This window comes from Aythya marila (genome assembly GCF_965140915.1).
Source record: "Aythya marila genome assembly, chromosome: 2".
Taxonomy (NCBI): Eukaryota; Metazoa; Chordata; class Aves; order Anseriformes; family Anatidae; genus Aythya; species Aythya marila.
This window is the reverse complement of record NC_139043.1, coordinates 35,183,537-35,327,715: the sequence shown is the minus strand read 5'-3', so window position 1 is coordinate 35,327,715 and position 144,179 is coordinate 35,183,537. Positions and strand designations below refer to the sequence as shown.

Below are 144,179 nucleotides of genomic sequence, written 5' to 3'. Positions count from 1 at the left end.
GTCCACAGTGTAGTTTGCTCATTAGATGAACAGCCAAGGATCAATAACTCTGTAGGACAACTGCTAGGCATGGCTTAGATAAGATAATTTCTGCTTCTATTTTATGAACATGAGCAACAGCTTTCTTAAGTAATTCAGAGATACCACACCTAACAGCCTCCCAGCTTTGGTCTGGTTTTCTTCTTTTGTTATGACATGCTGGCAAGAAATTATTATGTTTTAAATGTGAATCTTGCAGTAAAATATTTCCATGTTAAGTGAAGCTATCACCAAAAGATACTGGCTGTCTAGCTTAAAAGGCAGTCTCTGGATAACAGGACGAGGAGTGGGCATTTTGTGGTGAAAAAAAGGAATTAGCTAAGTGCCACAGAGGTCAGTGGATATATGCAGAGTAATTGCACCAGCCCGCACCACTTTACTGACAAATGAAAGCAGAGTATGGAGTATATTATTCGCATGATCAGCCGGCCTCTAACATACTCTCCCTCCAGGAAAGTGTAGAGGGAAAAAAAATGTTATTTTGGTCACAGAGTCATCAAGGCATGGACCTTGGATAGTGCTTCTGAGACTGCATTATAAATAATGTTCATATACGCTCCAAAGGGGAAAACAAAATAATAAAAGGCTTTTTTTTCACCTTCATTTTCTTTCACTGATTTCTTAGCAGACCTGTGCTTCTTTTCATCAGAACTTCCATATCCATCTAAACAGCCCTTCAGGTCAAATCTGTGTAACATCTCAGTACCTGCTGAGCACATCCAGAAATGTAACAAAAATATCTAAGGGACAAGAGGGATGGATGTGTAAGGAAAAGTAATCAAATAAATAGGGCTTGATCTTGAGCTGATGAACTGGAAGTAACATATTGAAGCCAGTAGGATTTTACTACTTTAGATCTATTGTAAGTGAATAAAGGCCCTCTATTATCTGACTTGAACGTAAATGGGAGGAAGTTACTATCATGAGAGATGACCTATTACGTCAGATTGGCAAAGAGACCAGCTAGAAACTAGAATATAAGAGTTTGCAGGGTGGTAAATCTATAAATGATTTACTTCTTGGTATGACACCAGAGGTCCTATGAAAGGGTCTGCCTGAAATCCAGCTATTCAGGTAATACCTAGATTTAGAAGATAGGGCTAAGGATAAACCCATCTTTTTGTCGCCCACATACTAAAGTTTTCTTTGCATGAAAACCAGTGTGGAAGCAGAAGAGAAACCAACATGCAGCCCATTTTCATGGATATGTGAAACACATATCCACTCATGAACTTTGATATGTTCCTGGATGCAGTAATAGAGATCTAGTCCTAATCACCACCTAAAAGGAGAGTCTGGGTACTGAAGAGGCAAGAGGATCCTGGAGCAGACATTAGGGGTTTGCCCAGTAACAAAACCTGACAACCTTAGAGAGGGCAAATATCCACTGTGGGAAGAGTGTGAAAAACAGAAGCAGTCAAGGAAATGTATAAGGAGAGCCACAGACTCCTTGACAGAGCAAGCAAGATCATTTTTCTACGCGTGGTTTGTTGAACAGAAGCTGAATACAAACAGATGGAGAGACTTCATGCCAGTGTATGTCTCTGGTCAAGGTCTCCAAGAACTGGTGCAGCTGACTTATATCCTAGCCTCACAAATATGACCACATCTGCATCATTGTTTGCTTACCACCAAACAAGACAGTCAAAATTCAGACTATAAATCCTCATGTATGCTATCTTGTGCAAGTCGTGTGAAATGGCCCTAAAGTTCATGGATAGTCAGTGAAGAAATTGCCCCCTGCAGGGACAGTGTCACACAGGTAGCAGAGATGTTATGACAACTTCCTGCACAAGTTTTGCTTGTGTTTGTTGTCCCATGGTTAATAGGAAGGGACAGGTCATTTGAGTGTTGTTTTTTGTTTGTTTGTTTGTTTTGTTTTGTTTTGTTTTGTTTTGTTTTGTTTTGTTTTCCTGGTTTAAAGAACATGACCTAGGAGAAACCTGTCTCAACAGGTTGTTACAAGCAGATTGAAAATGGAGCTTGTGTACCTTGTAGACCATCCTTCTGTGTCAAGAGAATGGATTAGATAATAGATAAGAAGAAGGAGAATAGATTAGATAACAGATTAGAAGCAAATCCTGAGAGGTGCTGGACATGCCTTAATAAATAAATAAATAAATGGGCAAAACCTGCTCAGAAATGCACTTGGGCTGAGAAAACCACACAACTCAAAGTCAAGTACATGAGTACAAGGAAAGGCTGATAACACTGGAGCCGACTACTCAAAAGAATCAAGTACCTAATTCCAAACCCCAGCCAATGCCCTCTGAATCATATTTCATTTTAGGAATCCCTTTGCTCTGGGGATTAGTCCAGTCACCTCACATGTCACAGCCCAAATCCCTAGGGAACAACTACCAAAATAATTGTTTTGACCAGGTGTCATAGACTGTAAGCTTTTATCACAGTAGCCTGTGTACTTGTGGCATAATAGGAGATTAGGACTCACTTGAGAAAGAAATAGCTTGTCACTCCATCTATCAGAAGGTCGTACAAGAGACCAGCATTGCCATCATTGCGGAATAGGGGAGAGTTTGAGAAGGGACAAGGAAATTACTGGAGCTATTGAAGAGACACAGATCACTCCCCTACTCACACCTGGCCAGCTACTTTGACCATCAAGTTAAGGCAGAAAACAGCATGACAGATTGAGGATATGTCTATGTCAAACTGTGAACTCCATTTGGTTCTATGAAACGTGTTTTGTGTCAGTGCCTCTATACAGCGCTGTGACCTTCACCAAAGAATGTCACCCCATGTTGGACTGCAAGCTCATTTGTAGATTACAGCATACATTTTACTGCAGACACAAACAAGCTGTCAGCCACGAAAAATTCTTTCCTGTGGGAACAAATGTATTTTACTAGATTTTGTCTTTGAATTCTGTCTTTGAATACCTCTCCCAGCAACACCTAAGGAGGAGTTTGATGGGAAAGCCTCAAAGAAGAAGCATATGGACTGAATAAAACAGAACTCAGATGCAGAAAGGCTGGAAGAAAATTCACTGAATCTTGGGTTTGTGCTTGCCTCAGGATCAGATTGCAGGAGAGCCATGTTCAGGACTTGTACTGTCTCTGGGGTGATTTTTTAACACAGAAGTGTTTTGGATTAAGGACTTCATTCCCTCCTGATGCACAATTCCTGGGATGCTGCTAGAGTTTCGCTGCACATAAAGTCTAGGAAAAGGGATCCAAAGAGCTGAGGAATCAGGAAAGCAGAGTGGTAAGTTAGAGAGGTGCAAAGATCATGGTGGTGAATGTGCTGCACTTAGAGGGCCATACCCACAAGACACAATACTAGGAAAAGATCCCAGTTTCTAGACATGTATCTTAGATTACAAGATATATCCCAAGAGGGTAAGTAGCCCTTCAGCCACTGTAGATGACTCTGACCATTGCCTCTCTACCTTTCTGCTGCTCATTTCTCAGACACTGCATTCATAAGGGAAAGCTATGGCTTGAAAGTTGAACCAAGAACTTCACCTTGTCCTCACCTGAGTAGGGAAAGGGCATTTACATATTGTTCAAAGAAATAAGATGGATGTATGTCTAATTCATGTGTTCTATTTGTAGAGTGCTCTGCTGGCAATAACACGTCGTGACTATCAGGAAACCTTTCCGTGAAATGCTCTAGCACAATCAGTAAGCACTGCTCCTCAGGATTTTCTTCTGCTACTTGTTCTGCTTAAGAACCAGTGAGGTTTGTGAGCAAAATGTATGAGGAACAACTGAGGAATTGTTGAATTACATTAAAATGAAGTGAAACAGTCCCTCCTGCAGTAGGTTTCCTCTCCCTGGTGTCCCTGCTGAGGCTCCAAGCCATTACCTGAGTTCTGGTTAGAGAGTCAGCATTTCCCTGTTTTAAAAGTCCATTTTTGTCCTTTATTTCTCCTGTATGGAGGAAGATGACAGAAAATTGCCTCCAAGCCAAAAGTGTACAGTACTGAGGCAGCTTACCCAGCACAGACAGCACACCAGGAATCCTTCTGTTCTTGTATCATGTCTGATTTTGGTCTGAAGGATTTGCAGAAAAAAAAAAAAAATCCTGGGAAGAAATAGCATAGTCATGGCAATTTATTTCCCCAGTTTTAAAGACCCACTTCATAAACTTAGAGATGGTAAAATCTAGCCCTTTATTTAGTCTCTCTCTGGACAGACATGTCTGTATGATGAAGGGAGGCATTCAGTGTCCACATCAGAAAGTTGCATGTTTCTTCTTCTCAGATGCCGTGAGAGAGAAATGCCTTTCATTACCAGTCTAGTGCAAGGAACAAGAGGAATAAGATACGGAGAGAAATATAAATAGATAAACTCACTGTGAGTCTGGATGTGTGTTTTTTTTTTTTTTTTTTTTTTTTTGAAAAAAATCTTGGGTGGACTAGAGTATCCAGCAATGGGATAAAACAGATATATTTATTTTATTTTTTTTGAAATCCACAACCACATTTCCAAACCAGCACCGCCTTACCAGTAAGAAGGATGTGAGCTAGGGCAAGTGCTTACTGTCAGATGTAATACAGTGAAACACATCACATTTTATCCTCCTTCACTTGATTATTTCCCCATTGTGTTGTTTATCCTTGTGCAATGCAGAGTTTAGGACTCTGAGCTGGAATGTGCTTTCAGTGGTATTCTTTAGAATAGGAGAAATTTATTTGAGCCTATCTAGGTAATTTGAGGGTTTTGCTTCTTCCACTTGCACCCAAGGGCATGTTGCTGCTGAATGCATCCAGAGCAAGAGACAGCAAAGCATGACTTATGATGCCTGTTGTCAGGACACTCAGGTTTAGCCTAAAGGAGTGGAAGGGCATAGGTTGAATAAAGGTAAAAGACGCTTATGGAAGTTCACTGGAGCGGAGTAGCTGTAACTGAGCAAAACTTCTCAGTGGAGCATAACAGCAGCCACCAGATTGCTTTTAGGTTAAAAAAACTGTGTAACAAACACACATTTTTCAGTGTAAAAGAATTGATGGCATCAGTATAAACACTGTGTGAATAGCATGAGTTTTACAAAATGTATATATGGAAAGGTACTTCTACTCACATACAACTTGTCACAGAAGGATGTGTTTGACTATTAATATGCACCTGTGACAACTCTGACGTGCTCCTGGTGTTGCATGTATGTTCTTCCGAAACAGGTTAAATCAACATTTATCAGAGGCATGTTCCAAACCTAATCAGACACCTGAAAATATGGTAAGCCTAAATTATCTTTAAAACAAACAAACAAACAAAACACTAAATATACTTACACCTAGAAGATGTGGGATTTATTACAAATAACAAAGGTTATAGGCAATGTATATTAAAGAGTTTTTAACTTTTCTTTTTTTTATGCAGAATATATAGTATTTCTGTATGTGCTGCTGCTACCTCTTTAATACAAAGGTACACTGGGAGCTCCATAATGCCAAACTGTGAATGGACAGGAGTAAAATGAAAACTGTTCTTCTCCCTCTTAGCATATTTGCTGAACAGCTGAACCTCACTGGACTGGATCCAGCCCTCACTGAAGGGAATGGAAAAGAACAGCGCAGCCAGCTGGACCGCTTATCCCAACCCAGGCAGGGTTCGGCAGCCTGCGGATGGCCCCACAGGGCAGGACTCTCTGCAGCTGGGGAGCTGTGATCGGAGGACATACAGTGGTCTTTGTAGTACATGCATGTAATGCTGCTTCTGAATTTATTCCTCGTGTCTCTGGAAGAACCAGCCTTTTATGTCCTTAAAATGCAACACTCCTATTTCTCCACCCTTGCCACTGGGCCACAGGTTTTAGCAGAATAATTTGTCTGATAATAAAGTATCATTTGGTCCTTTTTATTTAAATGAAAAGTTTCTTTACAAAAGGGAAGTGAAAAACACAGACTTATCCTTAAAGGATCCCAAGAACTTGTCAAAAACAACTACAAATTTAGGGCACAGATTTAAACTTTATTTGTTTTTCTACAGCTTTTTGCAGAAAAGGTGAAGTGTCAACATTTGCTCTGAATATCCAGACTGTGCGTATTTTATACTAACAATAAAACAATCAGATGCTTCATGCTCTTCAAACTAGGCTTGATTCTTCAGAGCTTTCTTTTATGGAAGGTTTTTTGTGGATATATAGGGAGATGTGCATGCAGATGCTAAAAGACAGACAGACACATATTCACACAGGCAGCATTCATCCTGCATAGACTGCACCTCATCAGGGCTAAAAGGACATCAGTGGGCTGCCAACCACCCCTGGGCACACAGCTGTCCCCCAGCGAGACCTCCAGGCTCACAAGCACCTTGTCAGCCAAGCATCTCCCCAGCAAGATGGGTGATCAGCACAAGGTGTTGGATGCAGGTTTGGGATCCTGGACCCCATCCCAGGAAAGCCATCAAGCTGGGAGTGTGGATGTGCCAGTTATGGGGGCTTATTTTTGGCGATGCAAGTGGTGAATGCAGACTACCCAAGGAGGCCGGGCTGCGCACAGACGGTGCTCGGGCACCGCTTCCTTTGAGCGCTGCCGTAGCAGTGGTCTGACACAATACATCTTAAGGAACATTTATGCTGTGTTCACTGCGCATTCAACTGTGGCCACTTCAAAGGTTTAGCCAAGTATTTTATGGCCATGGTAAAGGCTTCTTATTGATTTAAATTGCAAGCCTGGCTCCCGTCAGCTTCACTTGAGGGCAAAAATGCAATAAAATATCCCACAGCAGAGAGACAGACGTATCGCATTGAAAATCTTGAGAGATCCTTTTTACTATAATCACCTTCAGCAGCATGCTGTTTTCCTTTTTTTTTTTCTTTTTCCCTTTCTTCTATAAGGACAAGGTTATCTTAGAGATGTGTCCATCTCTATAGATCTGGGAGGGGCCACCCCTACAATCTGCCGGCAGGTCTGTCCAGTGGCAGGCATGAACCAAATCCCGCGGGGTTTAGGTTTTTCCCTATTTGTCAGACACAGGCATGACATTGCCGGGATGACATTGATAGATTGGCAAACGCTACTGCAGAGTTACACAGTTTGGTCATACAGTCATTTGCATATGCAGCGAGCAAACCCCAAATGATTCAGAGAGGTGTGAGGCAGGGGGGACCTTGAGTGTGGGGGACCCATGTCCCCCATTTGGGGACCCACTGTTGGGACTGGGGAACACCATCCCTGCTGCTGTGCCTGGGGAAGGAGAAATGTTGTCTATGTGAAGCATTGCTTGTCATGTTCTCGCCGTGGTGATGCTCCAGTGCAGCTGCAAAGGAGGTCTCCTCGCCGGGGGGCCATGAGAAGACAGGCAATACTTTCTGTGTACTTCACAGGCAGTTTCTTTATAATAATTTACCTGAAATGCACCCGAGGTGAAGATAACCTCCGGACACATCCGGAAAATAGCAAATGACTGCTACGTATCTGACATTTGAAATAACATGTTTCTGGAGGGTTGACATTACAAGAGTCATTTCACTTCAAAATGTTATTCCTAATGTAATTTTTTCAAATTCATACAAGGCACTCGCTAGGATTCTAGCGCAGCGCCGGAGTCGCTCGAAAGACAGAGGTCAAATTCATTTCATTTCTTTTATGTTTTCCTCTCCCCGCTAGATGAAACAAATGATTGAGCCGGGGACGCTTGGCAGGTCGGCGGCCGCGCTCGGCGGCGCCGTCGTGAGATCGATTTTTCCCCGTCCGGGGGGCGAGCTGCTTGGCTGACATCTGTCGCCGTTGTCATGGCAGCCCATGGCGCGGCCGGGGTCAGGCCTGACAGGGAGGCCTCCCCGCCTCCGCCCGCCGCGCTTCAAGGTTAACAGCCAATGGACCAAAGAAATAGGCAATTATAGCGCAGTCAATTCTGGTTAGGGAAATACCCGAGAAGTAAATATATCTGATAAGCGGATGGAAATGAAGCGGCCCGGCGTGGGTTATGGGGGGCGGCGGGGGCCTCACTGCCTCGTCCTGCCTATGGCCCCGTGGCCTCCTTCGCCTGCCTCCAGCTCTGCCCCTCACAAAGGGCGGCTTTCCTCGCTCGCCCAAGGACAAGGACAGGCTCCATTTGCTGATGGAGACAGGCAAAGAGGTGTCTCTCCCACCACCCAGTCCTGGGAAGAGAAGCCAGCTGAGGGGCTGCCACCATTTTGCACCCTGTGCTGAGGACAAGGAGAGAGCTTTCACGCTGAGCACAGGGCATCCTGAAAACCTCCTGCGGCCAGCCCGCAACCTCACACTGGCTTTGATGAAACACCATTGCTGCTTATGATGGAGAGTGCTGTATAATTTTTAATTGATTTTCTTGAAGCAAGACCGGAAAGGTGAAATGCACTGGAATAGGTTGTACAGCTACGTTGTGGAATCTCCCTTTTTTGAGATCTTCAAAAGCCATCTGGATATGGTCCTGGGCAACCTGCTCTAGGTGTCCCTGCTTGAGCAGGATGACCTCCAGACGTCCCTTCCAACCTCAGCCATTCTGTGATTCTGTGTGGAAATAAAGCATGGAAATTTCCAATTACAACAAGCATATCTCAGGAGTGCAGCTCCTGGCAATGTCTCCTCACAACACATTGAAGTTCATTATAGCAGTTATATTTCTGTCACCTGCCCTTGATGGCATCCCCTCGCTGCTAACCCCCTCCCAGCAAGCTGCAGCCAGGTTGTCTCACCCTTGGGCACTTTTAGTCACAAGGCAACCCACTCAGGCAGCCCCAGTGCTGGCAGGGATGGCACTGGATGGAGTGGTGATTTAGACTGGCATGACAGTCCCCAAACATGGGATTGCATAAGGACTGTAAACCCACAGAGAGGGAGAGCCATGATTCATATCTACGTGATGCAATTATACCAAAATACTATTAAATTATAACTCCATGTGAGTATATAAATGTATAGCTGTACATATGTGTATGTCATAATGTGAGTGTCTGTTCTGATGGTGGCCTAGCCATTACAGATAGGCTGGAAACACTTTCCTCCACCTTTCCGTGCCTGGGGAAAACAACCCCCCATCCCCAAGAGCTGGAGGGGCTGCACTGGCTGAAATGCTTGCATTGGTTCTCGTACTGTGGGTGTAAGCTTGCCCAAGCCAGAGCCCCCTGTCAATCACCCCCAGCTCCCAGGGGGACCGGCACAGCAGAATGGGGGCTTGTTTGTCTCAGCAGCTGCAGCTACTCCGGGAAGACCGTCTCTGAATCAATGAAAACATTCAGTTTTAATGACCGCAGAAAATAAATCCCGCAAGATCATGAGTTTGTTTCAAATGGTGCATCAAAAGCAATGCTGGCGTTTCCTTCTGAAGAATTTTTCCCAGCATCTTGCTGTGGTAACCATCCTTCTCCCTAACCTTCTGACTTTAATCCAGAGCTGTAACTGGAACAAGATGAAACTTTCCGTTTCTGACAAGAACACAGCAAACAAGAGCTAATGTGAAATTTTCAGAATCAGACCCAGTTCTGAATGGCTTCTCTTTCTGCATGCATAGGCCAGGATCCCTTGTGTCTGCAACTCAGGTTGATTCATCATTTCTTCTGCCCATATATGTTTCTTGCTCTGTCACCTACAGGGCTCTTGTGACACTCCTCCTATGCTCAACCACATGTAAACACAGGGGTCAGGGCAGGGAGCTGAGGTACAGATCACTCCTCTGGCCTCAGTGCAAAGGTCCAGCTGCCAGTGCTCTGCAGAAATGGTGTACTCAGGGCCAGAAAGCTTCTTGCTGGCATTTATGAGACTAAACTCCTAATCACTTTCCTATCACTTTCTGGATTTGTCTTGCACACAAAATAAATTACTTTTGTGTATGTTGTGTTTCTAAAGACATTAAAGTTTGGGGAGCCAAGCTTTGCTCCTTTTCTCCTTTTTATTTTTTTTTTCCTAAGACTTTCTTCAGATTTGCCCTGAGCAGTCTTTACCACCAAAAAATAGCTTAGAGAGAGTAAAATGCTGTTCACCAGACTTGTTATTGATGACAAAGGGAAGTACCAAATCCTGAAGATTTTTTATTTTAGTTATTAGTGTCTCAGCTGTCATCCTGGTCTGAGATTCTGCTGATCTTCTGTTGCCCTGCTAGCTTTCTGTCAATCTCCTCAGCATATTGCCTGGGTACCCAATTATTTGACATTGCCCCTCAGATGCCCTCTGGACTCATTACATGGCCATTAATGTCTCTGTGTTACTGTCTCCATCTGCTAAGGAATTACTTTCAAAGTATACTGTGTTTTCCCTAAGATCTCCCAGTGGTACACTAAAAAAGAAATATTTATACCTAAGAAGGTCACCACCTCTATTTAGTCACCTGTTGAATGGATTCAAGATGCTTTGATTGCAAGCTTTCTGGGGCAGGGCTTGCCTTTGTGTCACTTGTAGATATTCAGTGCCTAGTGAAATGATCCTGTGCTTCAGAGGGAGTCTTCATCTACTGCTGCAGCAGAAATAATAAACACACAAAAAAAATATATGCTTCCCAGATCTGGGGTCAGAGTGATACTATTTTTCCCCATTTTGGTCACATTTGTTGTCCCACAAAAAATGATTCATGAACTCATTTAATTTCTCAATCCTTTATGTGATCAACACGGCGAAATTTATAATGCCCATATACTCCGTGGAAGGCACCAGCATGTTGCAGCATTTTAACCTTTTAAATATTCCGTATTTCAGCTGGCTAGCCATCCTACCTCTTCTGCACAGTTCACTGCAGCTGTAAATAGTGGAGGAAAAAGAACAGACACCCAATCAAATTACAGAAAGCTGAAAAGGTCAAAACTGTACAATTTACTACTACCTTTTCCAAAATACATGAGGCTTTAAGATCCCATTATTTTCTCCTCAAATGCTTAATTGAAAGAACCAAAAATTGTTTAGCAGGAATACGCTTGTGGAAAAATTAGTAAGGCAGTCCTTGTATAAGTGTCACCAGCGTAACTGTTTCTTTACAGTCTTAATGTCAACTACTCTTGGTCTTCCTCTGTTATTAAGAGATGGCTTGATGCGTTCCAGGTCCTGCAGCTGCCTTCCCTGATTTTTAGTAGAGCATCACAGCAAGTGGGCAATCCTCAGCCCCCCACCCTTCCTCTGCCAGTCTGTTCTTACATGTGATTTGGTGATAAACTGGCACCTTTCTTCAGGGAGAGAAATTTTGTAAACACGCAAAGTTTGCTGCACATCTTGCATCGTACTGGAGGACAGTAATATGTAGGAAATGAAAAAAAAACAAGAAACTGCCTTGAGCTTTTGGGACACCTAGGCAACACTACCAGGTGCATTTACTTGAGTAATATGCATGGAGCCTGCCTTTAGCCTGCGTTAGTGACATTGGAAAATGGCCTTCCCTCCATGACTGCAACACAGCCATTTGTTTTGCAAGTCAGTTTGCTCTTTTTCCTGGCAGGATCAATGTCTATAGAATTGCACCAACCTCCTCATCCTCTCCCGCTAGCTGTCCTTCCACCCATTGTAAATAATTCAAACAATTCCTATCGCAGACAGAAGGCAGCATCGCTGCTCTCCTCCTCAGTGCATAGAGAAATAGCTCAAAGATGACAGGCTGCCACAGCTCTGTCGCCCCCAGGTGTGGGCTGCTGTCCTGGGACTCGGTGAATTGCAGGCAGAAAAGTCATTTTTGCTCTGTGTAGCTTATTCAGCCATTTCAGCATGTGGAAAAGAGACTTCTGCTACTTTGCCATTTCAGCTGACTGTTCTTTTCTGTGAAAACATTGGCAAATAATCGTTAGGATGTATTTGCTCTGAGACTTTGCACTTTTTTCTTTCTGTTGAAATCACATTTATGTCATGTTATGAATTTTCACATGGATATCTTTGACAGTAAGTTAAAGCAAAAATAGCAGAAAGTGAACAGCAGATAGACACTGTATTTTTTACACCACAGTGAAAGTGAAGTAGGGAAAAATGACAAAAATAAATGTAAATGGTGGAAGGGAAATAATTCCTCTCCTATTTTTCCACACCTATCTGAAAAAGAAAGTTTAAAGAGTACATGAATAGTTTTCTTTCTGTCACAGTCTAGGTATATTTTTCTACTAAGAAAAAAAGAAGTAAAAGCATATGGAAGTTTCCTCATTCACTGTTTAGATTTTCCTTTTCCTTTTCCTTTTCCTTTTCCTTTTCCTTTTCCTTTTCCTTTTCCTTTTCCTTTTCCCTCTCCCTTTCCCTTTCCCTTTCCCTTTCCCTTTCCCTTTCCCTTTCCCTTTCCCTTTCCCTTTCCCTTTCCTCTTCCTCTCCTTTTTCCCTCTTTCTTTTTCTTTTTCTTTTTCTTTTTCTTTTTCTTTTTCTTTTTCTTTTTCTTTTTCTTTTTCTTTTTCTTTTTCTTTTTCTTTTTCTTTTTCTTTTTCTTTTTCTTTTTCTTCTTCTTCTTCTTTTTCTTTTTCTTTTTCTTTTTCTTTTTCTTTTTCTTTTTCCTATGTGGCCCCTAGCACATACAAGTGCCTCCTGTATAAAAGCATACATGTATACATAAGACCATAATGGGGCTTGGGTGGAGGGGCTCTTGCTTACATCAAGTTGACTGAAGCATTGTGGGGCTCTGTTTAGCCAAGAGGGACTGAACCCAGCACTGGTATGCATTTGTGCAGTCGCAAGACAGACATTGGTCATAGTGCCTGGATGCCAGGTATGTGCACTCTATGAGGATTCACAAATACAACGTGTAGAATAATATCATTGATATAAAGATACCACTTCCAGGTTTCTTGACATAAAAGCACACCACCTTTCTATTCACTGAGTTCAAAACATTTCAGACACAATTCTCAGGTATGCTATTTTGTTTGAAAAACATCTAAACCTGGATTTAACATGCTTGGTAATGGAGAAGTGTCCCCAGCTTTAAATCATTCTCATGGTCAATTACTGTCTGAACTGACAACTTGATAAAAAAAGAGCTTTTGTCCTCAACTTTAACTTGTACCCATTTCTTTCTACTTCCTACTTCACTTCTTTACGTCTCTTTTTGCTTCCTCATCTCCTTTTACTGTCAGCTATTGTTTTTCTTCTTCATTTCTGTCAGCTTTACTTCCTACCCAACTTTTACCATGTCTGTCTTCTCAGCCTTTTTCTCCCTCCCCATTTCCTCTCACAACATCCCCACTCTTCTGAATTGATCTGCTTTGCAGAATTTCGTTGTGTCTGAGTACAACTGTGGCATGCAGCCAGCTGTGATTTAGTCACCAGCAATTTGTTGCTTTACCATGATGAAATCCTGCCACAAACAGAATTCCATCATATGAGAAGAATTTCCTTTATGGAAATTATAGATTTGGATGAGAAGGATATTTCTACTGTGGTAACCCCTCCATCTCCACCCCATTCTTTGCAGAAACAAAAATTTCATTTACTTCAGTATAAGAGAATGCCAAACTGGGCCTTTTGGGGAGGGGAAGAAGTAGTGCAAACTACTGATAATCAAGATAAATCAAGCCATGACGTAGAACATAAGCACTATGCTCCATTCAATTCAGCCAGGGAGCTCAACTTCTTCAGCACTGTAGGTTATTTTCCATTTGTAATTAGAGCAACAAAGAAACAGCCTTTCCCTGTTCTGCTCCATCAGCACAGCCCCAGCAAACATCCTCATTTTCAATAACTCTTCCCCTTTATCTCACTCTGCCTGATGCCTAATAAGCTGATTGCTATTTACTTTGGACCAACAGCTAATCTGTTAATGATTGATTTTAAATTTTTACAGCCATTTGTCTTTGGCAGGACTCGAGAGTGTGAGCAGCAGTCTTTCCTACCTGATGAATTGGCTTTTCTTTAAAAAAAAAAAAAAAAAGAAAAATAAGATTTAAGTCAAAAGTCTTCACTGTTATGTTTTGCTGACAAACAGCTGATATGCAGTGAGCAAAGCTTAGAAAAAACAGCAAATCTTCATACAAAATTCATCAGCCTTTGAAACCGTCAGCAAATAATATAAGTGGACATTTTGTTAATAGTTGTAGAGGGGTAAAGACCTACTTATGAAGTAAAACATAATTGTACTATAAATTCACAGGGTTTAAAATTCTTAATTAACAAAATTGATGCTCGTAACCAGGACTAGGTAGGGGAATACGAACTAATACAGCTACTGTCCTCCAAAATGATCTAAACTGTATACCATATGATATATGTATTACCATGATATATGCCTAAAAGTGAATTTCATTTCCCATTAAAGGACTGCCAAATAGACAGTAGTTATTTTAATTGGTACAACACAGCAGTGCTGTGCAATTTAATCGTTGATTCTAAAAATGGAAAAGTGAATAATAACGGCTTAGCCTGTATATTCTGAAAAGAATAGGAAAAATTCTATACCAGGAAGCTATGCATATTTATAAATGTTGTTTCTTCAATGAGCCACTTAGGGATAGGCCCTGCAAGGAAATAAATCATGTTTAGAATGCCTATAGCATGTCTTACCCGTAGATCTCAAAGCACTTTACAAAGCCAGGCAAGTTGCATGATTATAGTTTTGCAAAGAAGAGAAGCCAAATATCAAACGCAATTTCCCTAACATCCAGAAAGACCCAGATCCTAGTTTTGGTTCAGGACCCACACTGGAACATAAACCTAATCCATGAAACCTGTGAAGCCACTTTATGCTAAACTATCAGTAAATTTTAAGAATATATATATATATATATATATATATATATATACATGCCCATTTTTAAAGCTTTATGTGTGTATATGTGTATGCTGAAGGATAATCTGCCAGAAACAAGAAGGCAAGGATCCAAGTACATAATGAAGGATAACCTGACAGAAACAAGGAGGAAACCTAACAGGTTGTGCAGCAGGTCTGACTCCTCACTGATGATGAGACAGCAGAGGAAAGAAGGTAGTTCGATTTTCTTCAGTCCCACAACACAGCTGTGGTACCACAGGTAACCTCAGACAGGCCAGAGTCAGGGAAGTCTAAGGACTACTCCCAACTATCCCCAAAAGCAGGTATATGGAAGTTATGAGCCACCATTTCCATATATATATATTTTGCATAATTTGGCTGGAACAGATGAGCTGTATCCAAACATAAATATCCCAAACCTCTCAGTTTCTGAGCTCAAAGCTTAATATCTTACACAAAAAGTTTGAACCTATGGCTGGCTTAAAATGAAAAGTATCATTTTCTTGAAGAAAACAAACACAATTGTAATTAATGCAACATTTTGGTAATATCAGCACAGGGCACCGACCATCAGTATGAAGGTTTTGTGTTCCAGTGACTGGCTGCATAATTGCAAAGCACCAAAAAGGACACACTGAACTGCTTGAAGGATGGAAGTTCTAATCTCATTAGTATTTTAGATGCCACAAGATGTGGAAGCTCCATCTGCCGCCAGCAATGTCATGGAGAGAATCAGGGCGGCTTGGGAACAGGACTCATGGGCTTCCACAATGGTCTATTGACCTTCTGGTGAAGCAGATACCATGTGACAGAGATTGCCTATCTCAGCAGACAGGATGGAAACAGGAGAAAGTGTTAAATATAACCAGGTAGACAGTGATGAATTGACATGCTGAAAAATCGAACGCTTCAGTAATCAGCCTAAGGATCTGATATCAACAACATTTTTCAGTTTTGTCCGAATTCATTGAAAGGTGTAGTTTAGCAAGCTCACTTCTTGTTGGTAAGACCTTTCATCTTTATGCAGGTTTTCTGATTGGATTCTGAGACGTCACCACTGGGCTCCATGTTGTTGCTGTCCTTTGCATAGAAAACAGACAAAACATTTGCATGGGAGTACAATGGCCTGCACAAATCCAGAAATGGCTTGACTTACAACGTCCATTAAAAATTTATGACCTTTTCTTAGTTCCAATGAGAAGTTAGGGCCAAATTTCATCCCAACATTTACAAATATGGTTGTGTGAAGCCTCCAAGTGACTTGCAAAACACATCTGTGGTCCTGATCTGAAATCAAGTTCACGTCTCGCCAAGAAAGAAGGAATCTGTCTTCAGGCGTTGCTGCAAGTTGGAGATGACATTTATTGAAGCAGGCTCCATGGCAGTTACACAGGAGAGGATTTCAGCAAACTGCAGGTGGCCTGAGGGAGCAGTTTATTCATAAATGTAGTTTCACAGGTTGTTTGCCGAGTTTGAAGCGAGGTGATGTTGGGTACCCTCTCAACAAGTTGGAGTTGAGTTCCATCCTCACAGCTCTGAGTTCTTCCTCAGATGAAAGCTGTTTACTGAAAACTTGAAACAATGAAATATTGCAGGTATATTTAGCACACTGAAGCTTTTGTAACTATAACTCTAATTACAGAAGTCTAATGAATGTCTTTATGGCTTCATTAAATCTCTGGGATATTTATATTATCCAAAGAAATAATCTCCGTCCATTAAGAGTGCATAAATCCTGAAGCAGAACTTTAAAAATTGCTATGGATATGCTTATTTCATTGCAAAACACGTACAGAGAATTTAAAGAAATCCATTAATAGCATTATATACCTTTCTTCTAAAATATATTTTGAACATAATATTTTACTACAAAGGTCTGACTGCTAGCAAAGGAATGCAGGAGAAGACATTCTAAAGTAATTACTCAGATGGTCAAATGGGCAAAAATTGTTCAAATAATGTTTGAAAGATCGTTCATAATGGAGAATTTTAGTGTACCTTCTGTCTGTGTAAAGAAGCCAGGTTCCCTTCACCTCAAAATTAAATGGTATGGGTGCAAATGTCAAAAATCTGGAAGTGTAAAAAAAAAAAAAAAGAAAAAGATTTTTTTCCTCAGAGTATATTTATCTCAAGCATGTGCACAGGCATTAAAGGTTCTTAGAATAGCTATAAATTGCATATGCAAAGCACCAGGTTTGCAACAAGATGTGCAGTTTTTGTGGGATCGATTCTGTTACCCAGATAAAGGGGCTGATGCCACCTGAGACGCCCTTGAGCAGCTGCGCTAGCCTTCAGCTGCCACTCCAGAAGGGTCTGGATCTCCCTAGGCAGCCAGAACAGAACCCTTGAGTGGCCAAGAACATCTCCAGTGGTACTAGACACCTCTCTGTGGCTAACTGAACTTCACCCCACCTGTATTCAGACACTTATTGTGCACTGTTAGCCCAGAAGGCTAACACAGGGACATAACTCAGTCCCTTGGAGCTCATCGGGATTCCCCTCTTCTTCAGACACCCACCAAAAAGTGGGTCTCACCAGCTGAAAAAAAGCACTTCTGAGGTAGCTATAGATTTCATGCTTTCCCTTTCCCTTCCCCACTTCTGAGGAAAAGTAAGCCTCAGATCCTTTCCTGCCCTGACCCTCTCTCAGATTCAGTTAGACTCTGACTGCCAAAATGAAATACTACTTTCCCTTTTCTCTTCATTACTCAAGAAGACATCACATCCTGTATGGGCCACATCAGATCCGTGTTAGGTTTTACACCATTGCATCATTTCCTACTAACATGGCAAATAAATAAATAAACAAACAAACAAACAAAAAATTAAAAAAAAAAAAAAACAACATGGTATTCTTCCCAGACTGACTGATGTAGCTAGGAACCTCCTCACGAATTCATTATAAAATTATATTTATATGCTAATCTAAAATACAACCCAAACGTGCATGAAGAGTACATGTCAGGTCCTCAGCACTGATTATTTTACTCTGCACATCTGCTTCTATTGGGCAGCACTGTGTGCTTATGTAGGCATAGCACAGATAACTGCACAGCTCAACAAACAAACAAATAAATAAATAAACATTTAAAACAAAATCAGATGTCTGTGGAGAAGGTAGAAATTTAAAGCTGTGTCTTCATGCTAACCATTCTCTTCATCTTTCTTAACAGAAAAAATATACATGATTTTTGTGTGTGTGTGTGCCTTACCCCAGCCTCACTGAACTTAATAATAGAGACTCCTCAGATTTCGCACAGCTTGGGTCAGATTTTTAGTACATTTCTGTATACACTAGGGACTGGCAAAAATACCTCAGAGTAAGACATGTAAGTGGTTTGATCTGGTTAGCTTATCAAAATGATTGCACAGTTATTTTTTAAGAAGTAAACACTGTTGGCAGTGGAGGAGTTCTTGCCTGTTTATGTTTTCAGAATGAGGCTAGATTTCTTTCTGGAGCATCCATTTAAACTAACTGTGGCTTAACATTTGGGGGTACTTCCTTTCCTCTTAGCAGTAGTGAAAGGCTGCAAAGCTTTGCTGTGTTTGGTGTATATATGTTTTTTTCTTGTAGATTTCAGTTTCATGATGCACATGCTTATAAGGGAAGGAGTGAAAAGGGCTGTAGGCTAAAAATGGTGCTAAGATTTGTAGGAGTGAAGTTCTTGAGCAGTAACAGTCTGCAAAATTATCAAGATAGGGTGAATTCACAGTATATATGTGTACAGCATTTGCTGGGGATGTTTGCAGTAGTAATAAAGAAATGCACACTGTCTCATACAGAGCTGGGTTGAGTAATTTCTACCTAAATGCAACAAGAACATCAGTCCTGGTATTTGGGGTCCCTAAACAACAGCATCATTGTTAATAGTCAGCTGAGATGGTCTAACTTAACTATTTGAATGGAGACATATTGTGAAGCAGCCAAAGACAGATTTTGCAAAGGGCTTTTCCAATGATTTTTTTCCCATTTTGGAACACTTTCCGCTTCATAGAATCATCGAATGGCTTGGGTTGGAAGGGACCTTAAAGACCATCTAACTCCAACCCCCTTCCATGGCAGGGACACCTCCCACCAGAACAGGCTGCCCAGGGCCCCATCCAGCCTGGCCTTGAACACCTCCAGGGATGGGGCATCCACAGCTTCTCTGGGCAACCTGTGCCAGTGTCTCACCACCCTCTGAGTGAAGAATTTCCTTCAAATGGCTAATCTAAATGTATCATCTTTTAGTTCAAGATCATTCCCCCTTGTCCTTTCATTACCTACCCAAGTAAAGAGTCCTTCTCCATCCTTTTTATAAGACTCCTTTAAGTATTAAAAGGCCACACTGAGGTCTCCCCAGAACCTCCAGGCTGAACATCCCCAGCTCTCTTCTAGGAATGGGCAGGCTGGAGCAGATCACTCTTGAAAATCAATTAGTGAAATCCTGGGAAGGGGAAATTCTTACCTCATGCATTAAGAAATATGGCAATTGATTAGACATTACTGATCCTTTTGAACATGATTAAAGTAGTGTTATGTGCACTATAAATAAGGTGACATCGTCCAATAAAATTGCAAACTTTATAAATTTTGTCATTCCAGGAATAGAAGCAGAAAAGGCTATTTTGGATTTAAGTTCCTGAATATTGGTGATGATCTCTGAATCTTTCTCAGTTTTCTTTGGATCTCAGTAGCATGCATTTTACCTCTGAAGATAAAATGAGGTCAAACTTTGCTTTCCGTGAAGATAAAACTATGCAGAAAATGAAAATGCTCCTAATATTCTTAATACGCACCTTTTCTCTTGACTGTCAGAAGTCAAGGAATTTAAACATTTTAGAAAATCGTATATCCTACTGGAATTTTTTATAATGAACTTCAGTGGACCTGAGAAGCCAATATATTGCAACTTTAAACAGCCTTTCACCACAGGGTCCAGTTGTCAATGTATAATGTATTAATTTAAATTGTAATTGCAGTCAAGGACTCTCTCCTTTTCAATTAAACGTACTCAGAGTATTATGAGTGTCTTCTGAGACAGCTCTGAGGAGGTTGGTGGGCCTTCAATTTTAAATCTCTATTTAAAATTTTATGTTTTCTTTTCCACTCATCTCTTGGAACCTTCAGTATCATCTTTATTTATTAAAATATCAAGCTTCCAACATATTTTCCCACTCTAAAGACAAATCTACCTGCAATGATAAAAATGATCTGGCCCACTCTAAATGCATTAACATTTACAAGTGCTCTGCACTTAGCAATTGCTGTTACAGTATTACTTTCCATAGGTCCTCCTCTTACAGGAAAAGTGAGAAGTGAATGACCACAGCTGGAAAAAAAGATGGTGTTGCGCACATATGGGTAATTTTCTTTGGCAGTTGTTATCTAAGGCTCAGTTTTAGAAATTTATGTTGAACCTTGTATTTTCTAGTGACTTCAGACACAGCTTCAGGCCACTTCAGTGGCCAGGCCAACTGAAACATTAAAAAGCTTGATCCACAAGTTGTGTTTCTAGATGGGCAGACATCTCGTGAGTGTTTGTTTGAAGATCATTCAAATTTTATTACTCAGAGCAAACATCAGTAGCACTTATTTCTCCTTCATCCATAAAACACCCTTACTTTATTCTCTGTAAACAGCTCATCAACCTGCTCACTTTAATCCTAGATGCATTCACTGATGTTTATAATCCTGTCCTGTGCCCACTTCAACCCATTTAATTTTGTACTATACCCCCTCTAATTTTATCCTAATATAGAAATCTGCTTAACTCTTGCAGAAACACAGTAAAAAAAAGAGTATTATATAACGCAGTAGTAATGTTCCACTAGGACATAAAGGTTGTCTTGCAGTTCACTAAAGCTACTTCTCTACAGTGAAGTTGTATCCTTTTTTCTTTTTACAGAAACAACACTCACTGTAACTGTGGCAGCTGCCATTTTCCAAACTTGCTCCTTTTTCATTTTCTGCTCCCCATTCCATCTTGTGCACTGTGTTTCTCCTGGCCTTTTTCTATCAGTCTCCTGCATCATTCCTTCTTTCAGAAAAGAAACAAGTCCATGATTTAAGATGCAATGCCAACTCAGAAATCTTCTCTGAAATATCTGCTTCAGCAGTCAGAAGGGAAATTCCTAACATGAAGTGTAGTTTAGGCATCAGACTCCTTTTACCTGTCTGTGCAGGGGTTCTGCTGTCTGGATGGGATCAGGTAGAACTTGCCAAGAAGACTAAATATATAGCATGGCCCTGAAACAACCTTTCTCTACCTTCAGACTATTGATTTTTTTCTTTGACTGTGCCTCTCCTGGAGTTGCATTTACAGTCTGACTTTTTGTAATCTTTTCTCCAGTCCTTGCAATTCTAAACCCTATATAAGGACCCAGGCTGCTGCAAGCAACAAAGGCTTTCTGGAGGATAAACACCAACACTGACTTCCCACCTGTTTCTGAAGGCATTCCAATCTTTTTCTCCTGCATGGCTTTCATGGCTGTGGCACAAGGACTATTTATCCTAAACTTGTTAAACCATTGCTATCGGCATTGGGACATATTAGAAAAGTCTGTGTCTTGTCCTAGCTGCACATTGGTCGTGGGTTTACCAGACCATTTCAGCTCCTTTTGTCCCAGTTTCCTCACCTGTTCAAGAGGAGGTTTACAAATATTGGAGAGGTATTTTTGGAGATGGAAATTACATAATTAATAGGCATTATTATGGTTTGGGTCTGCATCCCTTCTCATCCTGCTCTTCATCCCATCCCATCCCTACCCATCCTGCTCTGTACAACGGAGAGTTTTGCTCTCCTGCATAAGAAGTTGATCTTTGTCTGGAATGACTTTTCCTCACTTTGACTCTTGGCACCCTAGGTGACAGTGGCAAAACTTTGGAGTGACATCCTGCTGCTTTGTGAACATTGTATGGAGAAACATAAAAGTGTATTTGTCCACAGTTTCTTATATGAATCTGTATATGCATGTACATACACAAATATAAGCTGTCCAGTCTACAGAATGACACTGTTGAAGACATTTCTCGATTGGTAGGAAGGATGAGAACCGTGTCCATGTCCCTGCAGCACCCAAAAAGGTAAATATGCCTGAAATGGGCCAATCTGGGTTCTTCTGCCAGGAACCACAACAACTCCGATCTCAGTGGATCTGCACAAGACACTGTCATTATCCCCGGATCATTGACACGATAGACCAAAACAGCTCCACTCTATCGTGTCAATGTGCACTTAGGGAGTCCTTAATCCATGGATCATTGGCATACAATGCTGTAAAATCTCTGTAGGAGATGTTGTGGTGTAGCGAGTCAATGCACACTTAGGGACTCCTCCATTTGTGAATCATTTACAGTGCATCGTGCCAATTTATACTCGGGGAGCCTTTAATCTGCAGGTTGGTGCATTTAGAGGGGCTCTGTATACTAAAAATACTTGTAGGCTTGTTGTAGTGTAGACACAAAGTTCACTTTCTTAAATAAATTTCAGTTTGCTCAGAAAGGACCTCCTGAAGGCATACAGATTCCAGTGGCACAATGATGCATCATGTCATAAAAATCCATAGCTTGCTGGGTTCTAGGGAATCTTTCAAAATCTCATTGTAAGAACAAAGGCCAAAAAAAGCTGCGGCTGTAACCTGTGTGTTTCTGACCCTCCTGCAAGTTTTTAAAAAATGCTTGAGCCAGTCTTTTTAACATGCTGCTTACAAAATAAATTAATCCCACGGGCCTTCTGTACTAAAGGATCATTGATCATTTTCATAAGAGCACAGAAAGTATCCTTTTCTGCAAATAATGAATGAGTCGGTGATCCAAAAATGTGAAAATTGTGGCAGCTAAATATTTACCCAGGTGATGAATTTTATTTTTTTTTTAAGTGGCCTTCAGTTTCACTGCACACATTGGAGAACTCACAGATGCCCAGCTACCTAATGACATCTGCTCTTCCAGTCGAAAAGCCATCATTTGCTCCTATGGTGTCGCAACCACAAGTGGATCCGGTTACTGAGAGCAGAAAAAAGACAGCTCTCCTTTTAAATATCCACCCTCCAGTCTTCAGCCTAGTATAAATCACTGTCATTCCATTGACTTCAGTGGGTTTATGCCAATTAACACCAGCTGACAGCCTAGCCCCATATTTAGTAAAAACTAGTTTCCAAGGCTAATGGGGTTGAATCAGACCTTTTGCTTACCAGGCAGCTTTGCCACAGGGAATTTTTCTTTTTTTTTTCTTTTTTTTTTTTTTTCTTTTCAAAAATTGACTTAAAAATTACTGAAGGCCAGTCTGACCTGCCTTGTTATTTACGATCCTGCGGTTTCTTTTATGAGGATGGAGTATGTCAGCGATGCCCCTTGCCACCGGTGAGCACCACACGGCTGCTGCCTCCCTCCCAGCCGTGCGTTCAGCAGGAGGGCACAGCACGCGCAAAACACAAACCTACCCTTGCCACCTGCACCTCACCAAGCAAATCTACCTAAAGCCGAAGCCTTCCTCTTCCTTGAGACCACGACAAAATGCCACGGGCTCTCAGGCTGGGATGAGAATGATGTCTTGGGGGGCTTTCCTTGCAAATCCAGTGTGGGCAAAGCGTGGCCACCTGGGATGCTCGCTCCTCATGACTCCTGTGATGCCCGTGTATGTGTGGGCACGGGTGGGCATGCAGCAGCCTCAGCTGCATGCTCCCCGGCTTGGAAACAAAAGCACTTGACAGGGGCAAGAGTGCAAGCACAGCAGGAGCCGGGGAGCCAGCCAAGCAGTAATCCAGGGAGTCAGTAGATCAGCTGCGGGGCTGGGGGAGCGAGGGGGGCGGCGGGGAGGGAGGGGGAGAGCTGGCAGGTCTATTTGAATATCAGGCTCTGCCACACTCGGGGCTCCGCTGACAACTTCATTACCTCCGCGTATAAAAATGACTGCAGGGTAATGCAAATGGCTCGTGCGGCGCGCGCTCGCCCGCGTCCTGCGTGCCGGTTGCAGGCCGAGGAGAGCCGGCGACGACGGGGCCCGGAGGCAGATGAGCTTTTGTCCAATTTAATAGGATATCTCTTGGAGGCATGATCCTCCCCTCCCGCTCCCCATGCATTATGGAGTCCGGTGACCCGGCTTTTCAGGCTCGGGGAGGGAGGGGGCTGTCTGCAGCTTGACCTCCTCTGTCAATCAGGGGAGAAAGAAAGCGGGGGGAGAGGGAGGGAGGGAGGCCCATCTATCTATAAGAAATTTCTAATGAATGTTAAGCAAATTTCCTACAGCCTGACATGGTGATCTAATTAATATTATAGAAATGTCGACGGAATATCATTCCGCAGATAGGATTTATCACCTTGAACTGCTGCATAACTGATGGTGAAGGAATGGGCACCCCCGTCCCCCCTGATGCTGATTAAATTAGACATAAGCATCAATATGTTACTTATTGGAGACTAGAATTTCATGCTATTACTCTTCAGTTAATCAGAGAGCTGTATCTTTTTTTAAAAGATATCAGACTCCCAGTTCTGCTTGTCTGATAAAACAGATGAAGGGTTTGACTATATGACACTCACTGTGGGGGGGGAAAAAATCCTAAAGAAATGTGACCTCAAGCAGGCTGAGAGGTCCTGCGATGACCTTGGGGAAGCTCATCCTGAACACGTGGGACCCAAAATGCAGGGTGGCATTGATTCAGATGAAAGGAGCAGCAGCATCACCTTACTGCCCTTTTGCCAAGCATGAAAGGACCAGTGAGGAGGAGGCCTGCCATTCCTCTGCCCAAGATGTTTGGAGACAAGTACCTTCCTGCTGCACAGGATAAGTCCAGGTCCAATTCCCTTGGGCAAGGGCACCCAAGAGCTGCCTCTCGCCCCTGCCAGCCACAGCCCACCGTGCTCCAGCATTTACCTGACTGCCAAAACCTACAGACCAAGCTGTAAGCTTTTCCCATGAGCAGTTTCATCCTAATTATTCATTACTAGTGAATGTGAGTAGCAGATTCCCCTTTCGACGGCAGTATGTAACACCTCAGGTTGATTGTTTTCTTTCTCGACTTCCCTTTGTTTAGCCTCTGTCATCCTTCCTCAAAGGATGTGCGCAGGCAGCAGTTCCTCTCCCAGAAGCTTTGTTTGGTGCTGGGTGATCAGGGCACCTCAGCGCTGGAACAGCACCAATACTGATGCCAGCGGTGGAGATGACTGACTTTTCCTGTGTCTAATGCCTAACAGAATGATAATGCAAAAATAAAATAAAATAAAACAAAATAGAATGCATTAGTTGTCATTATATTTTGCAGCGCCGTGGCCGTCAAAGAAGTCGGAGCTGCTCAAGAATGTGTAACTAGACAAAATGGGATGAGGCTGAGCATAGGAAAATTGTGACAGAATATCAGGAAACATTTCCTCACCGTGAGGCCTTCAATTGTGTAATGGTCACCCCAGGGAAGCGATAGAAGTCTTGGCACTTGAGTAATTTAAAATTAGACTGGGGAAAGCACGGGGGAATATCCTGTTGGGAGCAATCCTGTATTGATAGTTGAATAGGCAGAGTCACCTAATTGGTCTTTTCAGGCAGAAGTGGGAGGCTGTGATGACTGATCTGTCCCCTAGGCATTAGGTTGCAGAATGACCATTTTGCATCACTAAATGCCTGTTCCCGATTTTCTGGTTGGGCAGTTTAATGCATTTCCAAGCTTGGCTAGCAGAGATGAATATTGTTGCATCTTACATGGGGCATAAAAACGTTCAGCTCGAAAGAAGCTCTTACGGCAGATAAGAGGATTTGTGATTCTGATCCCAAACGTTGTGATTAAAATCTAACAGTGTGATGCAAAATGTAATGAAGGGCTGTCAGTACCCTCTCGCTCATGGCTCGATTTCACAACCCACTTAATTTTTGCAGGGCTACCAACAGCAGCGACCCTCCCACCCCGCAACGCCGGCAAGCCCTACCTTCCCTTCCCACCTTCTCCCCTGGGCCAGCACTAAGTGGTGGCGGGGCTGCATGGTCAGCTAGAGCTCTAAAAATGAGAGCTTACCCTGCGACACCCCCCGAAGACGTGTGCTCAGCCAAATCAGCTCTCAGAGCAGCTGCCTGCAGAGCTGCATGGATGCTGAGGCCAGCAGAAGAAGGGAGGGATACAGGAGAGCAGCTTCGGGTTGGGGGCATTTGGTGACAGCCCAGACTGAGGTCAGCTTCTGCTGATCAGCAAGCCTAGTCCTTCTTATTTTAATGCTTTGAAGGAAAAATAAATAAAATGAGGTGCAGCAAGCGTGAGGACTTTGCTATGGCTTTGTGGTTGATCCCCAAGAGCTCCAGCTACCTCAGGGCCAGGGTGTGATGCCCTCCCCTCTCATCTCCCCATGGAATTTGGGTCCAGCACAGATTTGCAGCATGGTGTTCAGCTCCTCTCCTGGAACAGCCCAAGAGCTGGGCTTCCAGCCTGAGCTTTCTGCAGTCCAAGGAGATCCTTGGTGTCTCCAGAGGGCAATTCACCTCCTGTGTCTTAGGCTTAGCCTCAAGCAGCAGCCTTAGCACAGCATGGGTCTCAATGGCTGTGCAGGGAGCCCAGGTGACTAATTCAGATGAGATTCCTAATTTTCGACATCTAAAGCAAGCTGGGGTGAATGCCTATCTTTGGATGTAGGGAATTAGCCCATGAAGAGCTTGTGCTAATGATAAGCTTCAAAATGATCTTGAAATATTGTTTTAAATATACATTTAGCAATCAAATCTTCGTTTGGAGTGGGAGCTCTGAAAAATACCTTTTGGGACTGAGGAATGTTCTTCATGGTCCCACAATGGCAGTTCTCTCTCTCAAACAGGTGTTTCATCTATCTCATGCATCCTCCCAGGATCCCAAGAGGCACAAACTCACAGATTAATTTTGCTTTGTTTTTTATTAACAAGGACTTTTTTTTTTTTTTTGCCTTAAACTGCAGAAAGCAGGAACAACTTGACGGCAAGCGAGGAGCAGGGAGGGTGACGTGGGCCACTGCCTGGTTGCCAAATCCAGCAGTTTGGCTCATGCAGTCCAGCTCCAGGCAGCTCCTGGCTGTGGCCACTGGCCTTGGGCAGCTCGGGAGGATTCGTGATCACGCCGAAGGAGCTCCTGTATCCAAAAGGAAGCGAGACCTGGGCTGTGCATTGGCTTTAAATGACATGCAGCTGCTGAAGAGCTCCGCGCTGAGGGCTGTCTGCTTGCAGCCTGACACCCAGCACACCTTCCCAGCGCAACTTAAAGGCTGTTCTTATTACAGATATAAAGCGGCGACGAGGAGAATGGGTAGCAATTTACTAACACCCTGAAGTGATGAAATGCAGGGAGGGAGGGATGGTAACTTTCCTTCTCGGCAACTGCTCTAACCTACACTAATGAGTAGACTGTTAGGGATTTTCTTCACTTAGCATTTCTCATTATTAATAAATTTTGCACTGACAACTATAAAGTGAACACTTTGGATTTATGCACCTAACCTAATTACATATGCTGCATGTACGCATTTCATTATTTACTTGACAGATTCATTCCTTGATATCATAAATAATTAAAGAAGGATCAAATATTAACAATCAGATACACGTTAATTCTACTCAAATCTGGGGAAACAAACACATTGTATTTTCTGTTCAATAAAAACAAAATAAAATGCTTTCATTAGAAGGGTTTAAAAAATAGGCAAAGTTCTCTACTGTCATTTTTATTTTGCATAGAGTGAAAATTAAAATGTCCAGCTGCTATCCAGTCCCTTTCCAGGAAAGCACACGGCAATTTTAATAAGCATAAAAGGTTAGTAATTTCTTTTTGACGGTTCCTAAATGAAACATTTTGCATTAGTGTTTGTCAGGAAACCTCAGAGGGACGTGACTTCAAATGTAAAGTCTGATCCCGTCCCCAGGAATGTCAACAGCAAATTCATCCCGACTTCAGGCAGGACAGCACCCAGCCCATTATTTCCCACACGTTAGCAGTTCATTTTGTCAGCCTAAAACCCCAAATTCTCCCCCTCCCACCAGGCAGCATCAGCTGCACGAGGGCCTGATCCTGCCCTGCGCTGAGTGCCTGGGGGTGGAGAGGAGCCCTGCGTGAACAGCACCCCTGGGGTGCAGCCCTGCTGCAAACACCAGGCAAAATTCAGCTCCTGCTCCTCCAGGTGCATCCCCCCTGCAGGAGCAGCCACCTGGGGCCTCCAGAGCCAGGTCTCTTCTTGGGATTGCTCCCGCTTCAGCCCCGAGTTATAATTAAATCTTCAGGCGAATTATTTGTGACGGAAAGCTGCTCCCAGCCACAAGCCCGTACTAACCATCTTGGTTGCTGCGCAAATTAAATTGGTGCTTCAATATTTTTATACGCGTTATTCAGTATCTCCGTTTGATCAAGAATATCCTCCAATTTGAACAAATTTACCTTTGGATATCACATCCCACGATTCTATCATTTTAAAGGTGTTAAAAATTCATAGATTGCCACATTATTCATCATGCAAGATTAATGCCAGCCTGACAGGTTTTGCAAAGATCCTTGTTTTTTCGTTTTCTTTTTTGTTTCTTTTTTTTTTTTTTTTTTCTAAGTGCATACAGCAGATCTGCATGAGATGTACCTCAGTTGCTGAATATTGATTATTCACATCTCCTTTCTTATTTCTGATGCTAAAGAGAGAATATTAGGGTGTGATTGTCAGGGTTAGTGTCGCTCTGACCTACACGTGTACTATTAATAATTTATGAGTTGATTTGAAATAGATTTCAGTGAAACGAGCTGGCAATAAGCAGGGCTGTCTAAGATGACAAAGATTCAGAACAGGCCAACTCATGTACATCAGTGTCTCAGTTTCAATCCGAAAACAAAATGAAACAAAAACTTCCTGTGCCTTATGTAGCAGTTGTTGGGGATTTGTTGCTCGAAAACACAAAACCAAAGCACTCTTCCATATTAGAAGTTATGTCTGGATGATGCAATAGACACGTTAGTCAAACTTCCTAAAGTACTGAGCTTATTCAGCTATATAAATGTGTGCAGGAGGGATGGACGGGCAATAAAAGGCATGGCAAGCTGCTGGCCAGCCCCATGTTGCCCGGTGAGCATCTGCTGACAGAGCCAGCTCGCAGCCTCCTGCCTCCAACCAAGGGTTGTCTCCCCGAACACGGAGGTAAGAGCAGCGAAGGCCAGGCTCTGCAGGGGCAGCTGCTGGGCTGGGGAGAGGATGCCTGGCAGCTCATGGGTCAGCCCCACAAGCAGCACGGCGCCAGCTCTCCCGGGAGCAACGAGCCCCATCATCCACATTGGGATTTTCTGTCTCTGCCTTCTCCTCTTCTCAGCTGCAGGGCTCAACGTGCTCACAACTCACTGATGAGGTCTGTTTCTGGGTTCCTTGTCACAGCCACATCCCCTTAGCTGGGGTGGAAATATGGCAAGGAAGATGTTTGTTATTTTTTTTTTCATACATGGTGTGCTACAAAAACAAACGTGGAAAGCAAACATATAACTAACCTCCACATTAAGGAGACTGCTACCTAAACCACAAGCAGGGAACTGTTAGGCACAGTCAAACTAGTCACTACTTTGATGCAAACCTGAAATAAAGATGTTCAGCCACGGAAATTACATCCAGCAGCACAAGCTGCAGCGGCAGAGAGTAGCGCGTCAGCCCCACGCGGTGACACGTGGACAATGCGACGGGATGACACCGCTCCTCTTGGTGGGAGTGCTTTCTCCGCCTGTCTCCCGGGAGTTTTGTAGGAAACCTTCCCTCTGAAGGTGGCAGCGAGCCCTTTGGAGGCCTGATTAATATTCCCCGCCGGTGCTGCAGCCCTCAGGTGGCTGTTGTCTCACAGCCAGCGCTGCGCGGAGTAGCAGGAGGAGCAGGGGCTTGAGAAAAGAAAAAATCCTTTATCTTCCTGTGGAGTTTCTGCACGTGCACTGTGTCAATACCTGCCTCTGCAAGAGGGGAGCTTGAATTCCTCCAACCTACCCAGCACCACACGATCTAGAGGCAGAAACAGGCAAGTGGCTCCCAGGATGGTGCTGCCTCTCAGCACTGCTCCCTGAGGAACTGCTGCTCGAAAAAGCCCATCAAAGCACTGCAAGGAGGGGACAAGCAGGAGCAGGTGACCCAGCCACAAGTCACATCCCCAGCATGACTCACAGCCATGGAGGTGCCCAGGGATGTGGAGGACAGCGAGACCCTGGGCTCCTCCTTGCCATCCCAGCTGGGAAGGACACAGAAGTGGAGAGCTGTGGAGGATATTCTCTGGGAGCAACATTTCACTTCGGGAATCTATATCTTTAGAGCCTCCTTCTCAAATTATCACCCCATACCACAGCTGGGAACTAGGGCAATGCCTCCAAAGAAATTCCAGGTGCTGCAGAGGGTGATGGCCATGAGGGCAAGCACATCACCACCGACGCCATGCACTGACTGTCCAAGCCATTTTTCACTAAGTTTAGCAGCCAGGCCTACACTTTCTTGGGTTTTACCCAGGGAAATCCCAAGTACTCAGTTCACAGCCCAGCAAAATGCTTTGTAGGCTCATAAGCCCAGAAATCTCAGCTGCTAGCAGGATGCGGCACATCAGCGCACATCCAGCTCATCAATCCCGCATGTCAATGAATTTGCCATCCTCAGAAGGAAATGCAAGCCTCGCCTTTTCACAATGGCTTCAGCATCATCCAGGAACAAGGAGGGACAAACTAAACCAAGGCATTTCCTAACGTGTCTCTTCTGTGGGAAAGAGGAAAGATAACATTGTACTTCGGGCTTTTGGGAAGGACGAGAGCTTGCTTATTTACAGGCAGTGGCTCGGGCTGATAAATGCCTTGTAGGAAGCCGTTGTGATTAGCAAGAAGCGGGGCAGGAGGGAAGAGCCCCTAAAGCTCTAGGCACAGCACAATGCTCTGGCCTTGGCACAGTGCTCGCCTCCTGCTCAGAAGTCACCATCACTTGGTACAAACAACACAGAACCAGGCGCACGCTCACAGGGCCTTCTGGCGAAGAATTCCCGTCACCATCCAGAGAAAATATAAAGCAAAATATGAAAGGAAAATATGAACCTTACAAGATTCGTCTTGGTTTTAATTAAATGGGTTGTAGCAATCTAGAAAAAACATATATTTAAAAATCTTTGGAGTCAGTTTCTGACACTTGCTTTTACAGTGGGATGGGAGGCCATGTCATGCTTCCCATCAGCAAAACACATCCTCCGGGTGTGAGGAGAGCTGCACCAGCAGAACAGGGAGCACAGCTTTTACACGGCAAGTTTAAAGCCCGGGTTTGCAGCGTTTGTTCACAGAAACAGCCTTACCCCTGCCAGCAGAACTTATTATTTTAATAAGTTCTCATGGATGGATGAGTCAAGACTGAAAGAGCAAGCCAAAATCTGTCAATCTGTCCTGCAGTTTTCAGGCAGTGTCAGCCCTTCTTCCTTCAGTCCAGTTCCAATGATAACACCAACATTAACAGGACTGCGGCACTGCTGCATGGTTCCCTCTGAGAAAATCCTGTCAGTGCAGCCTATTTAACCGCCGTAAACAAGAGGCCCTAATTGCCTCTTTCTTCTCACCTCTGTTTTTTACTGTATTTTTTTAATTAGTGAGCCGCGTGAGTAACCCCCTTCTTTTTCCAAACTGGGCATAAATCTCTGTCCCGAATGCTGCAACCTGAGGGATAATTAGGCCCAAGCTTCCAGATGCAACAGATGTCTGGGGGAGTTTGGTTTCCCAGCGCCACAGTTCAGAGTGAAGCAAATTCCTTTCAGGTGTTTCAAGTCAAACATCAAAAACCAGGGCCCTGCCACTACCTCCTCCAAACACTTCGTGCCTATGGTGAGGGTGAGACTTTTTGGGAGGAGCTCGGCACTTGGTCCCAGCCGTCAGGGGAGAGGAAGGGTCCTGGCTCCTCCCTTGTCTGCAGCAGATCCCCCGGACATCCCCGCACGTCACCTCGCCGTTCCTCAGTTTCCCCAGCTGTAAAATAGCAGATCCTGTTTATGGCATGCAAGGTTGAATTAGTCCCTCGTTGCAAAGGACTTTGAGACCTCAGGCAGGAAAACTTTATCATAAACACAGAAGAATTAGTGACTTCCTACATCCAGCCATTGATATGCAGGCTGTGATGCCAAGGGGTTGCTTTGACTTCCCAACAAAATTCAAGCCATCCAAAAGTCAAACTTGCTTCAGGAGTTCCTTTTCTTGTGTGATTGTGTTTGCAACATTTTGATGGATGGACAGACAGCCACACCCCACCTCCCCTCCCAGTGCCCTCGGCCTGTACAAACAGCAAAAGCTGTGAATCTTCTACAGAGGGGAAAACAGGAGAAGATTCCTACAAATAACACATATAAGGCATTTTTTGCCATATAACAGGAAGCCATTCTGTTGATATGTACAGTTTACTCTTCCACCAGAGAACTTTCTTGGGGCTAAGTACTGCTCTCCCAAGGTGGACATGCACAGAGCTGTTTTCCTGTTGGGGCACCCAAGGGGAGACATAGCAGGGGAGTGATGGTCTCCTTCACAGGATGAGTCAGAGCAACAATATCTCTACAGACAGCCTCCCTAGGCAAAAGGTAGCCTTTGAAAATAGCTCTCCCCACACCTTGGGTACTTCAGTCTCGTAATTGAAAGCATGGAGCCTTCAAATGAACATAAGCAACAAATACAGACACAAATGTGAACGCTGGATTTGTCGGTGAAATCCTGTCCCATGCTAAGACCTCAACACTCCCACCAGCTGAATTAAAGACCAGTTTTATGGTGAGAGTTTTGGGTGAAGACCAAGTTGTATGTTATCACCTGATGGCCTTCACCTCAAGGAACTGGTTGAAGCGATATCCATGGTTCACAAAACCTCTGAATCTGCTCTTGGATGCGAGACACCAGCAAGTACCAGGAGAAGACCTCAGGCACAGAGCAATGCTTCCTTCCCTGGGCACCTGCCTGGCTCTCAGCCTCATACTGCCTTCACAGGGGCAAACACACAAGGCCAGAATTTGGCAATCAAATGCAAGAAATAGTCCTGTATCCATGAAAACCCAGTGCAGGGAATGAGATGCTAAAGTATCGCAGGGGGTCCAGACACAGATGAGAGGTGTTCTGAGGAAATCAGGGCCCCAAGGTCAAGTGTTTGACATCCTCACCTGACCCAGGCTTTTAAGAGACCTTACCTACCTATGGCTACTGGATACATTTCCCTCACAGTAAACCTTTCTAAGTGTGTATTGCTCACATAGAGCAATTGATCTAAGAGGTCTTTTCCAACCTAAATGGTTCTATGATTATTAACCATTACCATGCACTGAGGACTCAGGACTTAAAGTACACATAAGTACACCAAAAATGTGAATTTTTAGAATAGTAGGAAATAAACCTAGAACTTCATGTACTACTGATTGTCTTTCAAAAACAGAAATGTATTTTAATTGCAGTTGGAAATTACTGTTTGAAAATGTTCTTTAATTCAAAGCAGGTATTTTTCTGCTTTCAGGAAAAAAAAAAAACTAACCATAACACATTCACAAAGGCCACCTATTGGTTCAAACAAGAATGTCATTTTTAATCTGAATGGCATTCAGAAGACAACATCTTTTCAACTTCAGTGTAAGCAGCACAATGTTTTTTTCCATTGACTTCAACTGAACCAGCCATTGATATTTTTTAACCATTTCTACTCTGATATTTGCATTTTGCATTTACGCATAAACTGAACCAGGCCTTCTGTATTGGGGCAAGGTACAAAACATCTGAAGCAAAGATGGTTTTGTTCAGAAGGTGTAGCTGTGGTGGGTTATTTTGTTGATTATTTTCTGTACTCTCTTTTTAATCTCATATTTTTGCTTGCGACTAACCATCAAAGAATAAAATCAGTGTAAGGGTCAGACCAACCACCCATCACAGATGATGACTGTTCTCTTACCTACAAGAAAAAGAGGAGGGGAAGATATTGCAAGTAATGAATATTAACTATTTTGCAAGCAGCAAAATCATGGGTGACACTGACAAGTTATACTGCTCTGGCATATTTAAAATATACCCATGGAAAGAATCAGCCAAAGCACAAACACTTACAATCACAATACCCAGATGAGTTTTAAAATGCTTTGTTTGGTTCTTTTAAACAATGCTAAGCTCGGACATACGCCGGCGCGTTTAATTTAACATGGAAATTAGTTCTGCCTGATCAACGTTTTAACAGGAGGATTAGAGCAAAGTGTGTAGCTGCTGTAGAAGCCACGTGCTTTGCCACTCCTGGTCACAAACACGCAGAGACTGGGCTGACCAAGGCCTGGCCCAGCCATCGCCTGCCGGCTGTGTGCGATGAGCGGGTGGGCTTGCCCTCCTGTCAGGGCACAGTGTGGCATGAGCAGGTCCCAGCACCAAGCACTCGACCCCAAACTGTGGCTGAGTCCAATTGTCTCAGCATGATGGCAGGAGACAGCACCAAGGGGCCTGGGTGAGGCTGTCCAGGGGATTTGGGCCTCGCAGCCCCGCTTGCTGCTTTCTGTCCTCAGCCAGCACCTGGCACCACTGCCTCGAATGGCCATGGTTCTCCGGCCGGTCCCCCCTTCCTTGTTCGTGCTTTTCCCCCAGCTGTTATCCAGAAATGACCCACAGGAGGATCTGAGTCATCATGAAGGGGTCACCGAAACACATTGAGCAAAGAAATGACGAGAAAAGTGAAAATGCCCCCCGCCACCAAGTGGCATTGGCCTGGGAGTGGGTACCCCCTGCAGCAAGAGCATGGTGATGCCTCCTGGAAGCCTGGGGACCTCGTGCCCAGGACCAAGCCACCAGCAGAGGCCACGGCACAGAGCCCAGGCCTCACCCCAGGCCTCCCATGGGAGGACGGGAGCCCTGAGCAGAGCACAGCCCCCTGCCATCACCTCCAGCCAACACAGGACCGCCAGCTCTCACCCTCCTCTCCCTCCCATGCTCTGCTCCATGCACAAGCACATTTCTCTTTTTCATATTTTTTTGTTCTTGTATTTATTTTCCTCCTCTTTCCCATTCCCCCTGTAATGCCGAGCAGGGCTGCTGATTACAAAAGAGGCAGCTTGACTCCAGCAATAGGTCTTCTTCACTAATCCTCACTGTCACGGAAACTCCAGCTGCTGCAGGAATAAGAGGCTCAATCCATATTTGCCAGCTCTAATATGAAATCTGTCAGGGCCCAAATTAATGAATTCCAAATTCCTTACATCACGATAACAGGTTAAGACTGGTCAATTAATTACACAAATCCTCCCCGACTCGTCGTGCGTTTTCGGGCGGGATTGTGCCTTACATAACGCGGTGACACGAGGACCCCCGCCCCCCCCGGTGCCATGGGGAGGCTCTGGGGGGCTGAGGGGCTGCCCGGTGCCACATGGGCCTCCCCAAAACTGCTCCTGTTGGGACAGGACCCAACGTGATGCCGTGAATAGATACGTGCAGGGGTAATGAAATAGGGTACAGTGAAATACGTAGGAAGAATGACGTAATATTTCACAGAAATTTCACAGGATTATAGGGAGTGGAAGGGGCCTTGAAAGATCATCTAGGCCAAGCCCCCTGCCAGAGTGGGAACAGCTAGATTGGGTCATGGAAATAACAATGAAAGGATAGAAAATAACACAAAGTAAAATAGAATATTATAATAATATAAAAGTAAAATAAAATAATGTAAAATAAGATAAATAAGTTAAATAATGTAAAATTATGTAAAATATAACGAAATAAAATGAAATTAAATGTAATACAAAATAAAATATAACAAAATAATATAAAATGAAATAAAATATAAAACAAAATAAAAACATAACAAAGAGAAAGAAAAGAAAAGAAAAAAAAGAAAAGAAAAGAAAAGAAAAGAAAAGAAAAGAAAAGAAAAGAAAAGAAAAGAAAAGAAAAGAAAAGAAAAGAAAAGAAAAAAGAAAAGAAAAGAAAAGAAAAGAAAAGAAAAGAAAAGAAAAGAAAAGAAAAGAAAAGAAAAGAAAAGAAAGAAAAAAGAAAAATAAAAGAAAAAGGGAAAAGGAAATTTAAAAAAAAAAAGCGAAAAAGAAAAAAAAAATGGGGAAAAACGGAGAAAAGGGAAAAAAAAAAAGAGGAAAAGAAAATAAAAACGGGGAGGAAAAAAAAAAAAAAAAAAGAAAGAAAAAGGGGAAAAAAATAACAAAATCCGATCAGATGGCGGCGGGGCTCCGCAGCACACCGCAGCCCGCGGCCCCGCTCAGGGAGCGCGCATTGCGCGCGCGGCCCCGCCCCGCCCTTGCCGCTCCCGCTGCCCCACAGCGCCCCCTGGCGGCGCGGGGCGGGGCGGGGCGGGGCGGGGCCCGGCGTCTCCGCCCCCTCCCTCCGTGCCCGCGCAGAGGCGCCCCCCCCGCGGTTGCCAGGGGCAGCGGTTGCCACGGGTGACGGGAGCGGGGCCGCGCTCCCCGCCTGCCCCCCCTCCCCCCGGGGGGCCGCGGGCACGCGCGCGGGGGGGGCACGCGGGGACACGGGGCGGGGCGGGACCAGGTAAGGGCGGGACGCGGGCGGGGGGGGGGGGGGGGGGCAGGGCCCGGGGCGCTGCCTGCCGGGGTCGTGCTCGTCCCCATTTTTGGTGCGTCCCCCGGTGTTTTTTTCCTTTTATTTTTTCCTTTTTACCCTTTTTTCTTTTTTTTTTTTTTTCTCCCCATTTTCCCCCTTCTCCCCTTTTCCTTTTTTTTTCCCTCCTAATTTTCCCCTTTCTCCGTTTTTTCCATTTTCCCATTTTTTTATCCCCCTTTTTTATTCCTTTTTTCCTCTTTTATCTCCTTTCTCTTTCCCTCCTTTTTTCCCTTTTCCTCTTTTATACTTTTCCCCTTTTCTCCCTTCCCCCTATTTTTTTCCTTTTTCCCCCATTTCTCACTTCCCTCCCTTTTCACCTCTTTTCCCCCTTTTCCCTACTTTTTCCTCCCTTTTATTCCCTCTTCTCTTCCCTTTTCCCCATTCCCCTCTTCCCTTTTCCTTTTTTCACTCTTTCCCCCCAATTTTTACTTTTTTTTTTTTTTTTACTTTTCCTCTTTTTTCCTTTCTCCTTTCTTTCTCCCCCCCCCCCCCCCCCCCCCCCTTTTTTTTAATTTATTTTTCCTCTCTTTCCCTTTTTTTTCCTTTTCCCCCTTTTTCTTTATCCTGGGGGGGGGGGGGGGAGATTTCATCCCAGGCAGAGAGGTTTTATCCCAGGGCAGCACAGAGCAGCAGAGGAGCTGAAGGAGCTGCGAGGTCCAGCCGATCTGAGCCATGCCCTGGCTCTGTCATCGTCTCTTCCCCCGAGCACTGGGGCCTTCTGCAGAGAGAACCAGCCCGGGACTGGAAATCCTGATTTACATTTGGGGCAGCACTGTGAAATCCACCGGGGAGAAACCCTCTGCAGTGACACCTCCACTAATCCTCATCCTTCAGCTACAAAGAAACACCCACAGCTTTATTCCATTCACCCCGAACATGCTGGCTTTATCTATAGAGATACAGATATAGGTATCTATATCCTATATTTTGACACATCACAACTGCTGGGTACCTCTATCATTTAAATACCATACCGAAAATAACTGCAACATATCACACGTCAAAAATAAAAGAACCTCGGGCACAAAGCATTGCCGTGTTACATAGTAGGATTTAAGAGTATAAACTTCCTTAATGCTTACAAAACTCCACCCTCTTTCAATTAGGATTTTCTTTCCTTAGGACGGTTTCACATCTTCCTAGAGAGCGTATTTCATGTCCCCAAATAAGTAACAGGTTGCTCAATACTAGCTCATAATATCCTGAAGTTACACGTTACACAATTTGATAGCATACGTGACTGGAGTTATTTTTATTTCACCAAGAAAAGACAAAAAAATAATTAAAAACAAGCAACCAAAGACAACTTACGACATATGTACACATCACAAAAATAGTTGAAGTGTACTTACACAGGGTTAGTCATAAAGTGAATGGGATATTCATTTAAAAAAAAAAAAAAAAAGGAAACCTTAATGACAGGTTTAGACACAGGATAAAAATAGTAACATGATTTAATGAAATAAAACTTTCAAGAAATCATCACATAAAATGAGAATATAACATGTACGCATGAGATAAAGCACAGCGTTTGAGTGCAATCACTTGAGTACAGAATTACTGCCATTCAGTGAACTTGGCAACAGCAATGAGACGAAACCAGCAAACCAGAGCTCAGCCTGTCTGAAAAAAATAGCAGGAAACAGCATCATTCAAAACTAAGGAATAAGAATCAAAATAGCACTGGTGTTTTCCTAAAATCAAAGCGCATGATGGTGTTGAAAAGTCACCACATCACTCAAGTCACAGAAGACACTGAATGTTTTATATTTAAATTGTAAATTTATAATGCATATAAATGTTCCCAATTAAGATGTCCTAAAGCATTTATGTGCCCTTACATGCAGTTGATGCAAAAATAAATACTAGAACATAGAATGCTTTTCCTTCCCCTTTAAAAGGAAAAATTCCAGCACTACTAGCTACACAAACAACATCCAAAAGATAAATATTTAAACAAATTTATGTCAAAGGCAGGAAGAAAGTTCTGCTACAGTACTCTGGTTTTTGAGCAGTGACAAAGGAAATAACAGAATAACAACAGAGCTATTAGAAAACAAATATTTATTTCAGAAACATCTCCATTTGGAAAACACATGCCAGCACACAAACACAGACCAACTCCTAGAATGGCACAAAAATAGCCCCAAAGGCTGGCCAGTCCTTGCGTTTCTGCAATGTGTGTCAGATACTGCAGACGTGGTAGCAGAGCAGCATTGTAAAGTGCATCGTTTAGCTCCATCTTTTAAAACAAAATAATCATTAAAAATTTTTAAAAATAAAATAAAAAACACTACCCAAGTCCTGTGTTAAATAAAAGCATTAATATATTTCTCAGATACAATTCCAGGTTTTGGTTTTTACATTTTCCCCATCTTTTAAATAAATTTTCTAAACGATTTTTTTCTAGCAATTTACCACCTTAAAAAAAAATAATTGAGCAATCAAACCATCTCCGTGTGGCAGTAATAGCAATTTTTAAGCTACTTTTAGTGATAACTTGTTGCTTTAATTAAATGTTATCCCTTTTGCATTAAAATAGCTTTGCTGCTAACTCGCACACAAGCTGAGATGGTGAATAGATACATTTGTGCAATTCAATAAGACTAAGCAAAAAGAAACAGGGGTATTTATCTTACGAAAGTGCTACCATCAACAGAAAACAGTGGCTTAAAGCAGTTACCTAAGAGATGTTATCCTCAGGCTACTAAAACATGTTTCTAAAATTACACAAATTCCCAGCTGGATGCTTTAAAAAACCATGCCCACACATGCCTAGGCTACCCTTTATTAGGTGGCCATTTATTAATCTATTGTTGTTGTAATTCACGGGCTTAAAACGTTCCTTCTTTGAAAGTATCCACAGATTTCTAAAAAAACGTATGTATTTCTTAAAAAATATACGGATTTCCATTTTTAGGCTGGGTGCTGAAGTATACGGGAGCTGCGCTGGGGCGGCCGGATCCCCTAGCTCTTTTTAATAGCAGTTAAATGTCAAATATAAATACAACACCACGGCGAAACATACTCCTTTGACAGAGCCCGGGACAAGACACTGCACAGCTGCTGTTAACAATAAAGAACAAAACTGACGTTTAATCAAAATAAGCGTTGGTGGTTGCAACGTTGTGCTCGAGCCTGCCTTTTGTTTGTGGGGGGGAAAAAAAAAATCAGCATCACAACGTGCTAACTACAGCGACAATGCAAGCAGCAGCTCCAGTTATTCCCAAGGACTGGAGGCCTACATTTGTGCAGCACGTTACAGCTGCACGAGGATCATCATCATCATCTCGGGGTGGCAGAGAGCCTCCATCTGAGCCGCCGAACTACAACATCCCTCCTGACATCTTCATGGAGGTGCCCGGAGTTAAAGTGCGTCGGGCGGAACCCTGGCCCTCGTGTAGCCAGTGGAAAATTCAGCCGCTGGTCTTAATGGACTTCATCCAAGATTTTTCACTGGGAATGAGTACCCGTGATTTCCCTGGGAACTGAGAATCTTCAGCAACCCCAGAAATGATGTCATTTTTATTAACATTTCCAACTTCTAAGCAACCGTACTCAAGAATTTTGGCCTTCAGTTCTCATACGCGATAAAACTAGGCTTTCCATAAACATTACAGAAAGACCCGAGGAAGATATATTTATATCTCAAATTGTCAGCAGCATATAGTTTGTACAAATGTTGTTTTGCTGATGTTGCTGAGCTACTTGAAAAAGTTAATACCTTGTGGGGTATGTAATTTCATCACCAATGTCAAATGACTTCTAAAGATGAAACTTCTCTGTTGCAAATTACAAAAAGATGCTTTGAATATATTTGATATGACCAACTTTCAAGCTGAGGAATTAAGTTATCTTTATTTTTCCAGATCTAAGACATGCACTCACTATGAGAAATATTTTCACAGCCATGTCAGTCAATGGAACATGACTGACCCAATATTGAGATTTTAACAGTTACAGAAAACTAAATGTAATAGGTAAACACGTAGACCTGAATCGACGCACATAATAAATCAAAGGAATAACATCAAGGTCTGTTTGGGAAATTCTCTAAGGACATATGGTTGTATTGGCAACGAGTCCTTTAGGTACGTGTTACTAATAAGTTGCATTTACGTGGCATACGTAACTTGGAAATACATCAGAAACTACTCTGTGCTGTCCTTGGGATAGGAATACAGAAATGATTTTTCATGATTCTTCAGAAGCTGGGTTTGCTTTACATCCACAAGAAATGCTGTCATCACTAGGTCCAAGCCCGGAAGATGAACTGCAGAAAAGGGGAGAGGGAAAAAAAAAAAAAAAGAAAAAAAAGGAGGAAATTGGTTTTCACAACACACTCAAAGCCTGAGTAACAGAGGAGAACTTTAATTATCTCCAGTCACAAAGAGAGACAGGAAATTTGGACTTTTAATTAGCCATTTGGAGTGCAGTTGGATATTTTTTTTAGCAAGATAATTTAAACGCGAATAATTCAAGTCTGACTAAATGAAATTCACATAATCAGAATGCAGATAATTGAATTTCTACTGCATTCATTAATTCAGTGTGGAGGTGTGTGTGAAGACTTCTATGATGAGCTGTCACAGCTCAATAAAATCTCAGTCAATTAATTTTTTCATTATCTTAGTATTACATCAACAAAAAAGTGAAGCATGCGCATGTGTATGTATATATAATCTCAGAAAGTAAGGAAATACAGAAATCACCTCTCCAAATCAGAATCTGCATCATTTTTCCCTTTTTTTTCCTCTTCATCTTCTATAGGAAAACGTCTGTTCAAAGAGGCAAACTTATGAATCGCATCAGCGACAGAATATTTGGTCTGTCCACATACACAAGCTTCCATATCTTCGGGGCTTAGCTGAGTCTGTAGGAAGAGGTGAAGCCTACTGTCTGAAAGCAATAATGCATTCTGTAGAATCCTGGAAAAAAAAAAAAAGAAAAAGAAAAGCGAAATGTTTTTATAGAGATACACACACGCATTCTGAAGCATTTTACCAGTACAAATTCTAACTGATGTTGTACTGTTAAGTTTTTATATGAATCCTAAATCAGTTGCAGAAGGTAATGAACATATTAAAATGATTAGGTGTGTGTTACTTGCTTACTACGTTATTTGGAGTTTTAGGTGAGTAAAAACACGAGGCTAATAGTTAAGCACATCTGCTATAAGAATAACTTCAAGGACATTTCTCCCATTTAACCATCTGTTATTACCACATGGATCAATTAATGATTTTTAGGCAGTTGGAGGTATATACTCTTATGAAAATTTGCTCTCTGATTGATAACTGTCTATATACATTTTAAAATGGCTAAGCTTTTCTTTTTTCTTTGGTGGGGGAAAGAAGTGTGCACAGAGAGAGGACTTCAGACACAGTCAGTGCCAGGACTTTGAAATACCTGTAAACAACAGAGCTGACACTCGCCAAAATCTGTTTACACTTTTACAGATACACACGTTTAAGCTAGAGTGAAAATGCTGATACTGAACGATATTTTAAATGCACCTATAAACTGTTTTCAGGGAACCTTGAATACTATTTCATTCTAGCTATGCTTTTCAAAAGTCCATTTTCGTATTTGGTTTATATATATTCCAAGCCAAGTCTTCAAATACATTTAGCACAGAGCATTTAAATACAGTACGAGTGAAGAAAGTACAACACATTCCAGTAACACAGAAAGTTGTAGAGGTACTTTTACAAGGAGTGAAAACTGCAGATCATTATCACTATTTTGAAAAAAAATAAATAAATAAAAAATGCCACCTTCCTGCAGCATTTATCTACCGAAGGAATTATTCAATACATATATCCCAGAATATATAACAAGAGACTTTTTGCTTGCGTTTACATGTAATTTTTTTTATTTGTATGACTAAAAGTCATCAGAGCCTATAACCATGTCAAATAATTCTCCATGAAAATTACTTAAATATCTTTTAGCAAACCATAACTATTAGAGTCATTATTTACCTATTTCTACCCACTTAGGTTACAAGTAGTTACCCAAAAAAAGTCATCACACCATGCAAGAGGAAACAAGAAATGACATTAATGCAAGAAGTAGTAAAAGCAGTAAGAAATTGTGCATTTGATAGGTACTCCAACTAAAATGAAATGTATAACTGATTAGTTCCTTCTATCAAAAAAGATTAATGATGTGCTTGGACTGTAACATTTTAAAATACAAATACATTCTGAAATCCGGGCTCTAAAGTAGCCAACATTACAACAACATTTAATTAATATACTAAAAAATGTCTGACTTTATCTAAGCCTATAAAATTCTGTCAAATCAAAATAAATAATAAGAGATATCTAACTGAAAACGTAGGATATTTCTGTACTCACATTTGCCTAGGAAAACACACACGCACTCCCAGCCAAATAATTCAAACTTTGTTATCTTCCAATGAGTCTAATGATTTACCAGGTGCGTGTAAAATTCAGTCTCAGAAGGACCAGATTTTGCTAAAACTCGAACACATTTTCATACCACCTTAGTCTTTTTAATCCTATATAAAGTCTCGCAATTTTACTTTAAAATAAATATAGCAAATAGAGTATACCTCCGTGAAATCAATGCATGCAGTGTTTAAATACACTGTAAAACTTCTTAGCAGTCAAAGAAGCAACCAAACGCTGAGTAAAAATGATCCAAAGCACAGAATTTACAAGTCTACACACCTTGACAGCAACAGCCCCATGAATAGTTTGGAAAGTCATCATTCACTGGCCACTAAGAGAGGATCTCAGCCTTGACTCTTGATAAACATAAATTCCCAAAGACGACAAACATTGCGACAAAAAGTAAAAGAAAAAATAACCATCCCACACAATAAATCCATGCTTATAGTTTATGCTCTTGGAGGAGTAAATTTTCTCCTCCCTCTCTTCCTCCTCTTAAAAAAAAAAAAAGAAAAAAAAGAATAAAAAAATAACATCTTGGAGCTTACTCTGGAGTAACTATGAGTTACTAGTTTTCCCAGGCTTGGGAGCACAGTGAGGGGATGCACATTGCTGCAATTCTAACATTTGCGTGTCTAATACAAAGTAACACAGCAAAAGCCAAGATATTAAATTCTGCCCATGGCATTCAGTTTCACAGATTTTCGTCTTCCTCTACCTTCAAAAGTTTCCTGCCAACCAGCGAAAAGACGAGTAACTAACTGCTCATGAGATTACACCACACTTACAGCTTTGTTGCTGCTTGAAATGTATTTTATTTTCTTTATAAAATAATGGGTAATCTTTAAAATTGATTTTAGATGGTTTGAGGCATTACACCAGAGAAGTAATGAGCACTAATGTCAATGATATTGGACACAAATTCATTTTAGCTTTATTTCATGTCCAGTACAATTCTGCTAAGCCTTGAACTGCTAAAGCCGTGTTATTAACTCAGCAGTAACCTAACACAGGGAACAGCAAACAAAAGTGATAAGAGTACAGACTGATCAGGACCTCAAGGCTACCGTCCTTTTTCTGCAGCTATAATTCAATTTCCAATTTTACTTTACATTGGACTCATTATTTCACAGTCATTTTCTTCTCTGCTTCACAGTGCCATCTGGAGGTGGAAAGAGTGAAGGGAAACCGAGGGGATGAAATTAAATGTGCACAAGGCTAATCCCACATGCACATTTTGGGGGCGGGCTGGAGGATACCAAACACACAAAGCATTCTGCAATGCATTTAAAACCCTCCTGCAAGCAAATATACCCACACCTTTCACCCAGTCACATACCCTTGAAACATTTCTTCCTTCTTTTAATTAAAAAATAACTTCTGCTTCCCCCCCTCACCTGAACCAACAGGTTGGATCGCTTTTTAATTGCATCCTTCAAGCGATCAACATGAAAAATAAATGCTGTGCTATCCGTAAGGGTTACATTTTCCTGTTGGATATGCTCCCGTTGCAAGGAAACGACCACACGTTTGTCACCAGATGCTGTGGTGGCATTAAGTGCTGGTACAGCAGTCGCCCTTCAGGGCCTTCGCTGTCCCAGGGACACGTTGTGGGAGCTGGTGGGAAAAGCAGGTTTGGCTCCAAGGCCTTCAAAATGAAGAAGGCAGGAGGAAAGGCTGAATGCCCTGATGTTAATGCTCAGATACACGTGTGTGGTGTGAACGCAACCAGTAGCAGAGTGTTTCTCGAGGAGTTTTACTGCAGCGGGTGTCAGTGCCGAGCCGCCGTTGCAGCGAGTCGCGTCACTTCTCCCCGCAGCCGTGCTGATGCAGGAGTCACGGCTCCCTCTGCTAACTCCTACAGGCTGCCTGGCCTCGTTCAAGGGAACAGCAGACTTTCTATGCATGCCTAGAATAAGAATGCAAGGCTAAATCCTGCAAGTCTTCATCACATCAGTAGTCATTACTTGTCAGAGATCTCACTCCTCTCTGCCAGATTGCTCACATGCATAATGACTGCTTATGTGATTAAGGGGGCTGCAGGATAAGGCTCTACATTTGAATTACAGTTAATAAAATCATTTTTTATTCGTGGCCATGCGGATCTCTGTTTGTAAGCTTTCAGTAAACGCCCGTGATCTCTAGACCTTTAAAGAAGAAGGGCAGAAAATGCGACTTTCCAACCCGAAGAAATAATGTCATTTTTGAGGAAACGCCGGGCAGTACGTGAGGAGCATTTCTCCTTCCCCATGTTACAGCAGAGCATTTACAAAAGACAAAACATGTGCTTTGTCTTATTTGGACGGGGTCCAAAATCTGGTTTTCTTCAACATGATTTTATTAGGTATATTATACACTGCTCTGCTGGAGGAGAGCAACATATGGCCGAACAGTACAACTTAATCCTAACTAAAGATTTCCTGTATCTACTGTAACCTAATACAATGACAGATGCACACTTGTATGTGTGTGGAAGGTTAACACTCCGATTTTGTTTTCAACAAATTTACTCTGCCCATTTACATCATATCACGAGGGAAAGGGGAAAATAAAACTTGAGAGACAACAGATCACAGCCTGGGCTGTGGTGCCCTCTATTGAACATCCGCTCAGCCTCTCGCAGCGAGCGCAGGGCTCCGCAGTAAACAAAGCTTCATTTCCTCCTTTTAAAAAGCCTACTGTGTCTCCTCATTCATTTTTTATAACAGAGGAAATGTTACTGATAGCAAGCAACTGTGAAGCAACTGTTTAGGATCTGATAATGAATACATTTAGGAATTAACCGACACATGCCTGCAAAGCATTATTCACTTCAATGGATTTGCTTCCCTCGCCAGAGAGGAAATAGTTTCAAGGTTTTGCTCGGAACAGCTCCACTGGAAAGAGGCGGCCACCATCCACTGGAGGAAATCCTACCTGCCCCACGGCCACCAGTGCTGCTGCCTGTTCTGCGCTGACGAAGGAGCCTCTGAGGCCCTGGCAGGCTGGGATCCATCCTCCTCGGAGCCAGTCTCCCACTTTCCACATCTGCCTGTCCCCATGGGGACTTCTCAACACCTACACCAGCTTCTGCTTGCAGGACCACAGAAAATCTAAATCCCAAAGTTAAACCTGTGCAGCTAAACAGGGCTGAAAGCAAACGGGATCTTACAGAACCCAGTATTATAAGGTAGTTTTAATTTTGACCTCCAGTTTAAGAATAAGCTTTTCCAGTGAATCTATCCTCAAATCCATGAGGATACCTACCAGAAAAAAAACACACATCATTTTCCTTATTCTTACAAAGTAATTCATAATTGAAAATGGGCTGGCTGGCTTCCGTTAATGCAAATGGGTTTTTGAAATATTAAATTATGCCCAGACAAGAAGTAAGCCTTACAGCTCTTCATCATTCAGAGATAATAACCTGTACGACAAGCAAGTCCGACCCTGTATTTGTGTGGTAAAGCCAAACCAAAACTCAAAACCCACTTCCAGGCTTCACCAAACTCTAAGGCTTTGGTTTAGTTTCCAGCTGTCGGCATGCTCAGCATGAAGAAGCTACAAAAAGGCCCTTTCTAAGTGCCTCAGCGTGCTACCTAGTTCTGTGAAGGAGGACAAGAGGACTCTATAGCTGCCTACATACAGGTGATGTGAAGGTGCTCCCAGGATAAAAGACAGGAACTGACACTTCTGGCATGTGGCTACCATCCTGGCAGAGGCTGCAGCAACCTTCTCACACTGAGCAACAGGCAGGAACAGAAAGGGTTTAAAATCTGAACTCCATTGTCAGGTATGGCTTGGATCCCGATGCTCTCACAGTGTACTGAATATAGCTTGGGTTCCTGTATCACCTTGACAGATACACATAGGTTAGGACCCAATTCCTTCCCTCTGTCACAAAGAAATATCAGCAAAGGCTGTGAGCTTGTGCACGATGACTGCTGCCACTGCTGCGGGGAATGAGGCACTCAGCTTTGTGGTTCTGAGCAATACAACTGTGTCCTGGCTCCTTTCCCACTCTCTTCCCAATATACCAGGGAGGTCCTGCCTTCCCCTGTCGCTGCCACACCAGAGAACTTGTAGCATCCATACCCGGACTTCATGTAAAATCAAGTCTGTCTATATGTTTTTATATACATTTTTTTTCTTCTGCCTTTGCATAAACTATATATATACACTCTCTATATAAACTGCCAATATGTAAAGGCAGAAGAAGTGGGATGGTGTCAGCGGTATCAGCTGGAGCAAGTCCAAAATCAGCAGCGATCACATGCAAGATTTAAAGACAATGCGCTCATCAATGAGTTCCACAAGAGAAAGAAATCACAACCTTTGGTTCAGACTTATTTAAAAAAAAAAAAAAAAAAAAAAAAAAGCATCATGGCAGCCTAGTTCAGCCACTAAAAACTAAAAAGATGCCTTCTATAAATAGCAGTACATCAGACATGCCAGCCAGCAGAGGGCAATGGTACGGCACATAATTTGCCAAGCCAATTCATCACAACACTACTGTATCTCTGAAAATTCCTTCCAACTATTCCCCCGGGCTGAGAGAAAAGCCGACACCTTTCCAAATGGCATCCAAGTTCAAACATTTAAATCATCTCCTTACGACAGAGATGCCTCTTTTCTCACTCCTGGACTAAGAGCAGCAAGGTAACATGCTCAACGCGCTGTCATTTTCTCCTGTCAGTACCCATTTAAGACAGACATCCACAAAATTGGAGAGTGATGATCTGTTTTTAGAGAATCTACCTCTGTGTCTTGTCTTCTGAAGCATTGACAGCAGCTGTAAATATTTCTGATGCTGCAGTATTGTCCCGTGTTAACAGACGAGCCTCTTCACTATTTTAATATGTGAGTGATTTTGAAAACACGCTGCTCCGTGGGGCAGCACACCTAAGGCTGTGTAAGCACAGCTAAAAATTGCTCAGACACAGGGACCTGAACTACCTGTGGTCTGACTGGCCATTACTGCTCTCTCTCCTAGAAGCACCATCACTAGTTCACTGTTTTTCTCTTGTGAGGTGAAGAATAAACACTAATTCTTTTCTGCTTTCCTTTCCCCATCTTGTAAGTCCTCAACTAGTATGTAGTGACCATCCCTTTGGCACAGATCCTGTATATAACTGTACACAGAAATATTCCTGCAGCTCCCACAATGGCTAGCTCCTCCTGCCTTCAGTTATTGAGCCTAACATGCATGCCTTGGGATCAATCATTTATCGTCTGTTATGGAAACCTATAATTATAACATACTGAGTAGAGAAACAGTGGTCCAGTATTCCCCCTGCCCCGTGACCACAAGGCCTAAAACCTACTTAAATGATTATTTTTTCCTTTGCTTACGCAGTTCTGATTCATGGAAACACTGATAATAAAAGAAGACAAATGTCTCTGTTCTGCTTTACCATGCCCTTAACCCAAACAGTGGCTAAAGACAACCTCCAAACTCACTCATAGTTCCTGCTGTAGCAACTCTGAACAGATCTGCACTCATAGCAGCAGTGTCAGGATATCAAGAGAATGGCAGAGAAAGCAGAAGATTACACCGACAAGGTCTCTGCCACTGCATATGATAAAGGGGTTACAGCATTGCAGTACTAAAACTAACACTGTGCCTCCTTGTAACTCAAGTCAGAGGCTAGCTAAGACTGCACTGCTCCTTTACACTACCCCTTTACATAACCACACAGATGAATGATCTTATACAGACTGCAGCTGTAGTGAAAATTATCACAGCTGCTAGAGCTTGTTTATGTCAGTGAGACTGGTAAACACAGTAATTGGCATTATAGGAAGTGTACGTGTTAGGAGATCTCACTATGGAACTTACCCAAGCCCACAGTGTTTTAGCCCACAGGGTTCATTAGAAAGGTGTTCATTTTCCATGAATATCAAGATGGAAAGAAGTTTATTTCTTTTATAAGAACATTTAGCTCTTTCTTGGAAGCTATAAATAGACATCACTATGAAGGACCTTTCAACCTTAGTTCTGAATCACAATTCAATATAAATCCAAACCTATTAATTTTAATCAGTCTATGAAACACAATGGAAAAGCCCAAGTTGAGGTTTCCGTGCAACCGGCAGAGCTGAAGGCATGTATGTGAAATATGACTTTGTGCAAATAAAGCAAAAAATAAAACCAAATGAGCTGCCTATCTAGACGACCACAAGGTGGCTCTCACGCACCGGAGATGAGTTATGTTCAATCCGAAAATTGATGACATCATAAAAATGCCAACATCTCTGCGATAAGCTGTACTTACTTTTCCAGGAATTCTTGCAGACCCTGCCGACGATGGTCCACGTGATGCGGATTGTTCATATTGAAAAAGGGAGTTTTAGATGGCAATTCGGGTAACTGTCTTTATAAACAACAAGCAAACACACAGTTAAAACCAAAACCGAAACAGCAGAGAAAAACGCTGCAAGAAAATGCCAACCCCAAGCATTTGAAATTCATGAGCCATGTTCCAGAAGCTCAGGAAACTGAATTTGAGAATGTACGGTTAAGAAAATGGGGGGCTTCTGACACAACTTGAAAGGAAAAATAACTCAGATTTTTCTGGTCCAGTTGTTAGGCCTGCAGACATGCCTGGTTAGGTCATTTATGGCCCTTGGAGAACCTAACCACATCCTAGGTACACTTGTGCTGTTGTTACCAGTCAGTTTAAGCAGAACAACCTCAGCTCAACATGGCCTTGAGTCTGCCTTGCCCAGATTGTCCTTTCTGCTACCTGTATATAGCAAAAGGAAAAACATTAGCTCGGATCTGTTAGAAATTAAAACTGGGGCTCACCAAACAAAGGCCATCAGTACAAATCACTTTTTCTGGATTTAAAGCAGAGAAAGTGCCTTGTACAGAATAAGCTTGTACGACTGCAAGGATGCACTTGTACAAATGCAGGATACTTTCTAGTTCTCATTTTTACTGTTCTCAGAATTAAGGTAAAACAATGCTCCTCTTTCACGTGTTACTGACAGATTGTTAAGTAGGTATCTAATGAAACAAACCAATCATAAAAAGTTGCTCACATGAGCACAGCATTGCTCTGAAGCCTCTGCCGAAGCCAAACAAATTCTCGAAAGCGTCGTCTAACACAGGATGTTTTCCTTGTGAAGCACATACTGTTTGTCTGTTGAGAAATTGAAAAAGAAAGGTTACTTGTAAAGCAGCTTAACCTGACATGCAGGCATGACATCAAAAAGCATCTGAGATGCTAACCCTTGACACACCAATGGAAAGCTTGATAATTAATTCAATTTAGGTTAAGGACTATGCTTTAGCTCAGACAGGACTGATGACAGTTTCTACAGTTTCTCAGTGATTTATTTTTTTTTCCTTTTTTAAAGGAAGAGATAAGGATCATGGCACAACTTGCAGTAACAAGAAAAAAATCTCAGAAAGAAAAATTTTAGCAGACAGTGCCAAACTTTGCTAGGGAAAAAAAAAAAAAAAAAAAGAAAAACATATTTAGTTTTCTAGTTAAAATCCTGCAAACAGCTGTTCTGACAGTGCGTGATCCTCCTTAAATCTGAACTGACATAACTCCTTTCTGCAAGCAGCAGCATTTGGAAACTTTCCCACAGAACACTACTACTCGACTAGAAAACGCCAATTCATCAAAAGAGAAACAATTCATGGAAATGAGATGCTTTTTCCAACTTTTCCGATGGAGCATACATTTAGGCGAAACCCAGCCTCCCAGACAGGACTCCATTATAAAATTGCCTGCAGTCCAGCCAGCCCTCAAGAGCCTGCCAGGAGCCACAGCTCTTCCACAGGCACACGATGCAGATTGTGCAGGGCCCAAAGGTGCCAGCTTTCCAGAATAGATCCTGGCTACCTCACAGCTTAAGAAGGCAAATACTCCAGGAGCTGGGCAGAAGGGGTATCCGGCTGTTCTAAGAACCTGGCAGATGCAAGACTTTGAACCCAGCTAGTAACCTGGGTGGTAGGACTGACCCAGACTTGGTCTCTAGCAGTGTTCTGGTAGTCCTGGCAGCGTTCTGGTAGGAGATGTTGCCTGTCAGCTTCTGAGATGCCCAGCACTGAGTCACATAACAGCACGTCTGAGTGACTTCACCCCAACTTAGCAGTTGCTGAGAAAGATGGCAATACACTTCTATTGAGAAACACCAATGTCTACTCCACCCACCACCAAATCTACAGAATGTCTCTTTAGCAGAAGCCAAAAATGTAATTGCTTTCGTATCAGTACTTACACCACGCTGCAGAGGTTTAACAGCTGAGTGCCGCACAGGGTGAAAGTACTTGTCTTGATAGATACTGAACAAGCAATCATTTGACTGTTTGCTCACATTACACCAAGTGTTTAGCTTTCCCACACAGAAGGGAAATTCTGTCTGCCTTGTGCCAAACCATCAACTATGTAACTTGGTGCTTTCCAACTCTTTGCTGGAGAGCTGATGCACTTCAGAAAATTTATTTACATTATAGTTAAAAACCCTGGATCTAAATTTAGGAAATTAGGATAACTCCTTCCATGTATCACCCACCAAATGACAACAATCAACAAAATAAAATGATGTACAGGACAGGTTTAAGACAAAAGAAAACCATGACTCTAAGTGCATTCCATTAACAAATGGTGGACTACAATAATGAACCTGAATGTACTTAATTGACATATACCATCACCACTAAGGTGGTATAACATGAATATCAAGGTATGATGAAAACAAATACATTGGATCACCAAGTAACTTGGCAAATAGAAGAGTCAAGAAGAATTTAAAGTAAAAATAATCAGATACTTATCTGAAAACAAAGTTGTTTTCAATGTGAACACTTGAACATCAAAATTCTTTTATAATGTTAAGATATCACTGACCATGACAGTCTTCTAGTTGATGAGTAAAGCTAAGAATAGCGTCTGTTGCAATACACAGTGGAATGCAAGTGTAAATGCAATATCAGGTCCTATTTCCAGCTCTTTCATAGACTTTTCTGCATGGTCTTTTTGGCCACTCTACCCTTACCTGTTCTACTGCATTTCAGCTGTTAAAAGGAGAATAATAACCTGCAGTCTCCCATAAGCATTGTAAAGAAATTCTATTAATACCCGAAGCGAGCCCCAGCTCAGACAGAAACAGCAGTACGAGTCCAAAGAATCTCTAGTGATGTTTTTATACTCACATGGATAAATATCTCATAGTCGACGTAAGAATGCCATGAGTCTTCTTTCTGTGTCCTGGGGTCTCGCACCAAGACAGTAACAAATTCCTGCAAGTGCATAATAAAAATCAAGCAATTAATTTCAGAAGACAAAGGGAGCCTGAAAGACTCTCTTGATTGCTCTGCTGTTCCACAAACTACTGTGCTCAGATTAAAAGCTGAACTGCTGTTTTATTGAATTTTGCAACCCTATAAAAGGAGAAGCAAAAAGCAATGAATCATCTGAGCTATACCACATGCCCAGGAAATTCTTTGCCAAACTGCTAGCTGAAGAGGAATATTTCAGATTAAGTAATACTGTGAAGTTATATACATGCTTCGTGTGTGGGAGAGTTGGTTATCTTGGTAACTACAAACAAAAAATCTAACGTTCAAGTCACGCATCTGAGATAGAACTAGGTAGGCATTAAAATGGGCTTTTCCCACCCTTGTATTCAGCATTCATATAACATTTTATTTGACCCTAAATTTCTTCTGTCATTTTATCTACCCTCTTTTAAAATCAAGTATTCAAGCCCATCAATTTCAGGGATCTGAGTTAAGTGCTCAGTACCTCCACAAAGGGCTGAAGACCTGACTTTGTTCTGAACTTAAAATTTCTTGCTCCAGCAAGAAAAGCATACTTTTCCCACAGGAAAAATATGGCATTCTCCATTTTCAGGGGACAACATAGAATATTTATCCTAGAAATTGCCATATCTAGCCTATTTCCTTATAAATCATATGTTTACATAACAACATAGAGCATTCCCAAACAACTTAAGAGTGATCCTGAAGGAATGAGAGAGGCCTGTGGGTATTACTGGAACGTAATTAGGCATCATTAATAGTAATTGGGAGCAGCTGAAGAATCACATGCCTCTGAGTGTTATCAGCTAATAACAACATGAAATCCTGTATCAAAAACAAACACGGCAAACCTGTGTGTTGATACTAAGATGGAAAAGGTTTCTTTAAAATATGAAGGCTGAAAGTGCCTCTAACTACCTGTCATTTCCACAGGGAAAGAGCAGGCTGCCCAAATCCAATTGTCTAAATAAATGATTACCCCAAAGAGCTAAGCCAACCACTTAAATAATGACTTAACGAAATGCTTTTAAGCTGTAGATATATTTTGGCTGAGAGGAAGGCACTGTGCTCCAAATCCAGGTACAGGAGTCAACTATAGGACAAAGTTTCTGACAAATAACATGCTTTTTTAGCAGCTCTCTTTTCATAAATCAAGAAATCTTGATCTTGAAAGATCTCAAAATGTGTCTCCAAACCACGAATGTCACAAATAAAACCCTTACTCTTCAGCCAGTTCCCCCCCACCCTCTCTCCCCACCACGCACACCAGCAGCAAACGTGGAACAGACCAGCAGGAGGGGAGCACGAGGACATCCTTGACAGGAAAAGATGCATTTTCCTGACCGGTCATTGCCCTCTGTATGTGGCAGGGAGGTGTTTGTGGTCCCCATTCAATCATTTATCATGCAGGAGCAGCTGATTTTATGGCAGAACTGTTTCAGAGAAGAGGAACCTGTGGCCTGGTGGAGCCCCAAGTTTTATCTCATATAGCCTGGCTCTTAGTCACAGGGGTGTTTTCTGCACTATTGCTGGGTACCGTCTTGGGGTCTGTCAGGAGTTCCTTGCCAAATAAAGCTTGCTTAAAAGTCTCCCATCACCTCTGCTGCTTCTTTCCTCACTGAAGAGCCTGGAGGCCTGATTCGCCTCTGCTCTGCACTCTCTGCAGATTTTTACCCCTGTGCCAACCTGGTACGAAAGGAACCAAAGAACAGCGTTGCAACTATTCCTGCTAGCTGAGGGTCAGGCCTTTGCTAACAGAACGACACCAGTGGGAGACATGACAAAGTTATTCCTCCTCCTGAGCAGATCCTGAGCACCAAACAAAGGATATAAAATCATTTTCAGTCCAGTTTTCCTTTTCCTCCTACCTCAGTTTCCATCATAGCATACATTCGGTCCCATTGCAACAACTTTTCATATCTACAGTCTTATTTTCTCCTTTTTTTTTTTTGTCTTTCCCCAACCTTCTCCTTCCCTGTGTCTCATTCTTCCCAGAGCCACAAACACTTCTAAATTTTTATTTTTTTTTCTGAGCCCCAAGTGCATCAGTCCTGCAAGCCAGAAGAAGCACAATTATGCCAGGAAGCTTCAAGCAGGACATTGCTCTCCTCTTCCTCTCAGCTACTGCAGCTGGACTGTAAATAGCCTGCTTACAGCCCAGCCTCGGGTTCCCTTCCTGCCATCCATTGCCATATCATCTTCCCGTTATGCTTGCTGTTGCCTAAATTCCTCAAATTATTTCATTTCCAAGCAACCTTCTCCTTTCCAAGGGGTCAAAATAAGTAAACTACTCCCTTAAAACCTCTATTATACCAAAGTATTATGACAGAAAGCTACTATTGGATATGCCATGGGATAGTAATGGGATGCCTTGCAAATGATTCCGGGCCACGTGATTTCCACACAAAACCCTGTGCACTTTCAATTTCCAGTTAAATGGCCCCCAGGTCTCAATACTGCAGAAGTCAAACACCTTTCAGGCTCCACCTATACAAGAAATAAGGCCCACTGTGCTTGTTGTGGTAGTCGGGTGTCTGGGTAGCAAATCACTGCCCCAGAAGTAGAAGTGTTTTATGGTTACAGCAGAGCACTTCAGTAAGATGCCACGCTCAAATATAGTCAGCATGAGCTCCAACTTAAAACACCTTAATCTCAGCAGAAGACTGGATGTTTGCTTGTTTTTTCCCCCTTCATTTGCTGATGGATACCAAGACTGAGGTCAGAATGAAGCAAGACAGGCATTAAGCAATTAGAAAAGAAAACCAAACTGTCCAGCCTTTCTCAAGATCTCCAGTACTTCCCTTCCAGCCATCGTGAATCCAGCAAGTTCTCCTTCCAGTTCTTGCTACACTTTCTACTGTTCTGGAAAAGCCATATTACACACGTGAACCACCCTTCCTCCTTTAAGCCTTGTCCTGTATACAAAACCCCACTGGGATACCAACACTGGTTGAATCCAAGCAGCCCAAATTGCCTACTGTGGACACCACAAAAGGCGTTTACACAGCCACCAGCTCGTACAAGGCCAATGTTCATGCACAGGCAATGTTAGGGCTTAAGCAGAGGTAGGTGGCAGAATATTCCCCTGGGAGACAGCTTTTGTAAGCTCAGTCCACTGGTCATAAACTTTACATAGATAAAGCATCTTTGGGTAATAACTACCTTTGAATATACTCCCCTCCCTCCCAAACTTGCTACAAAAACCAGGATACCTTTAGTAGGCATCTGTCTTCAGGTAAGCTGCTGTTCACCTGGGATGGGTGAGGCTGAACTCTTCACCCACAGACCACATGAAGACCAGCTTCATCTTCTATCACAAGACTGTGTTGCAGGCCAGCCTTACAAAAGGGGAAGCAGAACCCAAAAAGAACCAAAGCTTCAGGGAAGTTTTACTACAATCAGCTGCAATCCTTTTCAAGGTGTCTTCTCCTTCCCAGTTCAGCTTGTTTTTTCCAGAATTGCAGAATTGTATGACACCACATTATATATACTTTGCCTTTTTTTTTTTAATTATTATTTTTTATTTTTATTTTTATTTTTTTTCTGAGGGACACAATATCCTGGACATGTCTATTATACATGCAAGAACAGCATGTTTTCTGCAATGCCTAATGCAGACCAGAATTTACTGCTGACAGCCCAAAGTGCCTAAACTTGGCAGTGGAAGCCTCCTGCATTGGGAACTATACAGACTCAACAGAAAGCTACTAGTGAGTGGCATCTCTGTTTATTCCTTCTCCCTGGAAATTGTGAAATTCATAGGCAAAACATTTCCTATCCAAACTGCTAGCACTATAACTTCCATCTGGATTCCAGCCATCACACTGGCCCAAATACCCTCAAGAGCAACTTCACATCTGCCCCAAAACTGAATTAGCGAGGAATTCTGTTGAGGATGACTGAGAAAAAACTGAAAGAGATGTCTCTCTCATGTAGAACAACTCTGCAGAGTTACTGCACGTGCAAGCAGAGCAAACACATGAGTACAAGAAGCAGTCATCACTACTTGGCAAACAGGAATAAGCCGAGCAGCTTCTCTGGCTGGATGTGCCTCTTAGTTCAAGGCTAACATGGCTGCGATTTCTGTGCCTGCCAGCCTAGGCATGGCACCATGGGCACTTCATGACTCTGTCCATAAGAAGTGGGGCAGTCCCAGCTGTTAGGGTCAAAAATAAAAGACAAAACAGCCAAAGTGAGCCCAAGGTCTGGTGGGTACCTACCTCTCATAGTTACAGTCCTGTACAAAGACAGGAGTGCTGCCAACAGAGGAAAAGGGCAGTACTGAGGTCATGCAGACACAGGCACTGAAGACTGAATTGTTCCTCTCCAAAAAGAGGAGTATGCCATAAAAGCAGCTGAAGCAAAGAGAAGACTTTTTCTTAAAAAATAAAAATCTCCTGTTGGAGATATTTTTCACCAATGCCAGGGATTTCTCAGAAATAAGGCATAAGCTAAAAGCTCCAATATGTAGAATTTGACCACAAGAACTATGTTTCTGAGAAGTCTTTTTTTTTATTTTCCCATTAGGAAAATAGGAAATCTGACATGGAAACATCTATTTTTAATATGGGAACAATCTGCCACGAGAGGGAGGAATAAAAATAATCCTGCATTGGAAGATTATGTGCTTCATTCATTCCAGCTGCGTCTAATTCAAATCTGTGTGCTCAGGACAGCGTCAGGTGATAGCCTCATGCTCCACGGTGCCACTGTTACGCGTCAGATTAGTCAATAACCTCCAAAGAGTCATTTTCCATAAAGCATCCTAGAAAAAGAGTTTCCCATCAGGTTGTCTAGTAGTAAAAGAATCAACCACAAATGAAATGGGGCTTTTCACACTGGGACCTACCCTCCATGCATGCTCAATAGTAAGGCTGGTAGGAAATGAACAGCTGAGATAAAATGACTTGTTTAAACTTTGAGTTTGCTGGCGCTGAGCAAAAGAGAATGTGCAACTTACGATACTTGTGGTCCACATTCATCTGGAAATCAGAGCTCAAGCCTCACTCAAATCATTATGTCTTAAAAAATACCTGATGACTGATGGAGAGAAGACTGAAATCCCAGTCCTTCTCTCCCACATGCGTGTCTGAGTCACTTATGCAGAGTCATTTACTTTCTTCCTCTCTGATCCACTGAATATTGAAGGAACTGGCAGTGCATCACTCCAGAATATTCTGTAGCTTGACAATTAAAGCATAAAGAAGAAAACAAGTATTTCCTGGCCTGTGTGAATGCCCTAAGCCACTCTCTTGGTGGATAAAGAGAAAGAGAAGGTAAGAGAAGATATAGCCCCCAGCATATTAACCAGGTGCAACAGGAGGTTTATTATATTTGTCCAGTATTGGCATGCAGGTGAGAGAGGCAGAAGGCATCTCCTTTATCAGCCCTGAAAGCTTCTTCTTTATCAGCCCTGAACAAGCTCACAAGTCAAGCAATAAGTTACTCAGCAGTGTCCAGACCAGCCCGTGCAGATTTGCTGATGCTCATTAAATCCTCTCCTGAAGAAGGCTTAGACACTTCTGGAAGGGAGCTACTGCCACAGGTATAGGAAGGAACTGCTTGGGGGGGACATTGAGAGCTAAGTTTTGGATTTAACAGCACACACAGCTAAACTAAGAAGACATGCATATGCTAGTTTTCTGTGAACACTCACATTATTTCTGCTATTTAGAATATAAATACCCAACACAACCATATAGCAGCCAAAATATCAAAGGTGCAAATTGCCAGTTCTCCTGATTTCACTGGTGGTAGCAGTGGTAAAAGACTGACTGTCCAGAAGGTGCTGCTCCTGTAAAGCACCAGTGGTTAGCTGCTTCTAACTCTTCCTGCAATGTGCTAACAACCTTGGGGCACGTCAGTTTAAGCACTTTAATATCTGGTTCAAGTACGTGGCTTTCCTATGTGGCAATAATTAGCTCATACAGAGATTCCCTGCTAAATCAGTGATCAGGAGTTAGACTGCTGTAACCATTGCATAATTAACTGAGCTGGGTTTGGGCTAAAACAAACCGCAAAGAACAAGGGATCCCTGCAGGGTCAGCTGTAGCAGAGCCAGGGCTCCAGCTTGTTTCCTAAAATCCAACTCCATTATCTAAAACAGCAGTACCTCCACGGAATATATACACTGTCTTCTCTCTGCGTGCCAGGTGAGTCCAGCTTCTCACACTCCTATGCATCCCTGCATTGACTTCCAGGCCGGGATGCACACTAGCAATTAGCTGGAGCAGACAATTCTTGGTGTTCCTTGATTAAAAGGAAGCATTTTATTAGCGCCTTGCTAAAAACAAACCAGTCATGGAGCCTACTCAACAGCACTTGAAAAAGGAGGAAACAAAGCATCACTGTGGTTCTTGAGGACAAGAACCACAGCAGTGGAGCAAGTAGCAGATGTGCATTTCAAAGGAATCCTTCCTCAAAACTGCCTGCAGGGTTTGCTCTTTAGTCCTATTAACCTGTTTTCCCTGTGGGCCGTGGATAAAGTCTGGCTCCAAACAATACTACAGAATGCTACTGTTGATTTAATTTTGTTGGTAAATTCATTGCATTCAAAGACTCATCCATATATGTTTTAATTGCAAAACAATTTGTATCCTTGAATGCTTCTGTAAACTCATTTTAATGTATTATTTCAATTAAGTGGTTTCTGACTTTGAATGGTTTGAACAGCAAAATATTATTTTCAATAACAATTACTGTTTTCAGAAAACTTTTACCTACAGTTATGCATTAGTATTGCCCCACCAGTGACAGCAGACATGGGTACTGCCACAAATGAAAGGCTTTTGTCTCTCATGGACATGAGTGGTCTTTGAGGTCTCTTTCTCCTGTGTTTGTCCAGAACACTTAAGTCAATGGGGCCTTATCTGCATCTTAATTCTGCATCACAAATTTTAAATAAATACAAATATCAAAAGAAATGGTGGTAAAATAGGTGAGTATTTGATAGAGCCTTATTAGTTGTATCTGATTAAACCCACTTCATTTACTGGCATTGATCAAACATGTTGACCTGGGCCTGCAAAGCAGGAATCACCATTTGCCATATACTACCTAGATCCGTTCTAATTTAATTTAATTCAGGTCCTAAAATGAGACAGCCACACTGGAAGTTACAAATCACCAATTATGTGTTTTCTTTTTCTACCCAGGCAGCACTGCCAGACAAAAAAAAAAATCTGCAGTGCTGCCTTTACTGCAATTTCAGAGTAGGATCAGGTGGGGTTTAAATATCCTGTCCGAGTGTCTTCCTCTGGCTAACATCAGCCCTCATGTACACAAATTAAGAGGACTGGGGGGCAGGAAACTGCATTTCTCGGTTTAGGCAGAAAGTCGGTTTCACTTCTCAGTCCTCTTGTTTTAATGTGATACAAAGTTTAGGTTGCAAATTTTACTGAAAATAGTTTAAAACATTGACAGTAACAGCGATTACATCATCAGTCCTTAAAATGACTGTCTTGTTTTTTTTATAATTCTAAAAATTCCCGCATGTTTCTTAAATGAAGAAAGCAATATGACAGGTTTCATGAAACTGTCATTTGGTGTCAAAGGGTCCTCCTGAGTAGTCTGGAACACCCTGACCTAGAAATGCCAAAGAGCAAGAATTACAGGATTTTCAGGATCTTCCTTAGGATGTTCATGGCAACTACTAAAGAAGACTGCACTGTGTCATTCAGGCAGCTAACTATTCCTAATCACATCAAAATGAAGGCAGCCAATGGTACGATGAATTTGTGTAAGTAAAAGCAATCAGACAGTCTCAAAGCCAATGGTGGAACTGAGGGCATAGCAAAGTGTTGATTAAAATTGCTTCAAGGAAGTCAGTTTGGAAACAGCATATAAGACAAACCAAATTCAGTCTGTTTAGCCACAGAAACTTCTTTTCCTTTCCTTTCTATCTTGCAGTACTCATGGACTACTCTGGGGACTGGGCCACTGTCAGAACTATAGCATGACATAACTCTGATATTCTCAGTGTTTACCCCAAGGTGGAGCATCATGCCATGCTTTGTTCCCAGCATTTCACCTCTTTTATATATCACATCTTAATCACCAGCATCTGAGCACTCCAGAGACTTCACTGCATTTTAAGTGGAGATACTCCAAAGAAAAGTCAGTCTGACTTCAGGTTTAGTCGGCTGTATTGAAGAAATAGATGGCTTTCCTTGGAATTATGCAGTACACAGCTATTGGTAAATGTTAAAAGAAAAAAAAAATGCCATGACCAACTATTTTACTTAATCTGACAGATGACAAACTGTAATCTCAATGAAATACACTCCACAAACATCAAAAGAAAATCCTTTTTTATTAAAGGTTATGTCACTTACTTGTTTTTCATGTTTTCGTGTCATCTTCAATGTCTTGTGTTACAGTAAAAATTGATCTGAAAAACAAAGCAGACATCAGCACGCCATTTATGAGTTACTTAAAAGGTCATTATCGCTTTTGCTAGACGTCAGTAAACTGTAGGAAGAGCCACACTCAGGTCTATACATAGCAAAAAAACACGTTTGCAACAGAAATAAGAATGTGTTCATTAAAATGATCCCATTTCCATGCCTTTTTGATTCATGACGGGCAGGTTCTCTGCTTAGCTGTGGCAGAAGCACTGGCTTAGTCCCTTTCTGGGGCTGCTTGTAACATACCTGGCCATCCCCCAGTGCTCATCGTGGCACTGATGCTCTGCACCAAGCTCCCAACAGCTCCATGCATCCAGCATCCACAGCTGACACCCCTTGGCTTATCCTTTGTGAAAATGCAGTGGAGGCAGCACTGCCTGTGCCCTGATGGGTCTGCACGATTACAGCCGAGGTCTGGGAGACACTACAAGGCGGTGCCATCCTTGTTAGCTGAGCTGTGGATGTTTCCTTGGAAAATACACGAAGTTGGCAGAATCAAAAAGCCTCTCTAAGTCGCTTCTTTGAAACAGAAAAGCAGAGACTCTGCATGCATGCTAAAACTCTGGCTAAATTTCACAGCATTTGTGGTTTTAAAATCTCCATGTGGGTAAAGTACATAATTAGACCAAATCCAAAAATCCTGACATTAACTTGCACTTTAAATCCATTCTTTTACTGGAAATCCTGATAAGATCTTAACTACCTCTGCCATTGCACAAAGCAGCCAGCTTGCTCAGGATAGATAACACAGGGAAGATCAAGGCAGATTTATTTAGTGCTGGTTTGCATACACACCTCCTGTGTAAATACAATGGCCATGGGGGAAAGGATTTGCATTTTGCCATTCCCCTTTACCTCTCCCACGTGCCACCCAGTCATCCTCAGGTAACACATCCACTGCCCCCCCCCCCCAGCTACAAAATTGTGCAATTTCCTCATCAGCTTTTAAATGCCAGCTTCCCCTTTCCAAACCAAACACACCCAAAAGCTTCCCTCCTCCTCCTCCTGCACCACCAGAGCACAGCTCCCCTCTGGGAACGCACCGGGCAGGTAAACCTCAACCCAGGGCAGCTGAGCAAAACCCTCTTATTGTGAAAGGTGAACTTGCAGCTTTCTTACACAAACGTCTACTTGTGAATAGGGGAGATACAGGAGGTTTAGGCTTAGCTGTACAGAGCTTGGAAACGCACAAATTATTGCATAATTACGTATTTAGGTGAAGCCCAGCTCAATGCCTCTTAGAAACACACCTAGCTGTCAAAACACAACTCTACCTACGTTAACAAAATACAAACATATGCACACTCAGTTTCCTGGCCTTACAATTTATTTATTTTTTGAAACAAACACATCTTTGTCAGATTTCTGTAGGCTCAGTTATAACCAAAAAAAAAAGGATATTCTCACTCCAAATGTCCATACGTCAGACTTCAGAAAGGGTGCCACCAGCACAGCTCCCATCTCCATAAAGGTGAGGCCACCAGTTTATTTCTGCTCTTTGACTTCTGTAGTTGGAACTTCACTGATAAAAACACAGGGAACCATACTAAAAACTCCCCTTTTTTTTTTTTTTTTTTTTTTTTTTTTTTTTTTTTTTTTTTTTTTTTTTTTCTCCATGGCTTTATGCTTAACTAATCTGCAGGGTGATGGCAACACTCTGGGCAGGAGGTGCAGAAGAGCACCCTGACACTTGCTGGCAGTGCCAAACATGACAAGGGCCCTTCAGGAAAGTAATCAAGTTAGATATTCAGCTATCTGGCATGGCTAAGTGGCACAAAACAGCTGAACCAGGCCACAAGAACTTGGCTCATCATTTATTGTTACGAACACAGAGGTATTGGAGCTTTCCTTCGGCCCACGGCATGGAGAGCACTGTGCAGGCCTCAGGCTGTCACCAGAGGAAGGGCTGCTTCTGCCTGTTACCTAAACCAAATAAAATTAAAAAAATAACTTTTTTTGGGTTCTACCCCTCCCTCCCCCCCCCCCAAAATGTATTTTTTTTTTAAGGCAACTCATTTTTTTCCCAGTTATATATTTTTATTCTGTCAGATTCTGCAGCCTCTTTCTCTTCAGTCTCTTAACTGATTTAAGCAAGTAATTATGCAAGCCCCAAATAGCTCATTCCTGACACTGTTAGTAAATGACTGGGCTGAAATAACACATTGGGTTTTGCCTTCTCCTTCCTAATGACCAAGTCACGGGCTGGTGCTGGTTAGAAAGAAGAGTTTAAAATGCAAACAGCCACTGCAATTCTAAATATTTAATGGCTAAAGTTAGCATTGCACCACCAAAAAAGCTTCCTAAAATATTTAGAACACATCATTTTTTCATCAAGCAATCTGAAAAACTGAATTAGAGGAAGCAGAAGCACACCCTGGTACTTGGCTGTACATGCAGATACGTTGTCTGAGCAGACAAGAACCTACGACAAACCAAGAAACTGGATGCAGAAGGGAAGAAACTTTCTAAGCTGCTGCACTGCAAATATTACCCTTAGCTAATTTAATAGCAAAGATTCTCTTGCTTTAGGAAAGAAATACAAAACCTCATTCACAGCTTTTAAAAATGTGTATATTGGAACAGCAAAATGCATCTTCCATTGCACATGCTACAGGCAGGCTGGCTGCCAACATAGCAACTTCCACTGGGATTAACCTCATCAAGCCCATCAAAGCTGCATTTTTTTTAATTACACTGACTTCAGCAAGTCCAAGATCACCCCAATCACCCTGCAGGCAGTTTAAAACCTACTGAATTAAGTATTTGGTTGGATAGCATGACTGGTATTTTAGGACTTCTTTAGCGTAAGTAGAAGTTGGTGAAGCAGAACAGTCCAACTGTCCGCTTAAGATGTGTCTGGCTACAGAAAAACCCTACCCAAAATACCAGTGATGGAGAGAAGTAGCTTTCAAAAGACAAGCAGAAGATTGCTGGTCTTTTTACTCACAAAAATTCCATGAGCAGAGAAAAGAACCAGTCCTGCAAAAAAAAGAATCAAAAAAGTCAACGGTAGGTATGGTTTTGATAAACATTTGTACTGTGACTGGAAAAAAAAATGTCACTTTGAGTAAGTTTTTCTTCTGTTTCTGATCTACTTTTATTATTATTATTATTACTGCTTAGTTTCATAGACTTAATGTAACACCTGTTCCTATCAGTGCATGTTTTTGACAGCCCTTAATTGCATAACCAAAGAAACTCCCAGGGAACGGCTTCACAACTGCCAACACCAACAACCCAAAAGCGATAAGGTTGGGTAGGATGGTTTGCCTGTAGGAGAAAGGAAAAAAAGAAAAAACACTACACAAACACCAGGAACAAAACAAAACAAGTGCCTCGGTGTTTTTCTTAGGGATAATACCTAAGTACTATTAAGTATTATACATCATGTCGTATATTAGAGTTGCTTTTATATTTTAATATCTAAATTAAAAGAAACTATATTACTGAGGAATACCCTTTCATCTTCCTCCTCTCACAGGAGGAAGTAACTTCTCGCCCACATTCCCAGAATGAAAGATTAAAACTCAAGCAAGAGGCAAAGTAAATGACAGAGCCATGAGACCAGCGCAAACGAAGCCGAGCAAGGGGCACCTGGGGCTCTCAGCCTCGGGAGCTGATTCAGACTGGGGACTGGGGTCTCCAAGCTCATAAGTGAGCACAGCCCTCCCGGCTGCCTCGCTAGCAGCTGTGTTTCATTGCACTGAGGTTTCACCACCAGCCCATTGCTAGGTAGTGGCACAGGCAGCACGTTTGTCTGCTCTGGGATTGCCCGGTAATGGCACGTAGCCAGTGTTGATCTTCAGCTCAAGAACTACCCATCCATCCATCCACTCAGCCACCCACCTTTGGTTATCTCTAAAAATACAGCTAAATATCCGCCCTCAAGCTTTAGGAGGGAAGAGTGATTTATTTTTAGGCCTTGGTCATGACCGAAAGTCCTATCCAATTGCAGGCAAAGTCCTCAGCTGCACTTCCAAGGTTGTTCTGTCACCAGTATCAAATGAAACTTGCTTTCAAGGCTTCAGGTGACCAAGAGAGAGATCACAATTAAATCCTTAAATGCATAAAGATCTTTCCCACATTTTAGGTCTTGTTCCCAAAAGGTATGTCATCCATCTGGATTTGTAAGGAAAATAAACATGCAGGTGATGGGGGAAAGAAAGGGAAAGACATGAAGAATAGAGCTGTAATAAAGAAAGATGCTAGCTCTGGAGAGTTTATCAGTAACCGTAATAAACTGAAATACTTCCATGCTAAAGTGTAAGTAGCACTTAGGCTTAGAATAGGATAATGCAGATTTCTCCTGGGGAGAATGGGCTGGATTTGCAGAAGACTCAGCCATATAGAAATGACCATATCGAAGAAGGTTGCTATAGCTGTTTCAGATTAAAGGATAACAAGCAGCAGAAAGCAACATTAACCTGTTTATAGAACAAATATAACAACAGCTATACTGTATTTACCAACTGAAATGTCCTCCTAGTCCAGCAGCAACTTAGTTGGTGACTTGTGGTGGAGCCTCAGAGGATAAGAAAAAGAAACTTTTGACTGCTTATTTCCTAGTTTTGGAGAAAATATTCTGAAAACTGTGTGAAGGTAGCATATGCTAATACATAAAAAAGTAACATTTTGTGATGGCCACATCATTGCATAGCCTGGCATTTACAGGATTTGAGTACAAGGTCATCATCATCACAGAACTACTGCTCTCATTGATGGGAATCAGCAACACACATCAGAAGTACAAACATTTCTGGAAGAGCAGGGGGCTCCATTTTCAGAGCACGAGTGTGCATCAGTAAAGCACCACAAGTCGTATCAGCTGAAAACCCCAGCCCCGGACTAGCCCTTTGCTCCAGACCGAACTGGATGGTTCACAGCCAAAGTGCTGCGGGAGCCCAGGAGGGATACAAGCTATGGACAGGCAGCAGTGGCTCTGGTCATGGGCTGAAGTTAGCAATCTCAGCACACCTAGCAAGGCAGCCCAGCTGACATGCAAAACCATCCAGCCATAAAACAGCTATCTTCATTTTTCAGCACTGTCACGTTGGCATTTTTTAGCTTTTAAGTGTGTTACAAGAGGCAGGTGTGCCCACCACCAGCACCCTGTGTTGCAGCCAGTTTCACCTCCTCTGCATCCTACTCTAAAGCTGTTCCCCGGGTACTCAGGCTAACCCAGAGTGAGCAGACACCCTCTAGCTCACCTGGTCCAGCCAGTTTAATACCTGGGGTCAATCTGACAACATTCAGGTGAGGAGTCATGAGCTCTCCTCTGCACAAAGTGCATACACAGGAGGGTGAAGACCGTAACCTTGGGTTGTTCAGGTCATGGCACATCCTTCTTCCTTTCATAAACCATGCTAGTTACCTGCTTCACCATCCTCCTGCAAACCACTGTTAAAGGTCTGCTTGTTAGAAGTGAAAAACGTATGAAAAACATAAGCATTTTATTTTAATTCTGCACAGCGCTCAGATGTCTGCAGACTGCTTAGCAATGTCCACAAAAATTCAATACCCCTCCAGCAAATCCAACTCATGTCCCAGGCTAAAAGTACCCACTGCACTAGTGTGGCACCACAGAAGCAGCAGTCACTTCATTGCTGAGCAGGACACACGGACATCATCTAAAGAGCTTTTAAAAGATCAAGAGCTTTCCGAATCACCAGCAGAATTTGTAGGCCTTCCCTCCAACCACAACACTATAAAAATACGCACTTCCAAAAATCATGCCTTTGTGGCTGTGCTTCAAATTCTGACCTCCAGCTGTCACTGTCAAGACGCTTAGTTAACTGGTCTTCCCCTACAGGATTTCACTCCATTTGGTTGCTCGTTTACGGCCACCAGGTAGAAGACAACTCCTCTTTAAATACTATGCTGCCATTTTCTCTGTTGTGCTGCAATCTTCCCAGCTCTTAAGACCTGTTTAATCCAGAGAATGAATTTGATCCATTTAAAAAAACAATTATGAAAGAAATTTTCATTCATTCAGGAGAAACTTGAGAATCAAGTAATTAGCCAAATGTACCAATTTCCCCTTCACCCTCCACAATAAATACACAACGTGGATTACAGTGTCAGGTGTAGGTCACCGATATCCAGTTTCTGTAATATTATAGCACACTTTGAACTGCATGAGCTTAATAACATACTGCTGGACAGCAAAATGACTCACACGTCAAGCCTCTTTGGAGCTTCTAAGAGCTTAAAGATAAACAAGGAAGAAGTACCAAGAAAAGCATTCACAGTACATGGAGGCATTGGGTTTCTTCACTCTCCTATTCCTATTAGTCTCTAATTGCAGACGTATTATTGCAGCTCACCCAAAGGACTTCACACATATTCTGCAGCTTCAGTGGGTTGCTGATCCCAGAACAAGTTTTACATCGTTTTTCTCCCATTAGAAAATACTGATAAGGATAACTCTGGCAGATTCAGATTTAGGCAATGACTAGAGAGGGGAAATTGTGGGGAAAGACCTTGACAGGACAGTATGTGCCAGTCTTCATCTCGGTAACTAGTTATTACTCAGGGCTGATGTTTGTCACGATTTCCAGAAACTGTGTGGGGACTGCTCAAAATTCTCCTTCAGCTCAGACTCCTGTGCTCTCTGGGCAGCATATCAAGCTGGTCTGCCACGTTGGCCTACCTTTGTAACTCTTCCCAAAGATATGGGAAGTGTGTAGTAAGTAGTGTGTAATAAAAAGCTTAAACTACACTACATGATTCTGCAGCGTGACAAATAGTAGGGTTTGTTGCTGGGGTGTTTTCAGACTGCCAGTCATAGATGAGGCAGTCCGAATAGAAGTGTCGGTGACCTTCAGGATAAATTCTTAATAAATATCCTTGCTTTAGGGAACTTTGCATATCCCTTTTCTACAAACTAAGAAAAACTGATAGATGCTGAAATATCAGGACTCCAGAACACTGATTAAAATTGTCTCTCGTAAAATCTTAAATGCTGCTTCTGGAAAAGGGTCTCTGTTCAGAGAATGTATGGTTTGCTTCCTTCCAGAACTTCATGTTTCTTATAGGAATTAAATATTTTATATCATCAAAGCAAATTAAACTACCCTAAAAATATCATCTTCCCCAAGGTATCACTCTGTAATAGCTAAGTTTTACTTACCAAAGGAAAGATGGGTTGATAGAAGCTTTACTGCTGAATAAGCACAACAGAAATCAGCAAACACAACAAAGGCTTATTGCAACATTTCTTTTTGTCTCAGAAATGCAAATGCTGACATCACCTGACCCTTTATTTCCTGACTCACTCCTTGTAACATTTTGAATGTCACGTGGCAGAAATTTCTCATTTTTGCTTATTTTAAATGCTTTTAACTTATCATATGATTTTTCTCTACTGTCAAGCTCTCTTGCTGCTTAAATTGCTGATAGATATCACAACATGTCTTGTGTTGGCTTTCTTCCTGCTGGGGATTTCCTTATTCTAACAAAACCGTTATTTTTGTGAAGCACAACCTGGTCACATGTAGGAAGTGGTGGTGTTTGTTCTTGTCCCTAAAGAAGAAAGTGAAGCACAAGTGACAGTCCTGGTTGCAACCACAGCATAAAAACTACCAATCTAATCATGTGCACCTGGTGAGATGGACGTGTGAGAGCACAGATAGAGTCAAAAATAAAATTATCAGTTAAGTAATTATTCCCCAAGACAAATCAATCCTGAACAGTCTCAATAACTGCAGCTCAAAGCAGCGGGGAAGATACATACTCAGCCAATATAGCAAGTTCACCAAGCATTTTGATCAGGTCTGTTCAAAATGCTGTGTTTCTTAGGTCTTTAAGATGACCGAGCCCTTAAGAGATCATTACAATGATCCATCTGGATGTCCTACATGTGAGCAGTCCCTAACACAGGGGCAACTCATGCACGCTCTCTTCCACTGAAGAGCTCATCAGGATGGTCCATCACTACTGCAAAAATTTAGTTGTGTTGCATCCGTGTTGCTGCACTCGTACATTGCACTAGTTTGTCAGCTAGATTTACTCATAGTTAACTATTTAATAACATATTGAAGGTGAATTCAGCTGGGCAGCTTGCTTGTTGAACAGGCTTTGTTCTCTATCTCTAACTCTGTTAGCCTTTTGCTGCATGAAAACTATGTTTTGGAAGCAAATAGCTTTTAAATAATTTTACTCATTACTGAAGCAGACAGTTCTGAGGAGCAAACAGCATTTGGCAGGACAAGTTATTCATGAGAATGCCCGATAAAAAAGAAATTCAGACTGAAAATCAGTGATTCATCCATTACCACTGGATTTTCTGCTTTTCATTTCTACGTGCCTACTAAATATTACTATGTCATTTGGGGTACATTCACCTCAATTACAGTTCTTACCACTGTTACACTATGACCTCACAAGGTTGGCATCAGCCCCTGGCCAACTATCAGCATAGGAAGAAGTCTTCTAGTATGGGAAACTCCTTGCAGGAGCTAAGAGAGAAGAACAGGAGAAATGACAAACACAGATAACACGGTTATTACACCCATTCAACTCTGCAATCAGTCCTGTTTGCATATATGGCCAGATTTCCCTCTGTGGATGGAAAAAGGTCTCTTAAACTGGAACAACAGTGTCAATTTACATAATCACACCTTTAGTTAAATAAGCTGTAGCCTGGTTTGTGCGTTTGGACATATCTGAAGTCCCAGTTCATGGTCTTACTGGCAAATCCTCAATAAGCATCCGTCTGGTGGCTGCTAGCAGTTGCCAACACCCATGAGCTCCTCCCCAGCTCTGCTGCCCCGAAGAAAGGTGAGGATGCTGTGGGAACAATGGCTTCAGCTCAGGGTCACTGTTTAAACACACATCTCAAAACCGAACAGCAACCAAAGCAACTCAGCTACAGAAAGGTCCAAAACGGGCAGCAGCAGCCACACGTCTGCTGTAGATGGAAAAGAGTAGAGGAATCCTCTTTGGATGAGGGGGTATCCATCCTAACCCATCACCACCAGAAGCTTTCCTGAATAACTGATGCAATCAGGCTGCTATGGCTAACAGCCATGGAAATAACAGCACTCCTCAGAATTAAACTTTGCTAAAAATCCAGTCAATGGGTATCAGATACACCGAAACCCGTTATCATTTTCCACACTGCCTGCAGACTCACAGCTCAGATGGTTAGGGCAAGCCGGTCAGCACCCAGGTTATAACTACGGAAGGTCTGGTGATCCTCGGTTGGTCAAAATAATTCTGCTATGTCCAGAAACATGCTAGTGGTCATCATTGTCATCATTTAAGAACATTGGCAAGAGAGTGCTATAAGCAGAGGCAGGATCTTTTATGAGAGGTTGGACATATACCCGGAGAAACAGAACAAATAAATAAACTCCTGGTTTCATAGTCAGTTAAACTGCTGGGATTGTAAATGCCAAAGCTGCATTTTTTCCAAGCAGACTTGTTAGTAGAATAAAAAATATTTAACCCAAAAAGCTTGCCTTGGATAAGGAGTTCCCCAGCTCTGAAGAGCCTGGAGAACATGGAAGAATCAATTTTGAAACCATGTAAAACCATTGCTTTTACCCATATACTATAGTGTAACACATTGAGAGGGCTAGCTGCTCTCTTCCTCGCCAGCAGGCCAAAGAGATCTTCCTTCCAAATCCACCTGTGATTACTAGTGAAACAGCAGTCAGAAGGTTAGTCAGAAGGCTTAGTTTCTGTGCAAGGATTTGTGTCAAGCAGTTCTCCATTAAATCCCCCAAAGGGGCATTTTGGCTATAAAACCTGTGACTCTTGGATCTTACTGCCTCAAACCACTGTCACAGTCTGGGAGGTGGAAGGACCACGTAAGCCAGCCACCCGGTTGCTTTCCCCATCATCTTCACGGCAGCCCCCACCTTTACAGATGGGAGACAAGGGGCTTTGATCTTACCCCGAGTTTCCCCTCCTGGCTGCCCACCAGCCCTGCTGATTCAGCCCCACACAGCTACGCAGCGACCAGTCCTCACTGTGACCCACCAAATGTAAGGAAGCCTTAAATCCTCAGGCAGCAGAACAACTTGTGTCCCAGTCATCACATGCAGGCCTTAATATTTCACATCTGGATACACATCAGGGCACTTTGGGCTGTGCTCCTCCACACCACGAGAGATGAGGCTATCTGGCTGTTCTCAGTGTGAGTATGATCGCAATGACACCGCACACTGATGGGACTGTTTATATGTGTGGATGCCCAGTGTGTCACGGGCTCTGGTATTACCAGAATGCTCCACAGCACACGAGGCCCACAGCTACGTATTTCGTAGCTATTTCCCTTCTCCCTGTAAACAAACCCTAGCACGCAACTTCTAGCCTTGCTTCTGAATGCCTCCTGAGTAGAATTTAATTTCTTCTGGGAAGAAGCACACCGCTCCTGGGGAAACAAAGCCTAACCCTCTAGGAAGGCGGCTGAAGATCTCGTCAAACGGGTACCAAAGTCATGACTAACCCAAACCCACACGGCCCCATTATGCAATTAAAATGGCGAGGCTAATGGAGTGCCCCGAGTTATAACCCTGTGACTGCTGCGGCAAGGTAGGCCAGCAGCTAGGCCCCGGGGGAAAGGAGGGGCAGGAACGTGAACGCCAGGAGCCTGCTGACAGGAGGGTCAGGGTGTGCTGCTCCTCCTCGTCTCGGCAGCAAAATGGAGGCTTTGTTGTAGGAAGGAGAAAGGCACCTGTTCTGCCATGAAGTACAAAATACCTCTGAGTGAGTGTGTCTTGCAAGACAACTCTCCGGCAGAGAAGAAAGGGAGAGCGAGGAGTAATTTTCTCAAGCCACAAGACCTTTAAACACCAGGGAACGGGAATTTCTTCATACCACTCGGCACAAAAAGCCAACGCCAAAAGCAAACTGCATTCTCTTTCTAAATACAACAGTTGCAGTAACAAAATCATTCTTAGCTTATTTGTTCTTAAACAAATGAAACTAGTCAACTTGCACCCTGCCGAAGCACTCTGTGGCAATCCATCGTGTCAGTCACAAACACTGCTTTCACAAAGTTATTGGAGCAAAAAGAAATGCCTTTCAAAGTGATTGAGCCCTTCCTCTTGGGCCAGACCCACAGGGTCATGCTGAGTAAAGGTCTGAGCAAGGTTCAGGTCTACCGATGAATGTACCTCTCCTGGGTCACGTCCTGAGGGAGGCATCTGAAATAACCTGTGCTGAAGGGCCAGCAGCCAGCAAACCCTGCCAGCCCACAGACACCAACCTGCATGACACCAACCCCAAGACAAAACCTGTTCAAAGACAGGCTTTTGGTAGAAGAGAACAAGCAAGGATTGATATTATTTACACAACCATCCCCCAAGTAGTGAAGGAGTGCATAGAGCTGGAAGCGAGCACAGTGTAAGCAAAGAGGTTGGCAGACAGAGCACGGGCTACTGGCTTCTTTAGCACACACTCTGTGGAGAACATGACCAGCAAAGGCCAAGAGGAAATTGCTTTCTGGGACTAGAAAACCTCCTCTGGGACCAGAAACCCTTCAGGCACTTAAGGTTTCTGTGAAGACTTACCACTAATTAGACCTCAAGAAGAGAAATATCATTTTGAAGTTCTCTAAGTTGAATGAGAATCATTCAAGTAACATGGTGGGAAGTACAGGACCGTTTGCAATGTTTTTCTTGTATTTTGTTCTCTTAAGTCTCCCAACAATCCCCCTGTCCTGCAGAAACCCAGACAAGTAGGATTTGGATACCTAAATATATGTATATATATAATATAGTGTTCAGTGTCTTTGTGGATGCTCACTAGATATTGTACTTACTCTTCAGCTGCTGCCCAAGAAAAAGGTGGACCAGCTGCTGGTCAAGTGTCATGACACCAGCCTCATACAGACATCTGGGTCCCCCTGGACAGCCCCTGAATGGCCCCAGTCACCTGTGTCAAGGCAATGTGGTGCCACGTGCATGAAGATCCCTACACACTGCAGCCTCTCCCACCACGAGGCTCAGTCTCTGTGCTTGGACTGTCGCAGGGGGTCTTGGCTCTGAGGTCTCTCTGCAGTCCCTCCTCTTGTTCTTCCCCTCCTGCAGGGGCTTGACTTCAAAAGCCCAAAGAGCCGCTGACCACGGCTGTGAACATGTTGGAGCTTCTGCTGAGGAGCAGAGCATGGTGACAGCCTTTGTGCTCAAGTGCTGTGACCACTCATGCAGACACTACCGAGATGACAAGCTTTTATTTTTGCTTCCCTGTTTCCCAATGTCTCTCTGTATGCAAATCGTGAATGTTTCATAACCATATAAATTAATCAAGGGGGTGGTTTGTTTTTTTTTTTGTTCCAAGCCGGGGAAAGCTCATTAAAAGCATTTCTATTCTTAAACACTGTGCAGATTTAGCAAGTAATATTACAAATACACAGGCCCGGTGCCAAATAGCATGCATCATACTTGTACATGTAGTTCTCTTTAACTATGTTTTTGTTTGTTTGTTTTTAAGAACAAGCAAATACAGCATGATTTGCTGCTCTACCCCAAGAGTTATTCCGCCAACAAGTCAGAAAATTCTTAGAGGACACAAAGCTGTGCTTTCCTCTTAGTATTTTTAGTAACAGAAAAATAAAACAAGTTGCTGAGTTAGTTTCTTTAGATAATAAAAAGATACAAAATGTCTAACAAGCGGAAAAATAATCACAATATCCTAAATTAACCAGATCCTGCATTTATCTGTTTACAAAAAACAAAAGCCTATGCATTCTACGCACCACATGCATGGAAGTAAGATCCATGTGATACATTGCAGAGACATGATGCACTGCATTTGTCACCTTTCCTATCCTACCTGTCAACTCCCAGGAGGCAAGGAAAGCTTCCTCCAGCAGTCCGTGCTGCTGAGCAGATGCTCAGTGCCTTCTTTGGGATTAAATTTTAAAAATAACAAAACAAAACACCATCACCACCAAAAAAAAAGAAAAACACACACACACACAAAATGCCAGAGAAGTGTTTCCTTCTTTCATATGAATAAATTATAAAACCGAATTATAAAAGCAAAGGTTTCAGTTGCCTGAAATTATGGTAATGGGGAAAAGTACTGAGCAAAAATTGACTGAAATGGGGCTGCAAGCATGATTCAGCTCTTTCCTGTCAGAAGTGCCCGACTTTTATACCAATGCTCTTGACAGGAATGTTTTATTGCACACGATAAGAGGAATAGCAGAATAACAGGTGAAGCAAGCATATTTGGCAGGGCAGGTGCAGCCCTTGGGTGAGCAGGAATGATGCTGTGTGCAGGGGGAATAGGCAGCAGGGGAAAGGAGGGAAGCAGCAAGAAGTGCTGCAGGGTTGCTCAGCTGGGAACAGGACGCAGGAAACTTCAAAGCAGCACCTGCCATGATCCTCTCTGGGTAGGAAAAGCTGTTTTTTAAGAGTGTCACGTGCAGCAGCAGCATGAGCTGTGTAGAAGTGTCTAGGAACGTCACCTTTGCCCTTACTATGATCTGGTCCTCACCCACACAGTGCTACTACCTTACACCATGTCACCGGTCCCTGCTGGATGGTGACAGTTCTCCAAGAGCATTCACATCACGTTTTTATCAGCTGATGATTCAGTGCTCCATCCCTTCCCGTGCCTGAGAAATATTCTGTTTGAGCAAACAGCCAAGAGGTTTTTGCTCTATACCGCACATTGCTTCAGAAAGGAGACCCCAGAGCGCTCGGAGCCTGCAGCTGAGCACTGCTCTGCTGGTTTCAGACCCCAGCACTGCCCCTGTGCTGCAAGTGGATGTACAGAGCTGTGTCCAGGTGCTGCCTTGAGAAGAGCTGCTCTTCATTAGCTAACATGGAAACGCACAACTGAAAACAACTTCTAAGTGTATGAAAGGTCAAAGAGAGAGGCCTTGAAGAGTAAGGGCAATGTTTACCCAGCTCTGCCTGCGAGGCAGGGAATGGGGGAAAAACAGAACCTGAAGGGCTGCCGGGATGGGATCCAGGCAACGTTTCATCAAACACTGTGGTGGTTCTGCTGCAGCTTTCTACCGGGCTAACCCTGACTGACTGAAGCATAAGCACATCTTTAAAGAGAAAAATGAGAAAAAGAAAAATGCAGCATGGAAATCAATTACTATCTTATGGAGCTGTAAGAATTATTGCGGCAGGTTCTGTCACAAAACACCTGAGTTTAGGAAGGAGTATCTGCTAGCTGGCAAATATTGTTTTTCAGTGGTGAAGAGGCATTAATCATTAATTCCAGCAGCCCAGCAAATAACTGCAGTTAGGCCATATAAACAGACATAAATGAAATAGGAGCTATGACACCCATGTAATTTATAATGGGTTTTCCACTTGTCTGAACATCAAGAGGTATCTTATTAAACAAATATTTTTTTTGGTCTATGTTTAAAGTCTGTTGTTTTCCTTTTATTTCATAAATTCTTTGGGACCAATGACTGCCTGTTTGCCTGTGTCTGTGCCGCTTCTACCACAGGGCACAAGTAAATAAATAAGGCTTCTAGGTGCTACTTTCTTCTAATTACAGTAGAGCATCATAGAGGTTATGTTGTTAGTACTTTAGTAATAATATTTGCAGAACATATTTCTGCTTTAAAAAAAAAAAAAAAAAAGGAAGCATTTTATTTCTGCAAATAAAATTTTGAGTCATAGTAGTCTATAATAAAGCTCACATATACTACAAGCCCTTAGAAGTATGTTCATACAAGTACGATACACCGATATAAGATCTTCTAATTGAAATTAATTAAAGATAAATCCTGCATAGACTAGGAATAAAATATCCATGATATGCAACATGCTTCTGGATTTCAAATCACAAGTGTTACTCTCATCTTCTGCACCTAGAAGACACCAGTATTTCAGTTTTTCTGCGGCATGGTGTGTTCAGCTTGGGTCACTCAGGCTTTTCCTGCATTACTTTCGGTTTCAGTTTCCCCCCACAGGTACAGGAAGAATGTCCCCTCTACCCCGAGGTCCTGTCCATCTGACACACAAGTGGCAGACACAAACCCAGGCCACTGCTCCCCTCCCGCGATGTCCAAGGAAGGGATCAGACATGGGGCGAGCGGGGACGTGGCCGTGGGCCAGGCGGGGATCCCGAGCACGGGCCAGACCCTAACCCTCCATGGTGCCACTCTGTGCTCTGTGTGCCATCAGAATTTGGCAGCACAGCCCCAGCACGGTCCCACAGCAGAAGTGTCACACAGCTGGGGGGCTGTGAGGATGCCGGGCCAGCTCGGCGGGTGCGGGACGAGAAGCGAGGAAGCAGCCACCCATCCCTCCATGCCTCCATCCGCAGGTCACCGTGCCCAGCTCCGCTGCCTGCCCATGGCAGAAGCCAGCAGCACAAAAGCTGCTGTTGGCACCTCCTTCCTTTTACAGGTTTTATGATGTTTTAAGCATATCACCACCAGCTCGCTTCCCACGCTCCCCCAAATCCTCAGCGCTTTCGGCAGCACGCGATGAGGAGTAAAAACAAGGCCGTCTCCGGATTAACACAAAGAGAAATACGATGCATGAAAAATTCATTATAATGCATTATAATGCATTAATACGTATACATACAGCATATATTTATGTAACACGTAATTCCGTGCACAGAGTATCTGTATGACACAGCGCCCAGCTGCCCGGCGCTGCACCCTCACCTCGGGGCGCAGCGAACCCCCCCCCCCCCCCCCCCGCCAGCAAGCCTCGGTAACGCACCCTGGGTCTGTCTGTCCGTCGGTCTGTCGGTCTGTCCGTCAGCCTGTCGGTCTGTCTGTCTGTCTGTCTGTCCGTGTGTCCGTCTTCACAGCCACCGCAGCCGGAGCCGCCCCTAGGCCGGGCGGTGCCTGGCACGTCAGCGGCACCGGGGCCCGGCCCCCGGCCCTGTCCCTGTCCCCGCCCGGCCGCCGCCGTCACCTGGGGCCCGTCCCCTCGGCAGGAGGCAGGGACGGGGACACCCGCCCCGAAAATGAGCGAAAAAAAGGTAAAATTGGGACCGCCGGGGAGCTCCCTGCGCAGGCGTGGAGAGGGGGCCTGCGGGAGCTGGGCTGCGGCGTGGGGCGCGCAAAGAAAGGTGCTCTGGGGGCCTTTTAGCTAAGGGGTTAAAAGTGATGGTAATTAGGACAGATAAACCCAATTTTATACACACACACACACATATATATATATACATCTTTTTGAGGAGGAATGAAGTCTCTCCTGAATGTTTATTCCCTCAGGAAATCAAAATATCAATCATTTTTGGGGGGTTTCACTTTTTTTTTTTTTTTTCACCCCGATCACATCTTTGAGAGCTAGATGTTATCGTTTGAAGAGTTCTTTCTTTATTTTATTTTTTTAATGCTTGATATTGTGTGAAATATTGGAGATGGGCCTGGAAACAGCATTGTGACTTCATGCCCCATCTCTGCAATAGCCTGTCCTTGGGTAGTGCAGTTGGGTTCCTAAAAAGGAGCTTAAGGTAGCTCAATTTGGCTTCTAAAAGCTACCCTAATGAGCCTAGGGGGATCAGGAAATGCTGGTCTCTTGCTGCTAATGATAAACATGTCTTTTCTTTTTTTCACCAGTTCCTCCACCTGCTAACACAGGGAAGGCCTTGGAGCTCCTGGACATGTTTCCCAATGTGCGCAGGGAGAGCAGATCTGCAGGCAGCATCCTCCCTGTGAATCGGCAGTCCTGGAAGACGCTCCTGGGTGCTGGAGCAGCACTGTGCACCTCTGGCCTATGCCAATTTCCAGGGACGTCTGGGGACTTAGCATGGCTCAGCAGCCAGTCCCAATATACAACTCATTTGGACCTCTGTTCTGGAGCAGAACCAAGATTACTGAACTGGACAGGGGCTGTGTCAGAGCAGCTGCCCTCTGTTAACAGAGAATAGCTCTGCTCACATACAGTTTACTGCTGTAAAGGGAAGCAAAAACAAAGTACAAAGAGGGCCTTTGAGCCCCTGTTATTGTCAGGAGGAATTCTCTGAATGAGTAGGCCTGGAAGGTAAAGGAAAATAAGGAAAATTAGGAAAATACCTTCTACTTAGAGTAGAAGGTATTACTTTTCTGTTACAACAAGTAGTAAGGGTTTCTACTTCCGAAGTGCTGAAATACTCTTCTTATCTATGTACTGTTAAAGAATCACCAAAGAATCTGAGCAACTTCTCTGATTTTTAAAAAGGAGAAGTGATTTGAATATATGTTTACTTCATTCCTAAATACTGAAAAACATAGAATATTGTCTTTTTATGTAACCTATGGGTTGATTTTTCCCGTAAGATACGAAAATATGAAGCAAGTTCTGGGATTAAATAAAAATTATTAATTTATCTTGCAGCAGAATACCCCAAACTTTATTGGATAAGAGCCATTACGCAAAACAGTACAGAACCGTGTAGAGATCAATATGAACAACTTATTCATAATGATGAAGTACAGAGAATTCCAGAAGTGTTACATAAAAGTGTCTGCAGTGACCTTTTTGTTCTGAAACATTTGTCACTTTTGTTTCGACAATGAACCAATAAACCATTTTGGTTCCGAGAAATGATTGACAAAGAAAGGCCAGATAGAAAAGACAGAAGTGAAAAAGGAAGACCGAGGCTAGCTGGCAATCAAATAGCTTTCTGCAGGATTGCTAGTATAAACTAGTTTTCAGAAGGCAAGTTCCTGTTACACTTTAACATAATAAAGATGATTATCAATGAGATTTATAAATCTCTCTGTTATTTCAATACATTTGTGAAATAATGCTGCCTCTAAACCACACAATTTCGCTAGCAAAAAATCCCAATTCGATACAGTCACATTTAGCAACAGAAGATGTACAAGCAAGTGTTCTTAATGAAAAAGGAAAAAAAAGTAATTATGATAGGGAACATGTCTCTTTCAGAGTTCTGTTCAAGCTTCTGAACTGTTTGTTTATACCATTTCAGTGCTCAATTCCTTTTTAAGGCTTTTGTTGTTGTGTCCCATTTCTGTGTCATATTGCATTACCTCTTTCCATAAGGGTACGGTAAGCAGATATTTTCCAGGAAAGAAAGGAGATTGGAAAACATCAGATCTTACCAAGATGACTGTTTGCAGTGAGCAGGAGAGCATACATGTAAAAGGACTGGCCGCTGATCATCACACATCTACATTTTGTGGTTCTGAAATGGAAGATCTGTCCAAGACCTCCTAGATTAATTTCTTCAAAGAAGTGTGTTCTTTTGTGGGGGGATCTACTTAATTCATTTTATAGCTTAATTTGGTCAATACACCCACAAAATTTTCCTAATCTCAGTCATCTGCACTGAAATTTCCTATTTTATGTTCCGTTCTCTATTTTTTCATGGATGACTGGGGCCATATGCTCCAACTCCTTTCCATTCTTCCTCTTGCCAGCAAAACAGGCTCTCAGTTTGCATTGAGCTCTATAATGCTGTCTGGTGAGAGATCCAGAGGGACCCATTGGATATTACTCAGAGCATCTACAGCAGGGGAAACAGCTTTCAATTCAACAAGCAAAATTTGGGATAATTGCAGCAGAAAAAAAAAAAAAATCTATTAGTATAAAATATAGCATCCTAGGAAAACACCAGGAAAGACTGAGAAAACAAGAGGGAAAACAGAAAAAAAAAAAAAAAAAAGGACCAAAAGGACTGGGAAAAGAGAATAAATATACTGTGGAAAGGGATAGAAATGAGAAGGGTGGAGTCTAAAATGGGTGTAAATAAGGGAAAGTGATGACTTAGGCTAGTTCTGTTGCCAGTTCTGAATTTGCATAGAGGAAATAACTGTACGTTTTCTGTAAAGTTCTCATGCTATTTTTGTCCCAACTGTTTTCACACCAGTGGTGGTGTGCCATGACATGATTTCCACCAAGGTTTCTCTGACAGCTTCCCAGGGATGCAGCTCTGGTGCTGGTGTGAACGGTGGAGGCTTGCTGCTGACATTGTCTAACCCGCTGATCTGAGGGGATTTCTCTTTCTACACCTACAGCTCCTTAATGCTGTAATAAATCAATTCCAGTTACTGAAGCATAAGATATTTTTCTCCCTGCTTCTGCCAAACAAGAGGGACTTGATTCTACAATAGCTCTTAAAATTTGCACTGAAATAAAGTACTACTCTGCTATCGTGACGTCAGTTCAACTTATTTCAGATTAAAACTGTGACACCCATTGCCTAAGAAGGGCAAACCTGTGTGCGTCTATGTTAGCATTTTATTGCAGTTCAGTTACATAGTTTTGAAGCAAATTAGGTTGACCTCCTCTCCTCCTCTTTGTCCTGTTTGGTGGAGCATCCCCAGGACACACAGAGGAAACATTTCACCTGCAATGTAGCAGGAAGCTGTGCTCCAGCCACAAATGGAGCAGCCTAGAAACACAAACCTGACCAAGCAAGCACAGCGTGGATGCTGCTCTCCCGCTCAAATTAGGGTGCAGTGCAGAGCTCTTCCTGTGGTGCCATCCCGCGTGCTAACACAGTGATTAAAACACAATGATGCTAGCCCCATGTTTATGGCCTCAGCTATTTCCCTAGGCTGGGGTGAAGCTCGACACCCAGAAGATGCTGCAGGACTGCTTGGATCCAGACTGCTTGATCACATTATGAAAAAAATAATTTCAGATGCAAAACAAAATTCTTGAGTGCACCAGATACCCTTCCTTGAACTAGAGCTGCAGTTTTAAAAGATGCTTGGTGCCTCGGTGTTGTGGGAGGTGTAAGGATTAAGAGAAGAGTGAGAAGAAAGAAAGGAGCTCTTCCAATATTTCCTGTTATTTGTTTGTGTTCTATGGTGGAAAACAATTTTCCCTTCACAATGTTGTCATTTTGTATTTGGCAAGTACTGATTTTTTTTTATTTATTCATTTTTTTTAGCTTGTTTGCAGTAAAGCATGAAATGAACACGTTTGCTGGTGCTAGTAATTTTTAGCCCTTTTCTATGTGTATGTATAACAGTAAGCAATCAAATAGATTTCAATAGTTGTATCCAAGAACACAGCATTCCTTCAAGCAGGTTGGACAGATGCGCTGATACCTAAAGTTGCTGGAGGATTGAAACCCTTAGCCTTGGGTTTTATGTGAGCAAAACTAAGGGAGTTTTAGATGAAAACAGAACAAGCAAGTTATTAGTACACTGGAAATTTTAATGCCATTAATGTAGTAGATTTAAACTTGATTTTCTGAGTGCAGTGCTCTCATACTCAGCAGCATCTGCTAAGTTTGCAGTCTCAAAGGTGCCTGCCATAGGAAAACAAGGTCTGCTCAAGCAAAATTGGGTCAGACAGAGGGAGGGAGGAAGGGAAAGAGGGAGGGAGAGAAAGAGTATTATCAGCATTCACATGGACCATGAGGAAGGACTGTTTATTGTGTTTCAATTTTTCCCCCTTAAATAGTTCCAATTTTCTGTATTATATCTCATGTGAAGACAAGCTAAAATGGAAGGCCTCTCTGTTTCTAGAGTGAGCAGGAAGGCACATATCAAATGAGAAGAACAATTAGTGAAAACTGCACACTGTCTTTTCAACTCCAGCAAAAACCAAATGCTTTATTAAAAACTGAAAACCATCAAAAAGAGCTACGACCCATTGCCATCCTTGCTGTTGCAAAAAGTTAGCTGGCCAAACTGCAAGTCTTGCATGGCATTCTGAAGTACAAATAAGCCAGCATGAAATAAAAAAGAATATTTTTAAAGGGACTCCTCCTTTACACATTTGACAGCAGCAGAGGAATACAGGCTTCCTTTTCCCTTCTCCCCTCTAACTTTGTTTCCTACAAGGTGTTTGTTGTTTCCTTGCTATATTTCTGGCCAATTTGGGTTCTGTTTGCTTTTGTTTTTCTAGGTCAGATTTAACAGATTAACACAGAGTCATTGTATTTATTTGCACAGATTCACCAGGCTGACAAAATCAGCACCCAGGGCAAATGCCTGAGCCACAAAATATACAGCCTGCAAATCCTGCTCGATACTTAGGACTATTTCAGAGCAGATGATAATAGTGTAAAACAGTGGCTTGCTGGAAGTGTCTCAGGTGCTGTTTTTCCATCAGTAGTTTCTTTCTGGTTCTTTGCTGGCTTCTGAAACAGATGCGTATGGCGGTTGTTCAGTAGTCCCCCAGCTTCTGTGGTTGGGGCAGATACAAAAATCTCCTTCAGACGTTTCAGGTTGACTATGATTTAATTTGTCCTCTGAAAACATCTGGGTTCCAGTGTCTCTAAAGGCAGCCAAGGGCAATTTTATACCTCAAGAGGGAGGCATCTGGGTCAGACTGTCTGTAAATGATAGTGTTTTTTTTTTTTTTCTTTTGGCCATTGGCCATTTGGTAAGCACAGAAACTGTGTGGCATGTGAAAGGCATACGGACTACTCTTCACTCTCCACCATCGTTCTGATACGTTCATAAAGAGAGGTGGAACAAGAACAAACTTGCAATTTTACCAGTCCAAGGACTCTCAGTTAGTAAGTCCATTTCCTTTATTTGTGTTCTGTTTCTTCTTTTGATGCAAAGAAAATCCTCGTGCGCCATTTATTTATTTATTCCACATTTGAAAAACGATGACAAGATTACCCATCCTTTATCAGCCTTAGAGGGAGACCTGTTCTGAGCAGATTGTGCATGTGTACTTCTAAACGAGCATCTGTTTCATTTGGCAGATTAACCTACAATTTTCACCACACCGCAGAAGCCTGTGCAGAAACCTCACCCAGAGCCAGAGGAACAGAGGTGGGGCTGCCCCGCTGCCATGACTTCTGCTGTAGTCTTCCAGGCAGTGTCCATGCAATGACTTGCTGAGAAAACTTCTTGTTGCCCACAGGCAAAAGGAGTTGAGAGTAACTAGCAAGGGGAACCAGGGGAAGCCTGAAGGGAAGCCACTAAAAAGCCAGGAGGAATTAGTAGTTTTGAGGGGCATTTGGTTGATGGTTTTTATCTGAGATGAGCACAGACAGGAGGGACCAAGTTGGCAGTGAATATTTTAAGAGAAGCTGTAGCAAGGTGGCTACAAATGAAGATTAAGAACAGCAACGTAATTAGGAGAAGCAGGTTTGGAAAGACAAAGACCTAGTGGGCCTGGCATTATTGACAGAACGGTGGTGTTACTGGGGAAGTGACCACTTTTCATAACAGCTGAAGCATGTATGCTTGTTCTAGTCACACACTGAGAAGAAAGAATATTTCCCACTGGTACTTTGACTGCAAAGGGTCAGGACTTAAACCTGTGTTGAATATCCAGCAGCTGAACAAGTTACCACACATCAGCTGAGTTACAATAACTGGTACTGGTTCATGTAAATGCCATATCATACTATCTAATTTAGCAGGCAACAAGAAGGATTTAAGTGACTGCTATCATCTTGCATTCCCTTGCTTTGCGATCATAGTTTGTGGGCAGCTTCCACAGCACGAAGAGCAGATTCCTGCTACTTTGCAAGAATTCTCATGCCATTATCTTCCCTTAGCCCTATTGCATGGTCTTCATGGACTTATGCTCTTGTACCTGTCATTCAGGGGGCTAACCAGAATAAACCAGAATATAACCAGAATAAATACACTGGTACAATTCCTGTTAATAATGTATTATGCTGTTTTAAAGCTATTGCAAATTAGTATAACTCACCCTTTCCTTAGCACAGATATAAGCTTATCTAGTGCCAACTTAATGAAGTCTTTGACAAGGCTGTATTATTTTAGACATAACTGTAGTCAGAATGGTACTACTCTCATATGAGGGTACTACTCTCATCTGTAGAAAACTCTATTTTTGGTTCATCTCAAAGGGTCTCGTTTAGTCTCTCAGCAGTTAGTCAAGTGTATCAGCTATCTCCTCCTGCTCAGCACGGCTACATCAGGCAGGCTTCACCCTGCTTCTTGACCATGGTCTCTGCACATTTCAGAGAAGTGCATCCATTGCCTTAAAGGCACTGCACTGAATAAATGCCATTTTTTTTCAAGTCTGTATGGAATAAGCAGTTATGCTTACGTAATATTTAAACTTTGATAAAATTTACATCATATGCACTAGTATATTTGAAATGGTGTTTTGATTGTCCCATAAACAGTCAGAAAACACATTCTAGGGTGCAAGTGGTGCCGAACTACCGTTGCTTCTTGGCAATCAGCAGACTCCACTTTGTGAGCTGCCTGGTTGACTTGCAGCAGTATCTCAGCACCCCGAGCAGCTTCTGGCTAGCTATTACCTCATCATGAAGCCATGCATTCAATGGGTCGATTTCCTTCATTTTGTAAATTTACAATGAAGGAGCAGTGCACTTTGTGCTACTTTGCATTGATCTATATAAGGTGGTTACTGTGAAATGATCTCAAGTGGGGAATTCAAAGCCCAGCAGGCACTGTGCACCAGTTCCTCACATAGATGCACTTGTTTGACATGACGGATGCCTTTGCTTTTAACATATTTCACTTCTCATGTGTATTAAGTGAAACCACACAAATGCATACTTATGGCAAAAGAAAGTGCTCCCCCAGGGAGGTGTTGCAGAATAGATCCTCTGCTGTACCTGGTCTGAGCTATTTCTTGTGCAGGCAAGTCCTAGGGTGCACATGGTGGCTTTGTCTGCTCTTAATGACTTTAATGGGAGGTTTATTCATTATATTGTGTGGCCAAATAAGCTAAGGCCAAAGACTCTGTGACAGATGTGTTACTTAATTAGATATGCTTTCAAGTAATTGAGGGACTCTTCAGTTTCTGCTTATGCCTAAATTACTTTTTTCTGATCCCAAATTTCAAAATATATTTTTTTTAGTTTTTTAATTACCTTGTAATCACCAGTATGGATATCAGGGGAACTTTTGTGGTGGAAAGAGTGGTAAGAATTTCCTAGTCAAATTGCTACAAAACCCTTTGGTCTGGCCTTAGGATTAGCTGGCGCAGTAATGTGAGTAAGGAGGATTGCAATGCCTCCTGTCTTCAATCAGCCTGCGGCAGGGGATTCCCTCGTGCACTTGCTACAATTTCAAATAAATATTTCCATGCTGCTCTGTGCCATTCTCACTTCATTAGCACAATTAAGCAAGGAAATAAGTCTTGTTGCATGGATTTTTTCCCCATAAAGTTGCTGTATTCAAAATAGAGGCAGGCAGTGAGCAGTCTGTACTGCTGTAATTCAGCAGTTTCAGATAGCAAGTAACACAGAGGATGATAAGAAAGAGTGAGAGGCCTTCAATTGTTTGAATTTCATTTCTCCACTACTACAAAGTATCTCTTGAGTTTGTAATTGTGTCTTTGAAATGTTCTCCAGTACCGCTAGATTTATGTACATACATTGTCCTCCACAAATTCAAGTTTTAGTACTGCCTTTAACTTCAGTTTTGCCTTTGTAATGCACTGCCTAACAAATCAGATTGCCTCTTAAAAAAAAAAAGAAAAAAAAAAAAGCTTATCTTTATTTTAAGAGAAGCTAATATCTATCATTTGAAAGAGGGACTAGGAATTAAGCCTGCAATGGTCTCAGCATTGTAGCATTTTTGTAATAATGTTAAGACATGAGGAATGTTCCCTATGTCTTCTTTCCACGTAACATCCCCAGCATATGCCATAACCATTCCATCTGAATGGGTAAAGCTCCCTCTGCTCTGCGCATCGTTTTTCTTCAGCCACTTTGCTGCATCCCCAGCCTTGCCTCAGCAGGTCAGCTCTATGAGTCCAGTCCAGTATTTACCAGTGGTATTGCAAAAGGATGGGGAGTGTTTCAGTCAGAACTGTTCCAAGCGCTATTTTAGCATGAGAACTTTCTTGGAAAGAGAGCGATTTATCAACGTGAAATCTTTCAGCCAGTTTGGAATATCTGCATTGTACGGAGGCAACATTTCCAACTGCTAAGAAACTTTCCCAAATCTGCTTACCAGCATTTGCTGCGGTTGTTTTGCTGCTCTCACTCAGGAAGCAAACAGATTCTCCCAGTGCTCAGCATTGCCACAGAACAGCTACCCTGCAGTTCCCATGCTTGCTGTCTGCTGCTACTCCACAGCTGTCCCAGATGAAATTAAACAGCTCTGCTCTCCTGCCCAAAAGTTCAGTAAAGCCAGTTAGAAGCCAAGGGAGCAAGTAGTAAGTTGGATCTCTTAGGATATCACACCACCATCAATGTGAATACCAGCCATGAAACCGGCAGCAGGAATGTAGCCATGGCTCTCACAAAACCCACCCTGAGCAGCTGTTATTTCTCACAAGAATTATTGGTGGGGTAAGCTATTCCATTACAACATCTTCTCTCTGCTAAGGGTTTGTAACATTTATTAATGTTACATCTTTATTCAAGTTTCAAAATGCTGCTGTATTTAAATGTTATCATTTAGTCATTGTTCATCCTAACAATACATTTGGAAACTTCAGCATGGATGTTGCATGTCTGCCAAGGGATAAAGAAAAACAGCGTCTCTTTATTCCAACCTTGAACCATAACTAAGCAGTTAATATTGAGCGCATAATACGACCTTTATTCCCCAGGCCCAGTTACTTCCCTCTAAACGAACACAACATCCTCTTAATGGAGGCACAAATCTTCACGACAGGAGCTCCAACTGCTGATCTACTGGCAGCGAATTGATCAGTAAGCAGCGAGCAGGGTTAGATTCCTGAAGGGGGGCATCAGTGCCTGGCACCACCTTGAGGGAAGTTGCTGTTCACCTCTGAAATTCTCAGGGCACTGCTTCCCATTCCACTTTTGATACTCATGTCCCAAGAGGAGCATCACAAGGAGAAGGCCCTACAGAAATATCCACTTTCACAATCCCTCTTCTCCAACGGCTGTTGTACACAAGCAGGTGTGCTTGGAGAGCTCCTGTGGTTCCCCATCATGGGTTCCTGGGTTCCTCGGGGTCTCCCCAGCCAGCAGGGGTGCAGGCACCCCACCTGCTGGAGAGGACAGGGTGCAGGCAGATGCCCAGCTCAGCCTGGAGTGCCACCTATTGAATCACCACACGGTTACACACTTAAACCCAGACACTGCATCTTGAACCACCCCACAAGTCGGCATCTCATTCAAAAAAAAGATATGCTTAACTATTTTTTTCCTAATCTGAGGGGATAGCATACATTTTCTGAGCAGTGATCAGCAAAATACTGACAGCCTAGGGTCTGTGACAAAACTACAGAATTTCAAAGGGCAGTCCATGAATTCTGTAGATATGCAATCTCCCAAATATATACATATATATTTAAATCTAAGGCCTACAATGTATTATTTTATTAAAGCAAATCTTTGAACACCTCCACCTGGCTTGTTAATACTATAATTATTAAGATTGGAGTGGCACTCAGGCGAATGGAAGTGTTTCATCTGGCTTTTGTTCAGAAATGTTGCATCTTGCCTAGATTACCAGGGCTCAACGATGGAAGAAGCAAGTAGTTTCAGTTCTTTAGCTTCTCAATATATTTGGTGTAAGCAGCATTTTGCGGATCTAGGAAAACCAACAACACAATTAATTCCCTGCCTTTTGATTGTTATTTTAAAAGGTGGGGAAGTAGTTCAAGCATTCTTTTTATTTCAGATATTAAAGAAAAAAATTAGCTGTCTCATTCTGTCTGAGTTTCAGTATTACGTCTTTTCTACGTGAAGACAAAACTTTCTGATTGTTGACCAAGGCTCAGTGCTTTTTGATGAAGACTTGGAAGCAAAAATACACACACATCTCAACTCTGTGCAGAACAGGGCACCTGAAGGAAACCATTTTGGGGAGGGAGGAATGAGATCCAGAAGCTAACGATGCCTCCCCTGCTCCAGAAAATGGGAGTGATTGGTACATTCAATAAAGAAAACTAACCCTGCCTTCCAGTACAAGACCCAGAAGGGCTATCTTTTCACCAGGTAAAAATTCTTTTTGCAGACAGTGCAATGAATGTAAGTACTTGACCACTTACTAGAACCATCATCTAATTAAAAAAATCATTGCAGTAAGTTATTGCATTCTCCAACACCACGCCATCAACACCAGCGTCTTTAGACCTCGGAATATGAGCTCCCAACTGGATGGTGCCATCTGGAGCACTGGGAATCATATCCGATTCTCTCACCAGGTTAATAAATCCCACAGCACCTTCCAAGGAAGAAAAGCACCCTTCCTTTTTGTATGGGGGTAGATCAATTGCAGGCTCTTTCTCTGAGCCTGCAATTGATGTTTCTTTTTTGCATGTACTGCTTTTAGTTTAAACTATTGTCCTGGTTTCAGAAAGGACAGAGTTAATTTTCTTCCTAGTAGCTGGTAGGGTGCTACATTTTGGCTTAGGATGAGAAGAGTGCTGATAATACACTGATGTTTTAATTGTTGCAGAGCAGTGCTTACACCAAGCCAAGGACATTTCAGCTTCTCACTCTGTCCTGCCAACGGGTAGGCTGGGGGTGCAGCAGGAGCTGGGAGGGGACAGAACCAGGACAGCTGACCCAAACTGGCCAAAGGGGTATTCCATACCTTATGGCATCATGCTAAACAATATATAGGGGTGGCTGGCCATGGTGGGGGTGCCAGACTGCTCGGGGCTAGGCTGGGCATTGGTCAGCGGGTGGTGCACCACTTGTTTTGTACACGTTATTATTCTTAGCACTATTATCATCATTATTGTTATTATTATTATTGTTATTATTATTTTTGTCTTAATAAACTGTCTTTATCTCAACTCACAGGCTTCACTTTCCATTTCTCTCCCCCATCCCAGAGAGGGAGGGGGGAGGGTGAGCGAACAGCTGCGTGGTGTTTAGCTGCTGGCCGGGTTAAACCCCAACCACCATCTACCACTTATTTGAAATATGAGCCCTGAATGCTTTGATAGAAGTCCCTGAGATGGATTTTGGAGATGTTTTCCATTTGAACTTCAAAAAGCTCTGATGTTACCCGAGTTGTTGGCTGGAATTGTCCTAACAGTAGCATGAGCATCGTAAAGCTCAAAGCTTCTGCAGCCTCCTCCCAGGTCCCACTGAGCCGCAGGTACCACCAAACACTTGTGCCTCATGTGCTGCCACAACCAAAGTCTGGGAAAACAGCAAAACACTGTTAAACTGGACGTGCCTGTGAACAGCATACATTTGAGAAAGGTAAAAGCAACTAGTCAGCGTATTCACTCTGCAAAACGAAGCGCTGAGGCACAGCTCCTTGAGCTACCAGCGACACATCTTAATAAACCATCAGAAGTGTGGCTCTGCTTGACCCTACAGTTTTGGTGCACTTTGGTGTAAGGTGTGGTCAGTCTGTGCAGCAGGGTGTTTTGTGGGGGGGAGGCACCTCACAAACTTGGGGGCACCTTAGGGGTCCAGGCTGAGAGGCCTCCCTCAGCAGAGCAGGCACATCTTCATGGCATCAGTTACATGCAACAGCTGAGGAAAAGGAGGTGGTGCTTGGTGAAGAGATTCCAAACCAAAAACATCAAAGGTAAGGAAAATGCTGAGGGTGTTGCAGGCAGCTTTTAGAACAGGGAAGGGGAACAATCTTTTAGAGCGCTAGAGCCTAATTTAGGTGCGTAAATAATAAGATAAATAATAACTTGCAGTTAAACAAAAAGTATTCTGGTTACACTTGAAATTACAGCAACTTACAGTGAGTCCTAAATGGATATAACCCATTAAGGAAACTTCAAGCAGTTTTAGAGAACTGGATCACGAATCCAGAATTATCATTAAACACATAAAATTGGTTTCTGCTGAACTGATAGAATTAACTTGCAATGCTGGTTGCTTATTTTGCATATACTAAAAACATTCATTTCATTCCATTTAGCAGCAGTTCTGCAATTAGTTCACTAAGGAACAAACCAGTCAAAATGAAGCTTGTGAAGTGATCCAAACTGGATCAGCTAATGAAGTGATCCAAACTGGAAAACTGAAGTTAAAATTTCTCAACAAACAACAGCGTGGTTGTGTTTAAATCGAGGGTATTTTCCTCACTCAGGGAGAGGGGTAGTATAGGAGCAAAGACAACCAAATACAACTTCCTAGGGAGTGTGGGGGGTGCTTTGGGGGTGGGTTGTGGTTTTTTTTTGGTTTGGTTTGGACAGGAGCATCAACACAGAAGGATAATGAAAAGACAGCCTGAAATCTTTGTTTCGGTATCAGGAAGGACAATGAGCAGAAACCTCCGCACAACTCACTAACTACAGAAGATATTTCATTTATTTAATCAGTTAATTTTAAATTAATAACATTTGATAACGTCTTTTTGCATATGTACCCAGCACATTCAGCATAATTTTACATAACTTGTAACTTTAAAGTGTTGCATTTCATTACCGTCAAAATGCAGTTTGACACAAATTGAGGGGAAATAAAAAGGAAACATACCAGTCAGCATTTCTACCAGCATAATGTAAAAAATTAAATTTCTAAGTGTGTAACAAGCCGTATAGTATTTCAACGTGAATACAGTGCATTTTTACGGATAGTCAGAAGGAAGAACCAAATATAATGTAAAAGCTGTACCTAGATGCAAAACCACATTTTAAAGGTTACAAATTGTTGAGCATCAACCTTTCAACAAAAACCTTTACGTCTACCACTTACAATAACCAATAAATTGACTTTTTAACCTATATTGATTCAAATCAGCAACTTCTTATGAACTTGATATCCACACTTGAAACAACGTAAAGAAACTGCAAAGTTCAGACAATCAAACACAAACTGCAAAATAACTACCTTAAGACTCGGAACTGAAAACCACTTCATACTGAAGAAACAGGCAGGAAAATGCATGCTGCTTTAGGATTCTTGTTTAGTCTATTTCTCAGACAACTGGGTAAAAAGAAATGCTTTAAGAATAGAGGCCCCAAAGAATTAAGCCATGAACTCTGTAGAAGACTTGCACATGTGACAGATGCAGGGTGATTTGTCAAAGGAAGAAGCAAGAGAAGGTAGCTAAGCAGTGAAATTTATCGTTAACTGGAATAAGGGAACCCCCACATTAACACAGATCCCAAATTTTTCCCGCAGCCACAGTGACTGAACTGTGCCCAAATTCAGTAAGAAAAAAATCTTGATAAGGCAGTTACATATTAAAAAGGTAATTTAGCATCAGTTTAACCACCGGTGTTTAACTGCAATTAAGTGTTTTACAAGTTTTAATTCACTACATAAATGGCTTTTGAAACTACATGAGAACAAGTATTTTTAGTCATGATTTATGAAACTCTATCAAAAGAACATCAAGCATAGATTAAATTCCTTCATTTGCTCCTCAAAATACCACGTGAGGGTTTCCAGGAATATTTTTATACATTTTTTTTTTTTAAAAACTTTCTAAGAAAGCATACTGAGAGAATCTTAACCATCTCTCCTAGGACTCTGCCAGTAGCACATTACATGATCATTTTAGTCAGAACTCTAAAACTAAGAGGAATTCTGAAACGAAGTTGGCCATTGAGATACAAAGAGGCAAAGCTCAAGGCAAACTCTGCCATAGTAATCAGAACACAAATTAAAGAACAAGCATAGATGAAAGCAAGTGAGAAGAAAAGCAGGAATGACAACTGGAAGAAGAATGGAAAAAGGCAACTTTCTTCCTCCTGAGTTTCCCACCCCTTACTTGGCCCTTCTGAGGGCATTCCCCAAGAAGCAGATGATAAACTCATTTTAAAATTCAATCAGAGAGAGAAACAAAGTCTCGTTTAAAGTACATGACTTAGAATCTTGATTAAAATATTAAACTTTAAAGGCAGAGGGCTATGTAAGTATTTTCAGGCCACTGCTTGAAGCATAATTTTACCTGAACCATTGCTAGTTATAGTATAGCCCTGTATTAAGACCTGAAATTAGAGCAAAGGCTGATGCTGTCAACAGATCATTATTTTTTCCCCCAATACAACCACAGAGGCCACTTGGCCTTGTGACCAACAACCATACTCAGGCAGCACGGCTGCTATCTGTGACTTAAACAAGTACCAAAGCACATTCATTTCGCAGCACAAAAAAGTTGGCCCTTCCTGACTGAAAAAAATTATACCCCAGGCATTGTTCACCAAAAATATAGAGAACCACAGCCTGGTACTGGTCTGGTATTGTCATTAGAGAATAGCAGTGGGGTAATATTAATCAATCTACCCCCAAAAACAACTTACAGTTAAATACATTACGAATTGAGAGCTTAACATATCAAAAGTTCAGAAATATCATACCGCTTCAAAAGAGTCACAGCCTATCAGTATAAAGGAAGAATATAAAACTATTTTATTGACCACTGTTCACCAGTATTTACAATAAAGTAAACAATATACAGTCTGATAACATTCAAATTACTACAAAGTTAGTTTTCACCTGGTCTTCTTGGGACCAAGTGATCCCAAATACTAAAAAGAATGATTCTACAGGTTTTAAGGGCTAGGTTTGGGTAAAGAAGATACATGCACATCAATAGTATAGAAGACTACAAAACATCTGTGAGTTTGTTTAGACATTCATTATGATTCTGTAATAACTATGGAAGTTTATGAATGTTTTATAAAAGCTTTTACCTAATATGGAGGAAGTAGTAGTATCAAATGCTCTCTCATGATAAATGAAACAAGTTGCAGAAAGCTTTTATTTACTTGCTGTTGATGCAAAACACACTACTTCAAAAAAATATCAAATTTGAATCTTGTTAGAATGTATGCTTCTCACATTGCTAATAAATCAAATTTCAGGTTTTAATATTCATATATATAAAAAAGCAATGCAAACAATTATTGTGCTTCATCTTCTGGGCATGAATGCCAAGTTAGTCGCTCCTCATAAAAAGCGATTACGATCTGAGGACACTTCACGTTAGCTTCTTTGGCCAGCACCAGATCTGCCTCATCAGAGTCTTTCCTGATGTAGAAGAGAGGGGGGTTTAAGAAAACGCATAATTATTAATCCAGTACCTTATTTTCATACCAGGGCACTTTATTTTACAACAGTGGGTTTCAGGAAGCATACATATTCATAGAAACTTAGCAGCTCTAAGAATTTCCACGCTAATGGCAAGATTTCATAGCTGTATCTTCCTTTCCTTCCCAGGTTTTTCTGTTTTAAGGAAAATGCTGTTCAAAGGCAACTGTTCGTACTGTTACGAATTGCAGTACATAATGAAGTAAGTGTAACTTTGCTAATTTTATTTTTAAAGCATAATCAAAACTTCAAAGTGAAACGCAGTAGCATCAGTCTTAAGAGGTGCTATTTACATCCAAATTGTATTAAATGTTTATGCAAGTAACTTGCTGCATTTTATACTGCCATTCCTGGTGCTGTCTTGGGGTTACAAAAAAACATTCCAATTTGACATGCTTCAGGCTCCTTTTTAAAGTGTATGCTGATGTTACAAACCAGCTTTGTGCTTACATACATCTATGCTTTTTGCTTACGATCAGTTATGGAAAAACTAATCAATTACAACTGAACTACACAAAAATACGCTCCTTTTTAATGTTTTCCTTTGTGTTTTATTCTGACAACTATCCCTGTTTTCCATATTTTCTTTTGAATTTCTACTTCTGTATAACTGAATCAAGAGAACCTGAAGTCATTTTGGTTCTGGAAGAAAGGGGGAGTAAGTACTGAATGATTGCACAAGTTCTGTTTTTCTACAAACACAAGGTTAATAAGCAGACCACCAGCATCTGGCTGCTGAAATGACATTTTTTCACCAGCTAAGTGCCTGCCCTCCTGTAGTACGGACCCAAACTATGGATGTAGGACTTACCATTTCATGAGGAACATGAGCTCTCCGCTGCTATCCGTAGCCCCAATTATCCGCTCAGGATCAAGACCCCTCGCAAACCCTCTTGGCTTATCAACCTATTGAGAAGTTAGAAGATCATTATCTAGTTCAAGATAAAATTGTATTTTGGCTTTAGAGCTAGATACATGCATTTGTCTGCATGCATAACAGAACAAAACAAAGCACAGCCTTACATAATTACAAAAGCTATGATTACATATAATAATTGCCTGAAGATGACAATTTCTTTTCCTCATGACTGGTCTTCAGGTCAAAGCGTTTAGATGCGGAGTAAGAATAAAGGAATTCTACACCAACATTTCTCCGTTATTTCTGAATGCTCAATAAATGAAACAAGCAATCTAAAATTCTTATAGTAGACAAAAAAAACAAGGATGGCTACGAAAAGCAACAAAACGGGCAAAGCCAAAATGCAGTCCTGGCAGCGGGAAGAACACATCCTTTTCAGCAGAACAACAGACTTGGGCGCTTGGCTTGGCCTGAGCCAACTGTGCAACTGCACCCACAGGGAATACCTCAACTCCTCTTGGCTCACTGAGATCGCAGCAGTGGTACAGAATATTACGCCTGTTTCCTTTATTATTTCCTCTAGTTTCACAACATCCTTTTTCAGAGTGTGACCACTACTGCACTGGGTCAAGCCACACACCTGACTTTAAATACTACAAATAATATTTTGTTTTCTGTATGTCAATATTCCTTCTGATGCCTTTGAATGTCACCTATTTTTGACAGCACACATCCTAGAGCTGTCTTCAGTAAACCACTGATATTGCCAGCCAGATCTGATTCAAATTTTTATAGTTTGAAAGTTTAAAGAGGAAAATGGGAAGTTCTGAACACATATGTACATTATTTTGCACCTACTAGCACTAAGCTTACTATGTTCAATCATTTAAACTGTAGGCAAAACCCAGACCTTTACGTAAAGGTAAGTTTTCTTCAGCCACCCTTTCTACACCTTCTCCACCATCAAGTCCAGTATTATCTAAATAACTGCTTGGTCTTCACATTTTTCCACCTTTCCACTCACCTATTTAAGCATATACTTCACCATACAGGAGCCAGAACACAACTTCACCTCGTTCCATTCATGAGCACTTTGCTCCAATACAAACTGACCCACTTCACATTGTTTGTGAACCAGTCTTGCTTTTAAGTATTCAGCAAGCATCAAGGGACAGTGTCAGAACTTTTGGTCATATAGAGGAATGGCAAGTGATCATCTTTTACCCACTATTTTGACACTCTCATTGACCGCTACGTATCATTACAATTTCCAACCACGGTTCCAGATACTGTGAAATTTTTACAGTTTTAAACCCACGTTTGTTTCTAACTCTCCAAGTCATAACAGAATTTTGAGGGCAAGGGATTGGACAGACAGGAAGAGACACAGGAGAAACGAAGCTTAGTGCACAAACATATACTTACAGAATCACGTTTTTTCTTTGATTTACTATCATCGGATTCGCTATCTGACAAAGATTTCCTTTTGGCACCATCTGTTTTTTCTTTTCCAGCTTTCTGAGAGTTCAGAAAAGCTTCAATTAGCTCTGGACAATCTAAGTTTTCTTCAGGTTCCCACGTGTTGTCAGCACTGAAACATACACACATTTATGTAAAACTAGGAAAAGAAGAAAAACACAGCACTAGCCACATGGCTCACCTTAAGCAAGCCACTTTTTTCTCATTACTTAAGTCATCTTTCTTAAACCTAGGTAAGGATGCCTCTCATCATCTTTCACAACTTTCACGTATGGAACACTTGAAGATGGAAAGAAGTAAGCTCTGCTAGCGTGAAGAATATTTTTGAACTCTTCTTAAACACAAGGTACAGAATATGCAGCTCTGTTAAGTCCTGTGATCTTGGTGGGAGCTCAGACATTCAGCCCTCAACCTACCAAAATCTACCCATCCATTTAAACTGACTCCCTGCCTGGTTTCCCTAAAGACTGTCCATGCAAACCAACTATGCTGTAAGAGCACAAACTAAGACTTGAGGAGAACAAAGAATATATAGCACCCACTGTAAGTGGTGTAAGTATGTACATCTAACCTTCTCTGTACCAGAAATGCTCTCAAAAGTTGTCTCTGAGCTTAACTCTATCTCCCTTGTTTGGCTGACTACAGAGAACAAGAGCTCCAGGTCCAGAGCTGGGTACTGAAAATGCTCCAGTATGTACTTTATTATTCTTATTACTTTATTTATTTTTAAGTCATCCATGAATGTTCCCTACAAGAATTAACACTCCATCAGAAGTCCTCACACACAAATACTGACACAGTACTACAGCACGAACAAGATATCTACAAATTATTTTCAGTGACTAAAACATATTTCTGCAACTTTAAACAAGGCCCCTGCATGCCAACACACTGCTGTTTATGCGCTCATCTTCACACAGATTTTAGGTGACAGAATTGCAGAAAGTTGCAATGCAACCGCTTTGAGAGCTACGCAACAATAAGAGACCTGCACACTTAACTACTTATTTTCAAATGCTAGGTAACAAACATTCGATGCACCCCCTTTTTCCAGCCGGTAAAGCACAGCTGTGCTTACACAAGGTCTGGGAAAGAGACTGACAGCTACCTTTTGGGTATGTCTAGTTAAAGCAACCATGCCAGAGAATTCCTTTGGTAAATTCACCTAATTCGAGAGAAGTTCAAAGAAGTAAACTATAAGCAAAGTATCTGCCTTGAATGCACCACTTCAGAGCTGCCTACAGTTTAAACCCCTGCAACATTTATTTCTCAGAAACAATATTCATTCTACCCCACGTGTAAGTATACCTATATTATGACAAATGTCAGTCTAGCTTACCTTGATAGATATTGACATAGGCTAAGTCAAAGAACAACGGCAAAAGAATGATCACTGAAGACTTAGCAGGGACCCTGGAGCACTTTTATGAAGCATGAACACTAGGCTAGATATCTTCTGTCTTATTTTCATACTCGACTGCCCCTCTTGAATACATGTTTATGGATGTCCTCCCCTTTCCACTCTATAAAACGCATCCCCCACCATCCAACCCCCCATCCACGCAGTTATTTCAAACAGATGGTTAGTATTTAGCATTGCATCAGAAAAAAAATACTGGGGAATGCCTTACTCTGTAAATCCTTTCCATTTCAAGTAGTATTCCACCTTTCCATTCACAACACGTCTGTCCAGGACTTTCTCCACAACAAATTCTTCAGGCTCTGCCTCTTCAACTTTTTTACCTTTGCCATTTTGTTTCTTTCCCATTTTGTGCTACAAAAGAAATTCAGATTGCCATTATTCGTTCTCCTGCTTCACACAGTTACTTCACTGGCCAAATCCAACTTTGGTCAACAAACAGCAAGGAATGGGGTACTTATTTACACTACAGCCAGGAGCTCAGACTCTTTTCACGTTAGTGCATGAGGTCGGGTAACCTGAGCAAGACATGTTAATATTTTGGGTTTTCTTCAGTCACTTAACGAGATACCCAACACTTAACAGCAGTTTTTATAAAGGTGAAATATTTTTGTCCACACAATTGGTGCCTCCACTCCCCTTATAAATTTCATTCCCAGAGTGCTACATGCTCGAAATTTTATAAAGCTTCTGTAAGTTAACTCTACGCCTGTGAAAGGGCAGAGGGCAAGAAACAGCGTAAGGCAGAGTAAAGAAAAGTAATAAGGGAATTGTGAAAATGCATAAAACAGAAAGGGGATGCTACTCAAAAAAAAAAGGTGGTTACTACGTTTTCCAAAAAAGGAGAAGCTGATGGGAGCAAAGTTCATGATGTAGTGCTACTATAAACAAGTATTCAATAATGAGTGATAATTATTGAACGGAGTGCATGCTCCAGGATGCATGCTAGGAGCATTCAACTACTGCAGTCCCTCCTCATTCTCAGCCACGCACCGATGTAACTTACATTCAGGTGTCACAAAGGCGCAAAACTTTAAGACAGCTACACTTAAAGTACAGCACTTAACATGTAAATGAAGTTTTGCTAACTTAAAAAACTTTTAAGTGTTTTAAGTTTACATTTGATACTTTAAATAATATTCTTCAAAGTTCTTAAAATAAATATTACATCCACATCATCCTCAAGGCATTCCCAGTTTAATAAGGCACAATTTAATAGTTATAGAAGGACACATTTCAGAATTTCCTTGTTTGTAGTCTTGAAAAGGTTGGAACAGGTCTGTAACATCGCCATATCACATTTCTGGAGCACTAACAGACCAAAAAAAGTTTGGTTGCCATTTTGGATTGCTCCTTATAGGGAAATTGTTAAAATGGCAGCCATAAATTAACGGGAGCATTATTAAGCTCCAAAAAACATAGTCACGCAGCACCCTAAATGAAAACTACTTCCTCACTAACACACTTCCTACCCATCAGAAGCAAACGAGCAAAAATCATGGATCACTGATGTTTATGGCATTTTCCTAGCCTTCTCTAGAATTAACTTGGGTTAGCTTGCGAATACCGTGAAGCAATTTTGAAACTAATTTTTCGACTTTGCTGAATTTTGTCTTGATGTGGTGAAAGGCAGAAAAAAATATCGGTTAGGTGCGAAGAAAACTGTCTTCTTTTTGTAAACTGAAGAAGCTGATGCTGTCTTTCCAAAGCCTACTCTTTGTGCTCTTCCTTTTTTTGTAATCAATTTTTCCTCTCCCTCCCCAAAATACCTTTACTCTGATTTGCAACTGAAGGTGCAAACAACGAAGTAAGGCAAGGAAAAGGTTCTAGTTTCCTTTTCAAACAGCAATTTTCTGTATACAATTTGTGTGACACTTGTTTCGATTTGGGAGTATAGACGAGATTATTTAAAACAGAGCATGTACTTCCAATCAGATTTTAACTGCCTGCACACTCCAGGTGTATTTTGGAAGACAGTATTCATGTCTGAGAAGCGTCAACTCAACCACACTGGCTTTTTTTTTGCCTGCACATGAAAAAAGAACGCAAGACCGAAATTAAATAAAAACATGAATATGCCCAACTCATCTAAGAAGGCTGCTTATTTCGAGAAATTAAAGTATTAAAAAGAGAAATGGGTAGAGATGAGGAAAACAGCAACAAAAAAAGCAGGAAAAAAGTGACACAGACTCACTATAGCATGGCATTATACTAATTATTGGCGATGAAGCAAGCAGGCTACAAGTGGAACATCTCAATCTGTGCTCTCCACTGGACTGAAATTCTCTAATTCCGTGGAATAATATAATAATTTCTAATACTGTTTTCAGCTTCACTCATTCTTCTCGCTTAAATGGTTTGGACCTCTGTATGAAAGTAACCTCTTTATTTCTGAAAACTTTTAAAGACCGTTAAGTATCTGTATAACCTTCCATAGAAGAAAATGAACATTATGGGATCTGCTTTTTTTTTCCCTTGAAGTTCAGTAAGCAAAAGCAATGTCAAGGGTACGTTGCTTTTCATTTTAAATATTAGTGGTTTAATTACATCTTCTGAACAGCACTACTTTCTGAAGTGAGCCTTCTTGAGCCTTTTCAACCTAGTTAATAATATTTAACTGCAGTGCCTGGAGAAATATTGAATGTTCTTTAAAAATTTTAAGTTCTGAGATTATACAAGCCCATGTAAATCTCAGCTTACAGGCAAGTGCAGCAGCTGACTCTGAAGGTAGAAATGTCCAATATAGCCCTGAAGGGTCCCTTCTTTAGGGTGACCTGTTTTGAGCCTTATTTTGGGCACTTAACCACTGGATACTCATCTATGGCACATTTCCCACCCTGCATTCAGAAGCCACCTGTGCCAGATACAGATGTTCCTCAGTGGATAATCGCGCTTTCTTTGAGGGGCAGTATGAGAACGCTGCCACGACGTTGTGGTGAAGTGTTTCAAGATACAGGAGGTAACAAAATCAGGATTACAGTTCCAGAGCTGAGCTATCCCCTAATATATGTCGGTTTCGCATGAACTACAAAATGAAGCAGAATTAGTTACGGTTCCCATGGGAACCATAACTGATTTTCCTGACCTGTGCGGCAAAACCCTGAACAACATCAAAATATTAAAAATACTGCATTCACGGACTCGTTCCCATCCCTGAGGCACCTCCTCCCTGAGCTGGCTAACCACTACACTTCCTCAAATTAGGGAAAAGCGGGCCATCAATTACTGACACAAAGTTCAGACATTCATCTTGATGAAATCCTTACAGCTGTTTTTTATCATATCATGTAAAGCAAGCACCGTGCTGCACTGTGAAGCCATGAGTTGATGCAAGTTTTTAACGTGCCTCAATCTGGGTCAATTAGCAACCATTTTAGGAAATTTAAGAACAGGCCTTCTGAGCGCATTGCAAGTCAGTTGTTCTGCTACCCAAATGGTGACTTGTGTGTGTGTGCATTCTTCCCTAGCTCCCTGCCTCAACCAACCTTGGATGCATCTCATGCTCTGTTTTTTTCAGTTCTTTCACACACGTGTATCTATGCATATATACAAAATATCTAGTTAAACGGCAATTACATCAACTTCTGCAACCAATTGCCCTTAAAAGTTCATATTTTAACATCAAGCAAAGCTTTACAGGACTTGAGATCCATGAATGCATCATTAAAGTGGTCCAGGAGGGGTTGGCATCTGATAATCTCTGCTCCTATGAAATTCAAAGAAACTGTTATTTGTTAACAATCATGTAAAAGGGCATCTTAACTACACCACATCATTTCCCAATAGTTATTTTTCTTCTATAAGGACTGCCTTTTCTCAGACAATTAGTTTTTCCTGAATAAACTGGAAGAAATTAAACAAATACATTACTTTCATTTCATTTTTACGTATATGATAAATTACATGGTATCCTGAAAGGAGGATAAAAAAAAATCCTTAGTGTTTTCTACTGTAGGACACATGAAATTGTGCAGAGCTTTTTTTTTTTTTTTTTTTTTTGGTCTTTTTCCCAATGCATCTCTGCAGAAATGGCAGATTTGTTAAAGCCAAAGATAAATGTCCTTTCTAGTAGCCTTACTTTCTGGATCTGAAATTTTGGTCAGAACAATGCTGGGGAGGGGAGATGTGGATGTATCTTTTAAATGGAGATGCCAAGTTATAAGTTTGAAGAAAAATATGTTGATTAAATCCTTACATACTTTAGGTGTGCATGAACTTACCAATGTAGTTTTATTGGAGGCCATTTTTATTGCAGACTTGCAGAGCTTTTACTAGAAAAATGCATGACAATTAAAAGGAAGTTTACATTACTCAAAGAAAGGCATCCCAATACAAGCATGGTCCTTGTTCCAACCCCCAGGTATTCATTGCATATAACATTTCTAACACGGATTAAATCCAGAACAAAAAGTAGATTACTACTTTGTCTGGCATAACCCAGCAACACACTTTTACCTAGCCAGGCTAAATGACACTGACAAAGTGGTACATATGGTTGGAAAAAAGGCTTTTCCCAAGGCCTACTAAGGCACAGAGATGTTTCTAGGGAAAGGGGGGAGGACCATCAGGGATGCTTATTTCCTTAAACCCAATGGAACAAGAGTTCAGATTCTAGCAGTTAATTAAAACACATGCTTGGATGTGTTAACTGCGAATCTGGGGGGGAGCAGCTACACATCTGCAGTGTAACCCATCACTCTTAGGTGGGAGTGAGTGCTGATGAACACGTATTTATCTTAATGCAACTGTAACGTTGCCTTCTGAATCTCAGGGTTGCAAGAACCGAGGTCCTACGCCAAAACCAGCTCAGCTACGGTGTGCAGATTTAACCTGGGCAGATTCAACCTGTGTCGGCCACAATCCATCCCCTTTTCCACGGCATTTCTCATCACCGGCCACCTCTTTTCGGCGTGCATTGTGTCCCTGCCCCACTGCCAACTCCTAAACTTGAGATTTTCCACGTACGCCTGGGCAAGGCGCAGAGAGAGGAGCCCTCCGAGGCCGGCCAAGCCCCCCGGGCTCCCCGATCCCGCCCCGTTCCCCGCCGGCAGGGCCCGGGGGCGCTGGGAGCGGGGCCCTCCCGGGGCTCGCCTCGTCCCCGTTTGCAAGCAAGGAGAAAAGGCGGGGGGGGGGGCAGGAAGGGGGAGGAAGGGGGAGGAAGAGCCAACAGCGCTAACGGAGAGGAAAATAAATAAATAACGATTAAAAAAAAAAGGGAAATACTCTGTGTGTGTGTGTGTGTGTGTGGTGGTGGGGGGGTGCTGCACCCCCCCCCCCCCCGTCCCCGGTCCCATCGCACCCCACCCCGCCACGTTTCCCCCGGCCGGAGGCTGCTGGCGGAGGCCGGGCTGCGGAGGCCGCCCCTCGGAGAGCTGGCGGGCTCCGGCTTTGTCTGCCCGGCGCCCCCCTTCCTCCTCCTCCTCCTCCTCCTCACCCCCCCCAGCTCCTTCCTGCCTCCCCCACGGCACAGCCCGCGGGGCCGCCCCCCTCCGTCTCTCCCTCCCTCCCTTCCCGAGGCCTTCCCTCCGAAAAGGGGGGGGGTGGAAAAAAAAAATAAATATAAAATTAAAATTAAAAAAAAAAAAGGGGGAAGAAGCGGGGTGCCGGCCCCGCGGCGGGGTCTTGGGGGGGGGGGGGGGGGAAGGGGGGGAGCTGAAGGATACAGACTTCAATGGTGCTCGGCCGCGCCGCTCCCCCGTCTCCTCGCGGCTCTCGCCCTGCGCGCACTGAGCTGCGGCGGCGGCAGCGACATCCGAGGGGGCTGGGGCGGGGGGCGGGGGGAAGGCGGGGGGGAAGGGAGCAGCGGCGGCGGCGGCAGCAGCAGCAGCAGGAGGAGGAGGAGGAGGAGGAGGAGGGGAGCGGCGGCGCAGGGCTGGGCTGGGCGAGCAGAGCGCGCCGGCGGCTGAGGGGGCAGAGCGCACGCCGCCGCCTCCGCGCCAGCTGCGAGCTGCCTACCGTCGTCGCCGCCGGCACAGGAGGGGGGCCAAGACGTCTCTCCAACGGGGGGCGAGCGCAGGACCGCGCCAGGCGTCCAAAAGAAGGAAGATGCCTCGCGGCGACAGGGAGAGCGACTGGGTGAGGAGCGGGGCCGGGCCGGCCGCCCCGACAGCACCGCCACCGCCGCCATTTTGGCCGGCGCCGTGAGGGAGGCGAGGAGGGCGGCGGGGCGCCGGGGGGCCGCTCGCGGAGGGGGCAGGATGAGGATGAGGAGGAAGCGGGGGGCGGCCGCAGCGCTGTGCCGGCACTCACCCTTTGTCGCGGGGCGTGTGGAGAGGCAGGGAGGGAGGAATGGAAGGGAAGGGAAGGGAAGGGAGGGTGCCCCCCCGCAGCGCGATGGCGCCCGGCCGTGAGGGGCAGGGGCCGCGCTCTCTGTGTGTGTGTGGGGGGGGGGGGGGGGGGGGGGGTGAGGCCGTTTTACCCCCCCAGCCCTGAGGGGCAGCGCTTCGGCAATTTCCGGAGGTGGGGGGGGGGGCACGGGACGCGCTGCCGAGCCGGTTCGGAGGCGCTCGGGCGCGCCTGGCGGGTGCCGTCCGCCGTCGGAAATTGCCGAGCGGGCTGCGCGGTCTACGGGCGCTGCGGCGTTTTCTCTCCGGAAATTGCCGAGCGCGAGCCGAGCGGCCGCCTAGCCCGCTTCGGAGCGTTCCGGAAATTGCCGAAGCGAGGCGAAGGGTCCGCCGGCCGCGCTTCGGCTCTTTCCGGCGGTGCCGAAGCGGATGAGCTCGGCGACGAGGGCTCCTTCGGCTCATTCCGGAGACGGCCGTTCCTGGCGGAGCCCATGACTTTTTATTACGTGATAAAAACACAGAGGGGCGTTACGCAGAAACACTGCCCCTTCGGAGATATCTAAGCTCCGGCTCCGAGCTTTTCTTTTTTTTTTATTTATTTAATTTTTTTTTTAAAACCGAGCCGTCGGCAGGCAGGAGGAGGAGGGCGCTAGCAGTGCGCGGAGCTCAATTTCAAATTACGTAACAGCTCGGGCGGCCATTTCTGACGGGTTGCGCGGTGCTCCCGGGCAGGAACGCCGACACCATGAAGAACATGGTACGTGGGCAGGGCGGCGAGCGGCTCCTCAGCGGGACGGCTCCTCGGGGGGGCACCCAGCGAACCTCCCCGGGCCTTGGTTTGGGGGGGGGGGAGCGGAGCCGAGCTCCCTCAGCGGGGAAGAGGGGGGGGGGGCGGGGGAGCGTTAGCGGCGAGGAAGGTTCTGGAAGCGGCCGTTGGCGCCGCCGCGCAGCCCTGAGAGGAGGAAGAGGAGGAGGAGGAGGAGGGAGCGGTGGATCTGCGGGCGGGCGGCGGGCTCGGGAATGTGTCGGTGGCTGCCGGCCCGGCCGCGGGGGCTGGTCAGGGAGCGAGGCGCGGCCGGGCCGCGGTGGCGCCGCTAAGAAATGGCGGCGCTGAGGGGGAGGGGGAAAATGGCGGCGGGAGGCCGGGAGGGGAGGGGGGGGGCTGCGGTCCTCGGGGGTTTGCGGGGCGGGGAGCGGCTCCGGCGGGCTCTCCCCCGCACAGACCCGCGGCGCTGGGTCTCACCGCCGCCCCGGGTGTTCGCCGGGGTCGGCGTTTCCGCCATCCCTGCCTTTTTCCCTGCCCGCCTTCCCGCCGCACCGCCGTGGCTGCGGGCGGCGGCAGCTGCCGGGCGCCATTTTGCTCGCCCGGCTGCGGGGCCCTGCCGGCCTGGGCGCCGCCACATGGCGGAGGGGGGCCGCGGGGCTCCTGCCCGGGCTGGAGAGCCGGGAGAGCCTTCTCCTCAGGGCCTGCCGGGCTTTTGGCGGGCTTGGCCGCTAGCTGCTGCGAGATCCCACCCACCTCCCGCCGTTAACCGTTGTGGTTACTCGGGGCCCGGCTCCGCAGAGCTCTGCGGGCAGCTCGGCGTGTTAGTGCACGCGTTACTGCTGCGTGAAACGCGTCTCACTGCTCTGATGGTCAATTTTCCAGTAAGGGCTTCACGTTTTGCAGTCCTGTGAAGCGTCGGTTTAAGGCTACGAAAGAAGGTTTAACACAAACTAACGAAGATGCCAAGGAGTTCATAAGATTTTCTCTGTCTCGCTCTGTTCCTGCCACAGCATGTACTATGGAAACTTCTAAGGAGGTCTTTCTTCCAGCTTTTATACTGGGGGGTGTGGGAAATGGCTAATGTTTTTGTTTTGTTTTTTACTGACTCAGTGCTTTCATCAAGATTCTGAGAGGGACTGGCGTAATCATACTTTCTTCCAGGCTTATTACCGTTTTAGCATAAATTTAGGATTATCGAAGATTACTGGACCCTCATGGGAGTTCAATCCCAGACTGTAGCCAGAGTCTCCTAAAACTGACATGGTTGAGACAGCCCCTCTGCATTTGAGCGGCTGTGCATGTGTATGAGCAGAACAGCGTGTTTAGGACATTGTCACACACAGGTTTTCATTTAAGAAGCACTGAATTTCCTTTTTGCCATGTTCAGACCTGTGTGTGTCTAGATGTTGCTTCAGGTAGAGCATGTGCACTGTGACAGATTATTAGGAACTTCCCAGAGGTTTGCTACTCTGTTTAATGTTTATTAGTAATGTGTGGTATATGTTTGCCTTCTAAAAAGCAAGTGTAGTTGTTACAGCCATCTCAAAGATGGCCTTAGTTTTTGAAGCTATTGAATTAATATTTTTAAAAGTAAGTCTAATACTTATTGGAAGAATCACTACGCCTTCTAATTTTGTCTAATTCTCACCCTTTTTATCCTAGTTCTTTTACTAGATATAAAAGAATTGATTTTATAGGGAAAAGTGTCTCTTGTGGGCCTAGGAAACTAGAAAGTAGTTCCTAATCTTCAAGCAGTTGTACTGGAGCAATTTAAAGAGAGGAAGTTTTTTGGCAGTTAGTTGTGGGTTGTTTTTTTTTTTTGACATTTTAAGCAATCATTGCTTAAAATTTCTCTGCTAGTCTGCTCAAACGAGAAATGATGGTGTGGCTTCAGACCAAGTGTGGTATGCAGCATCCTTTCCTTTATTCCATTTAGGAGATGATATGAAAGGAAGCTTCATGTAGCATGGGTTTGTTGCTTAAAAACTCAATCTGATCTAATTTTAGTCATCTGCACGGTGAGGAGATAGTATTAGCTTCCTGCGTGTTTCTTAGAAGAAAAAATACTTGGAATCTGCTGTTGGATGTCGTGCTTTTAAGTGATACTGAAATAGAATTTTCTCAAATGTAGTAGTTAATTGGAAGGGAAAAAATGGATTTTATAACAGTTTGAGTTCTTGTCAGCTGGTAATAGGCCAATAACAAAAACTGAGGGGATGTTGTTGTCTCTGGTAATGGTGTTGTTCCATGCTACGTGTTTTTACATCATGCCTACCTTTGACAACCTCAGAAACCATGTTGGTCTTTCTGTGGGCTGGCTTAATGCTTTTGAAAGCATTTGTGCACCGCACTTGTTTACTAGATGTTACTTTAAAAAAAAAAAAAAAAGGCAAACGTTCTTCGTTTTTAGAGTGACCAACCAATATGAAGCTGATGCGATCTTTGCATTTGCATTCTCTTGGGATTAAACCTGGCAGGACAGTTGACTCCATCAAACAAGATTATGAAATTATTACGTTCTGTGAAAGAGGGTTAATATTCAGTGCTTTTTTTTTTTTTTTTCAGTTTGGTATTTGACGTGTGGACTAGTGAAATCTGTGATACAGTGGTATTCCTGTTACAGTGATGTGATATCTTCTTAGTATATTTTTTAGAGGGTTGGAAGGCTGATGTTTTTGTGTTACAGTACTGCATACAAAATAGTAAACGTAATACCTTCTTATTGGTCTTGGGCTTTTTCAAATGATACAATTGTCATTGTAGATATTCAGCATAACTAAGTTCAATGAAAATTGCTCTGAAATGTAATGGTCTTTTATTAAAAACATACTTTGTACCCATAAAGGGAAATGTAGTTTTTCCACGGAATTCTGATATCCCTGATGTTGAGAGGGGATGCAGTTAGCACTAACTCACTCTGCGGTTCAGAATACAAAACAAATTTTACAGGTGGTCCAGCTTCCTTCATTTTAGTAATTAATGAGGAGATATGAATCAGTGACCCATTTGAGAACATATTTAGCCATATTTATTTATATATTTTTAATGCCTTGGTTAAATAGTATCCATGTGCAATAATTTAACCATAATGATTTTTAAAATTGAATGAATAAAAAGAGGCAAAATGCAAAAAATTTGCAAATGGGTTTCTGTTATTTCTAATAAGGACACTTTGGTACTTTGGAGTGTTTTTTTTCTCCAACACAGTTTTAAAAGCTGTCTAATACAGGTCTTTGGGAGGACTTTTTTCCTGGAAATATTTAAATTTGGCCCTTTGCTTTTAATATTTGGAGGAAGAGATGGGAAGAGAAGCACATTATTAAGATCTGTTTCATAAAGTTGGACCCAGAGAATCGTGTATGTTGCTTAATTTCTCGAATACTGGTAGAATGCTTTGAAGAGCCAAACCTAATTTTGGGAAACATCTCTTAGTGAAAGTTTTTGACTTCTAAGAAGGTCTTTCTTACTGTCTGATTATGCTGGTGCAGGCAAGTATTGTAAATTACATTAACGTAATCGTTTTCTCTGTGATAGAGGGAAAAGGAGCAGTTCCGCAAGCTGTTCATTGGCGGCTTAAGCTTTGAAACAACAGAGGAAAGCTTGAGGAATTACTACGAGCAATGGGGCAAGCTTACAGATTGCGTGGTAAGTTATATTAGTGCACAGCGATGACATGGAATTTGTAGAAATTGTAAAAATGGGGAGTTGTTTTTTTTGAACAACTTAACAAAGAGGGCGTGCACTTTTCTTCAGTGTACGTACAGTTGGTTCATACGTAACAGTGCATCAAAGCTTTTTGCAGGTTTCGTCTTGCGAAGTCTGCTGGTAATATTAGCAAGCATTCACAATCTGTTTTTTGTAAAATTTCTCGTTTTACAACCACTTGTTACAACTGTTCAAAATGCACTTCCAGTGATGACACTGAAATTAGCACATAGAGCATGACTGCATCTGCAACAGTGTGATCTGTAACCTTTGGCAGAAAGCTGATACCATGGTAGGCAGCCCCATGAACCTGGGGAAGGATGGCTTTCTGCAGCCTGGGATCTTCTCTACGTTTATTTTTTCTATTACAGAAGTCGTTCCAGTGAATTTGTTCTGGAAGCAGTAAATCCGTATTTCATGAGCCAGTTTTTAAGTGTGCTCTTCGGGGAGTTTGAAAGAAATACTTGAGTTCAGAGAAAGCAAATACAAATCTAAACATGCATCACAGCTATGGGTTTTTTGTTAGCAGCATTTCTGAGTTACTGGTAGAGAATGAGCAATGTTCTGAACTTCTGTGATGCTAAGCAGTGCTGCTTGTGTCCTTGATAGCTTGCTGCTTCATATGTATTTTGAAACCAAGAAATACTTGAATTAGGTTTGTATGTTTTCTCCAAATATCGTTACTGTTAAGCTTCACATGAGACACGTAGATGTGGTTTAAACTTGCTCATTGTTTTTAGGTAATGAGGGATCCTGCAAGCAAAAGATCAAGGGGGTTTGGTTTTGTAACATTCTCCTCAATGGCTGAAGTTGATGCGGCCATGGCTGCAAGACCTCACACGATTGATGGAAGGGTGGTGGAGCCTAAGAGAGCTGTGGCTAGAGAGGTAAATACGTGTTTGAAAGCAGATCCTCATGCTTTGAGAAATGAACCTCTGTTTTGGTCAGAGTACAGATAAGAACAAACAAACCTCTGCTTTGTTCTTATTTGAAATTGTCTGGGCTTAAGTGCTCTTGGTTAAAGGGTGTGGCTGGGGCACCGTTCCCACGGTTTTGGTTTGTTAATTGACTATATTACATAAACCTCTATTATTATAGTAAATTCTTAGTTATTTTGGTTGTGAATCATGTCTGCAAGGGGTGCAACTGGGGTCTGGAAAGTATTGTTAGCTGAAACGTGTTGAATGTAATTATGCAAATCCCAAACCAACTCTTCTCTGGAATCGTTACTACATCTTAAATTAATGAGCTCCTGTCAGTCTTCTGGGTATTCTTTAAAGGTGACTGAAGTGACCAACATATAGTGCAGGAACTTTTTTTTTTTTTTTTTCCCCAGTGGTAGTATTCAAAATCAACTTAGGGACTACTCACGTTTTTGCTTCAGGCATATTTGGTTTTAAACTCCAGGCTATAAATGAGGTGGGTACACAGGAAGGCAGCGTAGCATACCTGTAGGCTTTTCAGCTGGGTTACTGGGGCACAGAGATACTTGAGGAGCAAGTACAGATTCTAAGTGACTTCTGTTCACTGCCTCGTCAGAGCTCTGGGAGGATATAACCAGTTCAAGAGTAGTATTGGAACCATTTTTTTAAGGTATTTGGATTGATGAAGTGGAATTGAATGAAGTGCCCCATAGGTCAGGGAAAACAGAAACAAACACAAACATTTCTATTATTAACGATCCCAGTTTTCTTCACATTCCCTGAAGAATGCAGGGTTAATTAGTATTTGGGAAAACATAATTAAAGCAGTGTATGTACATATTGTTTATACACGCAAAGCTGCTAACGAGCTTTAGGGCTGTCATACTTAACTACTGCAGTGGCTTGAATGTAATGCTCAAAACAAAGTTTTTGTTTTGTTTTTTTTTTTTTCCTTTTTAATTCCATTATTTTTTAAAAGGAATGCAAGGAGTTGTGTATTTGTATTTTGGAGAGGCTGAAGAGCATGACTGTGGATTTGCTGTAGTTGAAGCTTTGTTGAGATGTGGAATGTGGGCTTCACTGCTGGTTGGGAGGTGGACAGAGAAATCTGACGCACTTCCATTTTAATTAAACTAGAGCACAATTTTTAATTTTTCGTTACTGGATACCTTCAGTTCTTTCAAGCAGTTGGTCTCACATTTTTCTCTCAATCTACTTGAAGGCTTTTTATTTACCTTTAGGCATTTAGTAGCACTTGAATGTGTCTTTGTCAGGGCGTTCAAAACTTTCATGCAGGTTGGGAGAGTAAAAGCATTGCCTTCCACCCTACAAAGAGGTTTTAGGGACATACGCTGTAAGAGAAATACCTCAGTGTCTGAAAGTTTTAGTTTATTAGTATTGCATGCCTGAAATCCTGGCAAAATAGCAATTGAAAAAATTGCCTTTCTTTGTGGTAATTTGGAGTATTCTTGTAACAGGAATCTGGAAAACCTGGTGCTCATGTCACTGTGAAAAAACTATTTGTTGGTGGTATTAAAGAGGACACTGAAGAGCACCACCTTCGTGACTACTTTGAGGAATATGGAAAAATTGACACTATTGAAATCATTACTGACAGACAGTCTGGTAAAAAGAGAGGGTTTGGATTTGTTACATTTGATGACCATGATCCTGTGGATAAAATCGTATGTGAGTAATCTTCATGTCACTGTTCCATCTGATAATACTAATGCTTACAGTCATGGTAATTGTATGAAGCTAAATTTTTAAATGCATGAACGTTTGCCATGTCATATTTCTGTTGAGTTGTGTGGGAACGCTTATTTTTTAAATAAAGTACTGGATTCTTTGTTTAAATATATTTTTGGCATTCAAGGTTTTAAAACAATGATGAGAAGTGTATGGATTAATTTGGAAATTACTTCATTTTTGGTAGTTGGCGGTTCTTGTCTGTTTCCAGAGGAGCACTTCAGTGCTCATCGTATTTTATCTCTTGTGGTTACAGTGCAGAAGTATCACACCATCAATGGCCATAATGCAGAAGTAAGGAAAGCTCTCTCTAGACAGGAAATGCAGGAAGTTCAGAACTCTAGGAGCGGGAGAGGAGGTATGTGCAAGTAATGCTTAGTGCTTTGTAGTTCATTTTTGTGTTCGCTTCCTGTGATTTCACTGCTTTAAAACTTTCAACTGTTAATAGGGAACTTTGGTTTTGGTGATGCACGTGGAGGTGGTGGCAACTTTGGTCCAGGGCCTGGCAGCAATTTCAGAGGGGGAGCCGGTAAGACAGGCATGTTTGTAGCACCTTTTTTTCTCATTTACATCATCCTTCAGATTTCGGGTAACTTTGTAAGCTACTTCTGTTCACTTTAAATGCAGCTGTAACTGCTAAAGTGTTGTGTTTTTTGTTTTGTTCTGTTTTTAATTTTTTTGAATAACTTGTAGACCTCTTGCATAGTATGCAAATTGACTATGTGGCTATTCATGTAACTCAAGTGACCTAATTTTAAAAGAATTTTATTAGATGCCAAAATTAACCTAAACTCAGTGATTCTGCTAAGGAATTCAGAGACTTAGTGTCTGTAATCATATGTGGCACTCATGAGCTCTATGGTGGAGGGGTTCTCTCTTGAACATGCAAATTATGTGCAAGCTAACTGGGTGTATGCTATGTCCAAATGGATTTCAGTCCTTTACAAATGCAAGAGGTAGAGGAGTGATTAGATGAGGTGTTCGACATGCATTTTTCTAAATCCATGTGTCTGTGAGATTTGGTTCTTACGGTCATAGGGGTTGGATAATAAAAGAATTCACTTAAATTCACCTGTACCAAATTACTTGTTTTTTCTTCCTCCAATAGATGGATATGGGAGTGGCCGTGGATTTGGTGATGGGTATAATGGATATGGTGGAGGACCTGGAGGTTAGTTTACTTCTGTTGTGGGGTTTTGTTTTTGCTTTTTTTTTCCAGTTTTATTCTTTTTCTTCATTCTGAAATGTTTCTACCTTCACTTACTATTCATGTAAAACTTAATTCAATTGCCAAAGCTATTTTGTTGGCTTTAAGAAGCACACCTAGGTGTTGGCTCACACCACAACCATACGGTTTACCATATAAAGATGCATCTTGATGACTATGTATGCCCTTTTCTTTAGAATGGCAGCATTTCTTAAATTGTCTGGAAAAAAGAGATTTAAGTCCCTTCATTGATGCTTTAGGCAGTCTGACTAGTGGGTTTCACTCACAATTCAGTTAGGATGGGAGTTGGATACATGCCTTCATAAAACTCCCACCCTTTTCTTCCTCTGTAGACTTGTAAACAGAAACATATCCTCCATTTAGAATTGAGTTGCCTTTTACACTGAAAGGTTTATTTTAAAGGATTGTATTGTCATAGGTGGCAACTTCGGTGGCAGTCCTGGTTACGGAGGAGGAAGAGGAGGATACGGTGGAGGAGGACCTGGATATGGCAACCAGGGTGGGGGCTATGGAGGTGGTTATGACAACTATGGAGGAGGTAACCTACTGGCTTGAAAGGATCAAGTGTTTCAGTTGTAAATTAGTGCAAGTCGGTTGAGATTTGGGAGGTGTATGGGTGGGGTTAGCAAGCTCAACTTTCCAAACAAACAAAAAAAAAAGCAGCTCATATGCTGCTGGAATCATTGTACAATCTTGTTTTATTAAAATGTATAATAATGAGATAATCCCATGCATGTTTTAGCTTATCTGGGCATTTCTACTCTTGTGTTAATAATGCAGGCAATTACGGAAGTGGAAACTACAATGATTTTGGAAACTACAACCAGCAGCCATCCAATTATGGTCCAATGAAGAGTGGAAATTTTGGTGGCAGCAGGAACATGGGGGGACCATATGGTGGAGGTATTGTTTGTGTCCTGACCTGCCTTTGAGCCAAACAGAGTGGGGCAAGCTCTGGCTCTTTGGGGAGGTGGGAGGGAAGATTGATAGGTAAAAATAGCTAGAGTCTTTAATAGCTAGATTCTTTAGCAGATGCACAGTACCTGTTTTTTGTCTGTGTAGTTATATGAGTTGGCTACAATTTTTTTTTTACAGTTCTTTGGACTGTAAAGCATGTACTGGGGAAAATGCATCCCTCTTCCTCCCCCACAACTATTACAACATGTTGTACAGATACCAATCTGTAAAGATTGGTAGGAAAGCTTTATCTTTGCTTTCATTGCATACTCTTCATAGTCTACTTCATACTCCAGTTAATAATGTCCACTAAACTTCCTGAGATTTTTCCTGTTTCTCTCTTGTTTTAGTGCCAATTCTTTTTTGTCATTTCCTGCTTTTAGTTGTCTAAATGTTATTTAATATGGTGTATAAAGCCTGTGAAATGGAAACTGAAAGAAGAAACCCTTTCTTGGTCTCAAGACAGTACAGGGCATTAAATTACATGTGGCCCTGCTGAATCTAAGATTTCAACCTGTAGTTCCTCTGGCAGTTTATTTTGGTGTTAGTAAGGTGCAGACAGTGAAATGTAAAATCTGAGTTGGATATCTCTGGAAGTAAATTGGATGCTAATCTCGATAGAGTGATCAGAAGCATTTTTAATTTGAGAAGTGTACAGATGTAACTCTTCTGTTGCTTGCTTTCCTGTAATTGCAGGAAACTATGGTCCAGGGGGCAGTGGAGGAAGTGGTGGTTATGGAGGGAGGAGCCGTTATTGAGCTTCTGCAAGCTTGCCATGGGTAAGTATGTTTTTAAATGCTAAAATTGCAGTGATTCGTGAGAGTAGCTGCAGGAGTTAAAAGCTTTTTAGGATATTATCTTTCCTTTAAAAAATGGTTAGATGAATAATTTCATAACCTATTTTTTTTACTCTTTACTTCTGTTGAAACAGGCTTCACTGTATAAATAGGAGAGGATGAGAGCCCAGAGGTAACAGAACAGCTTCAGGTTATCGAAATAACAATGTTAAGGAAACACTTATCTCAGTCATGCATAAATATGCAGTGATATGGCAGAAGACACCAGAGCAGATGCAGAGAGCCATTTTGTGAATGGATTTGGATTATTTAATAACATTACCTTACTGTGGAGGAAGGATTGTAAAAATGCCTTTGAGACAGTTTCTTAGCTTTTTAATTGTTGTTTCTTTCTAGTGGTCTTTGTAAGTGTAGAAGCATTCCTTTGATAATGTTAAATTTGTAAGTTTCAGGTGACATGTGAAACCTTTTTTAAGATTTTTCTCAAAGTTTTGAAAAGCTATTAGCCAGGATCATGGTGTAATAAGACATAACGTTTTCCTTTTAAAAATTTAAGTGCGTGTGTAGAGTTAAGAAGCTGTTGTACATTTATGATTTAATAAAATAATTCTAAAGGAAATATTGTGTAATTTTAGATTTTTTTTTAATATTGTAAAATAAGGCAAGGAGTGGGTAGCATAAGGTCCCACAAATAATATAAAGCTTATTGTTGTACATGTAAAATTAAATGCTGGTCAGAAAAAAAGTATGTTGTCTGTAAATGATCAGATTTAAATATCTAGATAACTTAAGGGATATCTCTGCAAGGAGAAACACGTTTTTAGATCTTTTAGATGCTGCTTCTTCAATGGCAAGGAAAGGAAATATCCCCAGCGAGGTACTCTTCCAGGGACACAGGTCTAGTACAAGAGAACTCTTGAAAACGTCACTAAGTTCAGCCAGTCTTAAAAAGCTGCGCTGTATTTCTGCAAAGCTTTAACTACGGTAGTGTTATAAGGATGCCAACGAAGGCTGAGGGTGTAGAGCAAACTAGTTCTAAGCATCAGTTAAACTTCTTTAGGTAAGATCTTGTTTACTTTTTCCTTTCTTACTGTTCAAAAAATGAGAAACTAATTTTATATGACAGTATTCTTTCAGTATAGTGATTATCATTATGTAGTTTAACATAGCAATAAATTGAGTTAACAATTACCAACTGAAGAGAAATTTGTGAATCCTGTTTTCTTGTATTATTAAATTTTTTACAAACAAATTTTTGTTAATTTCAGCTACTTAACATATTTTTTTCCTACTGGAATCTAGCTATGATATGAACCCTGGACAAGCATAGACTGCTGCCACTGTACTCTGCTACAGTTGAACAAATGAGACCTGCAAGTGTCCATTAGTAAAGCTTTGCAAGGGTTCCATCCCTGGTGTTGGTAGTTAAAATGGTAGGTCACAAGTTAATTAAATCATACAACTTTATTTTTGCATCCTGCAACATTTTATTTTTCTTGGGAGTCTATGCGTTATGGTGGTTGCAAGGTAATGCAATGAAGGTAGCTCTGTGCTGTTGAAAATGAACGATGTTGTTATGTGTCTTGTCTACTGTAATCTATTTTATATAACACATTTCATCCTGAAGGTTCCCAAGTAACTTTAGACTTTACGTGTAAGGAAAAAAAATTGCACCACAGAATACATCTGCCTCTGTGAAGGAATGTGTCGTCCATTCTTATAGCAACTGCATAAGCAGTTCTTTAGGAGGGGAAGTGAAAACTTCAAATGAAACTGCAGGTGGTATTTTATGAGTGTATAATGTAATTACTTAATTTGGAATTTGGCTAGAATGATGAGGTTTCCACCATTTTTTATAGTTCTTGCAGCTAATAAACCTTAGTGCCAAATTCAGTCAGCCTTACTCGCAAATGCATTCAATGTTTGCTCCTCAAATTAATGAAAACTCACCAACTAATGAGTTATTCCGAGTATGGGTGGCATACTCTTCTAGATCTGTTTTTTAAATTAAAATCAACAAAACCCACCAAGAAAACAAAACAAAAACAACAAAACAAATGCCCACACCCTAACTTCAAAGTTCCATTGCCTTTGACAGGCTACTACCTACTGAAGAACGTGGACTCAGCTAACAGAAGTCCTGTTCCTTTTGTGTTAGACACACCAGTGAACTGCTTATTACTTAAAAAAAAAAAAAAAAAAAAAAGGCTGAAGTTCCCCTATTGGTAATTTGGTTTAGACATATGTGATAAACATCTTCAGATACACTTTTTTTTTCTTTGGCAGGAAGGTGCCATGCTGCAGGTAACTAATGAAGAAGTGGTCAACCACAGAAACGCTTCAAGAAATAAGAAATTCTGTATCATCAGAAAATAGTTGTTTTTGCTGCCTTCATTAAAAAACCTAGAGGTTAAATGAATACTGATAAAATATCACAATTAGTACAGCTCCCTGTAATGCTGGGTTTTTTAAATGATAGTAATAATTGTCTTGTAAACCTTTCGAATAAAATCCAGATTCGGTAGGAGAAACAAATTACTAATGTTAAAATAGCAAACATTCTGTGAGTTGAAGGTTTAACTACATATTTTTATAACTTTCATAGCTTTAAAATAAAGTATTTTTATACCAAAATAGTTCTAGTGTAATGCTTAATAAAACTTAGTGTGTGTCTAACATTAAATAATGTTGATGTGCAGCTTTTAGACCTTCCATGATTCGAAACATGCCATTTTGAGGTGGGTTTAAAAACCACATTAATTTGGCAAGTGTATGCACAGAACTTGTACCTCTGAACACAGGCACCTGTTCTCTGTTGGGAGAAACAGTGCTACACATGAAACCTGCTTATTATTTTTTGCTTTTGGACAAAATTGCTTTAAAATAGCTATGTTTTTTTTACCAAATTTTAAAAATATCTCCTCCTTTCCTGTTAATGAAACTAACCACAAGACAGTTCATCAAAATGTGTTAGGTAAATAACTTTTTCCTTCTTACCTTTAAAGAGATTTTAGCATCAATAGTGAAAGACGGAATGGAAAAAAGAGTTCCTGCTGTACCAGAACTGTATTACTGATAGCTGCATCTTCTGAAAAAAACAAGCATGAGCTTGGGAGAGCTCCAGTTGGGAATGTATTGCTTGCATAATTTATTCTAAACTTGAAATGTATATGCTTAGTAGAATTGTGATGTCTTTAACGTTCTTTATATAACTCAAAAGTACTATTTAATGATTCAAAAATATTTTTTGGTATGTTTTTTAAGTTGAACTTTGAAATATTTGCATAGGTGTCCAGTGGGCTGCAACGGAAGCAGAAAATGAAGACGTTCAAAATCTGCTTTACTTTGCTCTTTCCAGCAGAATGAGTTGACCAGTTCATTAGGAATTTGCCTTCTTTCCTGGAACTTAGATTCTAGTTAATGGAAGTTTTCTTTACAGTTGACAAGTCCACATTCAGATCACTTAACTGAAAAAGTACTTCAAAGGGGAGTAATTCTTCTTTCTGTTTGATGTGTGTGCTCTTTCAGTAGCTTTGCAACAAGGTTCCAAATTTCCTTAATTATGTATGTTACATTTTCCATGTGAATGTTTTACTTTCCATCTACTGGGAATGGGCATTATCTCTAGGGGTAGTAGCATGCAAAAACTTAAGTTATTGGATGTCTGAAGTCTTGAAAGCTTGGAGCATTTGAGTAAGTTTCCTGTTGTCTTACTGTTAAAGCTTCCTTGATTTCTTTTTCTTGGTGCGTAAGAGTTAAAGCAAATGAAAATCAGTGTTTTGCTGATGAGTTCAGTGAGACGTGTCATCACTGAGTCGACCTAATACAGCTAGCAACTCTGAATAAAAACTGAATTGGTCAATTACCGCTCCTTAATTTTTAGATAATGTGTGTTTTTTCTTTTAATTTATGATAAGTTGGTTTTATGTCCCTCTATAGACTCAACTTCACTTTGAAAATGGAAAGTAATGTTGCTGTTCGGTATGTTGAAATACTTTAAGAAAACAGAAAATCAGGTTGTCAGTTGTAGCCACAGCTTGCTAAAGCAAACCTTTGCCGCAAATAAGTTGAACGTGCAAGACAATATAACTTGTTGTTGGGGTGGGGGAGGTTGTCTGTGATCTCAGTTATTAACAATGAAAGTTGAATTTTGTTCACATTCCCTGCTATTTGAGTTTTAAGCGTTGCATTGAAAGTTGCTTAGAAAATTAGAGAGTTTTCTGGATACTATAAAATTAGTAGGGATGAAACTTCGTCATGTGTAGGGAAGAAGATCACATTCTTTTAGTCTTGATTAACATGCGTATTTTCTGGGGGATGAAATCATATTACTGGGGGCTGGGGGAAGGGCTTTGAAACCAAACCCTGAAAGACACGTGTATTTTGAAGAGTGCCGTCAGCAGAGTTCATTTTGACAACTTGGCGTTAGGGAAGGAGGATGACTAGCAGAGAACATAACGAAGCAGTACATTCATTCCCTGTCACCTCAGTGTTTTGATTCTGTTTCAAAGCAGAATGCATGAGGCAAATGAAATCTTTAAGTGTTGTTACTTTTTTTTAATTCCCTTCTCTCTCTTGAAGGAGATGTCAGGTTCTCTTCTCCTTCATACAATGATACTGGTAGCAAGGAGCTTCCCTGGGACCCCCCTTTCATGTCCTGTTGACCTGTCTTGCCAGAAGCCATACTGTCCCTTTTAACAGTTGTCCTCTTGCTTTGTAGCTAGCAGTGTCCATTTGCATTGCAGTAGGAGTTTGTGTTCACAGAGGTTATTAAAATGTATGAAAGCAAGAACTAGTTAATTTATCAGCAGTAAAAAATGAACAGTTGAAACCGTGTCTGACACTGACTGCTATGAACATACTGGGTCAGTAGTGACTGGGGACCGTGTAGTTCACCAACATACTGTGTGACCTCCCATGCTGCTACCTTGTGTGAACAGGGTGGCTTGTGGCTAAGTTCATTTAGTATTGCTCTTTCATTGAAGTTTTCACCAATACGTGTTTGTTTTTTTTCTTCTCCTTTGCGCACTCGCTCTTGGTCACTATCTAGACATTCTTGTATGAAAATGAGTGGCCCATATATTTGGTGGATTTCCTGTAGCAGTACTACATCACTGAAGTTGCAGTGTGTTTACAAGGTACACTACAGTAATCAAAGGCTTCATTGTGTGTGTCATCTTGGTCCTTGATTTACCTATAATAAATAGTTTCTCTTTACAAGCCGGTGCCGTGTGTCCTGTTACCTCATTAATAGGCCTCTACATACTCAGTTGTCAAGATTCTTGGTATGGAAAACAAAGGAAGGCTCTGAGATAGGTCGTGTGTACTTTGGAACAAGTACCAAACTTTTCAAACTGACATCGATGCGTTGTCCTTTGTTTCCTCTCTGAAGTTTGTAACTCCTGTTTACCAGACCTAAAACTAGATTGTAAGCTCTTTTGCAGAAACCGTCTTAATTTATAAGATTCATCTTCTGTTTTAAAAAAAAAAAGGTTTATTGAATAAAACACAGATGCGAAGCTAAAGCTGCACTTTGTTGCAGTACTGCTACTGGTCTTTCAACGTGTGTGCAATGTTGGGGCAGCAGGCTGTATCCTGCGAGGGATTGTTTGCAGTGTTCCTCTGTCTAAGTGTTCGGCCTTGGTTTCATAACTCTGAGGGCACTGCATTCTAATAAAGTACTATGCTTATGTCTTTTTTTCTCCTCTGACAAATACTCCATAGTGCCTGTAAGTGTTGCTACCAGCAGTAATGCAGGAAGTCCAGTCCCACCATCTATTGTTTTTCTCTATACTTTGATCTGACCTTATTCTAACTGTATATACTACTTTCCATGATTAATTTAACAAATTTTTAGCACTCAAGGATTATAGAGACTGCTTTACCATAGGAGTGGTTTTAATGAAACTCCCATGTCAGTGACAGGTTAGTTGCAGAAAGGGAAGATACTTCAGAGATGTACTGGCAGCTTTTAAGTGAAATTAATGGCAACCTACTAATTGGAAGGAAAAAAAAATCAGGAGCTTGTTCTGAGTTCTGCCTATAATTTTGTCTTTCCTGGGGGTATGTACCTGAAGGTTACAACTTGCAGTCCACTCAATAATTCACTTGAGAGCTGTTGTAAAGGGGTATCATTGCTAGCTGAGTTCTTACAAATTGATACTTGGTAAATAACAGAATTGTTGATCAATAATAGAAGTGGAATTGGCTAAGGTCAGTTCATGCTAATTTCCAATTGCAAACTTACAGGTATTTTTGGAACCAGTGGAATTGGGCTTTTATTTTGTATGTATGAGCTGTAGTACACTGCTTTTGATTAGTAGTATTGCTCTCTGTAAGAGTTCAATATGCTTCTTTATTTTCAGCATGTACCCAAATTTAACCATGTAACTTACCCAGCTGGATGCATGCTTCATTTCGTTAGGGGCTGCCTTTGCTGGAGTTCTAAGAACCACTCTACTTCTGTTACTGAAGGAGCAGGCATCAGTGTTTATATTTTTTTTTTTTTCCCTCCCTTTTTTATAGTAGGGACTTGCTTTGTGAGGTCCTGAAAGAAATACTAGGGCTTCTGGTTTAGTTATGGGACTAACTTAATAACCATCAGAATTTGTGCACAGGGGCCAGGAAATCAACCTTAAGACCTGGTCCTGGAAAGGTTAGGTGCATAGAGTCTGAAATGCCTCTTACACGTCATTTAATTCAAAGATGACAACCATGATGACTTTCACATATAAAATTAAAAAAAAATATCTGGCTCTAGAAGTGAGACTTATATTTAATCCTATGTATCTGTTACCTGTTCTGGATTTTGGCAGAAGTTCATGAACTAGTGATTAAAGAAAGTCCTGGTAAGTACCAGCAAGCACAGATACGCCTCACAGTGATCATTAACTAACATCAAGAAATTGCAGGGCCTTGCTGATGGAAAACTCCCCTTTGAACTTCCCTTATCAATTTGAAGGTGTGTTAAAATTGAGCGGTAAAACAACAGATACCCACATACACAAACAAATCTTTTAATACAAAAGGTAAATTGTTCAAAGTGACCGATCTTGGTAATTTATTGTATTTTGCACTCTGAGGCACTGCTTCCTTTTTAGAAAATACCAGTTGCCTGCTTTGCATCTGCTGCTCACTAGTGTGAACGGCAGTGCAAACGTTATTTAGATGCTGAAGACATAGTTCATTTATTTGAGAGATACCGTGTCATATTTAAAATATTACACGTATGGTTGTTTTTTCTGTTTGGTGGGTGCACGTGCTTTAATGTGCCAGAGCATAAAGTTGCTATATTGCAATCATCCCCTAAGAGCTTGTCTTTTAATACCACTTTTATGGGGTTTGCTTGTATCAGAAGTATGTGTTGCTACCTACTTCTTAATGATGATTTTAACATCTCAAAAACTAGTATCCCTCTTAACATTCCTTTCTCACTAGTACATGTCTGACTTTTTTTAGGCCATCTTTTAGAAACGGATAAGCTATTGTAAATAAGCATGTAAAGGGATAAATGTCTCTTTTTGTAGCACAAATAAACATCAAAAACAACAGGTAAATCTCTTCATTCAAAGCCATTATGAGAAGTGGAACCTCATCATTACATGTACAGATAAATAAATTAAATTCTAGTCAGTTGTTTAAAGATAGGTGTTGAAAAAGTGTTTTTCGCCATCCATAAACTGAAAATATTAGGTAGTTACAAAATACCAGTTTTAAAAAGTTAAAGAGAAAACCTGAAGTATTTGTGTTGGGAAAGGTATCCAAAAGGAAAGGAAAAATGGAATGCACATAAGTAAATGTCACAGAATAGGAACTTATCACCCACCTCATCCTCAAAAAGCTGGGGAATGATACAATTGCAGAGGTAAGAGAGTATTGAATCAGGTACTAACTACTTTTCAGAATCTATTTGCAGAATGACCACAATAGTTGTAATCTTATTTAGTATGTTACGTTTGCATATAGCTAGAACAAAGTACATGAGAAAAATGCAAGTCTCCTGGGCTTCTCTCAAAGGAAAAGTGGAACCTTTCTGAACAAACCTAAAGCACAGCATCTCTCCTAAAAATGTATAAATTCACTAAAAATTAACTTAAGCTACACTGTCTTTCATTGCTAAACAACAATAACAGAAAAAAATAAGGTGATGTTGGATGTTAAAAATCAAGTACTTGGGCCTAAAACACATTTTTCTTCTATCTAATTTTGATCTGAAGCCTGGTGTCCTCGTTATCCCCCTCCCCCCAGTATTATTTTTACTTTGGTTTCTCAATCCACAGCTGTTGGTGATCACAGAATCACAGAATCACAGAATTTCTAGGTTGGAAGAGACCTCAAGGTCATCGAGTCCAACCTTCAACCTAACGCTAACAGCCCTCCACTAAACCATATCCCTAAGCTCTACATCTAAACGTCCTTTGAAGACTTCCAGGGATGGTGACTCCACCACTTCCCTGGGCAGCCTGTTCCAGTGCCTCACAACCCTTTCAGTGAAGAAGTTCTTCCTAACATCTAGCCTAAAACTCCCCTGGCTCAACTTAAACCCATTCCCCCTCGTCCTGTCACCAGGCACGTGGGAGAACAGGCCAACCCCCACCTCGCTACAGCCTCCCTTGAGGTACCTAAAAAGAGCGATAAGGTCGCCCCTGAGCCTCCTCTTCTCCAGGCTGAACAAGCCCAGCTCCCTCAGCCGCTCCTCGTAGGACTTGTTCTCCAGGCCCCTCACCAGCTTCGTCGCCCTTCTCTGGACCCGCTCAAGCACCTCGATGTCCTTCTTGTAGCGAGGGGCCCAAAACTGAACACAGTACTCGAGGTGCGGCCTCATCAGAGCTGAGTACAGGGGGACGATCACCTCCCTAGCCCTGCTGGTCACGCTGTTCCTGATACAAGCCAGGATGCCGTTGGCCTTCTTGGCCACCTGAGCACACTGCTGGCTCATATTCAGCCGACTGTCCACCATCACTCCCAGGTCCTTCTCTGCCTGGCAGCTTTCCAACCATTCCTCTCCCAGTCTGTAGCTCTGCTTGGGGTTATTGCGCCCCAGGTGCAGGACCCGGCACTTGGCCTTGTTGAACTTCATGCAGTTGACCTCAGCCCATTGGTGCAGCCTATCCAGATCCTCCTGCAGAGCTTTCCTACCCTCAAGCAGATCGACACACGCACCTAACTTGGTGTCATCTGCAAACTTACTGAGGGTGCACTCGATGCCCTCGTCCAGATCATCGATGAAGATATTAAAGAGGACCGGCCCCAGCACCGAGCCCTGGGGGACGCCACTAGTGACTGGCCTCCAACTGGACTTGGCTCCATTCACCACGACTCTTTGGGCCCGGCTATCCAGCCAGTTTCTAACCCAACGAAGCGTGCGCCAGTCCAAGCCAAGAGCAGCCAGTTTCTTGAGGAGAATGCTGTGGGAGACGGTGTCAAAAGCCTTGCTGAAGTCAAGGTAGACCACATCCACAGCCTTGCCCTCATCCACCCAGCGCGTCACTCTGTCATAGAAGGAGATCAGGTTCGTCAGGCATGACCTGCCTTTCATAAAGCCATGCTGACTGGGCCTGATCGCCTGCTTCCCCTTCAAGTGCTGCATGATGACTCTCAGGAGGATCTGCTCCATGAGCTTCCCTGGCACTGAGGTCAAACTGACAGGCCTGTAGTTTCCTGGGTCTGCCCTCCGGCCCTTCTTGTAGATGGGCGTCACGTTTGCTAGCCGCCAGTCGATTGGGACCTCCCCCGATAGCCAGGACTGCTGATAAATGATGGACAGTGGCTTGGCCAGCTCCTCTGCGAGTTCCCTCAGTACCCTTGGGTGGATCCCATCCGGCCCCATCGACTTGTGCACATCTAAGTGCCGTAGCAGGTCACCAACCAGTTCTTCATGGATAATGAGGGCCACTTCCTGCTCCCCATCCCCTTCCACCAGCTCAGGGTACTGAGTATCCAGAGAACAACCGGTATTGCCGCTAAAGACTGAGGCAAAGAAGGCATTGAGCACCTCCGCCTTTTCCTCATCTCTTGTAACTAAGTTTCCCCCCGCATCCAGTAAAGGATGGAGATTCTCCTTAGTCCTCCTTTTTGTGTTGATGTATTTATAGAAACGTTTTTTGTTATCTTTAACGGCAGTAGCCAGATTGAGCTCCAGATGAGCTTTGGCCTTCCTAATTTTGTCCCTGCACAGCCTCGCTACTTCTTTAAAGTCCTCCTTAGTGGCCTGCCCACTTTTCCAAAGCTTATAAACCCTCTTTTTCCTCCTAAGATCAAGCCACAATTCTCTGTTGAGCCAGGCCGGTCTTCTTCCCCGCCAGCTCGTCTTTGGGCACGTGGGAACTGACCGTTCCTGCGCCATTAAGACTTCCCTCTTGAAGAGCGCCCAGCCTTCCTGGACCCCTCTGCCCTTCAGAACCGCCTCCCAAGGGACTCCACCAACCAGTGTCCTGAGCAGTTCAAAGTCAGCCCTCCGAAAGTCCAATACAGCGGTTTTACTGGTCCCCTTCCTGGCCTCGCCAAGAATAGTGAACTCCACCATTGCGTGGTCACTCTGCCCGAGACAGCTCCCGACGATCACGTCCTCCACCAGTCCTTCTCTGATGCTCCAGTATCTTCCAGTAAACTGCCTTAAAAATCACGGGGAAATGAGATCTTTTATACCATGAATGTACAAAACACAACCGCTGTTGGCATGTGGCACGAGAAAGCAGAAAGAAAATGAAGAAATGTGAAGGGAGTTTGATTCTATGATCTTCATGGGTCCCTTCCAACTTGGGATATTTGAAGATTCTATGTGAGGAAGAGGAGCAGCAAGGACTGATGAACGGGGAGAGGTAGAGATGGAAATGTTGCTAAAGGCACATCAAACTGCAGCCTATGTATTACATCTGATCTACAAAAAGGTCACTCTAGGAGCGCTGCTGGCCCTGCCCCTTTCCTGGCAGTGGTATGGCAGATGATCATCATTTCATTCCAGGGTGAGCTGGTTCAAGCTGCCCCAGTGTTAGAAAGTTAATGTTGAAATGAGGATAAAGAGCTTATCTGCAGAACTTAACTAGTGAGCACAGTGATGTAAGAGAGGGAAAGAGGTTTGGAACTTGATTTTAAGGTTGTGCTGACATGGTGTCACTGCTTTTCTTCTCAAAGCTTTTGGAGCTGCTAAATACATTTGGCTCAGCTACTTCTTAACTCAGGTCTATCATCTTCAGATTTTAACTCAACTTCTTTACTAATCCATTTGAAGGAAATATCCCCTCAAATCCATGTTATTCATGCCTTCTGCACCTGTTTTCTGCCTGGGAATTACTATTCAGTTTTTGTCTACAAAAATAAAGCTGCTACATGATTCCTCAGCTTTGAAGTCCAAACAATAAACGAATACTGCAGCAGAATTAAGGTCCCCCATTTGCAGGCCTGTGTTAGAGTTTCTGGCTCCTAGAAATACAAAACCACTGCACAAATTTACATCAGGGCACCCACTGACAAGCAGTCATAAAATACACTTATTTAAAAAAAAAAGCTAAGATTGTAAATACATCACATAAAAACCATATGCTATGATTCCACCATAACTAAGCACCCCTACTGCTGTGCAGGGGAACGCTTTTCTGCCTGCAATGCACTGAACATTCATCATAAATCATACTTTCCATAGGAAAGCAACAATGCACTGCAAATACCAGAATGTCTTAAGTTCTCTAAGCTTACGGGGAGTTCAGGTAACAGAAGGAAGTCTTGCTGTATTTTTCCTAGGCCACCTGTAGTCTGAGAGACAGAGCCGATAATTTCATTTAAGCATTTCTTAAGAATTTATTTCTTTTAAAAGCAAGTTAATATACCTAAAAAATCCCCCATGGTGTAAAAACTTGCTACCTGGTAAAAACAAGCATTCAATTTTCAACAGATAAATTGTCACAAGATGGCAGTGCACTGATAGTCTTAAATAAAATATGTAATCATGTATTGTTATAACTGCATAAGGGCTACAGCCAAATTCCTTTTGAATTATGGAAAGAACAGAGAAAACTGTACCAACAAACTTCTGAGCCCCGATAATGTGGAATGCATTACCAAAATTGAACAGAGGAGGCAGCTAATTTATGGGGCAGGAGGCACTATCCAACCTGGAGATTCCCAAGACCAGGTGTTCCAGCTGTAAGAAAGAAACTGTATGGAAAACACTAATGAACCTATAAGGCTCTTAGAACAGGAAGCATATGTAAGATGCCACAGGAGTACTGCAAAAAAGCAATGTAGGGACTGGCTTCGAGGCTAATGATTGCAGCTATGAGCTGTGGGAGAAGAGGGTACCTCCAATTAAGATAACTATTTTTTTTTTGGTGAGGATGGACATCCAGAAAGTAAACAATAGTACCAGAAACCCAAAAGGTAAACAAAGTAAATAAAATGCTTTTGCTGCTAAGGCTGATTAACCTGAATTGTAGTAAAGATAGGTTTGTTCTCGAAGACACTTTTCTCATCATAAACACAGGGTCAAGTACATACAACAGTAATCTTTGCACGCGCTTATTAGCTACTAGCGTTGAATAACTTAGTGTTGTGTTAGAGAAATACACTAAGACCTGCTATGTAAATACAAATTGGTATTAGGTTTCAGAAAGGAAATCATTAGCTGAACTAATTAAGTAAACCATAGCAGTTCCATCCAACTTTGAACATTAGGTCACGTGAAAGACAGGACTTTGTAGTTTTCAAATCCCAACAAGTTATTGAGGAAAATTTTCAAGTCAAGCCAATGACAGCTGCTATACAAGGTAGCTTGTTTAAATTCTTCAGGTAAGTTTCACTGTATTAATTTGCTGATATATTTCCCATTTTTTAATTAGATAAAACAGAGTAAATCATTATCCAATAACCACTGAGTGTATTCTAATCCATTAGTTATACATGTGTTTACACATTTACCTCTAGCACATGTTCTGTCTGCTATGACAGAAGCTGGAAATAATCCTCTAAGGACAGAAGGGAAATCTACATGGTTGCTCTTGCTCTGTGACAGAAAAAACAGAAACACTCTGTAAAGCACACAGTTATCTTACACAAAAGAAGGTAAAAACAAAACAAACAAACAAAAACCAAACACACAGTCCAGGAAAGACCACAGCTGTGTATCATTGAACCACAGAATAGCTCAGGTTGAAAGAGACCTTAAAGATCATCTAGTTGCAACATATCTGCCATGGGCAGGGATGTCACCCACTAGATCAGGTTGCCCAGGGCCTCATCTAACCTGGTCTTAAACACCACCAGATCATCTAACTCCAGCCCCGAACAGCTGGTGTTTGGGATTTCACCAGCTGAAACACACTGAAACACACCAGCTGAAACCCCACTATCAAGTCTTCATCCCGCTGAGACACTTAGCAGAACAACTCCATGGCAAGAGCGCCCTGCTCTGCCCCAATAAGCAGAACGGAGCTTTCCTTCTCTTTGGGACTGCACCACCCACTACCGTGATGAAAAAAAAAAAAAAAGCCAAAGTACCAGGGCAGTAGTGAACAGAGGGGCTGACAAGAAAACCAGATCTGATGTTCTCAACCCTCATAAGGACTCAGTAAGAAAACACTTTGCATAGTAGCCTTCCGACAGAACAAAAGATGAAGGGCATCTGTTTTGGTTTAACAACACTAGAATCTTTTTCTAACTTCTGGTTACAATATGTACCTTCAGATCCAAACAATGAAGTTTCCCAAATGTCATTCTGTAACTGAGCGTAAAGCTTCACAAAAATAGCGAAAGCAGTGTAATTTAGTGTTCATGTCTCAAGTGTTTGCATTAAAAAAACAAAAACAAAAAACAAAAAACATACACACATCACCTTCATGATGTAAAAAATTAATAGAGTAATTAGTTAGTTACAAGTACTTTCTGTAACTTTTAGAATATTTCAACTATATAAACTATACTGGAACAGGGAGATTTTCAGGAAGGTGAACAAGGTCATATTTTAAAAAATAAAGTCGTAAGTCAGTCTTCCTTTCCTGTCCTTGCAAAGGACACCTCCAAATCCTAATGAAAGAAATCAAATATTCCTTTCAAACCATTTACTCAGTTTCTTGCACTACTTCTACTTCAGTGATAAAATCTACATTCTCCATTACTTCCACTTTAAAGTTTTCCCTTCTTTCATTTTTTTTCATCATTTACTTGATTTATGTCTCCTTCCTCCTCCTCCTTTTCCAGTTTCAACTGGTTATTTTCTTGGTGTGGACAAGAGTTATCCAAAGCTTCCTGACATGCTTTCAAATCAACATCCTGAAGACAAAAATAAAAGTCCTATTAAGAAACACAATAACAAAACTCATCTTTAAGCACACTTTTAATTTTTAAACATCTACAGCATTTCAAGTAAAAAATACACTGACCAATTCATTCACAGAAATTAATTAAGTATATGCAGACTTTGGGGGCTGAACGACTTTGGGGGCTGACAGCAGCTTTGCTTTACGTATGCAGGCACTGAACCCATCCATGGTAGAACAGGACATTCATAATCACTGGCAACAAACTATTCTGAAACAGACATGCCATGCTGTGATTTCATGGGGAGTCTAGGCTTTCAGTATCATCTGGATGTCATTGCATAACAGCATATCCAGACCAGTTACATACTAAGTGATGGAATTTTAAAATAGGCAATTAGAAACATGACCAGTTAGCAAAATCCTCCTCTTCTTTCAGGGAAAAATATTTTTTTTTTTCATCTCCAAGGATGAATTTATTCTGATTTAGTGTTCTCAGAAGCATTTTTCAAGTTATATCTGCAGTTGTATTGGCAGAGATTTTTTATTATTATTATTTTAAGGCTGGGGTATTGCTGGAGTGAAAAGGGATCACTGCTAAGCATTTTGCATATCTGAAGGCAAAAAAAAAAAACAAACAAGCAAAACCAAAACAAACAAGCAAAACTGTCATATTCCAGCTTTAAAGAGCAAGTCTGAGCTATTAAAATGTGAGACTGCGGAATGGCAGCCAGGAAACCAGGTGGCTACTCTGCATTAGTTCTATACATTCCTAGGAAAATGCTATGGCCGTTGCAGAAAAGCTCTCAACAGCAGCAAATGTAATGACTTAATGTCCTCTCTTCTCAAGATCAAAGCCTAAACTATATAAAAACTGCAGTTGTAACAGTCATCAAAACGTGTATGAGATTTTTTCAATTATTTTCATACAAAACACATTCATAAATATAACACGAGACTCTAAAAATAAGACTCAGAGTTAAATAACATTTGAGAATAAATTAATATTTGTTTTAATTCTATTACAAATATTTATTTTTAAAAACATTAGCATTTTTAAACTCTTTATTTCACTTGTTCTTAATTTCTTTTCATGAATAAGAAGGGACATTTAATTTTATAAGCAGTCATTTCTAATAAATAGATATGCATGGCCATTCATCTCTCTCTGATGTAAGAAATACTTTCCTTCAACAAAGCCCAACACAATTTCTACTTACTAAAAATGCTATTCCAATATATCAAGTCTTCTTTGCCAGTTGAAATTAAAATTGACCAGTTGAGTTATTGTTGAATCTCAGAAAACAAATGTGCTTTTCTAATACAATCACACAAAAATGCAGTACTCCTCTATCTAGTAAAGGAGCAGGAGAGGGAACTCACTACAGAAGACGCTGCGTACACAGTAACCAGCTACTTGCAAACATTTAAATGAGTCCAATGGAGCTACTCGTAGGCATGAAGTTATTCCTTCAACTGCATTTGCAGGATCAGGGCTAGTCTTTAGTATTACAAAGCACCATCCTAATACTTGTTCAATTAATATACTCCATTATCATCCTAACTGATAAAATCCATCATCATCAAAAACAAATAAGTCAAGGACAACAGCTATTAAAGACCTTAAACAGCTCCTCTTGAGCTGAGCAGCACAGAAAGCTGCTGCTGTAAGGTCGAGCATTCACCTCCTGAATAACACAGCAAATCCATCACCCTACTGGCTGATTAAGAGGTAAATGGAGGAAACAGAAACTTATTATCTATAACGTGATGCCTCAAAACCTAATTGTAAGCACGGGTTTTGAACAAAGGAAGTATATGGATAACAACTTGATGGATTCTATTAAGATGACAAGGGATACGAATCTATTCTAACACCAGGGAAAACAAAGGCTTGCAGAAATTTGTAAAAAGCCCACAGTGTGCCCCACAGATCATTCAAAACCCTCACAAGTCAATTTGCTGAAGTATACAATGGAGACAGTCCTTCCCAGCACCATCACAAGGAAACCTGGATTTCTGAACTTCTGGGTCATTTCAGTGAAGTGCTCTACAGGGAAATCATATAACACAACTGGAAGCTTTTCCTCTTCATTACTTAGTTTTGTTTTTTAACAAAAATCTCGTGGATTATGCTGCTAAACATTTACTCTTTGATGTTAGTCTTTCCCAGTGGAGGAAAAACAGCTGGAAAAAAATGCTCAGCAACTGAATGCTTTTTTTCCAAGCCTGTGTATCGCTTGGGATGATTGCTGGGCTGCTGCTATGGGGAGAACAGAAAGGCCTCCTCCAGAAACAACCATAGAATGTTCTTGAATACAGCATTTATTTAAAAATAGCTTAATTTTCAGTCTGAATATACAGCTAATGACAAAAAGGGATTACGTGTAAACACCACTTATTCAGTGCTGCACTGCCACACCTTGTGTTTCTGTCCTGTTTCTTATTTCATATTAATGGTAGCAGAAGAAACAGAAATACAGTCATAGTACAATCACCAGGAGCTCAAAATCTAGATCAGGATCACATCAGTCAGTCTCTGCACAGAGAAGACAACAAATTCTCTTCTCTCTTGATTGTGGAAGGCTTAGTATTACAGCCAAGTACATTTATTACAACAGCAGGTGTGGAAGTTCACACCTTACGCACAGCAGGCTGTTTACAAACTAAAACAGTAACTGAAGACACTTCTACTTACATTTGGAAAGATTTCTGCACAAGCAGAAGACAGGAGATTTACAGTACATAAAATAAAACAAAATAAAAAAATCCAAGTATCTCAAACTCTGATCTTACTTCTGTCATTTACTTGTTTGGTTGGGCTACAGAACACAATCTGAGATTGTCTGATTTAGTGAGTTATCTATCAGCCTCATGTGACAGAGGGCTGGGTTCCAGCTGTGCCCTTTTCCTGAGATATGACTTGCCACAAGCCAACTATCAGCTTCAGTTTGTGAGTCTTTGAAACATGAAAAATATTTATTTGTATCAAAACTGCTAATTAAGGTGGCCCCGAAATCAATGCAGGGGTGAGAGGAACTACAACTTTATGGGTAGCCCAACCTATGCTTCAATTGGAAGAACGTTGCCTATTCCAGCAGTTTTCCAAAACATCTTATTATGTTAAATATAAAGACTTCAGTTTCCAATTAAGTGCACTGGAGTACTGATCTCAGTATAAATTGGGTGCACAGTACATCAGACTGTCTGCATGTATCTCCACCCCATCCATATATTATTTGCTGTCTGTAACATAAGACGGAAGGAGCAGCACCTGTAAAGATAACAAAATATGAACAGGTCTATTGCAATGCATTGGATCAGATGAATAGGATCCCCCTCTAGATGCAACAGAAAACATAAGCTCTTGTCCGCTATTGGTAAGCATGCAGTTTGCAAACAGGGCTAAAACCACACAGTTCGTGGCTACAAGTGCATAGAAATATCTGAACTATCTTTCCCTAAGATAGAGAAACACCTCACTGCAGCTGGGCAGAGCACACAGGGTGATTTGTCTTGGTGTACAGGAGACACCAGGAGGCAGGGTGGACTAGCCCACAAGGAGTTTTCCGCAGTGAGATTTTGAGTTCTCTCTACAAATGTCTGCTGCACTGGTGCAAAGGTATATGACTATCATTATTTGCAAAAGGACACTACTTTTTCTGGCTGATTATTAATTTATTCTGTTCACATGCTGTCTTCTAATTACCCATTTTCAAATTACAATTTCCTTATTTTATTTATCCAGTTTCAAACAGAATTGCTCCATTACTGTCACTGATCCCTGATGTGCTTTTCTGTGAACTTGTATCCCTTCTCCTTTATGAGCTGCACTTTTCTATATAACTGGCACACACTCTTTGGTATTAGCTGAAAAGATGTCACAGGCCTTGTGATCTTTTCCACATTTTAAACCATTAAGTAACTTTTCAAAAGACAGTCACACACCAGTACAAGTTCAGCAAGGTTACAGCATCTAGGAATATAACCAGCAGTTTTACATGTACTTTACAACCTTGTAGACTTAAATATGATTTTCATGCAGCTCTCGGGTTACTGATGTTGCTCTTTGCTTGTGTGCTTTAAATATGTGATGATAATTAATTTTATAAATTGATATCTACTTAATTTCAGCTAAAATGCAAAATGTACTCTGCTGTCCCTCTATATTCATAATGAGCTCTAAAACACCCTTAATACCTGGGAACAGAAGAGTAAATTTCATTGTGTGAAATGTGACCAGCTTTTAGGAGGCAAGAAAGGTGGAACGGCAGTTGGAAACACCAAATATCCCCACATAATAAAAATTACTATGATATGCAATATTTATTATATTTTTATTGTATATGGATAGGCTTAAAAATGACACTAAAGCCGTGCTAACTAAATAATGTATTCGATTAAGTAAATCAAACTGCAGAACTGTGAGTCCAAATGTGGCACCTGTCAAATCTCCATGACATCTATTCTAAACCCTAATATAACTACCTTTGCTGCAAACAAATGCACACAGTTAAAGACAGTCCTACTTGTTTCAGAGAGTTGTTAGAACCTAGCCACATGCATTTCTGAAACTAAAGCACTAAAACTTTACAGAGCATGGCTCAGCTATGTTGGACATTATAAAACAGACATACTCTGCACTCTCCATCTTCAACACATACACGGAATTAGCACCAGCCTACTTCCAGAATGGAGGCACAGATGGGTATCAGATGAAGACACAGACACAAATTGTATCACTAATTTAAATTAAGACATCAGTTTTCATAAAGCTGACTTGAAGGTGGTTTGATATCCCCTAAATATCAATCTTCTAAACCACTTCTAGAACATAAACCACATTCACATTCTATTTGGTCCTGTGCTGAGCTTTTGCAACAGCAATTGAATCCATCCTAAGGCATGCAACACCTCTGACAGTAAGCCTGATATGAAGGTTATTACATTTATTCAGTCACTCTTCCAGACTAAGTATAGTTTAAAAACGAACAAACAAACAAAAAAGAGCTCTTTTTATGCCTTTGCTGTCCCAAGACGCTTTCTATTGTGGTCAACAGTGGCATTCTATAAGAGACTTTCTCCACCTTTATGCAGGCTGCATCGGTAGTATATCCTCATTAATACAACATAATCACTAAATGATGCATTGAATAAACACAAAAGCATTCAGGGAACACCCCTTCAGATAAAACTTTGTCCACAACTCAGTTCCATTTTTCAGACGTCTTTCTTTTGATCCCTGAAGGCTAATATACTTTTCCAGGTACCCAGCTCATAACTTTCTCAAGTTATCCATCTCACTGTAGTTAACAAATGCCCTGCCAACTCTGAATAGGATCTGAATAAGGACAGCTGTTAAAATCCACAGTCTGATATCCTAGCTCCTCTGAGATGTGAACATCATGACATCTCCTTTCCCACCATACATAATTCCTCTTCTATTATCCACGCTCATCATGCTAATTCTTTCTTCTTCGTGCATGCTATTCCCCTCATCCCCTCTCATGTACACTTCTCATGCACACTATGCACGCAGAATATGTTCCCCTATCTCCAGGTACCAGGAAAATGGTGGTATAAGTGAGCCCCACAACACTCATTTGGCGACACTCCTCTTGGCCACCTATGTGACTTGACTTTTTAAAACCCTCGTACTTTCTGCAGCACACTGTATTGAAAATCAAGATCACAATCTCCAAAGACCTCAAATGTGTGAGGTTCTTCTTTTAGCCCACTTCTCTCTGAAATCACTCAGCCCTTCACACTCTCTCTTATTAAACCTAGGTAAGTTCTGGCTAATATGGAAGAGTCATCCAATGCACAAACCAGTGCCATTCATCTACTTGCAGACAGTAATATTGCTCCACAGCAATACTATTATATCCTACTCTCTAAAAAGTTAAAAATAAATAAATAAAATTGAAAAAATGTTCTTCTGTGTGACTGTTCTCAAAGGGAGAAAAGCTTTCAGAAAAAAAGCCTACCTGGTTTCTACTTTTTTTTTTTTTCTTTTTTAAACTAAGTTTTGATACCTTCCAAGAAAACAAAACAGAACAACAACAATGTATCTCAAAGTATTCTCAGTCAGTGTAAATATTTGAAATGGTGCCCAAAATCCAAGACGGATTCACTGCATCCAATCCATTTTTAATACTGTGAAATTCTGCCTTTGCACTGTGTTCAAAAACCTACGCTTGTAAAAGGTCTTATATATCGTGCTCAAAATGCCTTGCCAAAATATGAACATAGTGATTACAGTGCAAACAATAACAATTATTCACCGTACATTTTCTTCCTTAACTTTATTAGTTTATAAACAACAGCAACGTTATGCTGTTAAGTATTAAATACAGCAGACAATCTTCAACCTAGCACCAGAGTTCAGCCCTTATAAAGGGCTACAGGATCTGTTGTACAGAATGTAATGCATCCACATATGACAAATATTTTTGGTTTGGGTGGGGGCAGACTTCCTTCTCTGTCTCGCCCCAAGTTGGAGTCTGCCCTATGTACTGGACTGCACAATGACCCAGCACTGCAACTGCTGCCCTCACTCAGAGATTGGCTCATTGGCTGACGTGGGCAGCATCAGTGTTCAAGGGGTTCATGCAATTTGGAAAATAAAAGCGTTTTTCCAATGAGATTCAGGCCACAGATAAACTGAAGAGCTCCATAGTCCATCCCTGGTAATCTGAATTATTCCCCATGTATATTCCTTGAGAGATAAAGAACTCATCCAAATTTTATACTCCCTTTCTTCACGTCATGTCTGCATAAATATACACATTAATATACACATGAACTATCTGTACACAGATAGACAGGGGGCAAAAAGTATAAAAGTATTGAATCAAGCAGGGCAGCTCTTCACTCTTGCAAGGTATTTGGCCAAGACTCTGTACTACAAGCTCCTTGCGACTTTCTATGGTTTTGCTAATACTACTACCATTTACACTGGACCTCTATCTATGCTACACACATCTTGTAGCACCATGGCCTACTACTTCTACACGCACAGTTTCTAAGTTGCTCTGGAAAACCCATCTTGTTCATTTTGCATACGGGCCTGTGGCTCAACCTGACAGCTTCGAGAAGCGTTGTCAGGGCAGGTTTACAGTAGGAAGCCTAAGAAGATCACAGCCTTCTTTTGGCACAGTGGGGTATGGACAGCATCCCAGGTTGCATGCCTGTGGGATAGCCTATCTCCTTTTCCCATGGGTATCACACCTACATCCCATGTCAGCTGCATGTCTTTTTTTTTTTTTTTTTTTCCCCCTGTATGTTTTATTGCTTTTTCTATGCTTAAAACTTTAAAATGTACATCCCCACATAGTGTCTCAATTTAGTATTTTCATTACAACTCATTCCTTGAGCAATCCAATAATAATTTGCAAGCACACAGGAATGTCTGGTTATTTTTTCCCTGTCTTTACCTGTATGAGTAGGTCAATAACCTACCAAATGTGACCTCCTTGTGTGAGCAGGCAACAAAAACAGGTTTTCAACAGCAGAATTCAAACAGACAGAATACACTGTCAGCATTTAAGGTGTAAGTGGTTCCAACTTAAATTCTTCCTTAAAAAAACAAGACCACAGTCTATTTCCTGAGCCCTATGAACAGATCTACAAACCATCTGTTATGACCTGCAGTAATGCAGGACAGTGAATTAAGTATAGAATTCAGAATAAGAAACTTTTTAATTCTGTCTCAGCTTTGGTACAAACACTCTTTCGTGACCCTGTTAAATACATCCATCTAAGAAAGCAGGCAGCAAGACTGAGATCATATGTTTATTTTTCTGGTTAAAAGGTGTATTTCAGAATAAATGTATTTTGTTATTTTTATTACCAAGGTAATAAAAAGCATTGTGGAGTTTACATTTTATTAGCAAACTTCTATTACAGAGGTGGGCTGAATGAAATAGTTTGATTAAAACAGTTAATACAAAGGTGAGAGCTGATCTCAGTCTGTTGGGCAGCAAGCTAAACGCAGAAACACACCTGTTAGCTTTACTCATTGTCAGACTAAGTGCTCAAAGTTTTATAACACTGCGTTACATCTTAGCACAGAAAAAAAAAAAAAAAGTAAAGCAATCCCACACACTTCAGCATGCCCAAACTGTTTATTTCAGCCACTGAATTCATTTTCTTTTTCATCTGCATTCGTCTTCCAGAGTCATTTGAAATACCAGTTCCCTAAGGATGAGAATCACCAGTTCCCGTGGTGTTGCCAACAACATTCTCAAGAGCCCAATGAATGAAATGAATCCAGGAGTGGATTAATCTGATTGTGTAAAGCTTTGATAAGTTAGCAATCACGCAATAACAAGCGGAACAAAACCATCACTTTGATCTGTTTACACATAGCCCTAAGTCTGGCCCTGATCTAACAGAGATAAAAGAAAGGCTAATAATACCTCTGGTATACTTTTACAAAAGGCAAAATAAGGGTTATAAATCAGCAAGAACACTTTGAAATTCATTCTTCTGTTGCAATAACATTTTGACAGCACAAGTAGATGTATTCAAACTTACAGAGGTCAGCTTTAAAACTAAGATCAACTTTTCCCTTTGCATTTCTTTTTTTGGACCTGTCACGCACTTTGAAAGAAACCTGATGGAACAGACATGGTAGTTTTCACTTAGAAGTCCATTTATATCTTAGCTTAAGAACTTAACACTACCATGCCTTGGTCCGATCATTCTTTCAACTTAAACAAAACATGCATTAAAGAGAGAGATCCAGACCTACATTTAGCAAAGAAATTCATCATCTCTCTACAGAAACAAGTGATCCGTTACAATTAGGGTGTGGAAACTAATTTTGCAACTACCTTTCAAAAAATTAGCCAAGTGAGTGAACACACGGGGAATAGAAAAAGAAAAAAAAAAAAGAGAGAGAGGAAAAAGAAAAGGAAGGGAAAAACGAAAACCTACTATACAAGACAAATTTAGCAAGTATTAGTTGATGCAGGTCCTGTAATTCATAATAAGCACGAGTATTCATAATCATTCAAAATCAACTTGAAAAATCTCAGTAGTTTGACTTGAGATTTCAAGACGTACTGATTATCCTTCTAGGTCACAAAACCATCTTCTTGGCATTACAGCATATTTTCTATCTGCAGAGGGTATCACAGAAGTATCGGATCATAAATTAGATCATAAATTATTCAGGCATAACGAAACTCTGTGCCTGCCAGTGACTCGATCCAGAAAAGCAGTCCCTGCAGCTGAATGGCTCTGCTGATCTCCTTTAAGTTACAGATGTGCACAACACTTCCACGGGTGTGGGGTCTGAGCGGGGGCGAACAGACAGAAGTGCAGTAAGAACTGCGTCCTCTGCAACTGAAACTGGCCATCACCTCCAGGCATTCATTGCCTACCTTACTTTTTAAAGGTGCCACACTGATAACGGAGGCAGATGAAATGAGGCTAGAGTTTAGCCACAGCACTGTAAGGAGAGTGACACTGAGAAATGTTACTGGCAAGCCTAAAGACAAGACTGTGACATACACGTGCCCTGCAAGAGGTGATCCGTGGGTTAAGTCGATAGCTGTGACACGCTGTGGAGAAGCCGTATTTCTGCAACTCTTTGACATTCCTGAGCTGCCTGTATGCCCGCATGAAGAAAATGAGGGCAATTCAGGGGGAAACGCCGAGTACAAGCGAAAGTTGCAATCCCACCTTGCAATCCCGACCTGCAGGTCACACACCACGCTCGGGACACGGCAGTGCCCTCACCGGGGGGGGGGGGTTTGAGCCAACCCTCGCTGCTCCTGCGCCTCGAAAGCCAGCCCCTGGGTTAACAAAACGAGACACCGCGTTACCTCCGGGCACGGACCCGCTCCCTCGCCGCGGCAGTGCCAGCACGGCGCGCCGCCGCCCCCCTTACCTCCGCCATGGGGCTGCCGCCTCCCTCCTCTTCCTCCCCTCGGCGCCCCAGCGCCGCTCCTCAGGGGGCGCAGAGCCCGGGGCCGCCCCCTCACGGCCGCCCCACAACGGCCGCCCTCCAACGGCTGCCCCCTAACGGTCGCTCCCCAACGGTCGCTCCCTAACGGCTGCTCGCCCTGAGGCGAGGCGAGGCGAGGCGAGGCGAGGGGAGCCGCGGGGGGCGCCGCCGCCTCAGCGCCCCCGGAGGGCGGCGAGCGAAGGGGACGCGTTGGGAAGTTCGTTAGCTTGGGGGAGAAATAAAGATAAAAATAAACATAAAAAAGAGGTTTTCCGTCTGTTTCTGTAACCAAACTTTTTGTCTCCTCCGTGCTCTGAAAAAGCCGTTTGCTGCTTCTCGCCACTGCACATTATCAGGACAGCTCAGACGAGTTTTGGTGTTTGTGAAGTGTGAGGCTGGCTGGGCAGTGTCACCTCTTCAGCAACATCTGCGTGTGTAACAGATGCAGTCCCTCAGTTTTCTGTCATCACAAATGACATCTCATCTTTTCATGTTATTCTGTGTGATGCTATGCAGTGGGTGTGTTACAATGCTCTTGGTGCTCTCTTGCACCTTATTTCTTGAATTCCGATAAAATATTTTTCTTTCAGGAATCGAAAGGAACTGGAATCTGATTGCCAGATTCTGTTGTCTTCTTTTCCAGGCCAAAGTGACATACCTCGATTTTTAAGCAGAAGCATAACCAAAGGTAACAATGTTTATTTTGCTATGGTAAAAATAAATTATGTGTCCAAAGCCAAATACAGGGGACTTCACATTACATCTCACAGGACAAATGCAAAGACAGACATTGCTAGAACCGGTCCTTATATTCCACGACTTTATATTGGCAATACACAACATCTCCAGTACCACCTGAGAGATATTTGTGTTACAGCATATGGCACTCTTACGCCTGGCCCAGCTCTTGGTGCATGGTTTGGCACATCTCACCTCAAAGGAGACATGAGCCTGTTTGGGGTCACCATAAACCACTACAATGATGTACTTTACATTAGTAGACCTATTTATTCACTTAATATTTTCCTTTAACAAAGTGGTGGATTTAAAATGGTTATCAGGGTATAGAAACTCTGTACTGTTGTTTTTGGGTGGTATCGTCCTAGTCCTCAGCAGTACACATGAGCAACTGGAGAGGGACCAAAACCTCTGTTAGTCTCTCCCAGTTAACTTTGACTGGAAATAAACTTCACACAGAGAATATTGTATGGCAGATATAGGGATGGTATTCAGGTTTCTTTGGCTCCCGAAATTCAGGACTCCAAAATCTTACACTCAAAATGCGTCCCACAGAGGAGGTTTCAGCATCAGAGTTCTCATGTGCCCTGTCTCGGTCAGTGCCACAGCAGTTCTGCATGGCAAACACTGGCCACAGAAAAGTCATCCCCTCTCATCCTGATCTGCAAAGTCAGTGTTATTTCTGTGCATGTTTGCTAATAAATCAATGCAAATCCCACTATGTAGGTGATATTGTAGCATGATTCTTTTAGCCCCAAATCCTTCAATCAAAAGATTTCTCCCAGCCTCTTAGTCAAGTTCAACACAAGAGCAAATGTGACAGCTGATAGCAGTTTGCTGTGGTCTAGCAGCTCATTTATGAGGGAGAAGAGACAAACAACTTTTTGAGTGAAGTGAATCTGAGTGAAGGCTTGATCTGAGTTGGTGAAAATGTTCCAAAGTAAAAATGAAGACTTCTTTCTTCAGGTTTGCAGTAAAGTAACTTCACAAGAGTTGTTGTGTTTCCACCTGAATTACTCAAGTGGAAAGAAGACTTGGTCCCTGTGGTATGCGGTCCCTCAGACTCATCCCTGCAGAAGGAGAAGCAGGGCATGCAGCCTGGGTGAGCACCAAGCTCTGAATCACCGGAGGCTATATGAGTGTCAGGACTGGGAGCTGCACGTGAGGCTAGATTACGTTTCAGCCATTTACAGCTCTTAAATGCATTTGTAGTCATTTACTCCAAAGGAGACTCTTAACAGTTTCAAGTGTTGTGCTGGTCTTAAATAAAGACAATCTAGTATATAGGTGTTTTGTTGTTGTTGTTGTCGTGTTTTTTTTTTTTGTTTTGTTTTGTTTTTTTTTTCTCCTTTCCTTATTGCTAACTTCTGATAATAATTTGTTTTGTTTAGTAACATATCAGGAAATTTTCTTCCATGTGATATTTCATGAATCATTTTTTTATTGTTTCAATTTAGAAATACACTTCCTTTGAAACATGCTTTTAATCAGGATAAGTAATTCATAGATAATTGTCTCTCAGAGAAGCATTAGCATTAATAAGTATGTTATTTAATTTCTAGGTATTGATTCTGCTGCGTTAGATGGGTGAATTACTCCCCAGCATGCCTTTTTGCTTCCTTCCAGCATTGAAAAGGAGGAATGGCCTCTTCAGGGTAAGAGAGTTTACAATGGAGGCCAAGCAATTGAATACAAATCCTTTGCAGCAGCCATCTAGAGTAATGCAAGTGTTGAAGCTCAGGCTCTTATTCAGAGCAGGCAGGTACTGACAGTCACAAACATATGAATGTCAAGAATTTGTCTCCTGGTTTTAGACTATAATCACTTTATTACTTTATTATCTGACTGATTTCTCACCATTCCATTTGCTTGTCATTCTGACTGTAAACAAGTAACAACACTTTTATTACTTTCCTAATGGGTGCCCCTGTTTTAATTTTACTTCATCCTTCTTTCAGCATAAGTGATCCTTTAAGTGGTACTATAACTACTCTCTTGAAAATCCTTCCAAGCTTAAAGGCATCAATTATCAGACTTAACAGTGTTAGCTATCAAAACGCATGCATAGAAAATATATATATATTCTTAGTTAACTTGTTTCCAATTTTTTTGCTCCTTGCTTTGAGTAAGTTTAATTTATTAAGGGTGTTTGCATGGATAGAAATGGGAAAAAGAGAATGAATCTGCAGTGGCTGGATCTGGTGTTTTCTGAATCAAATGACAAAAGCTGATCACACACCTGGGACCCACTTCCCTACGTTTCAAATTTTTACCCCCACAATTTGATGTTAGATACAGCTCTTTATGTTAGATACACAGTTACTACACCAGTGAAATCATCACATAAGTACCTGGATGGATCATGTGTCTTACTAAGCTCTTACTACAAATCCTTTGGCAGGAGCCTGAAATAGCTGCAGTAGTGCTTTGGAGGCCACATTTTATAGGGCTGGACACAGGTCATAAGAGAGGCTCATTAAATTCTCTTATACCATACGGATATGTAATGCACACATGCTTTGGTGCCTCATCCCCCAGTTTGTCCCCTTGCCATCTCTGGCAGATAATCTCAATAGCAGAAACAGGTAAATGATGGATTGTCGTCTAGGATATATACAAATATCTATACTCAGGGGTGAGAAGTCAATTGTTTCTCAACATAAAACAGCATAATTGAATATATTGAAAAGGTAAAATGCTTTGTCCCCTGGACATCATGTCAGCCACTCAGATTCAACTAGTTAAGCGTGCAACAAGAAGTAATGTGAAGCTGTAACTCACTTGTTGCCGTTCATCCTGATATCTGAAGCCATTGACTCTCTTTCTCCAAGTCCTTACCTGAACTCCCTCCCTTCCTGTGGCTGGCACCCTGTGGATGCACAGCAGGCTCCCGCAAAGTGATGGGCCAGGTTTTCTCTTTCAACTGATACCTTTGCCCACCTACTTTGTGTATTTCTCCCTATCATCCAGAAAAAAAAAAAAAAAGAAAAGAAAAGAAATGTGAATTCATTTTAAAACCATGTGTTCTTTCATTTACAGAAAGTGCAAAACCCAGCAGATCTCCAAAGTTCAACATCCAGCTCCCAATTCATCCTCCGTGAGGGAGGCCACTTGCCCTGGCCCAGTGTCCTTCATGCAGGAAAATGCACCCTTTCTTCTTCTGTGGGTATTTTTACTTTACATCGACTGATTTCAGTATAAGGACAGTTGGTGGCTCTTTACAGATCGGCTTTAGGCACCTGCTTGCTTTTTTTGAATCTGTGCCTTAACGCTTTCTTCCTTTTTCACATAGTAGCTGGGGGCCAGCTGAGGCTGCAGCTCAGCAGGAATTCCTCCTACCAATGCAGTCCCAATGGCATGTGTGAAGGAGACTGTGCACAGACACACTCGGAGTACAGGGCTAGTGGAAATAACAGCTGAGACCTGAGGAACGCTTGCTGTCTTCCTAGGGAAGGTGATAAATGAGAAGTGACCAATCCTCCCATAAAATAAATAAATAAATACATTTAAGCCACCAAAACCCAGCAACATTAAACTCCCAGCAGGGGCACTAGCTGAAAGCCAAGGAAAAGAAGATATTCACACACACACACAAATCCAAGGAGGAAATCCTCGAAACAATCTCAACCAGAACAAAATAGGCCAAAATGCAGAAAATAAAATCACTTGATAGAGGTAGCAGGATCGGGTTGATTTTGTCTGGGAGTCGGGAGGGGGAGAAGACAAAATGCATTGCTTCATGTGGTTTGCACTCACAGGTAGAAATCAATACATTTCCATTTCTTTTATTTCCTTTTCAGATGAAGCAGTTATTTTCATGGTAGTAACATCTGTGGGATCCAAGGATATTTAATGTGATAAGAGGTCTGGATATTTTTTGGAGGCAGTCAACGTCTCGATAATCTTGATAGCCTGAGGCACTGTAATGCTGTTGGCTCCTAACTACCAAAGTACAGGAAAATAAGAAAGGCTTGATGCTTTCAAGGTCTGCTTGCTTTACATCTAAAGCTCTTGGAAGAAACAAGACTTTTTAATATATTTTTTCATTTTACTTATTGATGCAGTGGTATGCCAAGAAAAATTTATCACCAAGACCGCAAAACTCAGGATTGAAAGACAAGATGGTGCAGGGTTTAAGGGGGAGATTGGATTGTGTTTTGCAGCCACAGCAGTTAGAAAGACAGTATCCAGCTGGCAATCGTGTTTACAGCTAAATGACAAATACATTTTGACTCAGGTTGATTTGCTGAAACAAGAAGAGTTACATAGCTCTGAAACTTTCTTCAGTCTTAAATGAGTTAGCCATTTTAGGAACTTAGTTTAGACTGAAGATTTCAACTGGAAAGTGATGATTTCTCTGAGGCAGAGGCACACTCCTGGGTGTAAAGACTGATTCTTCAGCATTTAGGAATCCACACCTGTCAGAAAATATTTTGTTATGCCTGGAAAGAAGATTTCAGCTCTGAGGTTTCTTACTTAAGCTGCAGTTATATTATTGCCAGCTGCTTGAACAATTCTTGAAACCTCCCTCCTGATTTTGCTTCCCTTTTCCAACTGTGTCTGATGCTGAACCACCTTATTAAACTGTTAATTTAATAATAATTCTTTCTTGCCTGCCGTATCTGCTGCTCAGGTCATTTAAATGATACCAGGGTGTTCTTGACTTCATTTTAAATAATATATAGTTTTTTAAGCTACTCTTAGATGAGGAGAAAGGAATGAGACACTGTCTCCTAAATCACAGCCCCATGTAATTACAGCTAGGCTAAGCACTGAAGGCCATATTCTCTTTCATTTGCACTCACTGAAATCAAACCTATTGCAGTATTCAACTGCAGTAGATAAAAAAATAATATTCCCTACCATTCAGGGTGTTACACTGTCATCTTCATAATGAAAAGCATTATTTTTCTGGCAGGGCATCCTCCAGCTAGGTTAATAACACTTTTGGTTCTGTTGTCCCTGAAACGGCGCCTGGATTTCTGCATGACAAGAGCTCAGTTGCTCCCTGCGTTTTGACGTGTATGCTTTGGCTTTGCCCCTGAACTTTAGAAGGAAAGCCTCACAAAACTACCCAGTAAAAACATTTCTGCCTTTCTCAAGGTGAGATGTCTGACTCAGAAACAAGGGGATTGTAGTCACTGCCTGTCTGCTGCTTAAGTTTCTGCACCCTGAAGTATGTGAAGGATTCCTAGGGTAATCCCACAATATTGCATCTGCTTTGTGCCCCAGCACAGCCACAGAGGTACCCTCTACTTCTTCTGCTTTGTGCTGCTCCAGCTACACAAAACAGGTGGCAAACTGGAGGAAACCACATAGAAAATACGTGTTACAATGGCTCTTTTGTCTTTAGGCACAAGTGTGATTTCTTCCTGCCCTGCACACCTCTGAATTAAACACCTATTCTGTACGGGAGACCAGCCTGGTGGCTGAAGTCCTATGAAGGAAAATCAGGGGTCTGTTTGCTTGTTATGTTTTTCTCCTTTTTCCTAATCTCTTCAGCATGGCTTTGATGCAGCCCAGGCTCGGTGCTATTGCCTTCAGGATAGTCCCTGCAGGAGCCGTATTTGCTGTGCCGGACACCAGCAGACTGCTGTCACAATGGTCAGCAGCCAGCCACTGCTGGCTTGTCCAAAGAGGAAGCTTGGCGATGGACTCGTAGTGTTAGCTGGGTGGTTGGGCTTGGTGATAATAAAGGTATTTTCCAACCTAAATGATTCTATCAGTCTCACACACTCTTTGCTAGAGGTAGCTTGTGCATTAACATTTTCTTTCCCTTATTTATTTTTTAAATGGGTGTAAAGGCCAAAGAAATGCTGCGGATTTAGAAGAGGAAACGGTTCCAAGCCATCAGGCAGCTAAGGAGGCATATTTGCTCTGTGTTTGGCACTAACATAGCTAGCTGTTACTTACGTTTCGTATTCATCATGAGATATCTTTCATTACATCACTCACTAGAGTGATACAGAGCTGTTGGCCAAAGCATACATTCACAGGCATGCTTACCAAAAATACTGAGATTGTGCATGCAGCCAAGTATTTCAGAAATAGTCCAAGTGGCTCTTCAGTGCTTAACAAGGTCTTTGTCTTTCACGTCAGCTCTGTTTACCATATCATGCCGCTTATTGCTTTTGACAAATGTCTCAAAACATTTTAGGAACAGAGTTTGAGCATTACAGTGACATGAACCAAAAATTCAGACTTCCTATGCCAACGGTGAAAAACAAAATTTTAGCTCTCGCTGTAAGAAGATAACACAAACCACCGGATTTAGGGGTCCCTATAACCAACACCACATCAATATACATTGATGTATATTCTCAGACGTATACAGATGTATACAACTGTATATTCTCTTATTCCTGTTGAGCACTTAGTATTTCTAAAAAACTTAAGTCTAGAAGAATATCCCAAGAGACCAAACCTGCTATTGGGTATCTCTCATGTTCTCTGAACGTGTGGAGGGAAAGGAGCCTGCATGCCGCTGTGCATTCCTTACCTGCTGTTACCAAACGTGGACTCCCATTAAGTGTCAAATTTATTACTCACATTTGCTTTTTTCTTTAGACTTTTTAATCTGCCCCACAGCAGTCCTCCTATTTAGCAACTACATATTTGTGGATTTTTTTTTTTTTCATTGACTATAAAGATATGGAACTTGTTTACTCTTCTTCCAGTATTATCCTCGTTTTCTTGGCAGACTTGTAGAAGGAAATTAGGAAAAGGTTATGAGGAAATCAGAAGTTGCACTCTGATTCCCTCAGTGGAAGCAAGATTTCTGATTCTAGTAATTTGTTCTGACAAATTAAAATTTATTTTAATAACAAAATTATTCGGGATGGATAATAAGGTTATTTCAGAAAGATTTGCCACTTGTCTAGAACCCAGGCAATAGAGAAAATCAAACGGACTGAAAAACAGAGGTTACCAAGTTCAAAACCAACCTTTAATTTTATGGCTCACTTTTTACATTTAAAATTAACTGGATGTGCATTCTAGCAAGAATGATTACATTTGGATAATAGCATGGAGGTCCAAATCTGAGGTCAGAAATCAGATGTGTATTTTCCACATAGGATGGCTAAGCATCTGA

General features: G+C 41.9%; 3 protein-coding genes across 14 annotated transcripts; 1 reads left to right on the top strand and 2 right to left on the bottom strand.

Moving 5' to 3' along the window:
* Positions 1-37,383: 37,383 nt before the first annotated feature.
* On the bottom strand, positions 37,384-75,977 carry SNX10 (sorting nexin 10). 3 transcript variants are annotated; one of them, XM_082752795.1, is made up of 7 exons: positions 75,876-75,977; positions 60,145-60,200; positions 51,704-51,790; positions 49,579-49,679; positions 48,810-48,908; positions 40,849-41,064; positions 37,384-40,409 (listed from the first exon to the last, which is right to left on the bottom strand). In XM_082752795.1, exons 2-7 carry the CDS (start codon positions 60,166-60,168, stop codon positions 40,331-40,333), a joined length of 606 nt encoding a protein of 201 aa, XP_082608921.1. In that variant the 5' UTR covers positions 60,169-60,200; positions 75,876-75,977; the 3' UTR covers positions 37,384-40,330. The 3 variants fall into 3 exon arrangements, with proteins under 3 accessions (XP_082608921.1, XP_082608922.1, XP_082608923.1); XM_082752796.1 differs by lacking the exon at positions 75,876-75,977 and adding an exon at positions 61,624-61,749; XM_082752797.1 differs by lacking the exons at positions 60,145-60,200; positions 75,876-75,977 and adding an exon at positions 53,680-53,930.
* Positions 75,978-89,236: 13,259 nt separating this feature from the next.
* On the bottom strand, positions 89,237-102,105 carry CBX3 (chromobox 3). 4 transcript variants are annotated; one of them, XM_082752857.1, is made up of 7 exons: positions 101,403-101,455; positions 99,956-100,006; positions 99,373-99,441; positions 95,947-96,089; positions 94,262-94,427; positions 92,789-92,883; positions 89,237-91,917 (listed from the first exon to the last, which is right to left on the bottom strand). In XM_082752857.1, the coding sequence occupies exons 2-7, from the start codon at positions 99,977-99,979 to the stop codon at positions 91,791-91,793; spliced, it is 624 nt and encodes a 207-aa protein (XP_082608983.1). In that variant the 5' UTR covers positions 99,980-100,006; positions 101,403-101,455; the 3' UTR covers positions 89,237-91,790. The 4 variants fall into 4 exon arrangements, with proteins under 4 accessions (XP_082608983.1, XP_082608984.1, XP_082608986.1 ...); XM_082752858.1 differs by lacking the exon at positions 99,373-99,441 and having other exon boundaries at positions 101,403-101,483; XM_082752860.1 differs by lacking the exons at positions 99,373-99,441; positions 99,956-100,006; positions 101,403-101,455 and adding an exon at positions 101,985-102,105.
* On the top strand, positions 101,648-116,020 carry HNRNPA2B1 (heterogeneous nuclear ribonucleoprotein A2/B1). Of its 7 annotated transcripts, XR_014316864.1 has the most exons (12): positions 101,648-101,810; positions 106,320-106,430; positions 107,231-107,377; positions 108,892-109,102; positions 109,419-109,520; positions 109,611-109,700; positions 110,271-110,333; positions 110,809-110,928; positions 111,171-111,293; positions 112,044-112,126; positions 113,447-113,577; positions 114,431-116,020. XR_014316864.1 is itself a non-coding variant. In XM_082752852.1 (11 exons), the coding sequence occupies exons 1-10, from the start codon at positions 101,781-101,783 to the stop codon at positions 112,103-112,105; spliced, it is 1,059 nt and encodes a 352-aa protein (XP_082608978.1). In that variant the 5' UTR covers positions 101,648-101,780; the 3' UTR covers positions 112,106-112,126; positions 114,431-116,020. The 7 variants fall into 7 exon arrangements, 6 of the variants coding, with proteins under 6 accessions (XP_082608978.1, XP_082608979.1, XP_082608977.1 ...); XM_082752852.1 differs by lacking the exon at positions 113,447-113,577; XM_082752853.1 differs by lacking the exons at positions 113,447-113,577; positions 114,431-116,020 and adding an exon at positions 112,279-112,763 and having other exon boundaries at positions 109,611-109,691.
* Positions 116,021-144,179: the final 28,159 nt, after the last annotated feature.

Excerpts from the sequence above, each read along its gene's own strand:
- SNX10 (XM_082752795.1), bottom strand. The coding sequence starts at position 60,168 with ATGACACGAAAACATGAAAAACAA. Across the intron at positions 48,909-49,578 it reads CAGAGCAATGCTGTGCTCAT|ACAGTTACCCGAATTGCCAT; the intron begins GTGAGCAACTTT and ends TTGTTTATAAAG. Across the intron at positions 41,065-48,809 it reads CTGCAAGAATTCCTGGAAAA|GATTCTACAGAATGCATTAT; the intron begins GTAAGTACAGCT and ends TTTTTTTTCCAG.
- CBX3 (XM_082752857.1), bottom strand. The coding sequence starts at position 99,979 with ATGGCCTCCAATAAAACTACATTG. Across the intron at positions 99,442-99,955 it reads CCTCCAATAAAACTACATTG|GAGCAGAGATTATCAGATGC; the intron begins GTAAGTTCATGC and ends TGAATTTCATAG. Across the intron at positions 94,428-95,946 it reads AAATGGAAAGGATTTACAGA|TGCTGACAACACGTGGGAAC; the intron begins GTAAGGCATTCC and ends TGTATGTTTCAG.
- HNRNPA2B1 (XM_082752852.1), top strand. The coding sequence starts at position 101,781 with ATGCCTCGCGGCGACAGGGAGAGCGACTGG. Across the intron at positions 101,811-106,319 it reads GCGACAGGGAGAGCGACTGG|AGGGAAAAGGAGCAGTTCCG; the intron begins GTGAGGAGCGGG and ends TCTCTGTGATAG. Across the intron at positions 109,103-109,418 it reads TCCTGTGGATAAAATCGTAT|TGCAGAAGTATCACACCATC; the intron begins GTGAGTAATCTT and ends TTGTGGTTACAG.